Raw genomic sequence first — 121,896 nt, forward strand, 5'->3', positions numbered from 1 at the left:
GTGAGACATCGAACGGAGTGTTATGAATGAGAACTATAGGTTACTTACGTAACCCCAGGGCTCAGAGTAACATGAAGTGAGGTGTCTCACCAGACGGCCCTCCTTGCTATGGTGAAGCGAGAAGAGGTGCTTATTTTGAATGACGCATGCGTCGTGGCACAGGCTACTTATAGGGGGTGATTTCTCCTGACGTTGACGTCAAGATCACCAGCCAATCAGGATTGGCGTAATGAGATTGATGCTTCTGTTTGCTCCGCGATGAGGCGCATCCCATAGTGAGACATCTCACTTCATGTTACTCTGAGCCTGGGGTTACGTAAGTAACCTATAGTTTTTTAGTTGATGAGTAGTGCAGATATCACTGTAAAATCAAACGACAGTAAGGAGATTTCCTTATTTCCGGGTGTACAGTTCTCCGTCATCCAAGGGGAATGGACGCTCGCATTGCCTTTAACTTCCGCTGACATGGACCGATGCAGTGCTTCCCTGAGCGTCAAATGCCGCCCCCGATGGGAATACATTTCAATCAGTTGAAAGCTCTTTGCGTCCGTTTATGAAGCTGAAGGAGACTCGGCGCGTCACAACTGCACGCCAAAGGACCCTGTCCAAGCGTCGCTGTTGGACTATCAAGGAGTGAGACTGTTTTGGTCTGTGACCCCATGTTGTTAATGGATAAGCCTGAAACATGCACTTGTCAAGGTTCAGAGGCACATTTTCCAAATATGGCAGTAGCCATCGATCATCTTAAGATAAGATAAGATAAGATATACTTTATTTATCTCAAGTTGGGAAATGTTTTTGTTACAGCTAGTGGAGTGGGGTGCTAGTGGAGCACACTCATGAACTGTGAACTCGTCGGAGCCTCACATTTGGGGCAACTGCGGGACGAATAAAGCAGACTCTTCACGCTAACGAAGGATCACTTCTTCTTCAGGGCAGGGTAGGCGACGCAGTGCGCAGGCTACTGCAGCTGCTGCCTCTCTGTTGGACTCCGGTACAGCACATTACTCACAAGACGTTTTAAAATTAAAATTGCTTTATGTGAAACATTCGGGGCTTCTCAGAAAACATCCGGGGCTTGAGCCCAAGCAGCCACTGTTCTACACATTAATATCTGATTTGTATAACATAGACAGAAAGGTATATCCGTCATTTCATGGTAAGCTATTGAAATTCGGAATTCATAGATGTCTCCCATCACCCAAAACTCTGACTATTCTCTCAACTCAGTATTTACATTCTTTAACGCAAAGAAAATCAGTAATATCAGCCAAATTAGTATTGATACTGCAAGGATACGTATTGTGCAAAGAGAAATTGAAGATGTTGTTTAATTGCTGATATATTTATGATCCACGTCACATATTCAGTTTCGGCGGCATTTCTTCCAGTTTGTCCAAAGGTCTTCTAATCAGGGCTCTATAATTAGAGAACTACGGAAGATGTGTAATATTTAATGCAGCCGAACCGTGTATTACAATGCCGTTATGTGATGACTTCCAAAGAGAAAAGCAAGCACACTCAGAATAAAGTATTATATTTCACATCGCATAAACACCATATCCCAACGTGCATTGCGGCTAAAACATCCAATCACCGAGCTTCAACGATAGCTGAGGATTATGGGTAGTTCTATGTTTTTATCAAAACCTTTGAAAAAGAAATGTGTCTCTCAGAATTGAAAGGGAAAAACCTATGGGAAAAAAACAAAAGCAGTGTACACAATTTAAACCAATTAATGTTGTGTAATTAACAAGGATAAACTGATGTTTTTTAGTGGATGAGTACTGCAGATATAGCTTTAAAATAATTTGACAGTGAGGGGAATACGGTTTTATTATGAAAAGACCGGAAATACTGTTTTCACCACGTGAGGGTTGACGCTAACTTTACATGGACGCTGCCGCATATACACGTTCTCCTGGCGAGACCTCAAATCATCTTCGTAATATCTATCAAACTATAGATCCTACACATCCACTGGACGTGGTTTCTAAAAGTACAATATACACTTCTCGCTAGAAATCTAATCAAAAAGCATTTTAATGGCCAAACTATCCTACAATTTAGGATTTTCGAGAGATGGCTATTTGTGAATATACGTCCCTCCGGAGCGTTTGCAGTCAACAGGAGCACTAGAGGTCGAAAACTTTAAAACGTGATTATATGTCGTAATAAGCGCTTGAACAATCAACCTAATTGGTCGTAATAAGGGCTTGAACAATCGACCTATTTGGTCGTATGAGTTGGAGGACTTGTTCTTTTTATTAGATCTCTCTTCTCATTTTATTTGCCTTTTATCTGCACCATCCATTTGCAGTAGCAATGTAAATGTACCCACTGTGGGATGAATAAATGATTTACGATTCTGATTAAGCCTTTCATAATGTGCTTCCATTTCATGAAAGTTATTATCACATCTCATGTCTTTATTGGTTCCAAAGATGTTAACAAGAGTGCACAACCAAAGGGTGACGTCATAGCAACAATGACTCAATGTATGGAAAAGCAATACATTAGAGCGAGGCAAAAAAAAAATGGGTTGGTTGAGTAATTGTAACTGTTCCATACAAGACAACCACTGACACAATTCTATGGTAAAGACAATTGATTTAAATATAATAAGAGGGTGAATATATTAAAATACTGATGTTGCTTATAGGTTCATACAGTATGTTGTCTTTACATGTAAATGAATGAATCTATATGAGACACAAGTTTGTGGATTACAATGAAGGGGGCCCTAAATGTGTAGGACTGGCCCTGCTCCTTACTTTTAAGCTTTTTGATTTTAACAAGCAGTAACCACATTTTTGTTGCAGAAGTAAACAACTTAAAAAAAAAGAATAAGACAATTCTATCAGGCAGCAAAGAGACTAACAAACTGACAGTCCAGATCATTACAGTCTCTTCTCCACCCAGTGTCCATCTCATCTTTTTTTTCCAGTTTTGTTCTGTTTCTCACGGGTGAATTGGAGAAACATTGCTTCAGGGCCAACAAGGCCAACAACAACTTGGAGTGTAGCAATATCAAGGGTCTGCGATTTGATTTGGAGTGCGAGGCAATGAGGCACACCGATCATATTTACTCTGCAGGCTGTGCAGGGAGGAAAAGGGAGGATTTTAATCAAATGAACTGCAACTGTTTTTTTATAGCCCCTAGTCAGAAAAGAGCAAATATTAAGAGAGATGAAAAAAACGAGTTATAGTATGTTATTTCAATATTGTACTCTACATAATACTGCCACTGATCTACCTGCATGAATATAATATAAGGCAGAAATTGAGTGACATATCACAAGATGCAGTCAACTCTGTAACAGTTGATCGTGGACTGTAAACGAAAAACAATCCCTTGCCAATCAAAATGACATTTCAACATGTCAAACTTCAAAATTCAATCAGACTATATGTCAGGAAAAGTGATGTTTCACACTAGCAACAAAATGGGAACCATTTCTTTTTATCTGCCTTTAACAGGTTTATTCCTTTGAGATGGGGGGAAGTTGATTGTTGTGGGAACTGTGAAACTGAATGTGGCCCTGTTTCCCATTTTACTTGTTTGCTTACCACATGTTTGTTGTCAAGGACAAGAACACAAGTAAACACACAACAACTCACCGAGTACATGATTCACATATGTAAGCTGCTGTTTCAATCCAATTCAAAATACTTTATTCATGCCTCAAGAGGGAAATTGCAGCAAGCAATTCGGTATTAAGAAAAGATGTGATGATATAACAAGTACTTGCTACTGCAGTACATTCAACACGGCCTCGACGGCATCAATAGTAGTTATTCCTCTTCCTTCCTCCTCATTTTATGTAAAGCGTAGTTTCGTAAGAAGTTAGCGGTAAACACTATTCTCATCTATGAGAAACAAATGGATACAGTCCTCAGAAATAAAAAAATGTCCACTTCATATTTATATCTTACTTTGGCATACATAATATAATATAACTAGACCAGCCCATGTTTTATGCTGGTATTGGAATACCCGGGAAGACGCCGACAACACAACCCAGTCTCACGGCATTTCGTGTTCACCAACACGATTTTTAATCTATTGATTCGTGTTCACCAACACGATGTGCCCCTTTTTTTCGTGTTGCACAGCACGATTTTAAAAGCAATGTATTTCTACTGCCTGCAGCACGTCTTTTTCTCCGGTCGGGTCGAGGAAGACCGGAAGCTGTGTGGTTCATAAAAACATGTTCTTACTCAATATCAAGCCACAGTTATTGCTTTTATTTGAAATCGTATAATTTCTGACTTTTGTTGCCGTCTGTGAGGAAAATAAATGGGCCTCAGAGCCTCAGGATACTGAAATCTGTATTTTTTAAATCTTTTTTTCCTTCTAATTTGTTATTCTTTTCAAAATAACACACTGTTATTTATTCACCAATAACTAGACCCTCCAGAAAAACGCGGGCTAAAATCCTTGATTATGCGGGCTAAAATCCTTGATTATGCGGGCTAAAATCCTTGTTTATGCGATCAAACATGCGGGGGTTTATGTGATTTTATGCGGTGAAATTGCGGGAAGTTGCGAAATATGCGGAAAGTTGCGAAATATGCGGAAAAAATAAATATTGGGCTGTCTTATTTATTTATTCTCTCTCACACACAACCTGCCACTAACGTTAAACCCCTTTATTCAATTAAACACATTCAATGTTTATTTATTGTAAAAGCAATTGGGCTATTTTAATCACTCTCTCTCTCTCTCTCACACACACACACACACACACACACACACACACACACACACACACACACACACACACACACACACACACACACACACACACACACACACTTCTCCGCCTCATTCTGTTTTCATTTACTCGTTCGTTATCTAACCAGCTTCAGGCTTGTAGGCTACTCACTTCGTTTCTTGTAGCCCTCGAAAGGGTTTTGGAGGTTGATGCCTCGGTGAACGTGAGTTGTTTGGCTATCTTGTCCGCAGCAGCAGAAAGCATTTTCGAATGTTTGAATGAATCAAAGTGGGTCGTCACCGTCGTTGTTCTCTTATGCTCCAACACAGTTGCACGGGGTGCAGAATAGTTTCCCCACAGACATCGGGGAACTGCTTTGCCCGGTCTTTAGCAGAGATGTTCGTCGGTAAATGAGATGGATTAGATGTTTTCATCTTGGTGAAGAGAAACTCTCGTGTGAGCTCCACACGTTCACTCTACGGCAGTGGTTCCCAAACTTGTTGTGCCCAAGGCACACCAAAGGACAAGTAAAAATCTCAAGGCACACCTATTGTGCAAAATAGCCCTTATAACACGTGTTATCACTCATATCATGTAAAATATCTGTAAATGTGCATAATTATTTACTAATGCCAAATAGACAAGACAACTATATTACTCATGAAATATTTATTAACGAAATATTTCAGAAATTAATTTGAAACGTTATCAAATTAGGCTTCATCAAAGCAGCAACACACTCATTTAAACCAGACAGGTCACAACATTAAAAATGAGACAAAGGAAATTCAGCACAGAGAACTGTCAATGCAAGGAAGCTGGTCCTGAACTACCAATTATAAATGTAACATTTCAGCAGAGATGGGGTCGTTACTAAAAAAAAGTAATATATTACACTACTTCGTTACTCTCTACATAAAGTAACTCGTTACTTTACTCGCAGGGCCGGCCCGCCCCTCCTGCAGGCAGATCACGCAGACTGCTAAAGTTTCAAATGTTCTCTTTAGTTCAGTTTCCATTGTCGCATAAGACTGATCCAGATCCTGAATGTTTTCCTATCTGACCGTGGCTGTCCTCTGTCTCCTGCTATCTGTATATTTTGCGCAGTCTATCTCTGCTCACTCTTGCGTCGGCGTGTTCTCCTGCGTGTTGGCCATGTGTTGCACTGGAGCCAGACACAGCAAAGACTTCAGCCGAGCACGTACGAACTGCGCATGCGTGAGTGGCAATAACTCTCCTTACCAGCAGGCGGCGGTAGTGTGTATTCGTCATTCAAAACAGGCAACAACCGGAAGACAGAGAAGAAGAACAGACTGTGATATAAACAAACAACAAATAGCGTGTGTGCGGTAGCTCCACCTTAGCATGTGTTCTTTGCAGGTGCTGTGTTGAGGTTTGACGTGGTGTCACAGCAGTGGATAGCAGCTTCCGGCCTGGACACAGTTTGCACCTCACCGTCACATTCCTGTCTATTCTTCGGATGAACTCAAAATAATGGGCATACCTCCACCCCTCGAGAGTTATCGCTGACTCAGCCATGTTTATGCAGCACTGCACGTGGAGATGTGGACGCGCAAGTCGCGCAGATTACGTACATATAAACCTACAAAGTACTGATATAGTAAATTAAAGAATAATTATTTTTGTGTAGTTGTATATTGCAATAATAACGTATAATTGTCACAAAATCCCACGGCACACCCAGACTTGACTCACGGCACACCAGTGTGCCGCGGCACACCGTTTGGGAACCACTGCTCTACGGTGTTGTTTACCTTCTGTGATGCGCGAGCTGATGACGTCGCGCATGATCATCACTTCAGGTCAAGACGAGTTGTGGAGTTGACTTTGTGTGGAAAAATGCGGGGATTATGCGGCCTTTTGATAAATATGCGGCTTTTTAAAAATATGCACCATTTTGCTGATTATGCGGTAATTTCTGCGATCGCAGAATCGCGTTTTTCTGGAGGGTCTAAATAACACTCAATTATCCTTGCTTTTATTTATTGGTTTAATTCCATAATCTCTGGCTTTTTTGGCGTCCGTCAGGAACTGAATGTCTTGTGTGCACCGCCTAGTGGTTAAAGCACGTTATTGAATTATTGTTTTTATGTGTTATAATTAGGGCCGGGACTTTAACGCGTTAATTAAGATTAATTAATTACACAAAAATGAACGCGTTAAAAAAATTAACGCATTTTAATCGCACTTTAATCGCACTTATTTTTGCACAGCGGAATGTTTCTCACTGGATGAGTTTCAGGCGTACCGATTATACTGGAGCACCAACTAACGTTCATGACTTCAGCATGGGACTTCAAACAACAACAAACCACGGTGATCAATAGTCAAACATGAACGAACAAGCTGATGAGACCGCTTTGGTCGGCCCCGTGGATGGGAAATTTTGTTTTAAAAAATGGACGGATGGAAGCGTCGACAAGAGCACGGTTGTGTGCAAATTATGCAAAAAAGAATTTGCATATCACCGCAGCACATCAAGCCTAAAGTATCACCTAAATGCAAAGCATGTAGCAGCTAGCGTGGACGTTAGCCTACTCCGAGTGCAAGGAACCACACCCTGACCCAACCCACACTCAACCAGATGACTGGTTTCAGGGCCAGGATAAGTAAGTCCACGTCTGAGAAAATAACCAACTCCCTGGCTCACTGGATTGTCACTGGGCTCGACATTAAGGACTGCCCGACGGCCCGGGGCCATCTAGTATTTAGCTCGGGCAATGAAGCCTCACCTGCTGGTTGCCCGATCGGGCAATCTATTATGCCAGTATCATGCAGCTCGCGGATCTAGTAATGAGTGACCCGACAGTAAAACTAAACATATCTATAACTAGTTTAGGTAGTTTGAGAGGTAATTGAAATAGCTACGTGTGATATTCTAACCTGAAGTGTGTGTTTTGTTCCGCTCACCGCGGCATGTGGTTATGCAGAGCTGCGTGTCGAGTCTCGACTCGTCAGCAGCAGCTGATGTCTCTCCCGTCAGATTAGACTTCACTCGCGTTTATGTCCATATCGATCAGATCCAGCTAGTTCTAGCTAATGATATGACTACCTGCTTATTAAAAGACAACTACACAATAAGTGTCGCTATGCAACTGGATGAGGCCACAAAGTATAGCGCAGCATTATGCATTTGTTTACATGCCCACCGGAACCCCGAGGCATTACCAACAGATCAACGCACAATCAACCCATACAGGACATCTCTTTCTCCACATTAAGTGTTAGACATTAGTGTTGACTATTCTTGTCTGTCACATACTCTTCTTGTCTGTCACATAAGTGGCGCAACTGAAGCGGTATTGCTCTAAAGGGAAATTATTTTGACCGAAGATATTTAGATTTGCCGGCTAACGGGAACTCTGACGTGTGCTTCGCGGATGCGCTCGGCTCCTCTCGACTGCTGCTCGGGTCTGCTCGGTCAGCTTCCGGATGAGGAGGCATTCGTTCGACCAATTTACAGTAGTTAACATTACAAACATTTTTAACAGGGGCCATAATAGTGTAAATAATGTTTGTTTTGGCAGTTATAACTGAATGTAATGTTTTCTACTTTTTTCCATCTGGGAAGGCATTTGCCTTCATCAGATGGAAAGTGTTTTGACCAACAACTCAAGTATTTCTTATAGCTATGCAGGGCATGCAAGCGAGCAAACACAAACAAGAACAAACAAACAAGTGAAATGAAGAATACAATTGAAATTGTACAATATAATATTGTGGTGGTTCATCTTATAATTCAGTCTAGAGAATGCACCAGACAGCATCTAAGACCTGCAAAAATTAAAAAATGTCTAGGGGGACGGAGGCCCCCCAAACCCTTCGTGCCATTTCGTCCGCATGCATTTTCAGGGCAATCTCTATAGAGAGGCGAAGTCACGCCCATGGGACCCCGGAAGCGAAAAATTAACAGAGAGAGAAAACGTATCTTTTGATCCCGTTTGAATTGTGCCACGAACTACACATATGATGTTTGTCAATCTTAAACAATAAGTTCCATGTCAAAAAAGTCACATTTTGTCGTAAAACTGTTGAAATATAAGACTATGAAAAATACGCGACTACAAAGACTACAAATCCCAAATCCCATTCTGGCTCGCGTAAGTGATGTCACAGGCGATAATGCTCCAAGTGGTTGCGACTCGTAATTAAAGCGAAGAAGAAGAAGAAGAAGAAGAAGAAGAAGAAGAAGAAGAAGAAGAAGAAGAAGAAGAAGAAGAAGAAGAAGAAGAAGAAGATCTCATAACTGATTTATTCCCTCCAATAAATAAGAGATTGCTAAAAATAAATTCACTTTTACAAGATGCCTGTGTGCTTTGTACCAGGTTGTAATCACATAAGTGATCATACTTATAGATCATAGCTCGTTCTATCGCTTCCCGTCTGATGAAAGGACCAGGAGTCGTTGGACCAAACATATCAGGTAATACACATGTTGTGCATGGAACACAGTCAAGCTAGCTACATAGCTAGTAGCGAGCACGTTAGTTAGCATCACATTACTTAGCCTTGTCATTTGTATTAGCCTTAACATGAAGTGAACCCAAATGTTAAACAGTAAGAGTAGTCATGATGTTAAGTATTTTGTGAAACATTTGAAGAGGAGCCTATCGCCCCCTCCACCAGGTGCTAAGGGGGCGGGAGGTAGGCTAACGGCAGATTAGCATCTGCGATCTTTTCTACTTAATGCTATGCTATGCTCAAATGGTTAACATTGAACATTAAAAGATCAGGCAGTTCAGGGAGAGTCGAAGGAAGAAAGGCAGGCAGGCAGCTTTGCATGACATGTATTTATTTATAGAAGGACCATGCATACAAAAACATTAATCTCAGCAAAGAGAAGAGATGCAATATGCCAGATTATAGCTAATAGCTAATTTCCATCTGTGGTCCATTCTTCTGGACGTGTTTCATTGTGATGATAGTGAGTCAATCTGTTTGTTGGAAAGACAGTAGTTGAGTGATTACTGATAGAACATTATTAAAAGAGATAATTATTCAAAGTGTTGTTACTGACCTTTTTCTCTTTTATTTTCTTTACCTCACCTGTAACTGCTGAGACCCTGAGGAACATGCACACTGGACTGACCTGCTCTGGCAACCTGATTTCCACTGTACGTAATAGTATTTGGTTATGGTATATTATTTATATACATCAAAGGCACAATGCATCCCCCAGAGACACACATGTATTGAGTGTGATATTGTGCATAGGTCAAGTGAAATCATCTTTACACACTAGAAAACTGTAGGAGCGGCAACTTGTTTTGAAATTGAATTTTTAATATCCGATAATGAAGTTGATCTGTTTTCTTTATTCTTCTCTCTTCCCAGCTCCATCCATCACCATGCTCTGTTCCTGCAGGTCCTGCTTGCTAATCAATGCTTTATTTTTTTACACAATTACAAATAAAGTCAATGTATTGTATGACATGAAGTTGTGCTTCATTCGGAGTCAATAATAAATTCATTCTGCCTTCAACTGCACAATGATTGTGGACTGCACCGACATCCATGTAGCTGCCCCCCAGTAAGATGAACCAAGCAAAGAGGGTCACCATCATGCCTAAGGACATCCAGCTGGCCCGCCGCATCCACGGAGAGAGGCCTTAGACTGACCTGAGACCAGCACACCCAAACACAACGGCTCTTTTAAGAGCCACCTACAGTTTCAAAGAGTTGCAATCCTACGTTATTATAATGATTAAACTGGTTCATGTGTCACTTAGTTTACTGAACCGTGATGAATGAAAGAAATTAGTGAGGTAGTGGTTTAAATAAGTTACAAAGACATTAATATATGAGTAACAGGTCAGTGTAAACACAAGCTTCTGTCAATTATGGATCACTCAAACTATTTATATAAAAATATGTAATAAAGTTCTAAAACAAGTATTAGGTATATTCCTTGATAGCTTTTGGAGAAGGTTGTTTTTAAGTTTACTAAAATCTATCGTTTCAACTGATTCACTTTATAAAAAGGAACAGGTGAGTAGAGCATTATTGAGTTTCTTATTCTGTCAGTAAATTATCCAAATGAAATGTTTATCATTATTTTATTCAACCCTAAACAAATTGATTGTACCTTTTTAATAATGACCTTACATGGTTAAGTTAAATTAACTTCAGAAAATCAAATCTGTTCTGAGAAAAAACTAATAAATGTTTAAAGATAGGAACTTGCCATCCCACTGAAAAACAGTCCGTAGAGATTTAAAGGCGTAGTTGTAGTTCAGTCCAACGTTTCATTTGGATTCATTTCTCCAACAGTCAACTATTTTCATAAAGAATATATATATTTTTCAAAGTCAACTTTATTGTCAATCTTACTCAGTTTGTGTTTATAGACAGAGATCAAAAATACTTTTAAATCAAATAAAATTATACAATTTACAGATATGTAAACAAATATATATATATATATCCTATATAATGATGGTGGACACTTCACCTCCAGCAGGGCAGATGGCTGCACAAGTCCATCGGGGGATGCTCCCAAAACACCGACTCACTCACAAAGAGACCAGACTCGAACACTGTCTCCTGATAGGCCTGCACAAAAGCCTTCACCCCTTCGGCCTCGTTTACAACCCCCCAGTTGACAGCCATGACTCCGTCCAAGTTGTACCCCCCGAGCACCCTCTTCATGAGGGACGCGCATGGAGTGGATGAAAGTCCCGACCGCAGCACAGCACCAAACTTGCTGGCTGTCAACCTGCCCCGCCTGTGTAACTGCCACTTTGTCCGCTGTCCTCCGATGGCTGTCTGGATGGCAGCTTGCTGGTCTCTGCTCAGTCGCATTGAGGCAAGAATTGCCTCAAGCCCCCGACCCCCTTCACCAGCTCCGGCACGGTGACAATGGCCTGATGTTGAGGCCGCGGCTCTGGCTCAGGTGACAAAAGCCATGCCATGCCACACTGTGCGCCCCTCAGTGCAGACCTGAACCAGTCTACATCCTGAGTGGCGATGTCTCTGGCCAGTGGGTTGTATGTCTCCTCTCACTGTTGGTAAAGTTGAGACACCGGCTGGACTACTTTGGAAGTGCCAGGCTTCCTCCACTGGCACTCAACATCTGTGGAGCTGATCTGCCACATGGCACATATTGCCAATGCTGCAGCGTGGCTGCATTTGTACATCCCCCGTGCACAATCACAGACAGCGCTCTGCATCGCGCCATCGTCTCCCATGCAGATCTGTACAAATAAAGAAAGTACCATGTTTGTTAGCATGCTATAATAGATTGAATGAGCAATAATACAAGGATGGTCCGGATCTGGGGGTGGGAGGGGTTATTTTTCCATAGTTTTGTCTGATTGTTGTTATTGTTTGTTTTTTCTGTATTTATTGTAATGTGTGTTGTACTGGTTGTGATTGTACATTGTATTTTTCTAAATGTGTATGAATACATTTTTGAAAAACATTTGATCAACAATAAAAAAGGATTTGGTCAGGATCTAGACTCAGTGTGTAGTTTATTAATTAATCAATGCTCTCTACATTAGGAAAACACATACCAGTGTACCCGAGGGAGTCACGCACAGCTGTGCCTGGATAACCAAACAAATTGACAAGATAACCAAAACCCTTGAATCTACACACAGCAAATAAACTCAAATGACACAACGAGATGTAAAAGGAGATCACACATACAGTATAGTCGATATAAAACTGGCCGCTTCAATCTGAAGAGCAACTAAAACAAAACACGGGAGTGTACCTTGTTCTTGTGAACACTAATGTTATCCACAGCACACACAGACCACGAAGTTCTAAAGGAGAACACTAGTTACTGAAACAAAACACGTTAGTGTACCTTGTTAGCTAATGTTAGCTAGCTGACATTAACGTTACACATTGCACTCATATTACTCACCAACATCTTGTAAAGCCGGTCCCGCTGCTCTTACAGAACCGAATAACTCCCCTTTCATGTATGTACAGCTCTCAACGTGTTCAGACTTGTAGTCACCTCGTTTTATACTTTTATTCTCATTCTGAAAGAAACAGGTGAAATTTGCTAACGTGACGGCCATCTTTGTGATGGTGACGCGTATTGTGCGAGACCAAGAGACATGAAGCTGAGCGCAAATTCAGACAGAAAGACCTAACACTCCGTATTGCTCGTCATGGCAATACTCGCTCCCTCCACTGGATGACAGGGAGCGCCTCTCCTTAGCCAACATATCACTTCCCTCCATTCACAAGCCTAATTATCGCACCTGTTAAACCCTCTATATATGCTCTCCCCTTTCCTATCAGCTGTCTTCCAGGCGTCAACGCGCAAGCAGCAGCAGGCTTCGTCCCAGCTCCAGGCATTATTCATCAGCTCCGCAGTCTGGCGGATTAAGCTACAGACGGCGTTCCCCAGTTCGGCTAGCGGGTCCAGCCGGCCGCCCCGCAAACCCGGACGCGGGAGGAAAAAACAAGGAAATCGGGCTCCACGGAAGTTCCTCCGGGCTTAATGGAAATGGGCTTCTTCACGCAAACAATTGACGCACGCCTTCAGTCTCTCGAGAGGGCATCACTGGCTCAAATGCGGCGCTTCCGGCTTCACGCGGAACGGTCCTCATCGCAGGCGAAGCTTTACCCATTCTGGCTTCAACCACAACCCCTCCTGCAGGCAGGCAGGCAGGGGTTAAGCTACATCCCATTGAAGTTACTTCCTCCTGCGCCTCACCTCTAAAACAGGCGTCAGGGTAGCGCTGGCAAAAGGCAGTTGCAACAAATTCACGAGATGTTTCGTTATATTGTTATGACATTAGGGTCATGCAGAGCGAGATCGCTACCCCTTTAAGAGAGGGGCGTGACGCGTGCATGTGTGCGTGGGTATGGTAGAGCGAGCGAGCGGGATACATGTTTTCTAGAAGTAAACAAGGCAGCAGAAAAAGGATAGGTCTGTGATCTTGCGAATCTATCTCGCGAAACAGAAGAGCTAAATAAATGCAACGACCTCCCAAGAAGAGCTCGCCTCTCTCCAGTCTTTCCGATAAAATGGGTTATTGAACCCGAAGCGTGTTGCTTCTGCTGGGAGACGACAGAGAGTCAATCCCCCCCCCCCCCCGTTTCCACGACTACGGTCTGGGAGCCGACAGGAAATTCAACACTATACATTTCTACTTTAGTTAAGGTGAGTTCCAGGCAGTGTTGGGTGTAACGTGTTACAGTATGGAGTTGCAGTAACGTATTACTTGCGTACGAAGAACGTAATGCATTACTAATGCAGTTCGGGTAATTACTACCCATTACAATGCTCAGTAACTAACGCAGTTTCAAGCTTCAACACAATATTACCTGAAATGAATGGTGTTTCGTAGGGCTTCTTCTCCTTAATGACAAGTCGCTGCACATTATCCTGGTTATGACACGACCAGATACTAAATTAATTAGGAATTCACTCCCAATATTAATTTAATGATTATTGACTAAATGATCGTATTTTTCTTTTTTTTCTTCCCCAAAAAAAAAAAAATAAATAACAAAATAAAAAAAATAAAAAATAATAATAATGTTCCGTTTCTCGGTGCACCAACGGCTGAATCTGCTACAACAACATCTCCTCGGCAGTAGGGGTGCAACAACTAATCGTCTTAATCGATCAAAATTGATTACCAAATTAGTTGCCAACTTATTCAGTCGTCGATTCATTGGTGATGTCATCACGTGTGTTTTACGCGCCGTTAAGCTCCAACGTATTGGTCTTTTATCGGTACCGGAGACATCTATAATAGGCTATATGTCATGTATATTGCTAAAAAACGAAAATCGCAACGATTCCCCGTTCTGCCCTTATAAATCCATGATCAAATTCTGCATCTTAGACCTTTCATTAATCCTCTCTCACCACTATTTCTTATTTCAGGGGATATTCCCTTAACTCAACGCCAGTTCAATCATTACTTAAAGCAAGTTCTCATTAGATCCGGCTTATCACCCCAATTATTCTCGGGGCATTCGTTCAGGATAGGCGCAGCTACCTCCGCTGCTAATCAAGGCGTCTCGTCCTCATCCCTGCAACAACTCGGACGATGGTCCTCCTCTGCCTTCACATCCTACATCCGCCCGGACATCAGTGCCGTGCTGGCTATCCAAAGGTCCCTCAAACACTAAAAGATGGTAAATATACCTATAACTGGTGTGGTAACACGTCAGCATGTATACGTGTCTACGGTTCCGGATCTGTCAGGCTATGACTCCGGATCTGCGTATGCTAATCCCGCAAGTGCAGGTCGCGAACGTGGGTCCGAGTCAAGTTGCCGACACAGGTCCGCGGTTAGGTTTAACCCTGCGGGCGCAGGTTGCGGACACAGGTCTGCGCTTAGGTTTAACCCTGCGGGCGCAGGTTGCGGACACAGGTCCGCGCTTAGGTTTAACCCTGCGGGCGCAGGTTGCGGACACAGGTCCGCGCTTAGGTTTAACCCTGCGGGCGCAGGTTGCGGACACAGGTCCGTGCTTAGGTGAGGGTCTAAGGACAGAGGGTGTCGTATTGTCATACTGATATTCTGTACACACTGTGAAGACCACTGAGACAAATGTAACATTTGTGATATTGGGCTATATAAATAAACATTGATTGATTGATTGATTAGGTTTAACCCTGCGGACACAGGTCCGCGCTTAGGTTTAACCCTGCGGGCGCAGGTTGCGGCAGTGGGTCTGCGTCATGTTAAACCTGCGTGCAGGTTTCGGGCAGTGGTCCCGCGCATGACTAACCCCGCAGCCCGGAAGCGATTCCGGCGCTCATCATGTCCCCATGTTAATCTCTCTTTTCATCCATAGATCTCCGCAGCCAGCCGCAAGGTAAGGATTGCTCACAGCTCCGTACTTCATACTTCACTTCTTTTGGGGGTTCATCAGAGCGGTTCTTTCCCTCCTGAATGATCATCCTGCAAACCCGGGGCCTAATCGCCAAAACATCATTACAGTTACTTATCGTAATACGTCATCACTATTCCCGCATATCATGTGTCCCGGTAATAAACATGTACTCATACATCACGTCTCTTCTGATTGAAATGTAGCTCAGCGTAAGTTCAATCAGGAAGACAACATCATCGGGCGTCACACATTATCTCAATAAGTGATCAGGGGCATTACGCCCCGGCTAGCCAATCATCGCACCTGCTAACCCCTTTAAATCTTCTCTCCCCTTCCTCCCACCATCCTCACTCGGATGATGGAAGACAATCTTAATCACTCAATCAGTTTATCAGCATCTATGACTCATCCTGGCGCACTTAACTGCTATTAAGCTATACTATATCGTGGGTCATGTCTCAGCATTTAACTAAGTGTACGTCTTTTCTGCGTGCATTCTGCACTTCATTCATATTCTCGGGTTTGCTCACTTGGCTCGCATCAATCCAGGCTATGATATTCATGCATTACTGTACTCCAGCTAACAGCTCGTGCTTACTTATTTACATCTCCCTCTTCGCCCGGACATCGGCTCGTGCTGCAATCTAAGAGCTCTTCAGTTTACCGATGGTAAATAATGCATAACTGGTTGTGGCGTCTTAATAGCATATCAGGGCTTTCGTTCAGATAGGCTCAGCACCTCTGCTGCAATCAGGCATTTCTCCCTCATCCCTGCAACTCGGGCGGTGGTCCTCCTCCGCCTTCACATCCCACATTCGCCGGACATCAGCGCGTGCTGGCTATCCAAGGTCTCTCAAACACTAAAAGAATGGTAATTATGCCTATACTGGTGGTGGTGGTTTCATAGCACGTCAGCATACGTGTCACTGTGTTCATGTTTAACCCTGCACGTCAGGTTGTGACCTCCGGGTCCGTGTTCATGTTTAACCCTGCACGTCAGGTTGTGACCTCCGGGTCTGTGTTCATGTTTAACCCTGCACGTCAGGTCGTGACCTCCGGGTTCGTGTTCATGTTTAACCCTGCACGTCAGGTTGTGACCTCCGGGTCTGTGTTCATGTTTAATATTATTGCCCGTACGGCCGGGATGCCCCGTACGGCCAGGAAGGACGCCTGGGAGGCATCAGTACGTCTAAATTCCCACATGTATTAACCTCTCATTTTCATCCATAGATTTCCACTGCATCCCACAAGGTAAGATGTCTTCACGTTCAGTACTTCATACTTCACTTCTTTTGGGGGTTCATCGGAAACGGTTCTTTCCCTTCCCGAATGATGTCCTACAAAACCTGGGCCTAGTCGCCAAAACACATTTCATTCACTTGTTATAAACTGTCATCATTATGTTTCATTTATATAATGTGACCGATAATAAACATGTATTTCATACATCACGTCTCTCCTGATTGAAATGAAGCTGAGCGCAAGTTCAGACAGGAAGACCTAACACTCCGTATTGCTCGTCATGGCAATACTCGCTCCCTCCACTGGATGACAGGGAGCGCCTCTCCTTAGCCAACATATCACTTCCCTCCATTCACAAGCCTAATTATCGCACCTGTTAAACCCTCTATATATGCTCTCCCCTTTCCTATCAGCTGTCTTCCAGGCGTCAACGCGCAACCCTCCTCCACCCCTTCGCCTCCTGCTTCCAACTCAGGGCCAAGCTCAACCTTCTCCCTTCCAACCGGACCTAACCACTCATCACCACCACCAGGTTTAGACCCAGGGGGGTTCATCGGAAACGGTTCTTTCCCTTCCCGAATGATGTCCTACAAAACCTGGGCCTAGTCGCCAAAACACATTTCATTCACTTGTTATAAACTGTCATCATTATGTTTCATTTATATAATGTGACCGATAATAAACATGTATTTCATACATCACGTCTCTCCTGATTGAACTGTAGTTTACTCAGCGGTTTCACACAAAAAAATGTGTAACTTCACAGTTTTACGACACATTTAAAAAATGTTGACTTGCAAAATATTCTTTTAAATTGACAAACATCATATGTGTCATTCGTGGCACAATTCAAACGGGATCAAAAGATAACCTTTCTCTCTCCATTGACTTCAATGTATAATTTTACGCTTCCGGGGTCCCATGGAGGCTCCCGGAAAGGGAGGGACTTCGCCTCTCTATTGGGCTCAGGGCCATCTGTAAATTAGCTTAGATGGCCCTGTGCTTAAAAATGCGATTTTTAAAAATGCGATTAAAAATGCGATTAATTTCGATTAATTAATTATAAAGCCTCTAATTAATTAGATTAATTTTTGTAATCGAGTCCCGGCTCTAGTTATAATATAACACATAAAAACAATAATGTACTCTTAATATTTTTTTCATCAAATATTATTTGAATATTTGAATACATATTTGAGTACATACTTTCATAGGGGGAAAGTAGAAGGTCTGTGATAGAAATATAGAATATAAAAAATCAAGAAGATACTATAAGTGATCTCTACAATAAAACAGTTTAGTGCAGGATGTACACAGATATTAATAGGAGGAGGTGCAAAACAGAAAAACGAATTAACCTTTATTTAAACATTAAATAACAGATTAAGGTCTTCTTTTAAATAAGAAAAAAACGTTGGGGGTATCTATCTACAGATAAATATTAAGCCTGACAAAGTACTTAACGTCTAATATATTGCTTTCCTGCCATGTTAACTATGTTGAAGCACTTCTTTTAACTGATATTATACATATGAATTATACTCTTATGTATGTAGATAGAATAAGAAATGTGCAGAATATGAATATGTTAATGGTGGAGGTACACACATATTGATAGATGTCTTGTAATGCACTGTTGAGGAACCTGTGACCCAAGTGTTTCATTCATTGCATAACTACACTGTAGTTGTGTATATGATATGTCAATAAACCTTTGAAAATCTTGAAAGGGATGTGCAAAATAGCCATAATATATAGTCTTTAATTAACTATTAGTAGAGAATAACGAGAAATTAATATACTTTATTACTCGTTTCCATTCATGTCAATTGCAGATACAAGCACCAACTATCAAATATCTCTCCTGATTGTTGGCACTTGACAATCACCTAACCTGAATTTTACTCTGGTCACGTGTAACTAAAGTCTGATTTTAGGGTTGTTTATATTTCACATAATTAATCAGAATCTGCAAAGTAACTCAAATAAATGCAGTGGAGTAAAAATACCAGGTTAACCTCTGAATTGTCGTGGAGTAGAATTACAAAGTAACAATGAGCTGTCATGTGGGTATATATTAATGCTGCGCATTATGGACACAAGCGATTTTCACCCATTTATTAATTATATGTTTTACATTTGATAACACCAATGTGTTTAATACTGGCAACTTCTAATTGTGGGAAAAACGAAAACGTTCAGTCGAGACGTCCCATAGAACATTTTGCGAAACACAATAGCCAGCATGTGTAGTTCTGGGGGGCGTTCGATTCCAGTGTTGGATAGTCTGGCGTGGTTTCGTTCCATTTCACACAGCTGTTTGACGCTCTGCTAACCTTACGGGGACTGTAGTCCTAAACGATAGCTGGGGATTATGGGTAGTGTAGTGTCTTCGGCCGTCCTAAACTCAGAAATGTTGACAATCGCAATGATGCTCGAAATGTCCCTTATAGGCCTACGTCTGTTTCCGGTTATTTTTATTTTGAAATTCAGTTCCTGACGGACGCCAAAAAAGCCTGAGATTATGGAGTTAAACCAATAAATAAAAGCAAGGATAATTGTGTGTTATTGGTGAGTAAATAACAGTGTGTTATTTTGAAAAGAATAACGAATTAGAAGGAAAAAAAATATTTAAAAATACAGATTTCCGTATTCTGAGGCTCTGAGCCCCATTTATTGTCTGAGGCCCATTTATTTTCCTCACAGACGGCAACAAAAGTCCGAAATTATACGATTTAAAATAAAAGCAATAATTGTGGCTTGATATTGAGTAAGAACATGTTTTTATGAACCACACAGCTTCCGGTCTCCCACGACCCGACCAGAGAAAAAGAAGTGCTGCAGGCAGTAGAAATACATTGCTTTTAAAATCATGCTGTGCAACACGAAAAAAAAAGGGGCAAATCGTGTTGGTGAACACGAATCAATAGATTAAAAATCGTGTTTGTGAACACGAAATGCCGTGAGACTGGGTTGGACAACAAAATAGCTAGTTGGTTATGCATCAACTATTTTTCCGTTAAGGCAAAAATCAAGTCAAGCTACTTTGTAAACGTCTTAGTGCAATTGAAAAAGTTGTATCAAATTTAGCTTTTTCCAAACATTTTTGGAACCAGAGATACTGTTATTCCCTGACTAGACCTTAAATATTTTTAGTAGATTTGGAATAACTGCTTTCTATGCAGGAGCCAGCAAAACAGAGTTGTGGTCCATGGTGAGGCCCTGTAGGGGGAAAGAAAACTGTAACATAATGTACTCTTGCAGGTTGACATTGACCTGTAGTGCATCCACTTTATTTCAAAATGAGCATACATTTCCACAGACACCAGGGCCCTTTCTCATTTCTCTAACTCCCCTCCTCGACTCGACTCCGCTCCTCGACTCCTATCCTCGAGACTTAGTCCCGCCCACAGGAGATGCGAGCGGAGGAGCCGAGGAGGGGAAGCAGCAGGCGGTTAGAGAAATGAGAACTCCTCTCCTCTGAGCGGTCATTTTAAAGAGACGTCCATTAATGATGACAGGAGGCACAGCAGCCTGTCTGATGGACAGATGTGTTCATGATGACTTATATTTACTTTGATTCATTCACAGTGCAGTATAATGAGACAATAACAGGCTACAGATGCGGGGACACACACATATATATATATACAATTTCAGAATCAAACAGAGCACTCATAATAACATAACACTCAGAGACTGGATATATCCCCCCCCCCCCGTCTCTGGTCGCTACAATGAGGAAAATAAATTACGGGCCAAAAGTTTTATTTACAAGTATTACAAGTAAACAGAGGACACCACACCAACTGAGACCTGTCTGTCCGCTGCATCTACACACACACACTGTACCACACACACCTACACATAATCAGGCTACAGCTGTTGTGTATTTTATTATGTGAAGCACTGAATGGTTTTAGAAAAATATCGACTCTTTGTTTGTAGATATCTACTAAACTAAAGCAAATAAAGAGAGTAGGCGAGAGTGATATATATTATACACACTGCTCTGCTTTCTGCAAGAACCTCACAGCTGTTCTCACTGTAAACATCGCCGCGATGAAAGCAGTTTCTAAAAAAATATCCAGGGGATGCATGCAGAGCTGTCATTGGCTGAGATAAGTCCGGCCGTGCGTCACGACTCTTTGAAACATCTCTGTTCCCGTAAATGCATCCGCGAAGGAGCCGTGGAGGACCCATCAGTGTATCCTCGGTTAGAGCTCCTCCAGAGAGGCTCCTCGATGCTCGGTCCTCGACGTGCATTTAGAGAAATGAGATGTCTTTCAACATGGCGCGCTAAAATTCATTTCCGGGTCACTACCGGAGGACCGAGGAGTCGAGGAGGGGGATTTGATGAAATGAGAAAGGGCCCAGGTGGAAGTTGTTCCCTTGTTGTTGTTGTTTTACAGCAGCTTTCTCAGACCGCTTTTCACCCCCTTCTTCTTTTTAGTTTGCTTGTTTGTGTTTACTGTGCTCAGCATATTTCCTCAAGGTGTCTCTGGGTGTATATATTCCTGTCTGTATAGGTTTTTCTGAGCTTTACATAATGTTGCAGATGTGGTTCTTGTGCTTGTTACTGCCGATGAACAAGTACAACTTCTGCAGCAGAAAAGCCAAAACCTGGAGATTTGTTCCCTTAGGCAAATGTGTCATGTTTGATCTGGTGGAGGAAGGAGCCTGTCAATCACACAAACCTTTACTTAACCTTTATGCTACTGTGTGTTCTAAAACATGAACATCCAATGATGAAGTAACAAAGTTGTGTTGGAATAACTTTATGTTCATACATTGATTACCATTTTATGTGCAAATCAAGGTGCCTTTGCTACTTATTTGAGGTTTTTTCCCCATATCCAGTTAGAATGGCATGATGATAAGCAAAGTCCATGCGAACAAAACTCATTTATTTCAGTTGTTGCATAAAAATACCTCAAAGAAACATTCACAAATCACTTTGAAGACCACAGCTCCATCAAATATAAACATAGATGCTATAATGAATAATGAAGCGCATGAAAGGCAACCCGACAAAGACAACATCTATATTTATTGTGAACCTTATGAGAACAGAGAAATGTAGTTTCCTTCAAAAAAGGGATTTTTGTCTCAAACTATATCAATAAGTCTCCATCAATGGTCCACCCTCACCAGTATGTAGAGTAAGCTTATATCTATTCATACTGTATCTATGAGAGTGTAGTCAGAAATATTCTCGTCACTTCTGATCTATCCAAGGTGCTTATCGGGCCGTAAAAATGACCTCTTTACGGAAAAGCAGATTTTAGCCTGGATATCAGCTGGCTACTATAACCTTTAAAATATAGCACCTCACGCCCATGGGTACAATTGTCAACTGCCAATGCTGCTTTCAAAGCTTTTTAAGTCTTCATAGGAAACAAAATGGATGCCACGAAGTGTGTTTCCTATATTGCTCAGATCATCTAAAATGTTGATAGCTGTTTCTGTGTTGTTAGGGGCAGTTACTTTAATTCTCTCAGTCAGGAACACATCTTTCTTTCCAATCATTCCTACTCAAAATTAATTCAGTATAAATGCAATGTTAACAAATGTGAAATGACCAACAGTTATAATTTGAATCTACTAAAAAATGAAATGTTTTCTTCCTTGGCTTACCTACACCCTCCCTCAAAGTTTCTGGAAAATCTGGTATTTTACCTAGAATCCTGGCAAATTCAAACCAATAAAACATAACCTCCTTGGCGAGATAGTGAAACAACACCAGTACAAGGGACCAGAGTCCAAATCTTAATGTTCGTTTTATGTGCACCCAACTTCCTATTAAAGTTTGTGTCCGCCTTCACACGGTAGTAGAGTATTTGTAATGTCCATACATATGAATATCTTTCAGGTCAGAGCACGGAGAAATACTTTGGAGTTCCTAATTCTTGCTCAAGGGAACTCAAGGGATCGTGGATACAGCAGGTGTTATAACCACCGCTTTCCAGATACAAGCCCACAGCTGAAACTCACCTGTCAAAGCTCGGGAGAAAACCATCTTCAAGCCAAATTGCATCACCGGGCGCGGTTTAGATCCAAATCAGGAGATGTATCATTAAAGACCCAACAGGTTATCATGTATGTTATAAAACCTAGTGTACTTGACTTGCACATGCAGAAACCCCTCTGACTAAAAGCTTTCCTGTGTTGCTCTGCCGCAGTAAAAGTTTTTGTAGCAAATAGTACATTTGAGCCAAGGGCACAGCCAGGGATTTATGGAAAGGCTGAGATTATATCCCTTCACTGTACAACGATAATAAGCCTCCACCAATTCATCACCACAGCCAGGAACCCTTACCTCAGCTAAAGTCTCCATTAATGTTGACTCAATAGAAACAGTCAGGGCTTTTTTTTCTTCCATTTCTGATTCTTCCTCATGATAAATGAAAACTTCCCCCGGCTCAGAAAGGCTTGACTTGCATGTGGATGCGTGTGTCTTTTCAGAAACATTTGACTGAGTTCATTCATTTGTTCTGTAAACCTACATTCCTCATTCAGCAGACACAAAAAGCAAACTATGCGGTTTGTACTCACTTTAAAAAAACAAGACGTGTCTGCTCTTATCAGGGATTTGTCTTCATGCCAATGTGTTTTTGACAGGTGAAGGCAAGATGGACGTTGTATAGAATAAATAACCAACTCGCAATTTCTCAATGAAACACTCTTCATGACAACAATCAGATATTGTATATGGGACATTAGCCCATTAGAGTAAAGATGCACGCTATGCAATTGCAACAACCTCGGTCAATCCCTGCCAATAGACCTTGATTCATGGCATTGCCTTATCCATCTCTACTTTCATTAGAGTAGCCTACTGTAGGAATGAGACCTAAAACCAGGAACCAAATAAGGGTTTTCTTTCATTAGTGGTTTCATCGCCCCAAAATAAATTTGTATTTTGAACATGAAAAAGGGGGTTGATTAACACAAGTTAACATATTCTATGTTTTGTTATACCGTGTAAATATTTAAATATAAAATATTTTCCATGTCTTAAAGCAACACAGTCTCACTCCCTGATAGTCCAATAGCGACACTTTGTCAGGGCCCCTTTGGCGTGCAGTTGTGACACGCCGAATCTCCCTCAGCTTCATAAACAGACTCAAAGAGCTTTCAACTGATTGCAATGTATTCCCATCGGTGTTAAGGTTGCGGAAAAGGTAGGACCCAAATGCAAAAATGAAAGACATTAAGAAAAAGGCCTTTTAAAAACAGTAATTAATAAGCAACACAATCTACCTGCATTGCAATTACTCTAAACATGTAATAACCATTAGGTGGTTCAGGTTAAAAAGCTGTCAGTTTACAGTGTTAACACAATAAAATATACTGCTGTTTCCAGTTTAATTTACGACGGATATATTGGGTTATCCACACATATATTGTTTTGATATTTATAACACAAAAGCGATGGAAAAACCCACAGCAACACAGAAAAGATGGTCTTAACATGACCCAGATGTCTTGTTAATAAAAAATAATAATGTCAAACAAAATATTACTACTAACTTTATTGTGAAATTAAAAGAGAACGGTAAAAGAATACTTTTCGGTCTATTCTGAGGCCCAATCTCTGTAGATAAATAAATAACTAAGCCAGATGTATAATATTTAATGCAGCCGAACCATTTATTACAATGCATTTATGTGATGACTTTCAAAGAGTAAAGCAAGCACTAGCTTAATAAAGTATGATTTTATCTTTTACGACACGTTTTTTTTCATATGGAATACAGTCGGAGGTCAACCAATCACAGAGCTTGAGGACTAATCACTGGGTTTGTCGAGCAAAGCGCATGGTGTGTAGGAGAATACTTACTTCCGGGGTGTAAAATGATCCATTAACCAATGGGAATGGACGCTCACATTGCCTTTAACTGCCGCCGACATGGACCGATGCGGTGCTTCCCTGAGCGTCAAATACCGCTGCCGATTGGAATACATTGCAATCAGTTGAAAGCTCTTTGTGTCTGTTTATGAGGCTGAAGGAAACTCGGTGCATCACAACTGCACACCAAAGGACCCTGACCAAGCGTCGCTATTGGACTATCGGGGAGTGAGACTGTGTTGCTTAAAGAGGACATATTTTCTTTTTCAGATTCATATTTGTATTCTGTGCCTCTGATGTGATAAGTGTACATGCTTTAATGTATTTGTTCATACTGCCTGTTCTGCAGCATCTCTTTTCACCTGTCGGAAACCAGAACCCAAATTGATTGGTTAGCTGGCCAGCTCTGTTGTGATTGGTTAACCACTTAGAGATTTCCCGACCCTTAGCGTTTCATGTACAATGTGTTGGAGTGCCAGGCAATAGAAACGTTGGGAGTTCACTTTGGGATTTTAGCCTTTGCTGACCATTTACATGCACAAAAACCTTTATAACACTAGGAAAGGGAAAATGGCAAAAAGCCTAATAGGACCTCTTTAAGCTGTTGCTAAGAAGTGGCAAAAAGAAAACACTAAACATCATTACGCAAGACAGGCAACCTTAATTGTACATTTGTTTCCCATATGTAACCAAAGCAAATGTAAAAGTTTGGGTTAAAAATGAAAAGCTAACATTTATTCATGCTCAACTTCACTTTAAATGGCATCTACTGTACACAGTGAAATAACGGCAATCATGGCACTCTTTGGTTTTAAAACATGTCAGAAAGCATAAAACCATTTCATGCTTCAGTTTTCACACTTGTCATCACTAAATCCCTTTTGTCCCTGACAGCAGCACCGAATCACTGCATTTATTCGGAAATGGTGTGTCGGATCAGATTTGCAAACACACTCCGAACTACTTTAGCACAATTGAGAATGATCAGAATAAAACATAAGAAATGTGAATTTAATCACAATAATATTCCAGAGTTTAGGTATACTTTCTGTAATGTTGGAGGAAAGGTGCTGACATCTTCATTATCTTCTTAATAAATCAACCTCTCACGTGTGTCGCTGTTAAAGGAGATAAGGCAGATCTGTCTTTGTCTGCCTATTCCCCCCGGAGGAGGGATGTGTTTATCTCTTCACGGCATCTCCACACAGAATCCATTGCAGAGCGTGATTATCCTTTTCTTTTCCTGCACAGCAGTACAGAAACGTTGTCACTCTATTTCCCCGGCTGCTCACTTCACTGCTGATTAGTATTTGTGAAGGAAATGCTCACATTCCTCCTTCTGGAGGGAAGAATGTAAGATCACAGCCCTCTTGTTTTCAGAAAAACCTTCATTTTTTTTTCACAGGTGTGAAGTAGCATCAAGAAGGAAGGGAAGCCTTCCTCTGAAGCATAAATGCAGCAGGACTGCACAGCGGCCTGCAGGGAAATCAAAGCTGTGGAGGCGGACGTGGAAGCTGAAGGCTAGTGGAAAACGCTGAGTTTTGACACCCAGAGATGTGCAGTGTGGAATAAGAGGCGTAATTGGAGCTTCTTAACAATGTGCTTGTTACATGAGCCTGATGGCAGCAGGGATCTTCCATCACACTCACATCAAAAGGGAAACTGCATTTAATGTGGTTTATAGGAAATTAGCGACAATTACAGCATATTTAGACAAGTACGAAAGCATGTCACATTTTGGGACGATAGGCAGCACCTGTTCAAAGTGTCATATAACAAAATAGGGAAAAGAAAATAAACATTTAAAAACACATCTATGAAATATACTTTTCAATGAAATTCCTTTTGGGTGAACTTTTCAACACCCTTTAAATTGTACTGAGTAACAATTCACATTAAAATGATGCTGAAGATATACATTGTTTAAGTTTTGTACTTACATTATCCCATATGTTTTATTTAAATACCTAGATAAATGTAATTTAAATCAGTTTAATTGTGTTTCTTCTGGTGTCATGTAATAATTATGTATCCCTTTTCATGCAGCAGCAGCAGCAGCAGCAGCAGCAGGGTTGTCATGATTTAATTTTCATCCATGCTAAACCACATTTTTACCATATACTTTTGAAATGTTGGTTGTTTTTCAACACTTACACCAAATGAAGGTTACTTGAAACTCAGGCAGGACTAGAACAACATTAAAGACCACAATAATAAGAGTGGTAACGATTTTCTATTGTTATTATATATATATATATATATTGCCACTGTTTTTTTAATACTGACAACTAACTTGCACTAAGGTGTGTCTGCTGCTATATATATTGCCACTGTTACATTGTTTTGAAACTACTTTATTTTACATTTCACACTTTTATTTAACTTCAATTTACATGCCTACGACACACCTGGAACAGCGTGATGCCGTTATTGTTATGTCTTGACTGTGCAATAAAACAAACAAACTGGTGAAGCTTTATTTATTGTGTCCCTCCCCAAATTTGCAGAATAGAAGAATGTGAGAGCAGACAGGTGTCGGTGGTTGAATGTATCTACAATGTTGCAACCTTGTGCAGCAATGGCAGGGGCAGAAACACAAGTCTTACACACAAGTAATTTATCATGTCGTTTGTTTTAGATAAATAAGGGAAAAACACCAAACAAGGGTTAATGTCCTTTTCCAAAATCAGCCTGAGGGGGTCATATATAGATAAATACATAAAGATAAAGTCCATTGTTATAATTGGGTATTTTATTTGTAAATTACCCTTATGAACTCCATCATGTCTGAGGTCGGAAAGTAAACAAACGCCTCATACAGCGGATGGGCTTTATACCCCCTCCCCCGTGTAGTTCTTCTTCTCAAATTTTTTTTTTTACTCGCCGTGAAGTGGTTTTGCGGCCTGCCAGTAAACCCAGAGAAGAAGAAGACGAAGTGACGTCAGCATAATCTTGCCTCAGGGAAAGTACTGCGGTGTGAATGCGATTGGCACTAGCCCCCTGGCGGATTCGGTGCCGTGGTACTTTAGTGCCGGCACTAAAGTACGGCAAGTCCTGCGGTGTGAAAGCGGCTCTAGTGTGTTTAACATTAGTTACCTACGTGATGAGAAATGTACAGGGTACCACAGACTTACCTAACTCCTCCACCTCCCAACACACACACATTCACAAAGATCAGAAAATACAAGGTAGTATCAGTTTCTAACAACAGTCGAATTCAGGCTCTTCAGTCAGCAACAGGCCCAGGGTGAGAGAGAGGGAGAAGGCTTCCTGGGTGCCTCCTTTATGGTCGGCCCTGGCCGCTGATAGGCCAGCTGAGGGTGAGAGGATCCAATCAGCCGTCAGACTCAGGTGCACAGGCAGGTACTGATCAGCTTTAGAAAAGACAGGGGCCGTTTCTCAATGTCGAGTATACCTGCTGCAGAGCCACTATTTCAAGTATATTACGTCATCGAGCGGCGCAGAATGCTGGACATTTAACATTTAAACAGTCCTTCGGCGCCACTTGATGACGTAGTATGCTTGAAATAGTGGCTCTGAAGCAGGTATACTCGACATTGAGAAACGGCCAGGGAGAAGAGAGAAAAGCAGGAGGGAAGGAAAACCACGAGTTCAGCCTGCCTGGCACGTAACAGGCACAAATAAAAAGAAGGTCACATTTTTTGGTCAATTTCATACTTTTCATAAATAATTTCAAGGATTATGTGCTCCTTTGTACGATGTATTAAATGTTTTACCACTGACAGCATTTCTGACAGTGATCCATGACAAAATGTTTGTATAAGAACGTTATTGAACATTTATTTAAAGTAATCATTTAGCCGACAGGGTAAAGAGTCAGGTAAAATCGTTGCTTCTCAAATGTTGTGGAATTAGAAAAATATATAAATGACAAGCTCCTTTGTGGATTAAGGCAAACGTTTAACCCCTAAAAATGCTTTTAAAAAATGCCATGTCATGCAACCAAAGCTCAGAAGTGTTCCTTTTTTCAAAGAAAGCTCAGTTATTTTATTTTCAAACTTAAAAACTAATCCCATCTAATGAAACGATATGAAGCTTTGCGTGACATCTTTTAATTGCTGCAGTTTCTTCTTGATGATGCACTCCTGCGCTAAACGAGGTTCATTTCATGCACCTGTAGTCCTCGTTAGGGAGGCAGAATAAATGAGGAGACGAGGCACCAACTGATCACAGGCTGTTTGGTTGGAGTCAGAGGAGTGAACGCAGACAGTTTAAAGAACACTATTAATTGGGTAGAAGCTTTGTGTTGGGAGATGCCTTCATGTCTCTCGTGACATGCCTGCTAACAAGCCTCCCTATGTTCACTCTCTGTTTAGCATAATTGACGTTTTCATTATGTGTAGTTCCTTCTGTAAAATGGCCCTGATGACATTTTTAGTCATCTCTTTGTGCTGAGTCTCGTCTCAGTTTTCTCTGTTGATCGGTCCAACCTCAGCCAAAGCAGAACATGGGGTTCTGGGTTTTAGATTATTTAAAAAAACATAATGTAAAAGGAAACAAAATACCTCCCATATGACTCATTGTTGCCTGAGAGAACACAACACTCAGGTGTTTTCCTAATGAGCACAACAGAAAAAAAACTCCGCTATCAGTCAAGTTAATAAGGCTGTGACAGAGCAGACACAATTAAGAACACCTTGATAAATGTGTCTCAAAATGTTTAGTAAACATTTATGGCTAAGACTTTGTTTTCTTAAATCATTTTTACTTTAGTCACAGCTCCCTGAGCTTATTTTTATGTTATCTCTGCTGGTGTCTTTACTTCCCTCATTTTGTCTACTATTGCTCTCCATTTTGTTCTGTCAAAAGTAATGATGGATGGGAAAATAAATCTTTAAAAGAACACACAGTTTGGAAAACAGGTGAATAGGTTACCTAACTAATATGACCATACAACTTCCCCAGATGATTACAACATTTGTCTATTACCCTTTTTATTTTTGTATTATATCTGAAATATGCAAATGAGGAATTGTCCATTTCCAAATGTTTTGTTATTTTATGAAATGTGTGCTAATATGCATACATTTCCAGAAAAGAAATCTGAACATTGGATACAGCCAGGTCAAAATTACTATTTAATGTTGTTGACATTTACAGTCAAAGGTCATAGATTCACAGATCAGAAAATAACAGCCAATAAAAAAATCCATTCTTTCCAGATTTAAAGAAAGAAATGTGATGTTATCGAGGTCTGAATAATTCCCTATTATTACCCTCCCTGGAAAGTTTATCTTATGCAAGTGCTGCTAGTGGAGATTTCTTGCTTGGAGTACGAGAAAACAATTATTTTGACTAATTTATGGATATCACCATGAAACTAGATTACTTAAATAAAGTATGATCTTAAATATGCAGACTACAGCTAGAAAGCTATAATAGCTTCCTCTATTTTGCATTGTCTTTCAGCATCTTGAAAGCTTTCTATTGGTCAACGGCACAAATTCTGTTCACCATGCAGCACATTAGCGCAGATTAATTTAGCTAGTTCGATTTAATTGATTCACCACAAATTCAATCCATTTTATTACATCCTGGTTTGTCTTCAGATTAAAATAGCTATCTAATTTGAACGAATTGTCTCGGAGCTGGCATGACAAAGTGGAGAAATGATTGCAATTGGAAGTGTAAATGGAGATTCAAATCAAGTTGAAAGACACACAAATATATCATTTTTTTGGCTTCTTTAAATTAAAATAACACCTGTGTTATCTTTCTAAATAAACCCCATAGTAAAAATGGTTTTGTCTTGTTCATGACGTCTTGTTATGGCAGAAGAAAGCACAAGTGTAAGTAATCACATTTTCATTAAGCTCTGCCAGAAAAGCCAGCATGCACAAACAGGACCTGTTTAACTAAATGGACTTCAGCCTGGTGATTGTAATTAAATCCACCTGGGCTGTTCCTGCTGCAACACATTAAAAACAGCTGCAGATGTATTCTCTGTTTCCTCTTTCCTTAGGATGGACAGACTAACATGTCTTATTCTGTCATAGCGCCTGCATCGAGTGCAGATTGAATGTTTTTGATGTGCAATTTGCCATTATTCTCCTCCCGTCTGATTCCAGTTCACAGACACACGTCCACAATGCTCCAGCTAATTGCTGCAAATCAGCAGGCAGACAGGAGCTGGCAACAATGTCTTCATCCAGGTTTCCAAAGCCCAGTTTTGTGGAGTCAGAACAAAAACAATGCATCTCACATTAATATTACATTCCCCTGTCTCTATAGGCTGCAACCAAAGCTAGCAGTGTTTTCCTAACACGGTGTTCAACGTGTTTCCTACAGTTCATCTGAAAGCCAACAGGGTGTGAAGAAGTTGTCACACATGATGCTACTACGACCTTCACACATCACTAAGCTCCCCTGTTTCTTCACCGATTCTCCTGCAGGACACCTCTGTGTGGGCCTAATGCACATTTCTTGTCTCCATGTCACCGTATTCTCCTGACAACTTTACTCCAATTACTGTACGGTTTATTTTCCTGTTAAGGGAGTGGATTTTCAGGATCAGAATATGTTTTTCGTCTTACTTAATCTTTTACGTGTAGCCTACAAAATGTAAGACTAACTGTGTGTTCATACTGTATTGTCTTTGAACAGGATGTCCTAGAAGGGGGACAGTGGGATTATGTACATATAACATCAGTGTTAAACATATTTACCAATGTTTATTTAAATGACTGAACAATGCTGTGCAAAAACTACATTTCAAATACACCTGGAACCGTCCTTTTGACTGCACTAACATATCGGTCTGTGTAAACTGTTATCAAGAACAATTATAAAGTCCCAATGTCCAAACAGATACCTCCTAAATTGCAGTCAAAATGTTCAAGATGTCTGCCATCTAATACTACAAACAAGCATAAATATAAATTTCAATAATAATGTTTATTTTAGTAACTTATTTGCTTCTTTTGACATTGGGCAGTGTGTAGAATGACAGTCGAGATGAGCGCCATCTTGTTTTTACTAAGTTTAATGTGCTTTGGCCCCCCTAGATGGCAAATCTGGACAAAAGGTTTGAGTTCAGTAAGACAAGTGTGAGTGCAATGAATCCAAAATGCAATGTTCCTTTATGAGGACACTGTATAGGAAGGTAGGCCTACTTTGTGTTTCACATTTCACGCTAGTACAACACATCCTCACTCCCAGGTTGGCCTATGTTGACGTTATGTCAAGGTCCCCTGTGTCGGCTTTTTCCCACGCAAGGGGGGGGGGGCCTTAGCGTACATTTTCAACTTTCCGGGATGTCCATAGGCTTCTATATAGCTCCCTAAACGTATGTTGTAGAGGACATGAGATCGCGAGCGAATGCTCTCCGCAGATCCATTCTCACAGCGTTTATCAACCTTTTTCTTACTCAATATCAAGCCACACTTATTGTTTTTATTTCTTTATTTTTATTGAATAATGTAGGACTTTTGTTGCCATCAGTTATGGGGAGAGTAGGGGCTCAGAATACTGAAATCTGTATCTGTATTAATGGACGTGCCGTTGTGCGATGCCACGCAACGCAATAATTTACAAACTCTTCAACTACAACCCTAATTATATTTAAAAACATTTTAGAAGGCCTCACAAATTACTTTAATGTAAATAACATTTTAAATGTGAAGCGATGCGTGTAATGTGGTGATTGACATTATTCACCCACGGATCTATGGGGTATTGTTCCGCACGGACATTTTAGTTAACCGGACTTCTTGTTGATGTGAAATACGAAAAAAATATTTAAAAATAAAATAATTATTTTTTCCGAGTGTGCTTGCTTTTCTCTTTGAAAGTCATCACATAACGGCATTGTAATACACGGTTTGGCTGCATTAAATATTACATATCTGCCGTAGTTTGCTATTTATAGAGAACAGTGCAGACTTCTAGACAAACAGGAAGAACTGCCGCCGAAACTGAATATGTGACGTGGATCATAAATATATCAACAATTAAACAACATCTTCCATTTCTTTTCACACAATACGTCTCCTTGCAGTATCAACACTAATTTGGCTGACTTTTATATTTGATCCAATTGGTAGATAGGCTGTATTTACACCATAACGGTGCACAGCTGATAGAAAGGGACACCTGGTGGTTAAAGCACGTTATTGAAATGTATTATTTTTATTGTTAGATATTAATAGGAGACACAGACAGACAAACTAATAAGGCTTTATTTAAACATTAAAGAATACTTTAGGTTAAAGTCTTATTTTGAATAAGAAAAAAGCTTTGGGGGTATAAATATTAAGCCTGACAAAGTACTAATATATTGCTTTCCTGCAACGTTAACTACTGTATGTTTAAGCACTTATTTTAACTGATATTATAGCCTACGTATTATACTCTTATAAGATGTATGTAGATAGTATAAGAAATGTGCAGAATACGACAGTTTAATGGTGGAGGTACACACATATTGATAGATGTCTTGTAATGCACTGTTGAGGAACCTGCTGCGACCCAAGTTTTTCATCTCCGACCTTGTCAGGTATTGAACATTCAATAAATAAAGAACACACAATTGTTAAATATAAAACACAGAATTTGTGTGATTATCCTAAATGATTTACAAATAAACACCACTGCATATTTACAACGGTTACACATGCTGATGTAACGCAAATGTTTCCAACTTGGGATCAATAAAGTTATCTTATCTTAAGATGATCGATGGCTACTGCCATATTTGCTAAATGTGCCTCTGAACCTTGACAAGTGCATGTTTCAGGCTCATCAATGAACAACAGGAGGGGTCACAGACATAAGACCAGCTGTTAAATAAAGCTCTTCTGACCTTAGCTGTCATGTGGGTATATATTAATGCTTAATGGGCACAAGCAATTTTCACCCATTTATTAATTATATGTTTTAAATTTGAGTGTTTCCTGTCCCCTAAACCTCCAGGGGTGTACACAGTTTAATACTGGCAACTTCTCATTATGGGAAATACGAAAACGTCTTATAAAACTACAATTCCCAGCAGAGACGTGCCATAGAACATTTTGCGAAACACACAATAGCCAGCATGTGTAGTTCTGGGGACGGATTGGGGGAGAGGGGGACGGGGCGGGTTGAAGCTAAACAAACAGATTAGTAGTTCATAAATACAGTACAAAGTATCGCAAGCATTTGGACAACATTTGCTTTTTTCTGTTGATGTGTAACCTTTTTGGCCTTCATTTTAAGTGGAGGCAGACCAGGTTATGAAAATATACATATTAAAGGAATACATAATATGCTACAACGTGTAAATAGTTTGGAATAATGCAGTAACCAAACAAGATTGTTTAAATAAGGTGCAAGTACACTTTTAAGTGACAAATAAATGCCAAGAAGTTTAATCAGTGGGTTTAGAAAATGCTTTTATGAGTCACAGAGGACCATTATGGATTGTTGTTAAAAGATTCAGGGGCATAATTGGATTGTGAAAATCAATACATTGGAGCTGTTGAGTTACTGTAACAGCAAAGACATGTTACTTATTACAGTACATGAATGAGTCACCGTGGCCTGATTCGTGTTTATTTCACAACACATTTTATTAATGAGTACATAACTGGCTGCAGCAGAACGTCAATTACTATAACAGACAGTTATGCATGATGCTCATTATTATACCAATGGTTCAATAAATACAGCAGAGAGATTATCTGCTTCATCTGATTTCTTGTGGTTTATTTTCAGGAAGTGCGCTTAAACAATAAACATGTGATTTCCGCAGGAAAGCCATGAATAATATCGGGAACCACTCAAATAATAGCCTGACTAAATGAGGGAAGTAAAATATGTTCAGTCAATAATATAATGATCACTTATATACTATTAGATCATTCCTTTCCTGTCAGGAGAAGCCTCTTCGCCGCCATCTGCAAGGCATGAGAAGTTATGATAGTTATGTTAAAGGAGTTAAAAGTACAAATTAAAAGTTGTTTTTGTATTATTGCTACATCTTGTTCTGTCATTTTCTCAGTACTACGTTATTTAAATTCATCAGTATTTCCCCGCAGAATAAACCACAAACCGCATCAATGTCAGTCACATCTCAAACCCTCGATATTCTGAAGTATCAGCTACGATGTTCTCCTTCATGTACAAAGAATTATTTAAAAAAATTAAACTCGACCCAAAAAAGCGGCCTCATAATCCTCAGCTTGAGTGTTACTTTGAACAGAATTTCCCTGATCTACACATTGCAAATAAACTCTCGTGGGAACTTTTATTTCAGAAGAATAATGCATGTTAAGCATCTTTTGACTGCCTCTCTACGGGCTGCTTAATCCTCAGTGAGTCTTTATCTGAATGTCAAAATAACAAACAAACAAGAAACAAAGAAAAATCAATGTGAGTTTATCCAGCTCGAAACAAAGATTTTCAATGCCGCCTCCTCTGTTTTCTCTATATCCGGCTTTTTTTTCATCTAAGAAGCAGCAAGCAGGTGTGTTTTCAGCAGGGACCGCAGACGAATATCAGAACAGCTGATTGTTTTCTCGGGCGGGGGAAGATCTTTACTTTGTTCACATGCAGGGCCAGGTTAGTTCCTCCTGGGGATTCTTACTTCGACAGTCTGTTAATGGCAGCCATGTTGTAACCCAGGCCGTGGAATATTAATGCACCACCTCTTCTTTCCTTGCTCTAAAAAGAAAAACCTTTCACAGTATTGACAAATCTCTAAGGTCTCACTTGGATCTTTGATCTCAATTTTGTGTGCTTTGCAGGATAGATAAAGGTGTCAGGGCGGCCTGGATGAAGATCTTAATGTGAGGTGGCAGCTGACAGACAGTAATGCAGGAATCCTGGTCCAATCAGCAGGGAGAGATCTTCTGCCCACAATTACCCACCTGTCCGTGCGACGCTGACCTCCAATCTCAGAGGCTCCGATCCCCCTGTGCCTCCTTATTTTTTTTACACAAGTCCCCTCAGATTACCTCACACTTTGATTCTTTCTGCCAGAGCAGAACGGGGCTGCTCTCTGAATCAGCAGCCAGGCAGAAAATGTGAGGAGAGGCGAGCAGAGCAGCATAATTGACTTTGGATTCAGGTGGAGGAGCTGTATCTGATCAGAGGCGTCCCGCTCTGTTTGGATCTGTCTCCCTTCATTCCACACAGAATAAACAATGACAAACATGAATAACGCAGATGCCAGTTAGTTTGATGATGTTATTTTTTAAAGACTTCCTCTCTCATTTGCTGAGTCAGTCTCAGCACTGGTGAATCACATTATCTTTTTCATGGCTTCATTCTAGCATTAAGTACTCTAGAGTCTAGAGGCTCTATTTTTGCTGGGGTTTTTCCTTTCCTGCAGTGTGTTATAGTTTATTGTACATGTGAACGGTCTGCAGCAAAGGCTAAAATCCCAGAGTTCACACGAGGGAGTTTCTATAGTAGTCACTATGTAACACTCGCACTTTTGTTGGCTAGGGCACCAACACATTGTACGTGATAAGCTAAGGGGCTGGACATCTCTAAACGGTTGACTAATCACAACAGAGCCGGCTAGCTAACCAATCAGAGCAGACTGGGCTCTGGTTTCAGACAGGAAAGAAAAGTAGGGCAAATTTTGAACATTAAAGTATAAAAACATAACATCACAATATACAAATGAAAATGAATTTGTTTTTGTGTTAGGGCTGTCCCCCCATGCGCCTCATGAATGCAATATCTCAGAAAAGCCTTGGGGGAGTTTGGCACAAGCGTCTATTTGGACTCAGGATGAACTGATTAGATCTTAGGGGTTAAAGGTCACTTTGAGCTCCCGTCAGTCCAATTTTTATGACGCAAAATGTCACGAACACCTTGAGTTAATGTCATTACATTTGTAACAAACTTTCATTTTGATTCATGGATGAACTTTACATTTGATGGACAAAGGTCTCTGTGACCTGAACAAACCGAGACTTCTAATGAGATCAAATGATAAAGTGATGACATTTTTGATAAATATGGATGTAAACTGCAACATACCTGTTTGGGCAAGGCATACAACCACAGTTACTGAGAATGGTGACATACACATTGTAGCCCAAACAGAATTTCAATAAACATGCTGTTTAGGAAAATCACAAAGCAGTTCAATTACAAGCTAAAATCTCCCAATACCCACACATTTAAATGTGGCTCTTTTTGGGTTTAACTACATATAACATGTTTTTTTTAAGTTACTCTGCACTGTTCTCTTGTTTAAACCTGCCTGATGTCTGACTGCACGCCAGAATTCATTTTATCAATACTGCCGTGTTCCCAGAACTCAGCAATTACTTAGGCGAGTGCAGTGTTAGCATGTAAGGGCCGAAATGCTGTCCTACATTGTAATAAACCTGAATTACTTTAAAGGATGCGTGACCCCAAAACATCATCACACAGAGGGAAAAAGCAGGCCAGTTTTATGAAGCTTCTGGTGGTTTTCCAGCATGATGAATACTTCTGAATTGTGCAGTCAATATTTGTTTGTTGTGTCCATAGCTGGTTAGGTGATGATTAGTTTAATCAATCCACCCTTCTGATTCTGCAGTGCTTGTATGAAAAACCTATTTGTGCCTCCTCCCTGCTTATCATTGATATGCCTCCTCTGTACAGAAGCTCCCTATATGGACTCCAGGCTCAGGAGCGATGCATCTCCATCTCTCTGCTTCACACTCCAGAAAATAGGCTAATAGTCGGCCCACCGCCCAACCCACTAATCTCTAAAAGTCACATTTACTGCAGAGATCTGGCTCATCTGAGCAGAAGACGGTCCTCTCATAGAAGTCCCTTTTACCTTTGGAGTTCAAGTTAGAGTAGAATATAGCTTATATATATTTTTTTAATGTAATCAGGACAATAAAACTTCATAAAAATAAAAAATAAATAACAATTAAAGAATAGTTATTAAAAAAGAACAACCCAAAGCAAAACATATTCTGATCAAAAACTTGAAATTAATTGAAATTAATGGGTTGAGAGTCCTGATACACAAAAACACTTTTTAATGATACTTATCTTTTATCTTTGATAGTACTGTTAAATTGTTTGTTTCACATTTGTATCTTCTACATTTTTTTCTTTTTAATGTTTGTCCTAATCGTGATTATGTGATACGTATTATGTATTTCATGTTGTGCAACATTGCAATGGGTTATGGCAATTATTTATATAGTGTTGAGTGGCCTTAAATCCAATTGTGTACATTGCTTCACAAACAAATACAACTGGTCTTACTTGCCCTTACTAAATAATTTACTTAATTAATATTGTTCAATGTTAATCATGTTAAAGCGGCCTTATTCTACACATTTTCAGGTTTATTTCTATTTGTAAGTTGTGCCTCTACTGTGACACGTTCCCCTGCTTTAATGCTCAAAAAGCTCTTTATTTTTCTCATACTGCCTGTGCTGCAGCACCTCTTTTCACAATGTGTGAAAGTGCTAGCCAATAGAAGCGTAACAATTATGTCACTATCTCGCCTATGTAAAAGGTGTGTGTGTGTGTGTGTGTGTGTGTGTGTGTGTGTGTGTGTGTGTGTGTGTGTGTGTGTGTGTGTGTGTGTGTGTGTGTATGTGTGTGTGTGTGTGTGTGTGTGTGTGTGTGTGTGTGTGTGTGTGTGTGTGTGTGTGTGTGTGTGTGTGTGTGTGTGTGTGTGTGTGTGTGTGTGTGTGTGTGTGTGTGTGAGAGAGAAACTCCCTCTGTAGGGAACTTTGGGAGGTGAGCCTTTGCAGACCATGTACATGCACACAAACCTATAGGAAAGGGAAAACCCCAAAAGCCTAAAGAGACCCCTTCTAAAATATGGATTTTGTATTTCATGCAATGGTTAAGTTTGGTTTGTTTTGGTCAATTTGCTACTGTAACATCTCCTGTCAGAATATTGAAAAGTAAACACACAAGTATATTTTCTTACTCACCTGGGGCTTCATTTATAAAGGGCCATCAAAAGATGGCGTACGCCAGTTTTTGTCATGAACCTTTTTCGGGCCATTTATTTATTTTGGTGACGATCCGACCTCCATGCTGCTACTCTGGTTTGTGACGACCCCTCCCCCCTTCTGCCTGGCTGTGCTCCCTGCCTTGCTGTCTTCTGGCAGGTACTGGGAGTGTCGTCCTGTTTGTGCCCGCCCATCTAGAGGCGGAGCCACCAGAAGGCATAAAGGTTTCCCAGCTGCAAGGATCAATCTCTCTGATTCAGATCCTGGCATGCTGCAGCAACCTCAGCCTACAGCCTGTGTTAGGTTTGATGCACCCTCCAACATGCTACAACACCCTTCCACACACTGCTCACACTACTGACAGTCTGATTCTTACCACATTATACATCAGAGGTGTTCTTCAACAATCTGTTAAATAAATATATATTTGGCATTAAACTCTGTGTGGCCTCCCTGTTTGTTCCAGCCTTTGGAAGGTTGTAACAAGTGGGGGCTCGTCCGAGATCACTTCCGGTGCTGGATAAAGGACATGGTGACCTATTTCAGTCAGGGAGTGTTCACACAGCTGGTTGGTTGACTCTGAGTTTTGTAGGGGAAAATAGGTCAGGTTGATCTTACTGTCTAAGTAACTGGTCTTACTCACAGTTGTGTTTCTGTCCAAGGCAAGCTATGTTTTCCGGTATTGCTGTTTTGTGTTAAAGGCTGTCAAATGTTTGGAACCCTTATTCCTGTTAGGTATAAGCAATGAGAGACACAAGCTGTCTCCATTGAACCTTTTTTTGTTTTTGTTTGTTATTTTTGTGTAGTAAGTGGCTAGAGCATTTGCTCGGGTGCACTCCATGACTGCCTAGGTGATTTTCAATTGCTGAGAATTAACCGGGTCACTGGGCTTTTGTGCTTAAAATCCTACCACAATTCTACACGAAGACTAGGGTGAGTGAGTCAGTAAGCATTTGGTAAGGCAGTTAGCCAGAGGAGTGGGGTCTCCATATGTAAAACTGTCTTTCACTATCAGTTACTGCTGGAAAAACCTTGCCTTGGTCGGTAAACAGTTAAATGGCTTCTATTGAAGATTTTGTTGAGTCCCCAAATGAGGATTTGTTGGGTACTTATAAAAAAGATCAGCTTTTGAGAGTGGCTGACCATTACGGTCTTGAACTTCCCAAAAAGTTGAATAAAGAGGAGTTGTTGGTAGAAATAAAGGCACAGTTAGTGGAAAAAAGTATTTTGTCTGTCTTTCTGGGGCCTACCTCCCAACAGTCAATTGAGTCAGGTAATGTTTCAGGTGTGGCTCCAGTCCTGTCTGGACTTGGGGTTGGACTGTCATTTAAAGAACAGAAGGAGCTTCTCATGCTACACTTGGAACGTGATGTGGAGATAGAAAAGTTGAGACAAAATGCCCGTCTTCAGGAAGCAGAGATCGCTCAAGTTCAGGTTAGACAAAAACTAGACTTGGAGCGCTACAGATTGGAGCTGATGAGTGAAGGTAAGCTTCCAGCTGAGACCAGGAGAGCTGCAGAGACTGCAAATCAAGCATTTGATATTGCTGTTAATTTGAGGATAGTTCCGAGGTTCAACGAAAAGGACCCAGACATTTTCTTTGTGTTATTTGAGCGTCTAGCTGAGGCACGAGACTGGTCTGATGTTGAGCGCACCCTTCTGCTGCAGTGTGTCTTCACTGGAAAGGCCCAGGAGGCTTTCGCTGCCATGACTGCTGAAGACAGTAGCAATTACCAGTTGGTGAAAGCTGCTGTACTTCAGGCATTTGAGTTAGTACCTGAAGCATATCGACAGCGTTTTAGGTTACTCAGAAAAGAGAAGCAGTCACATATGGAGTTTGCTCGTGATTTAACCACTAGTTTCAACCGTTGGTGTGTTTCCTCACAGGTAAAAACTCTGGAAGATCTGCAGGAGCTTATCTTGCTTGAGCAATTCAAAGGTACCTTGCCTGACCGTGTTGTTACCTACATTAATGAGCAGAAAGTAAACTTAGTTTCAGAGGCAGCCAAGCTGGCAGATGAGTTTACTCTGACCCATAAGGTGTTTTTTGGCGACAGCCGTAGTCGTGGAGATGCGGGATACAAAGAGAGTAGTGCGGGGGCTCACTTCAGTAAAGGTGTTTCAGAAGGAAAAGATAAGTTTCCAGCTAGGATTGACCATGGGAATCGGGGTAAGTTTGACCCCAATCGTGTCTGTAATTACTGTTTTAATAAAGGACACTGGAGAAACGATTGTCCTGAGTGGAAGAGAAAGTCCAGGCCTGGGCCTGTGTCGGCAAAAGCGTCTGGGGCTGTAGCATCGTTACGTGCAGTAGAAAGGGAAAATGTCATTGTGGCTGTGCGGAAACACACTCAGTCCTCCTTATCTGAATCGGTAATTCAGGCTCTTGTCAGTGAACATGAGGAGATAGACCCTGGTTATAAAGCTTTTGTGTCTGATGGTTTTGTTTCACTGGTCGGGAGTAAAGAGAAAGTACCGGTAAAGATATTAAGGGACTCAGGGGCGTTGGACTCGTTTATTGTTGGTTCTGTGTTACCTTTCTCTCCTAAAACAGACACCGGTTCCAGTGTTGAGGTCCGGGGGATGGGATTAACCGTCTTCTCTGCTCCACAGCATAAACTAACATTAGTCTCCAGTCTGCTGCAAGGGGAAGTGGTCATGGGAGTGCGTCCTTCTCTGCCTATGGGGGGCATACAGATCATCTTGGGAAATGACCTGGCTGGTGATCGGGTATGGCCTGAGTCTCCAATCTCCCAGGTAGAAGGTGCCAAGTTCCCCAAAACCACTTCTGTGATGCCTGCCAGCGGCGCAGTAACACGTGCTGCCAGCCGTATTGTTTGTGACCTTACAAAAGATAAGAAAAAACAATCTGTATTTCCTGTGCCTACCTTTCCTTTGCCTTTGTCTTGTAGCGACCTTGGGAAAGAGCAAAAGAACGATCCCACCCTGCAGGCTCTGTACAGCCAAGTTCTACCGGATGAGGAGTTCAGAAGTGCAGCCCGTGGTTATTTTCTCCAGGACGGTTTGTTGGTGAGAAAGTGGGTTCCCCAGGGAGATTGTTTTATGGGTGAGGAAGTTGTGCAAGTTGTGTTACCCAGTAAGTTAAGACTCACTGTGCTTCAGACTGCTCATGATGGCATTGCAGGTCATCTCGGTGTGAAGAAAACATATAATCGGGTTGGCCGTTATTTTTACTGGCCACTTCTGAAGAAAGACATTGCTGCTTTCATTAAAACTTGCAACACTTGTCAGTTGACTGGCAAACCGAATCAGGTCATTAAACCTGCGCCTCTGTATCCAATTCCAGTTGTTGGTAATCCATTTGAGCATCTGATTGTAGATTGTGTTGGACCATTACCACGCTCCAAAGCAGGGAACAACTTTTTGCTTACAGTCATGTGTCAGGCTACACGTTATCCTGCTGCCTATCCCCTTAGGAATATCACCACCAGGTCAGTTGTAAAAGCGCTGACACAATTTATAACTATTTTTGGTCTCCCGAAGATCATCCAGTCAGATCAGGGGACTAACTTCACTTCAAAGTTGTTTGCCGAGGTGTTACAGCAGTTGAATATCAAACATTCACAGTCAAGTGCCTATCATCCTCAGAGCCAGGGAGCACTTGAGAGGTTCCACCAATCCTTGAAGTCTCTCCTCCGTTCATATTGTACGGAGTTGGAAGGTGACTGGGAAGAAGGGTTACCCTGGTTGATGCTGGCGGCAAGGGAGGTTTCACAGGGGAGTTTGGGTTTTAGCCCTAATGACCTGGTTTTTGGTCACAATGTAAGGGGCCCGTTGGCCACCCTACACGAGGATTGGCAAGCCAAGAAGGCCCCGTCAAGTTTGATAGACTATGTCCATGGTTTCAAACACCGCTTGTATCGGGCTAATCAAATGGCAAGAGAAAAGCTACAGTCTGCTCAAACTAAAATGAAAAGCCTCTATGATCGACGTGCAGAACTTTGTGAGTTGAGTCCTGGGGATCAGGTTTTAGCACTGCTGCCTGTAGTTGGCTCCCCGTTTCAGGCCAAGTTCTCTGGCCCTTATACAGTGTCCAAGAAGTTGTCAGACCTCAACTATTTGATAGCGACCCCTGACCGGAAGAAGTCGGTGCAGTTTTGCCATATAAACTTGCTAAAACCGTATTTTTCCCGTAAACCTGTGCCAGGTGTGGTTTGTTCTGTTTCCTCAGATGCTGCAGTGGTGACAGTGGGTCACCCGTCACCATCTCTGGATGTGGGGGCAGGGGTTAAGGTTGAAGAGGAGTATTCCCCAGATGATGGTCTGTTGAGAGGACGGCTTAAGAATTCGGAGTCACTGGCTAATCTGGGTGGAATGCTGGGTCATTTAACCGAACCGCGGCGCACAGAGTTGGTCGATCTAGTTAAAAACTACCCCTGCCTGTTTGGAGACACTCCATCTCGCACCCACCTTATAGAACACGATATTGAGGTGGGTGATGCTAAACCGGTACGACAGCGTTTTTACCGCATGTCTCCGGACAAACGAGAGCATTTAGAGGCAGAAGTTAAGTATATGCTGGAGAATAACATTGCTGAGCCGTGTGCTTCTAGTTGGTCTTCTCCTTGTTTGCTGGTTACGAAACCAGATGGTACATTTAGACCATGTACTGATCTCCGCAAGGTGAATTTAGTGACCAAACCTGACTCGTTTCCACTCCCTCGCATGGAGGACTGTGTGGACCAGGTCGGTTCTGCTAAGTTTGTCAGTAAATTTGACCTGCTAAAGGGTTACTGGCAGGTCCCGTTAACGGCAAGAGCTAGGGAGATCGCCTCATTTATCACGTCCAGTGGGTTGTACTCATACACCGTAATGCCATTTGGGTTACGAAATGCCCCAGCCACGTTTCAACGCCTGATGAACCAGGTGGTGTCAGGTCTTGCTGGCTGTGCTGTGTATCTGGATGATGTTGTGGTATACAGTGACACTTGGGAGGAACATCTCCAACACATTAATGCGCTGTTTGAACGTCTTGCCTGGGCTTGTCTGACCGTTAACTTGGCAAAGTGTGAGTTTGCTAAGGCAACGGTCACCTACCTGGGTAAAGTAGTTGGCCAAGGACAGGTTAAGCCAGTGAGGGCAAAGGTGCTGGCAATTGACCGGTTCCCTGTTCCCACAACCAGAAAAGAACTCTCTCGTTTTCTGGGCATGGTGGGGTACTATCGTGGGTTCTGTCAGAATTTCTCTACGGTGGTTGCGCCCCTCACCTCTCTTCTCAGTCCTAAGGTCAAGTTTGAATGGTCTCCTCGATGTCAACAGGCTTTTGAGGCTGCGAAAACTGTGTTGTGCTCGGCTCCTGTCCTAGCAGCACCCCAGATGGACCAGCCCTTCATTCTTCATGTGGATGCTAGTAAGGTTGGAGCTGGGGCTGTACTCGCGCAGGTTGATGAGAGCGGCTCCGAATGCCCGGTAAGTTTCTTCTCTAAGAAATGTAACTCTCATCAATTAAACTATTCTATCATTGAAAAGGAGGCACTGGCACTCATCTGGGCGTTAAAGCATTTTGAGGTGTATGTTGGGAGTGGAGTTGGGCCCTTGGTGGTCTATACAGATCATAACCCCCTAACCTTTCTGCACTCGCTCCAGAATCCAAATCAACGCCTTATGCGTTGGTGTCTCTTCCTCCAGCCTTTTCATCTGGACATTAGGCATGTCAAAGGTGTGGATAATACAGTGGCTGATGCCATGTCCAGGGCTATAACCTCCTAGGTTAACTAGTGTTTTTCTCCCTGCAGGGGTGTCTGTTTTTTCTGTTTTGCCCTCTCTTAAAATGCTTCTTAGGTACCAAAGTTGCTGAGGGGTTGAGCAAGAGGCTACAGATGTGCTTGCAGGTTGTACGAACATTTGAAGGTTAACTTTTGTTGTGTCTATTGTGTTTGGTGGTTGTGTTTTTGTGCCTCAGGTTGGAGGATCCTAGTGGGTCCTCCATTTTAAGGGAGGGGGTGTGACGACCCCTCCCCCCTTCTGCCTGGCTGTGCTCCCTGCCTTGCTGTCTTCTGGCAGGTACTGGGAGTGTCGTCCTGTTTGTGCCCGCCCATCTAGAGGCGGAGCCACCAGAAGGCATAAAGGTTGCCCAGCTGCAAGGATCAATCTCTCTGATTCAGATCCTGGCATGCTGCAGCAACCTCAGCCTACAGCCTGTGTTAGGTTTGATGCACCCTCCAACATGCTACAACACCCTTCCACACACTGCTCACACTACTGACAGTCTGATTCTTACCACATTATACATCAGAGGTGTTTTTCAACAATCTGTTAAATAAATATATATTTGGCATTAAACTCTGTGTGGCCTCCCTGTTTGTTCCAGCCTTTGGAAGGTTGTAACAGGTTCAAAATGCATCCACCAAACAATATGATTTATCTCGACCTCCCCAAAATAACCAGAATCTGACACGGTGTGAGATGTCTTTTTTAGCTGTTCTGTCGTCATTTCTTGCGATCTTCTTCATAAAGTCAGTAAGAATGAATGAATGGGCGTTTCTTTGACTATTTATAGGCAAATATGGGCGTTACGTGAAGCCCGCAAAAGCTGCACCGCATTTCGAGTCGGTTGTGATTTATAAAGGGAAACCGGCGTAGGAAGTGCTGTACGCACTTTCCTCGCCGGTGCGCAATGTTTGGTGAATCGGAAAATGTCGGAAGATTTCTGTACCTACTTTTTGGATTTCTACTACGTAAGCAACCTTCCCACATGAATCCTACGCACAACGTTATAAATGAGGCCCCTGGTCTGTTTGCTTGTGTAGATTTATCCAGTATTCACCAAAAATTAGCATTAGGACATTTACATATTCAAACATAACATTTCAGAAAACATATAAAATAAAACAAAATGGTATTATATGTTCCCAACAGGGAAAGTGTCATGGCTACATTTTGTAACATTATTCACTGTAGTGTCCCTTTTTAAAATGATCATTTAGAGGCAGTCATTTTCAAAGTTACTGCAAGAAAAGTGCGTAAAAACAAGGCAGTGAAAGTGTTTTCTCTGAGAAAACTTCCGCTCTATGATTGAAAGGTCATTCCCTGAAGGTCATTCAGGCCTGCAGACACTGTCAGGACATGTCAAGTCAGGAGGCTACTTTAAACAAACCACATTAGGATGCTTCTACAATCCTTACTGAGCAACCGAACAAATATCTTCAGTCTCTCCTAATAGGAGAGTGTGATCGCAGCTCTAGTAAAACTATTAGGAGAGACTGAAGATATTTGTCCCTCGGACCCCTCCCCCTCATTGTTGCTGTGACAGAGAAGATTCCTGCAGCCATCGCTCCCTCAAGTGGCAATAATAATTCATTCTTCATGAGCTTTATTAACATCTTGGCTGATTTTCCTCTTCCTTTTATACCCCAGTAGCTGTGATGTGAGCTCTGGTGGCTCTCTGAAGCCCCCGTGTGGACTGAGTTGCATTTTCAACATCAATGGTGAAACTACACTGAGGTCTCCGCTCTCTTCTGCAGCAAATACACAAACGTTTTCCATTAAGTGATTGGACAGGATCTGATGCTGGGAAAGTTGAGTTAAGAAAAGCGTCAAACTAAGAAAAGCAAACAATCACTACAACCAAAGCCGTTAAGAATTTAGGAGGTTTATTTCAAAAACTGAAATAAAATGTGTTTGAAAGGAATATTACTCTGGAGTAGCTTAGTTAAATAAAAAATTATAAATGTGTGTTTCAGAGTAACATGGGCACTCAAATAGGATTACAAATATGTGTGAGGGTGATCTTTACATATTTATCAAAAGTAATGTCATACATGTTTGATGTGCTCTGACAGGGGATGTTAGCTAATTTCTTAAAACACACTTCCATTACCTTCCCTTTTTTTTATATTCACCTTATTGCAGTAGTTTTTATATTAAGCTCCTTTGCTCAATGTTGTATAACTTTTAAACTAATTTAAATGGAATTGTATCAGTTTTTCTTACATTTTATCTTGGCTCTATGTAACTTTGTTATGAAAAACACTATTAAAAGTTTTACAATTATTATCAGCAATACAATACCACCTGGACTTGAGTGTGTGAGTGTCTGACATTTTCTTTTTTAGCTCAGTTCGAAGTAACTAATGAATACTTGAAATGAAAATCTGTCAGTCCAAGTGATGTTCCATCAACGCAGGCTACATTTAATGGACTAAATGTTAACGTCTGCATGCTAATATGCCAACTTTTAGCAGGTTCGATAGGTGTATATCCAATATCCACCATACCATAGTTACCACCTGTTCTAAGCTATGGTCACATTTTGCAGTATGGATGCCAGCCTTCTATCTAGCTTATTTTATATCTCTCGCATGTGTGTTTGCCCTTACACATTTTGCACTGTAATGCTTATTGTCAATATGCAATTATATCTGTGCAATTTGTAAAATAAAATCATTATTTTTAAGCAAATCCAACCTATAAACCCCATTGCTGCAGATATTTGAGAATAAGGTGGTATGCTATGAAAAAGTATTACGCCCCGTCTGTATGCATACTGTGTGCAACAGAAATACTGTTGTAAAGGCAGATGCAGTTTGTGTTCAAAGTAAACAAAAAAGAAAGTGCAATTTGGTATGCAGCAAATGATCATGATCACCAGATTAGTTTAATGTGTTAACATTTGCTAATCAGCAGAAAACACAAAATACATTCAAGTCTGATGGGAATTTTAAATGTAAATATGATTTATCCTGAATCCATTGTTTGTTCAGCTGTTCAAACCTGAATCTAAAAGCCTAACAGGGACGATGGCTGCCCTTTATACATCTGTTATACCGCTCATCCTCTTACAAAGTAATCTGGTCCAGGTTAAATAACCTTAAAAAGAAAATAAATTGTAAGAGTTACATTTTCAACTTGATTATGATGCTATGTAGGAAGAGAATGGATGACTGAAGAAATTACAGTCCATCCCAAGGGGGCAAGTCCGAACAAAACGTCATAAGCTATATCTTATCGTAAACTAAATTGTATCGTAACGTTTTTTTGGCCTAAAATATAATATATTTTTTAATGGTTTACATGACAGCTTGTGTCATTTGTTTTCTCTGACACTGGTGACTAAGACATAAATTGTAGAAAACTACAGATTGTGTGGTATCACATTCACTTAATTTCATTAAATGAAAAAAAAAACTATATTTGTAGCTTAGCGTTATACACTGCATTGCAGAAAATATACACGATTTTTCTAGATTTAAACCACACAAGCACACAAACTCAAATTGCTTTATATAAAAAAACTCAAGAGTTCTCTCAGGGGAAGTGTTAGTTGATCCCTCAGCCTCAGACGGTCTTCAGCCTCTTGGTCTCCACGCTGTGCGACGCTGCTTCCTCCTGGTCTCTTTTGGCACCTCGGCCCTCGTCGGCCATCTTCTGCTCGCCGGACGCCTCGGAGCTGCTTCCTCTCGGGTTTCTCAGCTCCCTCTTCTCTCTCCTCTCCTCCATCTCACCGATGTCCTCGGCAAAGAGGGTTTTCAGAGCTGGGATGAGCCTGGGAAGGATTTTAAAGTCCTCAAAGCGAATCTAAACAAAAAGAAAGTGGATCTAGTAAATGGGGTGAAATATAACTCCAGTGGCTTTTAACAAAGGCAAGCATCTTCATGTACTTGAGGACGGGGACTCAGCAGTGGAAGAAAACAATATAAAGCTCAGGAGTGCAAGCAAACTGTCTGCAGACGATTTATTGTGTGAAATTCTTAAATCGAGGCTCAAAACTTTTCTTGTTGTACATCATATTTATTTAGCACTAGCATAGCTCTTACCGTACCTTCATTGCTATGGGCCACAGTGTATTGTCTAATTGACCGTTTATCGCGTCATATCTTGTTTGACATTTTCTGACTTAGTTTGGCAGTGGTGCTATACAAATAAACTGGCTGTGTGCAAATGCTTTAGTTAGAATATACCTTCAACTGTTTATTATTGTGGATGTTTTGTATTAATGCTTGTGTATTCTACAAGGTAGGGAGACCAGGGACAGTTGTAACACGGGTCGGTTGTAACACCTTCAATATCTCCAATCACAAACAAGCTAGAGTGATGAAACTCACTCTGCACATGTGCAGTTAGATGGTAAGATCGCTGAGAAAAAAAGGAGCCATGTTTGAATTTCTCGCGTAAGACATCAGCAAAAGTGTGTTTCTGAGGTAAAATATTAACTACAATTATATGATGTCTTTTTTGGATACTGTCTTGAGTTCAAATGTCTAGGAATCCAAACTAGTATTATTAGAATCACTGTTTTGTAAGCTACAAATATAACTAGCTAAATATGGGTCAAGCTAGCAATCAGGCAGGTTCACAGGGGGTGGAAGCGAGACTGGTGGTCCTGGGACGGTTGTAACGGGACGGTTGTAACATGGCACATTTACAATGATGGCTCATTTGCTTGAATGATCAATTGTTCATTCAAGCATACAGTTGTATTGTTGGTTGGTGTGCATTGTCCCTGTAAAAATAAACAGAATATAATACTGTACAGTAGGCCTAAAGTGTGTGCGTGTGTTTACAGTATGCCAAATGTCAGAAAGAGGAAGACAGACAGGAGAGTGCCACTTGCTCTGCTGCAGAGGGCCTCAAATGAAGTTGAGAAGGACAAATCATTCAGGGAAGTGGCAAAGTCCCTGGATATATGTCACCCTGTACCAGTTCCATACAAAGAGGCTGAGGTTGGAGAGTCAGGGATCACAAACACCCCCAAGAGTAGGACACCAAACAAGGTGTTCTCAACCGAGCAGGAGATGCTTTTGAGAGACTACCTGATGGAGGCAGCTGATTTATATTATGGTCTCAGCTCAAAGGAGATAGGTATACATAATTAAGGTAGAAGCACCTCTCAGAGAACAGTTTAATCCTTCACAGAGGATGATGCTGTGTGTGTTATCTGTTATCCTGTTCATTGTTTGTTGGAGGATGTGTGAAACCCCATTCAAATCTTGTTGCCTTAGAATTTGACAGCTTTCCCTATTTGTTGTCATAGTGTGAAAAAGGTAACCGTTATTAACATGTTACAACCGTGCCTGGCATGTGCTACAACTGTCCCTGTACACAAGGACAGTTGTAACAGTTGAGTTTTTTTTTTTTTAATACATTTTCCAACCTGTACTTATTTCATAAAAACATCTTAAATACATTGTTTCAGTAGCTGACATATTGATAATGTATAATATAGCAAAATGGCTATCCTATTGTAAATGGTTTTTTACTTATCGGGGAAAAACCCAAAAAGTGTTGCAACTGTCCCTGGTCTCCCCTATTTATTTATGTCGACTGATAAGCGATGATTCACTCAAGGAACATTGTGAGCCTCTCTGCTCACACAGGGTTGAATTAGGGACGGAAAGAGCAGGTTGGTTGATCACAGGCGTTTATTAGCTCCAAACAAAGTATACACGGGTCTCAAACGTTGCCCGTGTGGGAACCTTCACAGGTCCTTTGGCGACCTTCCAGGATCCCGCCTACTGCAAAACAGACCAGAAACAGGTTACGACATGCTTTTATTCCGGCACTGATTACCTGATTCCGATCAGCTGTCTGGCCTCCAGCCGAGCCACTCCCTTCACTCCAGCAGCTGGCGCCCTAACCACACCCCGCTGCCACAAACATATTTATGGAGGTATAATTGTGAAGCCAGAGAGAATGGAAAAGTGCTCCCACAGTATTTCATATATTGTATTTATTTGTGTTCTTAGATTGAGGATAATACAACTCAGAACTTGTGTTTGCATATTTAAACTTATTAATGTTTAAAACTAGCAAAGTTTCCTAATTTTGGATCAGAAAAAACAAGAATGGAAATCTCCCCTTTGGATACCGGTTTAAAACGTTTTTGATACTTGTGCAACAGAGAGAATCTGTTTTGTATTACAATACGAAGATACTGTACCTTTGTTGAATATAAACAACAGAAAACTTTGTCTAAATGCTATTAAAATGATGCATTCAGGTGCAATAATTTGGACCAGAAAAACACTTCTCAACTCTGAAATGAATGTGTGATTCAGTGCAGTAGATCAGTGGTTCCCAAACGGTGTGCCGCGGCACACTGGTGTGCCGTGAGTCAAGTTCGGGTGTGCCGTGGGATTTTGTGACAACTATACGTTATTATTGCAATATACAACTACACAAAAATAATTATTTAATTTACTATATCAGTACTTTGTAGGTTTATATGTACGTAATCTGCGCGACTTGCGCGTCCACATCTCCACGTGCAGTGCTACATAAACATGGCTGAGTCAGCGATAACTTTCGAGGGGTGGAGGTATTCCCATTATTTTGAGTTCGTCCGAAGAATAGACAGGAATGTGACGGTGAGGTGCAAACTGTAGTGATGGCAGTTTGACACTGAAGCTTCGAACGGAGCTTCAACCCTGGACTTCCTATTCCATAGAAGCAGTGCTTCGAAGCTTGCTTCAAATCACGTGACATGTGACGTCTGAACCAGCAACTGCTTCATTTCCTGAATGAATCACTTGACTGGTTCGCAGTCCATTCACGCGATTCAATGCACTGCCTCGTCTCGATTCTGACAGGTGACAGGTTGAAACAGTTTCAAATTTGAGCGCTTCAACACTTTATGACCGCTCTAAACAATGCGCAATATGTGGGTTGTTGTCGTAGTTTGCGTTGTTGCTGTTGGTATTGCATTTGAATTGTAGTATCATTATAGAGCAAGCCAGGAAGAAAGATAGGTCGTTCTGGCTCGGGAAACACTTCGAAATGTGGAGAAGTTGTGAACAAAAAGACAATTATGAGTAATATAAAAACAGTTCAATAGTTTGAGGAATAGATAGCCCAGTGGGTCGAGCCGGCGGCCCGAATATGGCGATGTCCTCCGCGCAGCTGGTTCAAAGCCCGGAATGGATGTATTTTTAATCATTGCTTTTCAACTTTAATAACTGATAAAAGGCCCTCTCCTCCCAAAAAAATTTCCAGCACTCTCTAGTCTCTTCTCAATAACCCAATACACACAATTATCAATCTTTAATTGCAAATAGAACATGATATTCAGTCTTAGTGTGTGTGTGCATCGAATATTTTTCAAGGCAAAGATACGTTAAACCCACTGCAGCCTTGCACTTCGCCAGGAGAGGTCGCTGTAACTGAAGCTTCGAGAAATGAACCTATTTCCGACACAATTGTCCAAGTGGTTCGATGCTTCGTTCAAAGCTTCATTTTGCCATTACTAGCAAACTGTGTCCAGGCCAGAAGCTGTTATCCACTGCTGTGAACACCACGTAAAACCTCAACACACACCTGCAAAGAACACAACGTAGTGGTCTGTTCTTCTTCTCTGTCTTCCGGTTGTTGCCTGTTTTGAATGACAAATACACACTACCGCCGCCTGCTGGTAAGGAGAGTTATTCGTCACTCACGCATGCGCAGTTCGTACGTGCTCGGCGAGTAAAGTAACGAGTTACTTTATGTAGATAGTAACAAAGTAGTGTAATATATTACTTTTTTTTAAAAGTAATATGTAATATATTAAAAAAAATTAGTAACGACCCCATCTCTAGAGTTGGCATTACTCTGATTTACATGAAGAACAACAGGAGGTCACAGCTCTCTGTTGAACAGGACTTGCGAGTGGCCCTCTCCTCAGTGCCACCAAGGATTAAAAAATGATGCACGCCCCGACAGGCACATGTACTGTATCTCACTAATTTGTAAATCGGCAAAATATTTACAATAGCACATGTTTCAATGCTGATTGCTGAAATGTTACATTTATAATTTGTAGTTCAGGACCATGGACAATGCAAGGCAAGTTTATTTATATATAATGCAGCTTCCTTGCATTGACAGTTCTCTGTGCTGAATTTCTTCTGAGTTTCCTTTGCCTCATTTTTTATCGTGTGACCTGTCTGGTTTAAATGAGTGTGTTGCTGCTTTGATGAAGCCTAATTTGATAAAGTTTCAAATTAATTTCTGAAATATTTCATTAATAAATATTTCATGAGTAATATAGTTGTCTTTGTCACATTTTATTTGGCATTAGTAAATAATTATGCACATGTACAGATATTTTACATGATATGAGTGATAACACGTGTTATAAGGGCTATTTTGCACAATGGGTGTGCCTTGAGATTTTTAGTTGTCCTTTGGGAGTTGGGAACTACTGCTCTACACAAACCAACTCACATCTTAGCACCCCACAGTCAACATATATAAATACGCAGATGACACAACAATAACAGGACTCATCTCAAATAATAATGAAACACAATACCTCACTCAGATCCATCAAGCAGTCACCTGGTGCTCAGAAAACAACCTCCTACTTAACACAGCAAAAACCCAAGAAATAATCATCGACTTCAGGCGAAAGCCACAGCCCAAATCACCTCTATCTATCTCCGGCAAACTAATTTCCACCACAGAATCACTCAAATTTGGGCCTTGGGCACAAAAAGTTTGGGAACCACAGCAGTAGATGGCTGTCATGTTTTTTTTTTTAAAGACACAAAGCATAGATGAGAGACATCCAATCCGGGCTTAACTAAGATAAAACATGCAGGGTGTGTCCTGCCATCATTGTGATTAGTTGCAACTATAATAACAAACAAATAATTAAATACAAAATACTGAAAAATAAGACGTAAAGGAGTAAAAAGTATATTGTGCTACTTTATTATTTCAAATTGTTCCATTGTTGTGGGGAGTTTTTGCTTTGGCTTTTTGTACACATATTAGCAGTTAACATTATAACGCCTTGTGCGGAATGCCTTGACAATACTATGTTTCAAATGTGGTCATGCAAACAAAGCCCCTTAGTATTGTATTGTATTATTAGCAATAAGGTTTAAAAAAGAATGTGAAATTGAATGTTTAAATATTTTAGTTTTTAAATACAATCCAAAATAACTGCTCCTCTTCCACACACAAAGGGGAAACGCTGCCTCGTGTGCATGACTATAATGATTATAATGAACACCATGGTGTTGCACAGTGACACGTACCCTCATGTGGTCGAAGGAGATCCCCACCCTGTCGTCGAAGTCCTCGCTGAAGAGAGGGATCTTGGCGTAGCGCTGGCTGAAGTGGTTCAGCATGATGAACTCGGCGTTCATCCTCATGCCGATGCCGATGGCCTGGGAGGTGGTGCTGTCAGAGAACATGGAGCAGAGAGTCAGAGATGTACTGTCTCCTCACTGAAGCTGAAACTAAAGAGCTGCAGGGGGAAACTGACCATGGGAATATTGCTTTTCTATCGGACATAAAGACATTTTTGTGAAGACAGACTCTCACTCTGGCACTAAAACCGGTGCAAAAATCAATGTCAATTTCTGTGGAAAGTGGAGAAGTTTGACATTGCACTCAAAACTGAGTCAACTAGGTGCTTTTATTATGTTGCCTGACTAACTGCCTATTTATTCATTTACAAAAACACCATTAAAGCCCTGCAGAGGCAGTTTGTGACACTTTATTTCTCTCGTCTATGTTTTTTATCCACGGCCTCCTCCTCCATCCCGTCTTCCAGCGTTGCCTCGTGAATCAGCAAGGTTGCATCCTTTCCTGCAAAATCAAAACAAACCAATCAGAGGGCTTACATCACAGAGAAGAACTTCCTGTCCCGCAGGAAATCAATCAGGTAGTCAGGCCTAATCAAGACATGGGCGCGCCCTGTTTGCCGAGCCGTCTGTAATGAACAGGCGTGGGACGTATCGGAGGCTTTGCTTGGACGGAATCCAGTCAAGCAATTTAAGAAGAGTCAATGAAGAAGGATCCCGCGGGAGCCATTAGGGAGGCTGCCAGCTGCGAGAATGATCGAAAGCATTAAGAAATATCTGATAAATTATTCAGACCCAACCCGTGTAGTCAAGCTTCAGCTAGATAACCTTATATCTCTGGGATATTGAAAGCATACGCTCAATTTGCTCTTACATACCGTAGGTCTCTCTGGATGTACCTGAGTGAAACTTTAATATCATACATCATTATAGCTGTAGGACATATGGCCATGTTATGTGGTCGTGCCCTTACATTTTTGGGCTGTAAGTTCAAAACTTAGGAAATGTTGGGTTTGGACTCTTGTCGCCTTATGTTGCGGTCTCTAACTTTTTTGTGTGTTCGTTCTGGTTTTGTGATTTGCCTTTTTATTTATTGGAATTTTTTTTTTAATTATGTTGCCGTTTCTTTAATTAGTTTAAAGAAAGGACAAGCAATTTGTTGTATAAGGGCATTATAGTAAAAGTAGCAGATCCAATGACACTTTAAAGGGGCCCTATAATCCTCATTTTCAGGTTCATATTTGTATTTTGTGCCTCTACTGTGACATGTCTCGATTCTTTAATATTCAAAAAGATATTTATTTTTCTCATACTGCCTTCTGCAGCACCTCTTTTCACCCTCTGTCTGAAACCAGAGCCCACACTGAAAAAAAAAAAGGCCGTTGGATTAACCTGATTTTAATATGGAAACCGGTTGCACACATTAAAAACATGTGTACTCAAAACTATTCCATTATGTTAAAGACACACAACTATGTTATGTCAAAGAAACATGAAATTGTTAATGTGAATATTTCCTTTAATATTAGGTATATTCATTTACCCTATGTTTAACCAACATGACTTTTTAATGTTCATTTTAGGCTTTTAATATACTCAGTATATTTAATTTGTACCTGTTAAAGCCACATTAATATTTTGTTTAAACTACATGCTATAGTTTTTTAATCTACCTAGTGCTCAAGGGGTACATAAGATTATTTATTTCATGTGAATAGAGGCATGTCGTACACTCTTCTACAGGATCCATCCTAATCTCTTATATCTACAGCATTTATCATAACATTTTAAAACAAATAGTCAATAAAGACAAACACATTTCTTTGAACAACATTCATGTATTTTTCTCAAAAAATAAAACAATATTAACAACCACCACACATCCAGATGAGCTTTTGGTTTTTCCATCATGCAGCCCCAGGAGAATTAACAAATACATTGAAAATAAAGAAATAGAAGAAATAGAAAATGTTTGTGATGCATATACATATACATTATTGTGTTAGAACACAGCAAGGAAGCATAAAGGAAACTATTCTCCCGACCAAAATAAAGGTTTATTGGGCCAAATGGCAAAGAAAGGCTTAATTTTGTAACTCATTCGTAGTAAACAATTGACAGAAAATGTCAACGCCTAGCCGAAAAAAGGAAATGTTCTTGTAAATCCATTGTTTAAATAGTAACCTGCTAATATGAAAGGGCACTTTAATACAAAAAAGCAATGGCATTGCTTTGGAAAAATACATGGAAGTATAATAATGGCCTGGTTTCTCACCACATATGCACTAAAGAAAGTATTACAAATAAAAACAAGAACTGACATTTTGAAGTTAGTACATTAGTACAATTAGTACATTCTGAAACACATGACAAGTGGTACATTCTGAAAACACACATTTCTGAAACATGCAAATCAATACAACAAAAAGCATGAACAAAGGAAGTGCAAGACTGTTGTATCGATGAAAGTCCAGTATAAATGCTGTAAAAATGGTCTGTGGCAACAGCTCTCTCAAATAGTTTGTTTTTAAACGCTTGGGCTTTCTTGGAGAGCATGTTGCCGTCTAGCTCCATTAACATTTGCTGGAGCACTTCGAATGTGCACTTCAGTTTAGGGGGGTAGTTCAGGTTAATTGCAGACATTAGTCAATATAACATGGTAGCAGCTAATGCGATGTTGTTCACATCAGTTAGTTAGTTTTGGCTCCATAGTGAGAATAACTTTATATCAAGTACGAACAACCAGGTTAGAATACATTACATTTCATTTAGTTTACGTTTTTTTCCAAAGCGACTTAAAATAAGTATTACTGTAATGTAAGACTACATAGACTACACATTCTATAGCCATTTCAACAAACAAAACATTATCACTTTTGTAAAGGAGGCTTTATCGCAGAATGTTTGGCTTTTGCCTCACTTTCTGAATAACTTTTGCCTAATAAATCAGAAAATGTGTATATCCCTGCAATGTTTGCAGTATGTAAATGTTATGAATACATATTCAGAAATTGTCAGACTAATACCAGTTTTCAATTAGTTAAAGATCAAGTTTAAGTTAGTCAAGTAAATCACACAAAACATTTGAATACTCACCATTTACTACAGAGCCTTTGGAACAATGTTCAAAGCAAGGTTGAGGTCAATCTTCTCCACACCAATTACCTATCACAGAAAAACATATTTGAAATTATTTCATTATTCACACACAAATAAAACAAAAATGTTCTGCTCCTTAAAGGCGACATTTACCATTTAATGATGTACCTTTAGGTTAATATGAACCGACTTCGGCCGAGATGGGCGCCTCCAGTGTAAAAAGCTACAGTAGCCTAGACTAATGCAATGAGTACAACTTTGTACGGAGCCATACACATTGGACGGAGCCATACACACTCGCGTTGCGAGCTAATTTCCATTGGTTTCAATGGAGATGTGCACTGCAGCAGCGCGCACCGCTCGAGGAACAACCCATCGCAACCGAGAAACATCTCAACTTCCGTAAACACAAGTGTACGGCAAATATGGAAGATAAGTTCATTTCACAGCGGGTGGATCGTAACCCTTACTTTAAGATCTGTCCGGTATGTACCCCATATTCATGGTATGTGCACCGCTGCTAAAATGTAACACAATCATTAATATCCTCCACTTTCCAGTATCAAGTGTCGCTTTCCGGGACACACCCCCACACACAATATTGTGTCTCTGTTTTGATCTGTGTGTATTTACGGTATTTACATGAACACAGAGCGGATCAAAGCAGAGACATAAACACAGTTTTTTGGGGAAAACACTGCGGTCCCACAGACAATATTGTATCTTTAACAATCAACACCTTAAATGGGTAAAGATGGTCGCTTAACGTAAGGTAGGCCTACAACCTGCATCAGCGCCCTTAAAGGTCGGCACAAGAGTAGACATGCAGAGCCGGACCGACGCAGTGAAGTTCTACACCGCCTGACAGCAGACATGAAACAATCATTTAAAACAAGACGTATAGAGAGGCGAAGTCCTTCCCTTTCCGGGAGCCTCCATGGGACCCCGGAAGCGTAAAATTATACATTGAAGTCAATGGAGAGAGAAAGGTTATCTTTTGATCCCGTTTGAATTGTGCCACGAATGACACATATGATGTTTGTCCATTTAAAGAATATTTTGCAAGTCAAAAAAATTAAAATGTGTCGTAAAACTGTGAAGTTACACATTTTTTTGTGTGAAACCGCTGAGTGAACTACAGGTCTCTTGGTCTCGCACAATACGCGTCACCATCACAAAGATGGCCGTCACGTTAGCAAATTTCACCTGTTTCTTTCAGAATGAGAATAAAAGTATAAAACGAGGTGACTACAAGTCTGGACACGTTGAGAGCTGTACATACACGAAAGGGGAGTTAGTCGGTTCTATAAGAGCAGCGGGACCGGCTTTACAAGATGTTGGTGAGTAATATGAGTGCAATGTGTAACGTTAATATCAGCTAGCTAACATTAGCTAACAAGGTACACTAACGTGTTTTGTTTCAGTAACTAGTGTTCTCCTTTAGAACTTCGTGGTCTGTGTGTATGCTGTGGATAACATTAGTGTTCACAAGAACAAGGTAAACTCCCATGTTTTGTTTTAGTTGCTCTTCAGATTGAAGCGGCCAGTTTTATATCGACTAATCTCCTTTTACATCTCGTTGTGTCATTTGAGTTTATTTGCTGTGTGTAGATTCAAGGGTTTTGGTTATCTTGTCAATTTGTTTGGTTATCCAGGCACAGCTGTGTGTGACTCCCTCGGGTACACTGGTATGTGTTTTCCTAATGTAGAGAGCATTGATTAATTAATAAACTACACACTGAGTCTAGATCCTGACCAAATCCTTTTTTATTGTTGATCAAATGTTTTTCAAAAATGTATTCATACACATTTAGAAAAATACAATGTACAATCACAACCAGTACAACACACATTACAAAAAATACAGAAAAAACAAACAATAACAACAATCAGACAAGAGGACAAAACTATGGAAAAATAACCCCTCCCACCCCCAGATCCTGACCATCCTTGTATTATTGCCCATTCAATCTATTATAGCATGCTAACAAATATGGTACTTACTTTATTTGTACAGATCTGCATGGGAGACGATGGCGCGATGCAGAGCGCTGTCTGTGATTGTGCACGGGGGATGTACAAATGCAGCCACGCTGCAGCATTGGCAATATGTGCCATGTGGCAGATCAGCTCCACAGATGTCGAGTGCCAGTGGAGGAAGCCTGGCAATTCCAAAGTAGTCCAGCCGGTGTCTCAACTCTACAAACAGTGAGAGGAGACATACAACCCACTGGCCAGAGACATCGCCACTCAGGATGTAGACTGGTTCAGGTCTGCACTGAGGGGCGCACAGTGTGGCATGGCATGGCTTTTGTCACCTGAGCCAGAGCCGCGGCGTCAACATCAGGCCATTGTCACCGTGCCGGAGCTGGTGAAGGGGCATGGGGGTCGGGGGCTTGAGGCAATTCTTGCCTCAATGCGACTGAGCAGAGACCAGCAAGCTGCCATCCAGACAGCCACCGGAGGACAGCGGACAAAGTGGCAGTTACACAGGCGGGGCAGGTTGACAGCCAGCAAGTTTGGTGCTGTGCTGCGGTCGGGACTTTCATCCACTCCATGCGCGTCCCTCATGAAGAGGGTGCTCGGGGGGTACAACTTGGACGGAGTCATGGCTGTCAACTGGGGGGTTGTAAACGAGGCCGAATGGATGAAGGCTTTTGTGCAGGCCTATCAGGAGACAGTGTTCGAGTCTGGTCTCTTTGTGAGTGAGTCGGTGTTTTGGGAGCATCCCCCGATAGACTTGTGCAGCCATCTGCCCTGCTGGAGGTGAAGTGTCCACCATCATTATATAGGATATATATATATATATATATATATATTTTGTATACATATCTGTAAATTGTATAATTTTATTTGATTTAAAAGTATTTTTGATCTCTGTCTATAAACACAAACTGAGTAAGATTGACAATAAAGTTGACTTTGAAAAATATATATATTCTTTATGAAAATAGTTGACTGTTGGAGAAATGAATCCAAATGAAACGTTGGACTGAACTACAACTACGCCTTTAAATCTCTACGGACTGTTTTTCAGTGGGATGGCAAGTTCCTATCTTTAAACATTTATTAGTTTTTTCTCAGAACAGATTTGATTTTTTGAAGTTAATTTAACTTTGCCGACCATGTAAGGTCATTATTAAAAAGGTACAATCAATTTGTTTAGGGTTGAATAAAATAATGATAAACATTTAATTTGGATAATTTACTAACAGTATAAGAAACTCAATGATGCTCTACTCACCTGTTCCTTTTTATAAAGTGAAACAGTTGAAACGATAGATTTTAGTAAACTTAAAAACAACCTTCTCCAAAAGCTATCAAGGAATATACCGAATACTTGTTTTAGAACTTTATTACATATTTTTATATAAATAGTTTGAGTGATCCATAATTGACAGAAGCTTGTGTTTACACTGACCTGTTTAATGTCTTTGTAACTTATTTAAACCACTACCTCACTCATTTCTTTCATTCATCACGGTTCAGTAAACTAAGTGACACATGAACCAGTTTAATAATTATAATAACGTAGGATTGCAACTCTTTGAAACTGTAGGTGGCTCTTAAAAGAGCCGTTGTGTTTGGGTGTGCTGGTCTCAGGTCAGTCTAAGCCCTCTCTCCGCGGATGCGGCGGGCCAGCTGGATGTCCTTGGGCATGATGGCGACCCTCTTTGCTTGGTTCATCTTACTGGGGGGGCAGCTACATGGATGTCGGTGCAGTCCACAATCATTGTGCAGTTGAAGGCAGAATGAATTTATTATTGACTCCGAATGAAGCACAACTTCATGTCATACAATACATTGACTTTGTTTGTAATTGTGTAAAAAAATAAAGCATTGATTAGCAAGCAGGACCTGCAGGAACAGAGCACGGTGATGGATGGAGCTGGGAAGAGAGAAGAATAAAGAAAACAGATCAACTTCATTATCGGATATTAAAAATTCAATTTCAAAACAAGTTGCCACTCCTGCAGTTTTCTAGTATGTAAAGATGATTTCACTTGACCTATGCACAATATCACACTCAATACATGTGTGTCTCTGGGGGGTGCATTGTGCCTTTGATGTATATAAATAATATACCATAACCAAATACTATTACGTACAGTGGAAATCAGGTTGCCAGAGCAGGTCAGTCCAGTGTGCATGTTCCTCAGGGTCTCAGCAGTTACAGGTGAGGTAAAGAAAATAAAAGAGAAAAAGGTCAGTAACAACACTTTAAAGAATTATCTCTTTTAATAATGTTCTCTCAGTAATCACTCAACTACTGTCTTTCCAACAAACAGATTGACTCACTATCATCACAATGAAACACGTCCGGAAGAATGGACCACAGATGGAAATTAGCTATTAGCTATAATCTTCTCTTTGCTGAGATTAATGTTTTTGTATGCATGGTCCTTCTATAAATAAATAAATGTCATGCAAAGCTGCCTGCCTGCCTGCCTTCCTTCGACTCTCCCTGAACTGCCTGATCTTTTAATGTTCAATGTTAACCATTTGAGCAGATAGCATTAAGTAGAAAAGATCGCAGATGCTAATCTGCCGTTAGCCTACCTCCCGCCCCCTTAGCACCTGGTGGAGGGGGCGATAGGCTCCTCTTCAAATGTTTCACAAAATACTTAACATCATGACTACTCTTACTGTTTAACATTTGGGGTTACTTCATGTTAAGGCTAATACAAATGACAAGGCTAAGTAATGTGATGCTAACTAACGTGCTCGCTACTAGCTATGTAGCTAGCTTGACTGTGTTCCATGCACAACATGTGTATTACCTGATATGTTTGGTCCAACGACTCCTGGTCCTTTCATCAGACGGGAAGCGATAGAACGAGCTATGATCTCTTATGTGATTACAACCTGGTACAAACATTGACATGGAACTTATTGTTTAAGATTGACAAACATCATATGTGTAGTTCGTGGCACAATTCAAACGGGATCAAAAGATATGTTTTCTCTCTCCATTGAATTCAATGTTAATTTTTCGCTTCCGGGGTCCCATGGGCCGGAAGTAGATGGGCGTGACTTCGCCTCTCTATAGACATGCAAACATGCCGCAAGCTCATCCATTGGCTATGAACCCCCCCTCCCCACTGCGCTCGATTTAATGTGCATAACTTTGGGCAAGGTTCATAGTTTTTAATATTGTAAATCAAGCAACTGCCGGACTTACGCTCTACAAATACTCAGACTATAAAAACACGCTAAACACAAGTCAATCAATATAAACTCACCTTATGATTTTCATGGCTTTATCCTAGCTAACACCAGTGAATGACAATGTTTACAAATTGCCTGTATTTACGTTGCTCTTTGTAACAGCAAATGTGAACTCAGCTTTTTGCAAACAATGCGTCTTGTGATAACCTGTAACTATGACGAACATTTGATGACATTAAATAACTTTTAATAACTTTTACCTTGTAGAGATCTCCTCGGAACAGAACCAGCTTACTCCTCCGATGCGGGAAGAAAAGATGGTAGAACCCCTCCCCCCCCTCCTTTGTTTAAAAAAGAAAAAGCTTCACATTTTTAAAAATAAATATATTTAGCAATTTTTTTCTGCTTTACATCTTGTCCATTAAAGTGCCATATTGTTCAGGTTCAATTACGGGTTTGAGTCCGACCATATTAATTTGTGAATAAAATATTTGTAAATAATAATTAGAAGCTTAGTAATCGGCTGCAGAGCAAGCTGCTGACGTATGTGCTCAGTGGGCGGAGTTACAGAGATTAAAGATTAAAATAGTTCTACATGATTGATTCATGAATAAATTATGTTTCATATATTAACTGCATATTTGCAAATTGAACAACCCCACTTTCCCCTTTTTTCAGTGTGGAACGGGTCTGCTTTCTGAGTCAAAACTAAACATGCAGCGTTCAGTTTTGATATGTACCTGGAACAAACAACAACAGGCGCAGGATCTGCCTGAACCTCTTGTCATTTTGACGCGGCTCAGTTTAAGATCATCCCTTCTGACATGTATTAACGTGCAGCTGCTTACCGTGTGGTGGTCGGCGTGCAGGTGTGAGATGAAGACGGTGGAGATCTTGGACAGAGCTTGGTCCACGGCGTCTCCGTAGTGTCTGCAGAGCTGCCCGAAGGTACCCTCCCCACAGTCCAGCATCAGGGACTGACTCGGGCTACACAGAGAGAGGACATGAGGACAGGGTTTGTTTTAACTGCCATTGTAGAGTTACTCCAGCAACGGAAATTGTATCATTTTTTTATTCAAAGCTTGAATAAAAAACAAATCAAAATTCATTACATTGCATCACCTTTAAGGCCTTATCCCTACCTACAGCACTATTTCTGTAAGCATAGCTTTTCGATCTGCTTTGGCCTCTTTTATGTCTCAGAAAATGGAGTGAGTGGAATAGTGTTGCCATGTGGACAGGGGAAACTAACTTTTTAGGTTTGTACAGTCAAAGTGTACGCCTTTCCTTTGATAAAGGCCACTTTTTTACAAGTTTGAAAAATCCACATATGCAGAACCATTATAATGAAAAACAGAAGCGACACAAAGCACTACTGAGTTTTCACTGCTGCTACATTAAGACTGAGGACTGAGACTCAAGCTGTTAGTGTGTTTTTGTGAGAAAGAGAGAAGGGAGGTTGTGAAAATAAAGTGATATGGTTTATTTTAAAACGTTGTTTTGGTATTTTCTTTTGATAACTATATTGAATGAATGTTGATTTTTTTTTCATGGTCTCGTCTTAGTCGTGGAAAGAAAGGTTGTTGAAGGACATTTTTTGTCATGTTCTCGTTGAGGAAATGTTCACACCAAGGGAAGGAAATAATAAACTGTGCACATAACACGTGGGTTTGCTATCCTGGCTCCAAAATGGTGGAATGAGCTCCCCATTGACATCAGGATAGCAGAAAGCTTACACATCTTCTGGCGCAGACTGAAAACTCATCTCTTTCGACTCCACTTCGAGCGATAATTACTAACATAGAATTTCTAACAGAGTACTTATATACTAATAAAGGACTGGCTTATCTAAAGCTAGTTGAGAAGCACTTGAAATGTTTTGGCTCTATGAAGCCTGATGTACTTATATGATTCTGTTTTCTTCAAGTTTGTATCTTCTTGGTCGAATGCACTTATTGTAAGTCGCATTGGATAAAAGCGTCAGCTCAATGCAATGTAATGTAATGTAACTTTGTATTGATGGGAGGCTGAGGCTGTGGCTCAGTGGAATAATGCGCTGAACTTTGAATCAGGGGTAAGTTTGAGTCCCACTGCAGTCAACATGTCGTTGTGTCCCTGGGCAAGACACTTCACCCTAAATTGCTCCTGTGGGGATTGTCCACAGTATTGAAGTCAGTAAGAAGTCAGTAAGTCACTTTGGATAAAAGCGTCTAACAAGTGACATGTAATGTGACATAAGCTAAAATGACCATCATGTTATGCAATTTCTCTGAAATAATCATATGAAGCGTGTTATAGCTTTAGTCAGGGCCAAGTGGATGTTTGTGTGCCGGATGAAAGGTTGGACATAATGGGATGATTTGCAGGTGCAATCCAAGTTCAAATATTAAAAGTACATTATTTTATAACCTGTGATCAATACCTGATATTCACTAAAGTGCCACTGACTTTTCTGATCTTCATCGGAAGAGCGGATCCTGTTCCCAAGAAAACCACCTCGAAGGATTTCTCTCTTTTCCCTGCAGATAGAAAAAGATACACGATTAAACTCTTTTTTTCCGCCAAGACCATCCACTTAAATAGTAGGAAACAGTTTGTCAGGCTTTGAAGTAAAAAACATCCCTTCTGGGCTTTTAGAGAGGAGAACTCACCAGAACGCTGAGCAGCGGCAGTGGAGCAAATCTCCCTGCACTTGTCCACTTCCTCCAGAAAGTTTGGGACCTCCGACACCTCTTTCACAAACTCCTCCGTGTTGCAGGAGGGGATGGCGTCTCTAACGAATGAGAAACAGAGTGAGGAGGAGGAGGAGGAGGAGGAGGAGGAGGAGGAGGAGGAGGAGGAGGAGGAGGAGGAGGAGGAGGAGGAGGAGGAGGAGGAGGAGGAGGAGGAGGAGGAGGAGGAAGAAGAAGAAGACACACACCACTGCCTGCAACAACACTGGCAGGGGATTCTTCCTGACCTTGATGCGCCTCTACAGAACTTGACAGAAACAGCGAGGAGAAAACACTGACACTTGTAAGACGAGGAGAAGAAGAAAGAAGAAGAGAGCGGCTGAGTGCAATGGTCCATTCCAGATTGTTTTCTGTGGCAAGGCAGCAGAGTAATGTCGGCTAAATTGAGGGGATTGAAGGACAGACTGACCTTTGCCACCCCATTACGGGTCTGAGCTGGAACTTGAGCAGACACTGGGCTCTGACGCTGGAGACGTACAGCGCTGCCTCGGCCTCCTGGAGATGAGACCAAAGCTTTTCATGTTTTCTTATAAACTACTTTTTATGGACCATACTTGAGTTATCCCTTTGTGAAGGCTGCTTTCAAAGCCATAGGGAATATAGTTATCGAAAGCCACTGCAGTAAATTATGTGGTGAAACTTTCATTGAGCCAACACCAAGGGAAGGACAATACATAACACGGTTTATTTTATTGATGCTAGTCCACATAATTTTCCTGTCTCTCAGATACAAAGAAACGCTGATAAATGCTGTTGCTCAGAGCACTTAAAATATCCAGTTAGCATAAATAACTTTTTAATTGTTTACAATTTTTTGATGTGCAGAACATTATTCTTATACATTTGTTTATACCAAATAAATGCATTAATGCAAATTAAGTGCAGAGCTATTGAAGCAGTCTATTATCAATGTTCATTTAACCGCAGCAACTTTGTGACATTTAGTATTATTAATAATATGAGCCAAAAAAATAACACTCCACTCTCAGAATATTTCCCTAACTTCACTTTAAATGAACTGTTTACAATGGTAAACTCCAAACCAAAAATATTATAGTATTTTTTGTCAAATGACAGCAGATTTTGCTGAAGTAAAATCATAATTATGTGATAATTTTATATAAATCATTTTCACCGTGACTTATATGTATTATAGCTGCAATCACGCATTCCTTTAATTATCAAATAACATCACTCCCTTTTACCAAAATGACAAATAAAGCATTTTTTCAGAGCGTAAAAAGTCATACGTAGACACAGCTACATCTAGTGGACTTATTTCAAATAACATACCTAAACCGAGGGGGAGAGATGGCTCCATCAGGTTAGGTTCAGTTCAACACGTTTTAAATCAAATTAAGCTCCTCAAATTGTGCTTTACGGAACAGTTCCGCAGAACATTAAAATGGATAAATCTTACTATACTAATTATTTTTCCAATCAATGTCATACAAAAATGTCAATAATTGTTTTATTCTTTATATTTGTATATCATTTTTTACCAAAACCCAAAGATATTTAGTTCATTAAGAGGTGTAAAACACATAAAAGCAGTTATTCCAAATAATAGAGAACCTTGAAACAGTGAATCTTGATAAATGCCCACTAATTTCTGCGTAATAAAACGATGTGTATTGTTTTGTGTTACCTTTGTTTTGAAAGTCTTGAGCTCTGGAAAGATCTCCAGGTGGATCATGTTCAGCTGGGCTTGGATTTTGTGACTTCTAACGTTGTGGACGGTGCAATTGTGTTCATTAAGGATCAGATATTCAGTGGTGGAGGGGAATCTGCAGAAACACAGGAAACTGTTAGAGGGGTTTAACAAATATTGACAGTTCAGCTACCAATAGCAAGGTGATATTGACCTGTATGTTTCATATTTGCACATTTATATTTTTGTAAAATTTGTACTGAAGGTTAGACAGGAAACCGGGTACAGGAAGTAGGAGAACGTGAACTGAATAGCATGGCAGTAGACAATTTAGTGATGGGAATTCCGGCTGTTCTTGGTGAGCCGGATCATTTGGCTCGGCTCACCAAGAAGAGCCGGCTCTTTCGGCTCCCAAACGGCTCTTCAGTTTACCACATATTATACCTTTTAATTAAATCAAATGTAGCCCTGTTTTGACTAATGATTTATATGTGTACACATATATCACTTAAATTATGCAATACATCCTTTGTACTGAAGTATTCAAAAGTAAAAATTACATATCATATAAATGATTTGCTGTGGCCAATTGTTTTCATTGCATTTACAGACCCGTGTAACTCTCTGATACCACCCAATGAATGCATTGACTTGCTTGTAGAACCACGCTACACAAAACAGATAGCAACACCTATAAAAACTATTTTAAAAAAGGGGCTACTGTATCGACCTATATAAAGTATATAAATATAGTTTTTTTTTCAAAATACCAAAAAGATCCTGCATTTTAGCCATGCCTCATTTCGCTCTTTCCAGCGCTGTTTTTGCAGGGGGCTGATTCTGTGAGCTGCAGCTGACCACGCCCCCCTGCAGGAGAGGGGAGCGTGCTTTGAGATCAGCTGCTGGGCTGTCAGAAGAGGGGGAGAAAAAGAGATCTCCGTCCTCCGTGTTTTATTCTTATAGAAGTAAGAAGAGAAGTAATGGGGCAGAAACCCTCCTTTTTACGCAGCGGTCCAGACATAGACATCAAACGGCGACACATATTCAGTGTGCAGTTCCTTTGGCATTAGGGCAGGGATATCTAGATACTTTCCAAGGTTTGACAAAATGAATTGTGCTACTTTTAAAGCAAGCAACGATGTTTTCAAATCTGTAATCAAAAAGCTCCTCAAAAACACTATCGAAGCAGTTCCTGCCGTTGCTACGTTAGTTCAAACAGTAACAACGGACTACTTTTCTTAGCGGATGCATGTCAATTTAAATCAATATATAAAACTATTTTTTAAATCAATAAAATAATTTTCTAAATCCATAAAAGCATTTAAATTAATATTGGGAGTCATGTCGTTACTTTGTTGAGAATGTGGCTATGTGTAATAAGCGGGATAATGTGCACATTGCATAATGTGCCTTCATGCCGATCTAGATCCCTCCACAAAAACAAAACAAAAAACGAATCGTTCGCGGGCGAGAGCCGGCTCCCGTCGTTCACTTAAAAGAGCCGGCTCAAAGAGCGGTGGACCCGTTCAAATCCAGTTTTGGACAGTCTGCCATGGTTCCATCCCATTTCAAGTGCTGTTCGAGAATCGGCTTAACCCTTGGAGCACACTCTCCAATCACAGAGCTTGAGGACTATCACAGGGTTTGTCAAACAGAGCACATGGTGTAGTCCAAACGATAGCTGGGGATTCTGGGTAGTGTAGTGTCTTCTGCCATCCTTTACTCAGAACAAATATTTGTTTCTCCGAATCGAAGGGGAAAAATACAAAAGCATTGCACACAATTTAAGCCCATCAATGTTGTGTAATTAACAAGGATAATCTGGTGTTTTTTAGTCGACGAGTAGTGCAGATATTACTGTAAAATCAATCGACAGTAGTAGTAATACAAATGCCACTTCAATCTCATTAGTATGCAGAAAAAGTGACAGGTCGCCCCGCCCCTTTTCGACCGGAAGTCCCGCCTTATTTGACCGGAAGTCCCGCATTTTTATTTTGAAACCGGAAGTCCCGCCTCGTTCGACCGGAAGTCCCGCCTCGTTCGACCGGATGTCCCGCCCCCGCTTCCGGCGGATGTCCCGCCCCCGCTTCCGGTTTTCAAAATAAAAAATAAATAAAAATTAAAAAAATGAGAAAAATAAAATGCCGTTGTTTTCAATCAATTAATATGCCTAGGATATATGTCCCGCCTCCTTACCACTTCCTGTGTGGTTAATCCTGTATACAGTATCGAATGTAACTTACAAATACTTGCAAATAACATGAAATTAATCAAAAGTAAGGCATCTTAAAAACATATATTTAAACCTCTCTGTTTTTGCAAACAGGACATGACAGGACATGAGGGGAGAGAACATATGGTGGAGGAGGGGGAACACACACACACACACACACACTTTCCCCGCCCCTCACCCTCTCCCTCTGTCTAAATAAAAAGCCATCGTCTTTAGTCACTCTTAAATATTTTTCAAGTCGAGAGAAAATGGCCAAGAGATGTCTTGATATGAATTTAATCAGCGAGACACCGGTGACAACTTACAGCCATCCGTTGGGTGCTCCAAATCAAAGTAAAGCATATAAAAAACAGATATTTTAAAAAGTCAGCCTTTTTGCTAGAGGATAAGGGAGGGGGAAAACCCCAAACCCCCTATGGAGAAGTCATAAACCCCCTATGGAGACAAACATGTTGTAAACAGAGGGAGGTAGGTAGGTAATATACTTAAATATATATATATAGAAAGTCAGAGAATATTTATCAGAGGATAAACCATATACATTTGTACAAGTCGACACTGGTGCATTTTGTAAGAAAACAGAGTTTTCGTACTCAGACCGCTGCAACAATTTCAAGCAGATCTCTGTGATATGCAGTCGCTGTCCGAATATAATGATGGTTTTAATTATTTATTAACAGTCATAAATGTATTTAGAAAAACCTGTGCTCAAACATTAAAGAAAAAGAAGGGTAAGGTTACCAAAAAGCTTTTGATATAGTTTTAACACACAGCGAGATCCCTAAAAAGTCACTAACAGCTGCGGGGAAAGAATTCTTTTAAATAAAGTTTTTCAAAACTTGTTGAAGAAAAAACGGTATACAATATTATATATATATATATATATATATAACAGCCATTGACATATAGGCATGTAGGGTAGAAAGATTTAACCGTACGCTGAAAACTAAAAAGTGGAGGTATTTTACAGTTAAAAACACTCTTTCCTCCATCAGACAAAGATATCTGGTAAGTACTTTTATTTTAATGTTATAATATCATGTAGTTAGTTAGTTAATGCTGCTTGATGGGTGTTAAAGAACCTCTATGCAATTGTTGGTTTTTCTATTATATATAACAAACGTAGATTGCAATTTTTTAAGAAGCTTTTAATGAAGTATCCTTCTAAATACAAAATACATGATTAAGTCCTCAAGTAAAATGAAGTATAGATTGATGTGAAAGTATCCTGAATAACGTTTTTTAACATACATGCTCTAACAGGTGCTGTGACCGTCCTACAGCTGAAATGGTCTCAGCTCGGATCTCTGCATCAAGTCAGGCCTGACAACCTCAATAAAGACTGTGCTCGAGAATTAAAAACTACCAGGTAAAAAATAAAATGCTTTCTATGTTTGCTTTTTACAATATGATAACTAAATGATTTTTCTTGTTAAATGTATAAGTATGGGTATTACGATAACATACTCATACCTTCTTCTTTTTATTTCTCTATCTTCTTCTCTATAGACCATCCCTGCCCCGTTACCAAAGGACAGCCGCTGTTTTCTTAAGGTCTGCTTTTTAAGGCTACACCATCTGGTTATAACTGTTATTGATGTATCAGCCTGATATGGTGACTTTACGTCCATAAAATGTAGAAGCAAAGTGAAATGTTTCTTCAGCGATACCCCATCTATTTCTGATTTTTTTTTTTTATTTGTTTATTTTTTGTGGGGGGTGATTTCCTAAGAAAGATCAAGCATGGGTGATTTAAAAGGTGTAGAAAAATCTTTTATCGAGGGTTTACCGGACACTGGTGATTTATACAATGATGAGGGCTTTGTGTATGAAGACATGTCATTCCCACAATGTTCAAACAGCAACACTGAACTAAATCATGCTATAACAGATGTAGGCAAGGCTGTGTCCTTGACAGAAACAAATCCATATACAGATGTAGAAAGGTCTCTTATCGAAAGTTTACCTGATATAACGGAAATATGTAGCGATAATGATGAATTCAGATACGGGGATATGTCATTCCCGCCGTGTTCAGGCTACAACAGCGAGTTGTATGACGGGGGCTCAGTTGTAAACGATAGGCCCTGTGAGCTAAATGCCGAAGGCTCAGCTGTAAACGAACCCCCAGCCTTGTCAGAAACAAATTCAAGCAGTCCAACAAAAACATTAGACGCTGTCTTGGACTGGGTGATAGACTGCTACGAGGACCGAGGGGTTTTAGATCAGCCTCTAAATAATAACCCCAGTCCGAGTGGACAAAATAACAAAGCTTCAGCCGACGCCAGCCTACCCGTTTCCAGCATGCAATATGACGGGTGTGTTAATGACAGCTCAAATGACCCAGAATCACCCGTTTGCTCCATGCAGAGTAGCGGACATGTTGATCAGAATGACACCCCGAATACTTCTGAATCACAAGGCCCCCCGTCACAGCATGGAGGAGAAGGCAATGCTTCTGAATCACAAGGCCCCCTGTCACAGCATGGAGGAGGCACAAGCGGAGATGCCGAGCCAAGTGTTTTCTCTCGACCTGTATTCAATAACACAGAAATGAGACAGTCTCTAGTCCTACCGCCTATTAGGGCTGAGGCAGACTTTGGAGTCTATTTTGAGGGTCTGATGAACAATGTGCATAGCATGCTTGCATATGCTTTTGCACGGGTAGAGAGAGAAGATATCGTGCAGATTGAACTACATGGTGAACAACTAAGGGGTAACGTGTCAGCGATTTTAAATGGTCCCGAAGACAATCTAGATGTTTTTGAGGAGGGGCTGTTCAACGTCATGCAATCGAATATGGTTTTAATGGCAGAAAGCAACATGGAGATTGTGATTCAAACTGTTCAATCTCCCCGCGGAGGGGTTCCTGGTAAACGGATGATTAGTAAAATGTTAGACAACGAGATTGTTAGAAAGAAGAGGCGTTTTCTTTACGTTGTTCAGAACTCATCCAACCAACTGTGTTTCGCTATTAATTTAGCTCTGTTTTACACGACAACCTCAACGATTATGAAGGGTTGAGCGGGGTAAAGAGATTCAAAAGAGGGCGGGTTTGACAGATCATACAGCTGTGACATTCAGCGATATTGGTAAATTCGAAGACATTTTAAAATGCAAGATAGTGGTATTTTACCGAAGCAATGATGATGATCGTACCCTCTGTAAATTCCAGACAGACACCCCCAAAAGAGATAAAACTGTGTTTTTATTCCTCTTTCAGAACCACTACTATGGTGTCAAGAACTTGAAGGGGTTTTTAGGTTCTTCATACGTCTGTGAACATTGTTATACAGGCTACAGCTCTCAATGGAGTCATACCTGTACTGGTCATTGCTATGTCTGCCTAGATCCCTCATGCACTCTAGATGAGTTTAAACCCATCTTTTGTAAAGACTGCAACAAAACATGCCGTACAGTCGGCTGTCATTCTCGACATAAAGAACAGAAACAGAGGTTAACAGACATTGCTAGCAACTGTGTGTAGATTGTCGAATCTCTTACTACACCCCCAAGAGTACAGCAGATAAAACACACAAGTGTATGACGAAAAAATGTAAAACATGCGGGGAAAAACTACCATCTGTTTCTAAACTCGGGTGTGAAGCACATTTGTGTTACATAGGAGTGCTGCCTAAAGAGACAGAACACAATGACAACATTGTGTTTTATGATTTTGAAACAATGGCTGGGGCAGATGGGGTACATGTACCTTTCTTGGTGTGTACAAAAACCTTGGGGGGTGAAATTTGGGTCGGAGAGGGAGTCAACTGTGCACAGCAGTTTCTGACACATTTTAGACTGCAAGAATGCAACATTCATCGCTCACAATGCTAAGGGCTTTGACAGCTATTTCATTATCAACGCAATGATTGCACAGGGGTTAAAACCCCCGTTAATAATGCAGGGAAGTAAAGTGATCTCTTTTACTGACGAGGATTTCGGGCAAAGTACATAGACTCACTGTCTTATCTGTCTATGCGTTTAGCAGACATGCCAAAAGCTTTGGGATTTGGAGATAAAATCAAAGGATACTTCCCTCACGGTTTCAGCTCCAAGGCTAACCTGAGTTATATAGGCCCTTACCCGCCCGCACACTGTTATGGGGTTGAACGCATGACAACTGGTGAAAAGAGTGACTTTTTCACGTGGTATGAGACGGTACGCCAGGGTACTTTTGACTTCCGAGAGCAGGCAATGCTTTACTGCAAAAACGATGTGGACATTCTTGCCCAGGGGGCCACATTATTTCGGAAAGGTTTTCTCGGGGAGACAGGAGTTGATCCTTTTAGTCGCTCGACTATAGCTTCTGCCTGTATGAAAGTTTTTACCACAAACTTTCTATCGCCTAAAACCTTAGCAATTCCCCCACCCGACGACTACCGCCGTGAAAACAAGACATACTCAGATGCAGGTGTTCAGTGGTTGGAGTGGGTAGCTCAGACTGAAGGTGTTTTTATTCAGCATGCGTTGAATGAAGGAGAGAAACGAGTGGGACGTTTCGTCGTAGATGGTTTTGCCGAAGTTAACGGGGAAAAGATTGTCTGGGAATTTCTTGGTTGTTTCTATCACGGATGTCCCTCTTGTTATAAGGGGCATGAGAAAAATCCATTGTTAGGTGACACATTTGAGCATCTCCATGCTGTTAGTGAGGCAAAACTGCATGAGCTGCAGTCTGTTCACAAGGCCATGGTGAACGTTATGCGTGAACATACCTGGGTTGAGATGAAAAAATCCCATCAAGATTTGAAGGCTTTCCTCAGGGTATACAAGGCACCAGAACCGCTGACCCCTCGCGATGCTTTATACGGGGGGAGGACATGTGCAGTAAAGCTGAGCACACAGCAGCTGCAGATGAATTGGTTCATTATTGTGATTTCACCTCACTCTACCCTTTTGTAAACTGCACAGGTCTATATCCACTTGGACACCCTCAGATCATATTCCGAGATTTCAAAGACCCTCGCAGTTATTTCGGGTTAATCAAAGCCACAGTAGAACCTCCTAGGGGTCTATACTTTCCTGTCCTGCCCCACCGAACTGCAGCTGGAAAACTTGTGTTCACTCTATGCCGCACATGCGCAGAGTTTAACAACCAACAGGGGCCCTGCATGCATAGCAAAGAGGAGAGAGCATTAACAGGGGTTTGGGTGACCCCTGAATTCACCAAAGCCCTGGACATGGGATACAAGATGACTGAGATCACAGAGGTGTGGCATTTTGAGAAGAAAAGTGACAGCATTTTTGTAGACTATATACACGCATTTATGAAGGGTAAACAAGAAGCGTCAGGTTACCCCTCAGAGGCCTCAGATGATGAGAGTAGACAAAAGTATGTGGCAGACTATCATGCTAAGCAGGGCATCTTGCTGGATGCAGATAAAATCAAATCAAACCCTGCCAAGAGACAAGTGGCAAAGCTATGTCTCAACAGTTTCTGGGGTAAATTTGCGCAGAGAAACAACCTGACTCAGACTAAGATTGTGACCAAAACCGAAGAATTTCTCAACCTCTTGTTTTCAGCTAAACATAAGGTTAAGTATTTCTCATTCCTCAACGACCGGACGGCTCTTGTTCAGTGGTGTTACGGTGACAATTGTTACTCTACTCCCAACAAAGTGGATAACATATTCATCGCAGCCTTTACCACAGCGTATGCCAGGCTGAAACTGTACAGTGAATTGGAGAAATTACAACACAGAGTATTCTACTACGACACAGATAGCATAATCTATGTCACCAGACAAGGAGAGAGCCCCCTACCGATGGGGGTCTATCTGGGAGACCTGACAGACGAGTTGGGGGGTGATACGATTAAAGAGTTTGTTTCAGCAGGCCCTAAAAGCTATGCTTATCAGACCAAAAACCAAAAAAAAGTTGTGATGCGCGTGAAAGGCATCACACAAACGCACGAATGTTGTGAACGAGTGAACTTTGACAGTCTGGCCGACCTGGTGGAGGGCTACGTTCAAAACCCTGAGAGGGGGAGGATAATTGAGGTCCCGCAACACAACATTGTGAGGAATAAAGAGGCTTTCACCTTGAGAAATGTGTCATTCACCAAAAAGTTTCGAGTTGTGTTTGACAAGAGACGTTTATTAGAAATACTTTGCCTTTTGGGTATTGAGAAAATAATTGAAAAAGAGACAACATGTTTTCACCAAGTCAAATTGATTTTGACCCTCGACTGCGTGTTCCTTTTTCCTGTCTAGTAGTGGGCCCTAGTGGGTGTGGAAAAACTTTTTTTGTCAAGAATGTATTACAAAATTGTATTTATGTGATGGATGTCCAGCCTCAAAATATTGTGTGGATTTACACTTCCTTTCAGCCAATGTATGCTGAAATGAAGGAAAATAATAAAAATATAAAGTTTGTCAAGGGTCTGCCTGAATCATTTGAAGATGAATCGTTGTTTCCGTCTGATCAGAGTCATTTGATTATATTAGATGATGTTATATTTCAGGCCTCTGAGCATCCTGAAGTAGTTAGACTTTTCACCCAGTACCGTCATCATAGAAATATGAGTGTTATGATGCTTACCCAAAATGTTTTTCACCAAGGAAAAAACAGTCGTACCATTAGTTTAAATACTACTTACATGGTCTTGTTTAAAAACCCCAGAGACAGATTACAAATGAATATACTTGCTCAACAAATACATCCTGGTAATAAATCATTTTTCCTACAAAGTTTTGAAGACGCCACCAAAGAACCTCACGGCTACTTAATCGTAGACATGACCCCCACCTGTCCAGACATCTACAGGCTTAGATCGGGAGCACTACCTAATCAATGGTTAGTTGTTTATGTACCAAAAACGAAGACTTGAAAAACAGTATGTCGGCCCGTTTAAAAAGAAACATGCCTCTGCTGAAGGCCTTATGTCAAGCCCCGCCTTCAAAGCGCAAGGATATTCTCAAGAACTGCTCCACGGATTTTCTTCAATCATTCTGTGAACTGTCTCTAAATCTTTTAAAAGGTAATATCCCCCTGTCAGGCATTCAGTATAAGAAGCTCAAGAAGCAAAAGAAATTTTTCAAACTCTTGGCCAATAAAAAGACCAACTTAAAAACTAAATTCAAAGCCTTAAGAAAACAATCTGGAGGTTTTCTTTTGCCGCTGCTCGGTGCTGTGATCCCCATTCTAGGACAACTTTTAGGGGGGCTCGTTCGATCATGAGTCAAAAGATGTTTTTGCTATCACCTCATCAGTTTAATCAACTCAATCAGAATGGTGTAAACAACCCTCATAGTAAGGAAGCAATGAGACGTACTGCCGAAGATGTTCTGGATGAAAAAATGAGAGCCGTGCTAAATGAAACAGGATTACCCCCTTATGAAAAAATAAGAAAATACAACACCCTTCTACAGAGATATCTCGCCTTACTCAAACAAGACGGGGTTGAGGAACGAAATATTACTCTAACTCTACCTGAAGACAAGGGGGTGGTAAAAAGAGAAGAAAAGGATGCCACGTCCATTGATAAAATAAAACATGAGGTACTTCAAAACCTCCCTATGCGTTACCGTAAGAATGCCGATTACGTTATGAACAAATTAACCACTAGTACAGATGGATGGACACCGACGGGGGAATTTGTAGAAAAGGGTACAGCTGTAAAAGGTTCACACATGTTAGATTTATTTAAACATTTGTCCTACGCGTATAAAACAAATGTCCGCGAGCCTAAAGGCTGGCGGGTTTTTTAAATAGTCTGAATGAGCTCAACATTCCTTTATCAGCTTTTCAAAACCTGCACGCTCGTGAACAATATCGTATAATCAGAGAGGGCGAAATAAACGGAGAGAATATTCCCCTAAAAAGAAGAAGAAGAAGAGGAAATAATAAATCTTGGGAGATGGCTGGAATCTCGGACCCCGCAGAGGAGGAAGAACCTCCGAGTGCCCCTCTTAAGAAGAAGAAAAGAATAAGGAAAGATAGAATATTAAGTCCTAGCTGGTTACATTTTACCTCCTAAAGTTGTATTATTTTTTTATTCCTAATAAAAAACAGAGCCATCAGAATTAATTTTGTCTCCAGACCTTTTTTTTATTTTCTACATTTTGTAACAATCTTTAAACATCTGCAGAGAGCCAACACTGTGATTAAAATGAGTGTCTTTATGACGTCTCTCACACCGTTGGTATTTTTTCACAAAATTCGTTACAACATATCATTTTTTATCACATCATCCTGGTACAGAGATAATACATTTTCATATGACAATCCCGACGCTCTTTTACATAGATAGAAAACACAATGCTGACCACAGGCTGTAGACATGACATTCTGAAGTTGCCGATTATGGTATAAAATAGTTTTACATTGTTTTTCTAGAAAATGTAAGATGGATTTTGGGTAATGATTCATTTCTGGTGAAAAACCGAACGAATCAAAAAAGGTTCCAACCCCTTCCTCTTCCTCCAAAGTCACTGCTAGCCAGTGTTCTCCGGGCATATGGGATGGGTGGGTGTTTACAATCAGGTAAACAGGATATCTAAATTTTTGTTTTCCTCGGGGGAGCTGGTCTGAGGCCCATACCCCCCCAAAAGAGTCCCCCACCATATGACGCAGGAGACTGTCCAATTGATGATTATTCATGTTGTAGTCTTCTTAGTAATAATCTACCAACACTTGACGTTTTGAATTAATCTCCAGAATCGAATCAAAACAAGAATATACGATTAAAGTGGTAGTCTGTGGCAGCGGTACTCTGAACCTCATTTCCAATCTTAAACTGCCGCTCGTGATGGGAGACAGGGCTTCAGCGTCTTCCGCCGCAGTTAAATTAAACACAAATAATGAATATCCTTGTTCGAAATCATCTCTGTCTATACTCAGAGGTAAGTCTTTCATGTGTCTCCCCGTAGCAGTGAACATGTTGTAAAACTCTCTGACTGACGACCCACGGTTAAATTGAGGTTGAAATGCTTTAGCCGGTACCTGCCTACCATCTTGACACAGAGCCATGTATTCTATATCATTATGAAGGAAATTAAAAGGTGAAAGCTCTCTCCTACCAGTGAAGGCTTCGTGATTTACCTACCTCTATGCTAGCATTGGACGGCAGCGTAATGTAGAACCCTTCATTTATCTCCATGGCTGTACTGAAGGACTGAGCGCTGATTCCGTATGCTTTTATACTTCTTTGATTTCGCCTGCATCAACCCAGCTGTTGAACTTTTCGGGCCAATTATGCCAAGATACAAACATTTGTTTTTTCCCCCTCACCACACGCCTTTTTAGAATTTTCTCGACTTGAAAAGCCTTGTCATTGGTTATCTTCACTTTTTGTAACTCTTTCTCATAAAAAGTCCCATTGATCTCTTCTCCATCATAATCTTTGAGCTTGTAAACAGGTGGCTGCCGAGGTAAGCCTTCAGACACCGTAAATAGTTCGTCAGTATAACTCTGCTCATATTTTTATCAAATACCCCTCTCAATTTGGATATCCTTACAAGCTCGCCCTCCTTAAAGTTCATTTTGACAGCAGCTTTTTTACGTTGGCTAGAGGGGTTATACAGGTTCCGAAACACTTGAGCCGCATTTTCCTTTGTCACCTGCATTGGTGTCATTTTAATACTCCGGTGATAACTATTATTGTAACTTTCAATTAGTTCGGGTAAGATGTCTATATATCTATGAGTGTTTTTAGCTGTAAAATACCTCCACATTCTAGTTTTCAGCGTACGGTTAAATCTTTCTATCACACATGCCTTCATGTCACTGGCTGTTGTATAATGTGCAATACCTCTTTTCTTCAACAAGTTTTGAAAAACTTTATTAAAGAATTCTTTCCCCGCGTCTGTTTGTAATTTTTTAGGGATCTCGCTGTGTGTTAAAACTGTATCAAAAGCTTTGGTAACCTCTATACCCGTCTTTTTCTTTAATGCTTGAGCATAGGCTTTTTTCGAAAACACATCTACGACTGTTAACAAATAATTAAAGCCATCATTATATTCGGACAGCGACTGCATATCACAGAGATCTGCTTGAAATTGTTGCAGCGGTCTGAGTACGAAAACTCTGTTTCTTGCAAAATGCACCCTTGCCGGTTTATGCAAAGTATATGCGTCCTGCTCAGATAAATATTCTTTGACTTTCTCTACATTTATTTGTTTACCCATTTCATTCTGTACAGCTCTATGGAGTTTATCCACACCTCCTAAACTCCCTGGATTAGATGGATTGTAATACACCCTATGCATAACACGTTTCTCAGACATGTTTCCTGTTACAGCCCCGATGAGGTAATGAGTACTACAGTTTTTCTTACAATGCATTTTATTGATATGTCACACCCATGTATAGAAAAACATGTTACAAAAGAAGTAAAATATAAAAACAGATCAAAATAAAATAAAAACTCTTCCTAATGCTGCCAGAAGGCCCAAGCTGCTCTTGTAATCTTCATTTGGGTTTCGTCGTTCTCTACCAGCTGTTCGTATAGTTTCTCGATTTTAGCCTCAAAGAGTCTGGTGTTTCTGAGGTTGTGCAGAATCGCCTCGGTAGCTCCAAAGACTCTCCTCTCTGACACATGAAGGTGGTTCTGGTGCAGAGCGTCCCGAATGGCTGGAATGAAACGAACGGTCCACAGTCTCTTTACCACTTCATCATAGTGTCGATCCAAATAGTATTCATCGGTAGGGAATAAACACTCGTGCTGCCTCTGACTGGGGTGATCGACTTGACATCCGTTACATGTTTCCTTTCTGTAAAGGTACACGACTCTATCCAACAGATGAACTACAACCGCTTTTACCGTGTTCAGGAATGCCGATGTCCTAATACGTTCTGTAGCATCACCCTTGGGAGCATAAGGAAAGCATGGCGAATCAATGCCTACTGTTGTTGTTGATTCCTCTGGAGACTTGGATGGAGGTTGAGGCATATCCAGCCACCCCGTGATATCAATGTCAGCCATAGCGCTGTCCAGATCTGGTGTCCAAAATGTTGGTGAGGATGGCGGTCCTGTAGGCGTTTGATCCAGGCTGCATATCGTGGGGAGAGACTTGGTTTTTCTCAGATCCATGGTTGCTGCTCTCTAAAAATGTCCTTGCGGGGTCCTTACTTTTTAAATGATCTGCTGAGGTGGGTGGGACTTGTTATGTTGACTGGGGGGCGGAGTCCTCTGCAAAAGTGAGGGTCTTTTTCACCAGTATAATGTCCATCGATGTCTGACTTTGTTTAAAAAGTTCTTTAAGCTTTGTAGCTTTTCCATCAATCATTTCCATCCATGCAGTCAGAGGCACCCTCAAGGACGTTTGAAATACCCCGCAGGTAGAATTAAAATACTCCAAAACAAAATCATCAGAGGAGTCCTTACCCAACGTCACCAAACGGCTTGAGCGGTAATACCAACGCCCAGAGGGTCCGCTTTTAGTTTCCCAGACGGTGCCTGTCAGGACTCTTCTCCCCTCTGGTTGTGTGGGAATATCTCCTTCTTCTTCCTCCACATTGAGGGGTAAGGATGCAGGCTCTTCTTTAATCTCGCATGCTGTTTGTGTTTCTTTGTTTTTCTTTGCAAATATCTTGTACACCTCTGGTTCCACGATGGTTTCTTGATGCACTACTTCTTCCGATACAATGGTTGCTTGTAGATCTCGGGAAGACACCAGAGTTAACACAGCCCAATCTGTTGAGGTCAGTGTCGCTTTAACACTACGGGGTCCATACGTTTCTCCATTCTTCAGATTGTAGAAATGCAGTTCATTAGCCATATAGTTGAATATATAACCCCAAACATCGCCATTTTTTAGAATCCATTCTTCGTGAAGTTCTTCGGCTGTAGGCGTCTGAACCCGGCATACAAACTGCATTCGTTTCTTGATTGGAGCACCCAACGGATGGCTGTAAGTTGTCACCGGTGTCTCGCTGATTAAATTCATATCAAGACGTCTCTTGGCCATTTTCTCTCGACTTGAAAAATATTTAAGAGTGACTAAAGACGATGGCTTTTTATTTAGACAGAGGGAGAGGGTGAGGGGCGGGGAAAGTGTGTGTGTGTGTGTGTGTGTGTGTGTGTGTGTGTGTGTGTGTGTGTGTGTGTGTGTGTGTGTGTGTGTGTGTGTGTGTGTGTGTGTGTGTGTGTGTGTGTGTGTGTGTGTGTGTGTGTGTGTGTGTGTGTGTGTGTGTGTGTGTGTGTGTGTGTGTGTGTGTGTTCCCCCTCCTCCACCATATGTTCTCTCCCCTCATGTCCTGTCATGTCCTGTTTGCAAAAACAGAGAGGTTTAAATATATGTTTTTAAGATGCCTTACTTTTGATTAATTTCATGTTATTTGCAAGTATTTGTAAGTTACATTCGATACTGTATACAGGATTAACCACACAGGAAGTGGTAAGGAGGCGGGACATATATCCTAGGCATATTAATTGATTGAAAACAACGGCATTTTATTTTTCTCATTTTTTTATTTTAATTTATTTTTTATTTTTATTTTGAAAACCGGAAGCGGGGGCGGGACATCCGCCGGAAGCGGGGGCGGGACATCCGCCGGAAGCGGGGGCGGGACATCCGGTCGAACGAGGCGGGACTTCCGGTCGAACGAGGCGGGACTTCCGGTTTCAAAATAAAATAAAAAGGCGGGACTTCCGGTCAAATAAGGCGGGACTTCCGGTCGAAAAGGGGCGGGGCGACCTGTCACTTTTTCTGCATACTAATGAGATTGAAGTGGCATTTGTATTACTACTGACAGTAAGGGGAATACTTACATCCGGGTGTACAATTCTCCGTTATCCAATGGGAATGGACGCTTACATTGCCTTTAAGGGCAGCCGACACAAACGAATGCCGTGCTTCCATGAGCGTCAAATCCCGACGCAGATGGGAATACATTGCAATCAGTTGAAAGCTATTTGCGTCCCTTTATGAAGCTGAAGGAGCCTAGGAGCGTCACAATTGGACGCCACGGGCACTGACCAAACGTCGCTATTGGACGCTTAGGGAGTGAGAGTGTGTTGGCAAATAAGTCAATAAAGGAGCATGGCTGCTCATTCACTGGCTCTCAAAAGAGTTTGGCTGGCTGTTTAATCTGTTCAAACTGAGAGAGTACAACACAGAGAGAGAACAGTACACCTATTGTGTAAGAACATACAAGCAGGTCACACAGTATGATCACAAATACATAAACTCTGTTAAAAATCTGTTTTTATTCAAAAGTACAGTCTGCAGTGCATATGTGTTCTCAGCCTTGGAGAAACTTGACATGTTTTGGGATGTGTCTGAACCTCTCTTTAGTGGTTTCAGTGGCGGCGCCAGGGTATGGCTGGGGTAGGCTACAGCCATACCAAGAAATGGCTTAGCCCTACCTTAGCCCGACCATGAAAAAGTATGTTAAAGTAAGCATGTTGAGAACACGGATTGCGAAAATCTACCGGTCGTGTCCACAACACACAAACTGATCCTGCTGTAACAACAAGTGCACATTACTGACGCAATATGGTTGAGACCATTCAGGCTTATGCTAGAGGGGTGCAATGAATAGTTTAAGTAGTGGGGGAGTTTTATACACTAAAGGTGTGGAAATTCTCGCGTTATAATATCAGCGCGGCCGCGGTCAGATCAAAATGCCTCCGAATGCAATTTGAATAGACCTACAGCCAATCAGAGCAACGAAACGTTGGGTCTGCTGCGTCATGCATGACTGATACGTCACGTTCACAGTGAAAAGTCCCCAAACTCGCGCCGAGTAAATTGCAGACAGACAGCAGAACGTCTAGGATTAATTGTATATTTTGGATGGATAGATTTGTTCTTAAATGCCCTCGCATTGAGGTACAAGTCGAACAGGTGCCAGAGTCACACAACCCATCTGAAGAGTGAATAGTGAGTTTTGAATATATTTTTGTATTAATGGTTCATTTGAAAAAGTGTTTTGTATGACAATAGAGACACAGGCCACCTGTTGTCTGCTGTGTCTGTCTCTCTGTTTACCTGTGTATGTGTGTCTCTCTCTCTCTGTCTCTCTCTCTGTCTCTCTCCCTCACTCTCCTCTCTCTCTCTCTCTCTCTCTCTCCAAGACTTCACTTTAGAATAGGGAACATATTCTTAGATAGAAATACCTAATTAGAGTAAAACTACTAGCTTATTGGTTATGTAGAAGACTTCACTTTAAAATAGGGAACATGTTCTTAGTTATAAATAGCTAATTTTGAGTTGTTTAGACTTAATTAACACTTGCCGTTTCATGTCTTGTTACATAAGTGTGAAGCTGGCAATTGAGCGGCCCGACCAAGTAAGGAGACAGAGGCAGAACGTCCAAAATACAACCCGGTGTGGTCATTTATTACCTCATAAACATATGACACAATGATTCACAGCCTCAATCCTGCCGAACATGTGCACACCGTCACCAACCACAGGGATCTCACAACACACAGACAGGGAAAACAGAGCCTAAATACCTACACACTAATCAGCACAACAAGATACAGGTGAGGGGGGGAAGGAGACAACACAGGGCACCAGGTGAACATAATCAGGAGTAACAGACATGGGGGCTGAAGTCGAATAGTCCATTTAGCTTAGGAACCTTCCTAAAGGAGTGAAATGACCCGGAAGTCCCTCAGTGGCAGCCATGATAAGTGCCGTTCGAATTCTCTAGAATGATGAGAATGATAGGAAAGGAGGTTTCAAACTTCCTTTATAACCTCCTTTAGCTTAGGAACCACTGGACCTCCCTAACCGACAGGAGAAGCGAAAATGCTGCCCCACAATGCCTTGCAGCCGCAGCATTTGCCGTCACTCAACAGTCGGCCGTTCACGGAAACAACCGATTATGACCGATAAATGATATCATGAAAGTTACGGTGCTTATTAAGCATTTTAAAACATAGGTGGTAAGTTGCCAAAGTGCTTTGTTTTGAACGTTCATCAGTATTATAATCAAAAAGAGAAATATGAACGTTAGTTTTCACTGAAATTATCAAATAAAGTCAACATTTCAGTCTTTACTGAGCTGTGTGGGGTTTGTTCAACTTCTAAAAGATGTTTGAATGGTGATATACACAGTGATAGATGTTAAGGACTAATGTTTATAATAAATACATCTGTATTGATTTTAAGATCTTTAGTTCATACAATCATACGTATTGGGATCATTTGTATTAATGTGGACCGGAGGGAGAGGGTGACGAGCATAAGTGTCACTTTCCTTTTTTATTTCAATTCCAACTTTGGTCATGAAGAATATGTTTCTCTGTTGTCCACGTTCATAAAGCAAAGCAGCAGCATCAGAGCACGGTGCAGAGTCTCTATATGAGTTTACAGTAGTCCCTCGTTCTTATTAAACATCCATGTTGTAGTCCGCTGTATAGAAAACTGTGGTTTCCATAGTTTCCCCACAGCAGCAGACGCACACAATGACGTCCGCTGGCGCATCATAAATACGTCGGATAGTGAAAGTGCATTCGGATTCTCTAAAGTACCGCAGTCTCTTCTCCTAAGTCCTTTTGAATTCTCCTATCCACTATCCCTTAACCCCGTGACGTTTCACTCAGAGGTCAAGGAATAGACGATAGGGTTAGAATTTAGGAGCTGATTTTTAAACTATCCGACTGCAGCCCTGGAAAGGGAAACACTTTTCAAAATAAAAGCACATGTGCAATAGTACAAGGCCCGAAGCCGTCAGTCCACAGTGACGAAGCCATCTTCGTCACATTTCCTCCTTCCTCTCCCGAAAGAGAACAGTACCTTATTCCTGTGACACTTGTTGATCTTGGCCATTTTGCTCTCCTCCATGTGTCTCCACTCCGCCCGGTGTTTCTGCTTTCCCTTGTGCCGCATGGTTTCCTCAGAGGGGGGCATGAAGTCGGAAGGAAGCTTCAATTTCTTCCTCAACTCTTTCTCCCGCTCCTTCACGATGGCCTTCGTCAGGTTCGCCACGTACGCCTGCAGCGTCTTCATGTAAATAGTTTGCACCACATTTTTTTACTTTTAAATTAATCTTTATGGTGTGGTGTTGCCAATTCTTAAAATAATACAAGGATTGGATGTTCATCAAAGGATTTTCAGGGCAATCCATTTGCAGCCAATCAGAGACGAGACTTCTGCTGCACGCACCCATCATGCGCTGAGGCAGACAGAGCGCATGCGCAAAGGCACTGACACTACAGATACCACGCAGTTAGCACGCAGGAGGTGAAGAGCATGGCACGTGGCGCGCCCAGAGGAGAGAAATCAGCATTTTGAGAGGTAGCGGTAAAAACTATTTATCAACGGATTCAAAACACTCTAGACTTAAAACATTGCAAACCTCAAAATCCTAGCTATGGCAGCCTATAGGCCTACATGTTGTTTAACGACCGAAAACAAAGTAATGTTAGCTAACGTTACCATAGCTAGGTAGCAGCTAGCTACCATGCGTTGAAAGTGAGCTGTTCTATGCCATCATTACGTGCAGGGTGTTATTTTTTAATGATGCGCAAGATGCGTGCTCGAGCGGCTGAGCGTTATGTGCAGTGAATGTTTCAGAGTTACTTTTTCGCAATATTATTTAATAAATAGTTTAGCTAGCTAACTAGCATACATTGTCACTAACTCCTAATGTTAGCTCAATCCTTAGTTTTATAATCGATTTTTTCGTGGGCATAATGTTCAACCCAGTCTCACGGCATTTCGTGTTCACCAACACGATTTTTAATCTATTGATTCGTGTTCACCATCACGATTTGCCCCTTTTTTTCGTGTTGCACAGCACGATTTTAAAAGCAATGTATTTCTACTGGTAACGTGTTTCGTGCCTGCAGGCTGCAGCACGTCTTTTTCTCCGGTCGGGTCGTGGAAGACCGGAAGCTGTGGGGTTCATAAAAACATGTTCTTACTCAATATCAAGCCACAGTTATTGCTTTTATTTTAAATCGTATAATTTCGGACTTTTGTTGTCGTCTGTGAGGAAAATAAATGGGGCTCAGAGCCTCAGGATACTGATATCTGTATTTTTTAAATCTTTTTTTCCTTCTAATTTGTTATTCTTTTCAAAATAACACACTGTTATTTACTCACCAATAACACACAATTATCCTTGATTTTATTTATTGGTTTAATTCCATAATCTCGGGCTTTTTTGGCGTCCATCAGGAACTGAATTTCAAAATAAAAATAACCGGAAACAGACGTAGGCATTTCGAGCGATTACCCAAGATCCTCAACTATGGTTTTAAGCTCGCTGATTGGATGTGTTAGCCGCAATGCATGCTGGGATTTGGTGTTTATATTATATGAAATCCGGAAAACATTTTAAAAGTATAAAATAATACTTAATTCAGAGTGCTCTTGCTTTTCTCTTTGAAAGTCATCACATAACGGCATTATAATACACGGTTCGGCTGCACTACATATTACAGATCTGCCGTAGTTCTTTATTTAGAGAGCCCTGATGAGAAGACCTTTGGAAAAACTGGAAGAAATGGCGCCGAAACTATAGGTTACTTACGTAACCCCAGGTCTCAGAGTAACATGAAGTGAGATGTCTCACTATGGGATGCGCCTCATCGCGGAGCAAACAGAAGCATCAATCTCATTACGCCAATCCTGATTGGCTGGTGATCTTGACGTCAACGTCAGGGGAAATCACCCCCTATAAGTAGCCTGCGCCACGACGCATGCGTCATTCAAAATAAGCACCTCTTCTCGCTTCACCATAGCAAGGAGGGCCGTCTGGTGAGACATCTCACTTCATGTTACTCTGAGCCCTGGGGTTACGTAAGTAACCTATAGTTCTCATTCATAACACTCCGTTCGATGTCTCACTATGGGATATTGTAGCTCCCGTATTGCCAGACGAGCTTATCTCGAAGATCACCGATCAACCAGAATTTAACAGGTGGAGTCCCGACTCAACAAGGTGCCCAGCACTGCTCGGGCCACGCTTGGAGCGGAGACGTCCAGCCTGTAAAAGCGGACAAAAATGAGCGGCGAAGACCAGCTTGCCGCTGCACAGATATCCTGGATGGAAACACCCTTGAACAAAGCCCAGGATGTAGCCAGGCCCCGAGTCGAGTGAGCCCGCAGACCCGAAGGTGCTTGCAGATTCTGACTCGTATAGGCCAAAGCAATCGCCTCCACGATCCAGTGGGATAGTCGTTGCTTAGTAACAGGCTTACCCTTGTGAGGTTTAGCCCAGGACATGAACAGTTGGTCATTAAGACAAAGCTCTTTTGATCTGTCCATATATGTGTGCAAAGCCCGGACTGGACACAATAGATCCTGCTGCTGCTCCCCGGAGGAAACCAGCTGCGGAGGAAATGCCTCAATGTCAATCGGGGTACACGAACCAACCACCTTTGGTGTAAAGGCAGGGTTGGGCTTCAACAACACTCTTGTTTGCCCTGGGGCGAACTGAGTGCATGAGGGATGTACAGACAGTGCATGGATATCACTGACCCGTTTAGCGGATGCCAGGGCCAGTAACAGCACTGTCTTGAGTGACAGATGTTTCATGTCAGCTCCTTCCAGGGGTTCAAATGGGGTCATTTTGAGCCCATTTAAAACCACTGCCAGGTCCCATAAGGGCACCAGCGACCTGGAGACAGGGAGGAGCCTGCGAGCTCCCTTCATAAAACGGCAAACCAAAGGATGTTGGCTAGCCGTCTTACCCTCAAAGCCCACATGGCATGCAGCAATAGCAGCCAGGTACACCTTGATCGTGGAAAAAGCTCTGTGTTTATCGATCAAGTCCTGTAGGAATGATAAAATCACCCCGACAGGACATTGAAAAGAGATGTGCCCTTCTTGAAGGCACCACTCCTCAAACACCCTCCACTTACAGTCGTAAAGAGACCTGGTGGAGGAAGCTCTCGCACTCTGAATAGTGTTTATCACCTTCTGAGGGAGTCCCACTGTATTCAGATTGTACCACTCACGGGTCAGGCCCATAGTGCCCCGTGCTCTGGGCGTGGGTGAAGGATCGCCCTCCCCGCCTGAGACAATCTGTCCCTGCGTGGTGGGGGCTGCCACGGCTGCCCGCACAACAGCTGATATATCCCCGCCAGCCCGTATATTGCGGGTTAGGGTGGAAACATCAGAGTAAGTGTGTGGCGTTGCTCTTTCACTCTGGCCGGAGTTAAGGGGAACAGAACCAGGGGTGGGAACGCGTACAGAGGACCCAGAGGTCAATCGTGTACGAGTGCGTCCCCGCCTAACAGTGCGTTTAAATCGTGCATTAAAGAGAACAGCTGTCATTGAGCATTTTCTCCCCTTGCGAACAGACTTAACAGACTCCGCCGTAACACACCCACAGCGGACTCTTCCTTGGATGAGGAGTCCAGTCTGCATAGAGTGGTCCACCCTTTGACAGTAATTATGTCCCTAGGTGCATAACACCCGGTACTTGTGTCGTTCTCAGAGAGAGGAGACGTCTGCCGCTCCAAGGGATCAGTTTGTGTGCCAGTGTGTGTGACTGGAGACAACGCAATCTCCCCTGGCGGTTCATACACGATATCGTGTTGTCTATCCTCACGGGGACATGAAGTCCTCTGAGAGAAGGCAGGAAGCATTTTTGGGGGGAACACCGCTAAAAGCTCCGGGTATTTTACGCGTGCCCGCTGGAAGTCTCTGTTCTAGGGACCTCTCACCGGGCGACCCTCGTAAGTCCCCGGTCAGCCCGTCTGACCTGCATCCGTGGTGACCACCTTCCGTGAAAGGACTGCACCCGTAGGCGCGTCCCGCACTGGAAAAGTCGGGTGTAGTGCCACTACGCATTACATAATAACCAAAACTCTCCGTAAGCCGTGGCGTTGGGGGTTTAGTTTTATTATGAGGCCCATGTTGAGCGGGTGCTTTACGAGGACATTTTCCTCCGTAATCTGACTCCGCTCGGTGGGCTTTATAGATAAAACCCTTCTTTCTAGGAGAGAGAGAACCTTTCTCTCCAGAATGTGGGTTGACTCTCTCTGGGTTTGTGAAAACAGATAAATTATAACTGTTTTGAGAAGCCCAGGCAGACATCGTGAGTATCTCCTGCTGTATGCTCCTTAGAGCCAGCTGGGATGTCACTCTTATGGCTCCGACCGGCACTGCGCATGTGCGTGACGGAGGTGCCTTTACAGCTCCAGCCGGTACTGCGCATGTGTGTGCCGGTGGTGCCCTCACGGCTCCAGTCGGCACTGCGCCTGCGCGTGCCGGTGGTGCCCTTAAAGCCCCGGCCGGCACTGCGCATGTGTGTGGCGGTGGCTTCACGGACCCGTCAATAATCCGTCCTTTGAGAGTTGCCGTAGCTGCTCTTGAAAGGGGAAGGATTGACGGGCCGTTCTTTACAGCTCTAGCCGGCACTGCGTACGCACGTGGTGGTAGTGCCCTTAAAGCCCCAACCGGCACTGCGCATGCGCGTGGCGGTGGTGCCTTCACAGACCCGTTTATTATCCGCCTTTTGAGAGAGCCGTAGCTGCTCTCAGAAGGGGATTTATGGTTAACGGACTGTTTATTGTCTTTCTTTTCATTTTTTTGAACTGCGCCCTTGGCCGGAGCCTGGATGCGTCAGCGGAAAATGGTTTATTCAGACAATAACGATGTGACATGTGTTTTGTGCGGACTTGAGGATGGCGTTGAGGCATCTCTCGAGGAGGCGGGGACACATTTAGAGCCGGGGAAGGAACTTCCAGCTCCGTCACGGAGGGGAGAAGGAGGGGCTGTCAGGCCGCTCGCTTCTTCTTCCTCGCCTGCTGGCCGAAATTCTGGGTTGACTGTGCCTGGGCTACAGCCGGAACCGGAGATTTTCTAGACCAACTCGCCCTCGTCTCCTGCCTGGGCTGGGGACTCTGTACTTTGAACCCAGCAGAGCGCGGTGCAGCGTGGGCGAAGGGCCGCCGTTGCGAAGGGCCGCCGTTGCAAAGGGCCGCCGTTGCAAAGGCCGCAGCTGGACCCTTCGAGGGAGACAAAGGTGGAGAGCCTCGTCTTCCTTCTTTTTCGACTCGCACTTCCTCTGCATGGAAGCGAGAGCGGAGCCGAAAATCCCCTCAGGAACGATGGGCATGTCAAGCACATCTTCCTTTTCCCGGTCTGGGAGGTTGGTGAGGTTGAGCCATCTAGCTCTTTCCTGCACCACCATGATCCCCATTATCTTGCCCGTGGCCTGGATGGCGCAGCGTTGGACACGGAGACAAATGTCTGTGACCGCGGCTATCTCGTCCAGAGTGGCCGGTCCAGGATTGCTCGACATATCCTCACAGAGCTCCGCTTGGTATGCGGTTAGCATCGAGGAAACTTTCAGAGCCCTGGCGGACAATGCTGCGGCTCTGTAGGCCCGTTCCGTCATGGTAGACTGGAATCGGTCCGTTTTTGCTGGCAGTGTGGGGTTCCTGCTTGGCGGCTGGCCCATCCTCGGTAGGAGGTGGGCTGCCACCAGCGGTTCCATAGGTGGTATGTGGAGCAGGCCGAGCCTCTCCATACCGTCACAGTCAAGGGAGTGGGCACCCTGGATTGGGGCCTTGTTGCTAAAGGGCCGGTCTCTCCACGAGACCGACACCTCATCCAACATCTCCGGGAAGACCGGGAGGAGTTGCCTCTTTGCCCTCGTTGTTTGGGGAAAAAAATGTCCCTCGTAACGGGACCTGGAGGTCTCCTTGGCCACTTCGGGCCATGGGATGTCTAGTTTTGCCGCAGCGCGCTGACACACAACTTGTAGGTCCATACTGAGACAGGGCGAAGCTGGTGTGCTGTTGCCCGGGGGAGCAACCATCGCTCCCGGCTTTGCAGCCTGAGTCGATGACATGAAGATGTCGTCTTCCTGCTCATCCGAGTCAGACAGGAGGAACTCAGAGGTGTACTCTTCGTCCTCCATGTAGTCTAACTCCAGGACATCTTCCGCGGGTGAAACCATGGTGAGGTCCAGTCGGGAGCCCCAGCTTGGTACAGCGTGGGGCCCCGATCCCGCGTTTCTTGCCGCCACCGGATCTCGGCCTGATATGGCGCGGGATTCCGGTTCTGCGGGTGCCGCTGTCGGTGAGCCCCAGACCGCAGTGAGGGGCTCCATCTCTGCGGCAGACGTCCCCGTGTCTTGATTGCCGGTCGGCAGATCAGTGGACATGAGGGGGTCCCGTCCCGACAGGTTAACTTGTTGCGCTAACCTTCGGTGGAGGCTCTTCACGGTGAGGCGGGCACAATGTCCGCACGAGCCGGGGTTGTCGATGGCCTCCTGGGCGTGTTCCAGCCCGAGGCAGGACGAACAGATCTGGTGTGAGTCTGTGCCTGACACTTTCAACCCGCAACCTGACTCCTCTGGTGTGAGGGGGGAGAGGCATCCATCTCGTTTGCCGTGAGGCGTGGAGAGGGTCCGCTCATGACAGGTACGTTCGAGAAAAAAGTATTTACCGATCTGTCTTTAATCCGGGGGAAAAAAGGACAGCGTGGGTCTTTTTCTCTCAAGGATATTACCTGGTATGGTAATATTCCTGTAATCCTTTTCTCCTCCGTGGAAGAGAGAAGAAAAAAGTGTCCTCGCTACCGTGGTGTCGGTAGTGAGGGAAAAAACACAAGTTAGCGACTGGTGTGTTGCTAACTTGAAGTCAAAACCTTACCTTACTCCAGAGGAAGAACGGCGAGGTTGACTATAATACTCCTCTGTGAGAGAATAGGGTAGCCGGCTAACGCCCGTCGACCGAAAATTAGCTTTGGGTTCAGTCTGTGGACTGTTAAGCTAGCCCGGCTACCGTTCGAGATGTGCTCTGAAGCGAGAAGAGGTGTTTGAATGACGCATGCGTCGTGGCGCAGGCTACTTATAGGGGGTGATTTCCCCTGACGTTGACGTCAAGATCACCAGCCAATCAGGATTGGCGTAATGAGATTGATGCTTCTGTTTGCTCCGCGATGAGGCGCATCCCATAGTGAGACATCGAACGGAGTGTTATGAATGAGAACTGAATACTTGACCATAATATATCAACAATTAAACAACATCTTCAATTTCTCTTCACACAATACGTCTCCTTGCAGTATCAACACTAATTTGGCTGACTTTTACATTTGATCTAATTCATAGATCGGTTATATTTACACCATAACGGTGCACAGCTGATAGAAAAGGACTGTAGTTTTCAAGACTTCCTCGACAACTTTCGTCGACACATCCAGGTTCATCTACAGACGAGTGACGTGTACCTAATCTTCGATAGGTTTGTATATACTATATAACTTTGTAAAACTACACGTAGTCTAACACTAATTAGTAACATATGCCAGGTTTGTATATTCTATATAACATAAAACAAAACTAGAACTAATCACGCTGTGTCTGAATATACTATATAACATTATGGGATGTGGAATATAACATTTTGTTCATAGGTACAACGAGGGTAGCATTAAGGAGTCTACTAGAAGTGACCGGGAAAAGGGAGCCAGTAGAGTGTACACACTTCGCCCAACAGCCCGACTGCCACCGCAGAAGGTGTTGCTTACTGTTAGCAGCAACAAGAAACAACTGATTGATTTGATAGTGGATGACCTTGTAGCCCATAAAGATGTGTTGACAGCATCATTGGTTGTCACTGGGAATTATCCAGTTCCAGTTCAAATCAGTCGAGGTGTGGTCACCAGAAGAAAGGACATGTCCATAACACATGAAGAGGCTGACACAATGATAATCTGACAGATTGCATATGTCGGAGCTTCAGAAGTCCTTGTTGTTGCCGACGACACAGACGTCTTTGTTCTGCTATGCCACTTTGTGTTCGAGGGTGACATCACTGGCTATGTCATGATGGTTTCTCCGGTGAAAGGAAGGTCTTTCATTGACATTAACGCAAGCGTTGAAAAGAACCGTGATGTGATGGGCAACTTATTAGCTGCTCATGGCGTGACCGGCTGTGATACCGTCGCAACGTATTATGGCATCGGGAAGGGAGTGGCACTGAAGGTTCTGAGGTCCAATGTCCACTCACTGTCCAATGTTGGCGACAACAACTATTCTGTTGAATATGCCGTTTAACAATCGACACGATTTCTACTTTCCTGCTATGGTCACCCCGAATGTGAGTCAATGACGGAAGCCAGACAAAAGATATGGTCAACGAAAGTGTCCCGCAGCATTGGTGGTGCTCCAAAACTCCAAACTCTTCCTCCAACAAACGAGACATTCAGAGAAAATGTGGCAAGAGGTCACCTCCAAGTAGCGATATGGAGACAAGCCATTCAGCCTAACCCTCCACTTATGGACCCTCTGAATTATGGCTGGTCCAAGGATGAAGGTAGCTCTTCTCTGTATCCAACAATTTCAGCAGAAAATGTTGCCTTCGCCCTAGAAGATCTGCTGAAAGTGATCAAATGCTCGTGTGACAGTGCCGTACCTTGCAAAACTAAGCGATGTGGCTGTTACCTTGCCGGAATGGCATGTACATCATTCTGTAAATGTGAAGGTGGACATGGTTGTTTTAATAAAAAGACCAGGGAATGTCTCCAAGCAGAGACCGAGGATGAAAACATGTGAAACGAACACTGACAATAGCAGACTATATATGCACATACGTACAGTATATAACATTTATGTGCTAGTTAAGCTAAAATGACTTCTGTGGTTCTTGATTGTTGTAATTTTCTTTATTTTGCCTTCAGCAATACAATTGTCTTTGTTATCAATACTGGTCATAACATTAGTAAAGTTGAGTGCAATAATATGTGTGCATGTGCTTGCTTGCTTGCTTGCTTGCTTGCTTGTGAGAACAACAACAATAACCCTCATATATCTTAATACCAGATTAAGCAAAACTAATTGGTAAATAGTTTGTATGAGCAGAAAACTTTAATTTGCAGAGTTGCCCTAAATGCCTTACATGTGATTTACAAGCGATAATACAAATATGCTGACTCGGCAAAATTGAAATAAAATACAGAAACGACCATTATAACGCATCATTTTAATAATGAGGCATTCAGTTATTACAATACACATCAATACACCATATTAGCAGACCTCCAGTGATACCGCACATATAATAATCGATATTTCCCCTTATTTTTAGGAAACTATTATAAAAATGTCCGTAGATCGTCCTTGCAAGACATACATTCCAGTGTCATGTGACATTATTATTCATCACAAAGACATGTATAATACACCGTTGGAAAGGTATGTTATTCCTTTTTACTATGGTATATCATATGCTGTAATATGTGAATGTTACATTACACTCAGGGGCGGACCTAGCACATTTGGTGCCCTAGGCGAGCTTCACCACTGCGCCCCCCCCCCCCCCCCAAAAAAAATCAAAACATCTTAACAGTTATACAGTAAAGTACTGCACCTTTATTTATTACAAGCAAGAACAAGAGCTAAGAATAAATGTAAAGTTCACACTAAAGAATTAAAACAAACAACTTAGCTAACAAACAATAATAATAATAATAATAACAAACAATAAAAGAATGTGCACATTTGCTTTCAAAGAAAATTAAGAAGAAATGTCAAATAATCAATATATAATATGCTAAATAAATAACAAATTAAGAACTATTTACATTCCACTCCCTATCATCACACAAGGTTAGCCTACATATTAGCTCCTACTGGTTTCCATTTACAGTGCAATCCTTCTGGCCTTCCTCGCTGCAAAGTCATCAATCACATCATCATATGAAATCTGACCACCAACCTCATGGTTAATACTGATTACAGCCAGACCACTGAGGCGTTCTTGAGCCATGGTTGACCTCAGGTATGTTTTCAAGAGTTTTAATTTGGAAAAACTCCTCTCGGCTGAAGCTACTGTTACTGGTAGCGTTGCACTGATCCGCAGAGCAATACACAAGTTGGGATATATTTCGGTGAGCTGCTTTGTGTGTATGAATTTCAACAACTCAAGAGTTGTCATGCTCTTTGATGGCAAGTCAGGTAAATGTTCCAACTCCTGAGCCAGCTCCTTCCCATCCAAATCAGATTGCCCTCCATGGCTTAAGGTGTGTGCAAGTGCCTCTGCTTGCTTCATCAGCTCTTGGTGTGGCAGGTCTGGGACGTTGTACAGAATGCCAAACTTGTCTTGCACATGTTTAAGAGTGGTAAACCTCTCCTTTTGTGCTGACACTGCAGCATCCACCACCACGTTAAAGAAGGTTACCTCCAGATTTTGCAAGGCATCCCTCAATGGCTCATCAGGAGACTCATATGAGAAGTGCCTCTTTGTTGACTTCAGCCGCTTTTGCACAAGGACTGCGTCCACATTCATGTCTTCACACATGTCCTTGGCTGATGTTTGTGCAGCCACAAAGCCTGTGGCTCTGTAGGATTCGAGAGCTTTTTCAGTCTTTTTCAGTAGACTTACTGCTACATCCACTTGCATTGTTTGGGACTGCAGGAGTTTGCTCACCTGCTGAATTTGACTTAGCATGTCATACCAGACCACTGTGCACAGTGCAAAGCGGAATGACCCGACTTCTTCTGCCAGAGACTGGGCTTCAATCCTGATGATTGGGTCTTTGGCCTGGTTTCTCACCTCAAGCAGTGCCTCTCTCACAGCTGCGGCTTCATATCGCAGAGGCTCCACAGCTTTCACTCTGCTCTCCCATCTGGTTTCTGACCACATTTTGAGTGAAAGGTTGACATGTTTCTTGAGGATGGCCCATCTCTGTGTAGAGGCAGAAAACAGGCAGTATAGCTTCTGCACAATGCCAAAAAATGATATGGCATCTTTGGAGCTTTTGGCAGCATCAGCAACGACCAAATTGAGTGTATGTGCCCCACAAGGCACAAATAAAGCTCTTGGGTTCAACTGCAGTAGCCTGGCCTGTACTCCCTTGTTCTTCCCTTTCATATTTGCGCCGTTGTCATATGACTGTCCTCTGCAGTCATCAAAGGCAATCTGCAACTCCTCCAGCCTCTTCAAAATCAGGGCGGACAAACTTTCACCAGTGGACTCCTCTGCTACTAGGAATCCCATGAAGTGCTCTTTAATCTGGGGGTCTTCTTCCAGTGTCACAATTCTGATGACTACTGACAGCTGTTCAGTGTGGCTAACATCCGGGGTGCAATCTAAAATGAGGGAAAAGTACTTGCATTTCTTTATTTCTTGCACTATTGTTGATAGAATCTTTCCACTGATGCATTCAATCAACTCATTCTGAATGGTTTTGCCCAAGTAGCTGTGGTGGGATGTTTGACTTTTAATCTTGTGGATGTGGTCTTTCATCACTGGGTCAAACTGCGCTAAAAGCTCAACCTCTTTCAAAAAGTTTCCATTTGAAGGAGAGTGGAGTATTTCTGTCTTTCCTCTCAATGCCATATTTCGCCCTGCCAGAGACTGTACAATAGCAACCAGTCGTGTCAGCACTGCTCTCCACTGACTCTTCTCTGCCTCAAGGAGGGCCTGCTCTTGTTTGTCTATTGTTGTACCTTGTTTTAATCGAACTGCCAATTCTTTCCATGACGCCAAATTGTTCAGGTGTTCCGGACTATTTTCATGGCTGGTCAAAGCAGCACTTGCATTTTTCCAATCCGACAGTCCTGCATTTGTTAAATGAATTTGTTTTGGAGAGAAAAGTTGACAACAAAAACAAAAAAGACTGTTCTTCTTTTTTGAATATGTCACCCAACTTCTTTTGATCCTTTCTCCATTTACTAAGGTCCTGCTGAAGTACTGGTGGTGGCAACTTCTCCCATCATCTCTCCTTGGGAAAATGAAATCAGGTGTTATCTGATATGGTCCTCTGCGAACAAACTCTGTTCTCATTGTGTCTGTGAGATGTGAAGGGCAATCAGCAGGATCGGTTGGTAGTGGATCGTCTGTCTTTGCTGCATCTGGAGGGCATGTGAAGCACATTTTCTCACCTCATATCCACAATATCTTCACACACACACACACACACACACACACACACACACACACACACACACACACACACACACACACACACACACACACACACACACACACTTACATTCACCAGGCACACACCTGAGAAGAGTGTATGGGTGGAATCTGTGGTGCAATCAGGATGAGATGCAGCAGGCTGTTCTGACGTTCCTTGCAGTGGTTCTGGGCCTATACATATATAGAGAACACACAAGAGCAAATATATTGGCTGGATTAGAAATGGCACGACAGTCATTTTTACATTCAATTATTTATCATCACATCAGGACCATCTATTGACGTATTGTACTCACCAGAACAAACAGGCACAGTGGTCAGTGGCAGGGTGGAATCAGTGGTCATCTCATCAGGATGAGCAGCTTGCTGTTCTGACGTTCCTTCATGTGGTTCTAGGTCTATAAATATAGAAAGAACACACAAGAGAAAATATATTGACTGGATTTCACATTAAATTATTTATCATCAGGAACATCTATTGACACATTGCACTCACCTGAGGAAGCCGGCACAGCTGAGGTGCATGGCTGTTCCTTGTCAACTGATTCAACAGGTGGTTCCAGATATTTTAAAAGTGAATCTAAAATGATACAACATTTGTATTATCAACATTGAATAATTTCCATTTGTTAAATGTAGCTATTATTTAGTTAATAAGCATTTGGACAGCCTGACAGGTCTGATTCAACTAATCAAGAGCTATGCCTATCTTATTAGAACAGTTGAATCAGGTGTGTTAGTTCTGGGTTGGAACGAAAACATTCAACAGGACTGGAGTTGAGAACCCCTGAGCTAGTTAGCTAACGTTAGCGCACATTATGACAGGGTTTGACTCGGATAGTCAATGTGCTTTCTGAGGTAAACTTAACGTTAGCTAACGTTACCAACTAACTAACATTCCACCACACTGGCTAGCTCGCTACACCAAAACTAACATTGTTATTATTACTAATATTTCTATTTCATGACACAACGAAAATAGCCTTATGACAGTTTTGACTGAATGGCAATAACAAACGCTGGCTAGCTAACGTTGGCTTGGCTAACTAGCAAGATTACATGATCCATTCGCTAATGTTGACAATACAATCAAAATTGCATACCTTTCACCTTGGCACGTTTCTCTTCTTCTTCTTTTCTTCTTTTTTTATACTGCGCCCCGGATGGCTTTTGCCTCTTCATAGTTCTCTAACGTTAGTCTTTCTTTCCTCAATGCTCAATTTTATAAACACTTGACCGATACCCATCAATGCACAGCGCTCTAGCATGTTCTGACTGTGAACACCTAAAGCAGAGGCTCTTAGACCGACCGTTTTAGATTTTTGGCTCATTTCCCCCTATGTTAGAATTGTTTTTGTATGTAAGAATAATGGTTGCAGATATAGAGGGGGGCGCAAAAACTACGCCAAGCAAAAAAAAAAAAATATATATATATATATTTATTTGTATATTTATTTGTGTGCAATTTTTGGCGCCCCCCCTCTGGGTGGCGCTCTAGGCAACCGCCTGTATCGCCTGTAGGAAGCTCCGCCCCTGATTACACTAGACGTCAAAGAGTAGCCCTACCCACTAATTCAGCGATTCACGAATATCGCGAATAAGGGTGCCTGCACAAAATCGTGAAAAATTCAAATTGCCCAAGGGTGAGAACTCCACACCACCCTAGATATCTTTATATAGACCCTATATATGAATAATCAGCAGAGAGAAAAACTTTATCAGAGAATTTGGGGTCAAGCTCCTCACTGCCGGACTATCTGTTAACTTTTTCTTCCCCTCCAAACGGTCTCCCTTTTCTTAACTTGTCTTCTCTTTCTTCCTTTCCTTCTCTTTCTCACTATTGTACAATCTCTTTGCTTCTTTATTTTTATTCCGGTTGTTCCCTTCTCATTCTGTTCTTCCTCTCTGATATTTAAAAATAGATGGTACATTATTAGATACACTTGGGTTAACAGTCACATTGTTTTCGTCAATGTATAAATTGACAGGCTCTGTAATTATATAATTACCATTACACTTCTATCCTTTCACATATCTTCCTAAAGTGTTTATTCTCTTCTTACTCTTCACGCTACCTGTAAGGATAAGCTAAACTAAATCCTCTGACTGAATTCTATTAATTTTAGGAAATGATCAAACCGAGGCCTGAATACTGGCATTTTATATGGAAGTGATTCATATATAAAAAACATTTTAAATATTGGATACAGTACTATCAAGCCTACTGCACGAAATGGACAGGCACAGATCAATTTGATCAAAGATACTCCAAAGTAGGGTACATGTTTCCAAAACCAAGTGAAGTAGCACAATGCAGAATTCCTACAATTAAGCGGGACAGTGAAGGGTGTGTTCGGGCGATCAAGAAAAGAGAGCGAGCGGGGCAGTTAAGAATGAGAGAGTTTAAGGAGCAGATAAAGAGAAACAGGAAGACAAAAGAAGAAGAATAATGAGCAGTATACTCTGTTTACCCAGTGTTTCATGGCATGAAACGTTTTTATTTCACCTTGCTATGTGATTTTAACGTATATTAAAAAACGGGGACATTTCCGGGGACAGTTTCAACCGGGGACAGGCCAATAAAAACGGGGACTGTCCTCGGAAAACGGGGAAGTCTGGTCACCCTAGACTAGAGATCTTCTCATAGTCCAAAACAGTTAACAGGCACAGCAGAATCCCCATATGGGCCATTTTCCCAGACCAGCACACAGTATCGATTGATTGATTGATATACTTTATTAATCCCCGTGGGGAAATTGTTTCTCTGCATTTGACCCATCCTAGTGTTAGGAGCAGTGGGCAGCCATTTTGAACAGCGCCGCGCCGCGATGTTCCTGGAGCAAATCAGCACAGCAGCAAAGGACAGGCGAAAACAGCAGCGTGGAAACGCTCCGGTCCCTCCGTGGTATCCCCGGGGTGAAAGCAGGCCTCTGCAACAGCAGAACCAGGACAGGTGGAAAGCAGGCCCCAGCCGTGGTAAAAATCCTCCTCCGCACAGCAGCACACGCCCGGTGGAAGCAGGCCAAGCCCGAAGCGTGGATCCACTCCGTCTCTCCGAGACGACTCCGGGGTAAAAACCTCTACACTACAGCCGTACTCTACAGGTGGGAGCAGGCCTCCGTATATCGCAGGCAGCAACAGGTGGAGCCGCTCCGTCTCTTCGCGACCTCTCCGGGGAAAAAACACCTCAGCACAGCCGTACTCAACAGGTGGGAGTAGGCCTCCGCAGATCGCAGACAACTAAAACTACTACTTACTTGTATAAGCAGGGATGGCTGAATGTTTGTAAGCAGGAGAGATGTGCTAACAGATGCCAGATGCTAACAGGTAGTGCGAGCCTGTAGAAAATGCAATTAAAAACATGTTTGAATTGTTATGTTTATTTCAACTTAATGTATTAATTAAGTCAAATATAAATTGTTAATATAATACACATATAAATGTATTTTCAATTGTTTACAGCACCCCTCTTTAGCAGTCAATATATAATATCACTTTGTTTATTTTACCAGCTGTTCATAATGACTTTGATTAAAAAATGCTTTTTTTATGTTGCTGAGTTGCCAAATATAACAAATAGATATTATACCAGTGATGTGTTGGTGGAACTACAGATTTTGTTGAAATTCAAGATTTTTTCAGGATGTTTGTGCGAATTAAAGCATATTTTTAACCTTTATACCTTCAAGTTAATTTTTTTCCAAATTTGTAAGACTGTACGAAAATAAACTGGATTTAAGTCAATAAAAATACATTTCTAAACCTTCATCTCTAGAATTTAATGAATGTACAGTATGCAGAACTTACCAGTAGCTCTTTGTACTTTGGCCTTTTTGACTCGTCCTTTGTAAGGCTAGAGGAAGGATGACAAATATAAAAAGTGAAAGAAAGAGAATGCAGTTCAGCCATGTTCACCAGGGAGACATACGGTACAGCTGGAGCCAAAACATGTTCAATACCCTGACATTAAAACATAATTTACATTCAAATCTTCTTCAATTTTTACAACTGTAACACATTTTTTACAATTTGAAATGCTAAGGAGGTTTTAAAATGAAGCTTTGAATGTCCGTCATCCTATTTCATGACGTTATCAGTCCTCTAAATGTAGATTTCTGGTCACATAAATACAAAATGTGGTTCTTTAAATGTTGTACTTCTAGTAAATCAAAGTTATTAACAAAGCTTAAAAGATTCTACAGTAACTCTTTAGTAGGCCTACAGACCTAAACAGATTTGTGCAAAATGTGTTCCCAGCAGTGTTTCCTCACCACACGTTGACAAAGGAGATGAATTTGGGAGAGAAGCGCCTCTCCTCAGAGTTGCAGAGCTGTGGGGGGTCCCCCCTCACCACCTGGGTCAGCTGGTCAAACACACTGTTCCACTTCGGGTAAGGGAACCTGCCTGTGGCCAGCTCGTACTGAAACACAACATAGCCATTACACATGGTATACAAGGAAAACTGCCGATACAAAGCAGGTGTAAAATAATAATGGTTGGTTCTTGAAAGGAAGACAAACTTTGAAGTTATTCCAAAACTCCTTTAATTGTACACTATAACAGAAACACTTCCTGCTTTTTCACAATAAGAGCCCCCCCTACTTCCTTCTAATATGCAAATTCTAGCATACAGTTATGTTACTTTACTATAGTACTTGATTATAATGCAAACAGTATATACATTGATGCATGTTGTTTACAATGATATGAAACTGGTTAATGAAGCATACATTGTGATTGTCAATACTGAGCAATAAGGACATTTTCTTTTTACAAACTTTGATGTTAAATCATCTTTAAAATAATCACAGTTTTCCTCACTCTTAATTAATCGTTTAGGAGTAATGGGTATCCAAGTGTATGAGGCACCTTAGATGGTAGAGCTTAAAGCTATTTTTATTATGTTTCTATCTTATTTATTTATGATTTGACTCCATGAGTGTGAAGTGAACACTCACCAGTGTGATTCCCAAACTCCAGACGTCTGAGCGGACGTCGTAGCCCTGCCTGGACGCTCGGGCTGAAAACCAAACAGGAAACAGATGACACTTTAACCAACATGCTTAGGCTTAAATCCCCATGTACAAATGTTGAAATTATGCTTCAGTTTGTTACTTAATTTTGTATTCTCCTTTATTTTTTCCTACTGTTTGATATGTGTGAATGCACCATCAGTACAACATGTCAAAACACTTTGTGCAATAACAAAAACAATGTCTATTCTATAAATGTTAGGGTTTTTGTACAACACGTGTAGTAATATCCTACTGTAAAGGTCTTTTTACGGCACATACAGTATATTAGATAACTGGTGATGTGAAGTGCTGCTGTACGTTTAGCAAACCACCAGATGTCACTGTGTGTTGAATTTAAAGCCTCAAATACTTTCTCAGCATTAACAGAAGCCTCCACATCTTTTCATCCTTAAAAAAAGGGAAGTATAAGGTTGAACATAAACAACCTCATGAGATATGATATGTTGTTAATAAGATTGAGGTTTTGTGATGTGAAAAGTGTTGCATTTCAAAGCCCATGGGGATATGTATGTACATTGTTATGTAGACAAACAAACTCAGTGCTTAAAACCAGTAAAAATAAAACTGAGTAAAGCAGTTTCACTCAAAAAATCAGTGTTTTTCTGAAATTCGCTCAGCTTGTTTCTCCAATTACTCAAAATCCAAATGTCCGTGACAAAAATCCTTCATCTAGTAAAGAAAAAGATTCAAAAATCATAAAAAGGGAAAACTAGAAAGTTAGTCTACGTGAGCTTCTGGCAGACAATCAATCAATCAATGTTTATTTATATAGCCCAATATCACAAATGTTACATTTGTCTCAGTGGACTTCACAGTTTGTACAGAATATCAGTATGACAATACTGATATTGCATGCGACAATGTTGTTGCATGCAAGAAAGAGAAACGACGCCATCACAGGAAAACAAATTAAACGTACCAATACCTTGATTATAATTACGGATTTCTCTGGGTTAAAAAAATGTTGAAGTATATCGGATATTTTAGGTTCAGTTCACATCAAAATGTATATGCCTAACACAAGTGAGGTAGTTTTTAACAATTCTAATGAGGAAATGTATTTTTTTAATGTGAGTCCTTTGGTTCCAGACTAAATAACAATAAAGAAACAGGTGCTCCTGCTTAAACTGGGTCAAAACAAATCCAGTGCTCCACAAACTCTCCCCGGAGAAAGCACATCACCTCGGGCCAGGGACGTGCACAGACATTTTGGGGGGCAGGAGCTCAAGTGAGAAAAAGGGCACTTCCCATAATAATTTAACAAAAAGTAAAAAATAGTTGCACATCTCTGACTTACTGACCAATGTATTTGAATACCCTCACACTCAGGCAATTGTTTAATACTCAACAGAATTCTACAAAAATAATCAGCTAACACAGAGACAATGGTCTTCTTCAGTATTCACTAAGCACAAGAGCACACAACAAACTAGTACAATTAATAGTTATTAAATGAGCAGCCAACAATCAAAATGATGAAGTTACTGTTTAAGGCAGGACATTACAGGCAAAAAGATCGTTATGTCTGAATTCATCTATAAATATAAAGCTAATCTGCATTTAAACATAACATTTCCAGGGAAAATACTGATTTGACGTAGTCTGGGGAAGTTGTGAGGTGCTATGTTTTTGATCAATTTCACCTGCAATGCCTTGGTAACAGCATGCAAATTTGAGCATTTGAATTAGGCCTATAGGTAACGCCTAATTTGCATATCAATATGGTGATTGTGATGACGTTATTAGATACATTGTGTATTCACCTGTAGTGTCTCCCCTAAATTACAGTAGGCTACATTCGCCTTTATGCCCATGATAAATTGCCTTAGCTAAACCTTGAGCTAACTTATCCATTAGCTAGTAGCCTACCTTAGTTAATAGCCTATATTTGTTTGTGTCTTTTGGCTAATTAGCTGTAAACTCGAGGTACTGGCAGTTTAGTCATTTGTTCATCTCCACTCAACTTCAAAGTAAGACAAGAAAAGCCGGCATAACATGAGACTTTAAGGTGGGAGGTGCTGCTACCTGTCTGTCTGAAGCGACTGCCGATGACTGTCCGCACCGCTGTGCGCGAGACGTGGAGGGAGGGAGGGTAGAGACTAGAGAGCATGGGAACTTCACAGTCTATTCTCCCGACCTGATATTTTAATTTTGTATTCAATCAATATATTTTTGGAAAGGGAAACTGTGCGCAAACAGCAGTAGATATATATTCATTTATTGGAGAAAAATACCTCATATGAGAACCTCATATTTGAGCATGAGGTGGTAGCCGCTGCCTATACTATGACAAAGTATTACGCACCCCGTCTGTATGCATACTGTGTGCAACAGAAATACTGTTGTAAAGGCAGATGAAGTTTGTGTTAAAAGTTTAAAAAGAAAAGTGCAATTTGGTATGCAGCAAATGATCATGATCACCAGATTAGTTTAACTTGTTAACATTTGCTAATCAGCAGAAAACACAAAATACATTCAAGTCTGATGGGAATTTTAAATGTAAATATGATTTATCCTGAATCCATTGTTTGTTCAGCTGTTCAAACCTGAACCTAAAAGCCTAACAGGGACGATGGATGCCCTTTATACATCTGTTACATAGAGTAAAGACACACCAAACAATAGTGGAAACAATCTTACATGAATGAGTGGATGAACCTCTCAACTCGAGGCGGAGTGAATGAACAATATTTGAACTAAAATGGCCGCTCGGCACTACCGGGTCAGAGCACGGCATATCCGGACAGCGACAGCAGTGACGCTGCCCTCTAGTGGCCGGCGATAAACTCTTCATCCCCCCCAGACCGGAAAACTATGGGCCGGAATAGATTAACGGTCTAAATCCAGCTGCCGGACTCTGGCTCGTAACGTGCAGGCGGCCTCCTCACGCGGCCTGGCCGAGTAGGCCGGGGCAGCGTCGGCGGCGACTGCGGCACCGGGAGCGGTGCGCCCAGGAAGGCACCCGTAGGAACAGTGAGGTCAGAGGACGCCTCACCAGCAGGTGCCGGTGGGGAAGCTTCCATAGCCGAGTCGCGGGGTCCAACAGCCGGCCGCTGAGCAATGCCCTGGGGCGTCGCCCAGCCCAGGTGGATAGGTGGGGGCTGATGGCCCAGAGCAGCGGGCGGCGGCAACGGCGCAGCTGACTGCTCACGGGCGCAGGGTGTGGCCGGCGTGTAGGCACGGAGGAAACGCCGGTTGCGCAGTGTCAAACGTCCCGAACCGTCAACCCTGACCCGATACTTGTCGTGGCCCGGCGACTCCACCACGATCCCTGACCTGTCCCATTTGTGGGGGCTCGGGCCTTGCTGGTTCTGGAGGAATACTCTTTCGCCGAGTGCCAATGGGCGTAGCGGTCTTGAGTGAGTCCCCAGAGACTCGGTGGTACGGGACATACGGGTCCGAAGGGCGTCCTCCTTCGCCGCCCATGCCTCGCGCCATAGCAGGCGGATATGCGGGTTCGAGAACTTCTCGAGGTGGTTCACGAAGGAGAGCGAGCCACGAAGGAGAGCGAGCCACGAAGGGGGCGGCCGAAGATGATCTGTGCCGGCGAGAGGTTGCAGTCGGGGTCAGGCGTGTTTCGCAACTGCAGCATAGCACGCAGGAAGCGGTCCTGATCAAGGCCGCCCGACGGGCTGGTGTTGGACATCAGGAGGCGCTTAGCAGTCTTAACCGCAACTTCCGCCCTCCCATTCGCCTGCGGAAAGCTAACGGAAGACACACGGTGTTTGACGTGCCATAAGCGGAGGAAGTCCTCAGTGTGGCTCGCCTTGAATTCCGGACCACCGTCGCTCGAGAGCTCCTCCGGTACGCCGAAGGTGGCGAAGAACGAACGGAGGTGTTGGACCAGGCCAGTTGAGCCCGCCAGAGCAGTACCCGCCGTAGAGCTCAGGACCTCTACCCAGCCCGAGAGATGGTCCCCGACAACTAGGTAGCCCCCATAGTCGAAGAAGTCAGCAAACACCGCCTCGAATGGCGTGGACGGGGGTGAGGACGGCAGGGGGGGTGTAGCCGCCTGTGACGGAGCGTTGCGGTTGCAGTCTGCACACCCGTCCCTGGTGGCCTGAATGTCCCCGGACATCCCGGGCCAGTAAACTATGGCTCGGGCATGCTGCCCCATCGCTGAGGTCCCCTGGTGAGCGGCATGGAGATGCCGAAGGACTCTCCCACGGAGGGATGGGGGGACCACGACGCCGTCCTGTGCGTAGACGGACTCACAGACCGATGACAGACTCGCCAGGGCAGGGTCATTTACGTCAATCCCACCCTCCTGCTCGATGAGTTGGAGGAGGTGGCCGAGGCATCCGTCAGCCGCTGTCTCCCGTGCGAGGAGGGGCCAAGAGACGGCTCCGAGCTCCCGTGCGTCGTCGCGGATCGAGGCCATGAGTGCTGACTCCACGGCGTCAGGCCCGCTCGGCAGCCCCAAGGAGAGGCCGTTCGCTGAGCCCGAGGGGGAAGGATGCCTCGACGTGGCATCAGCGGCATAGTTGCTCTTGCCAGGCAGATGCACAATGTCAAAGCGCCATGGGAGGGTGCGCTTAGTGCTGCGTACCTGGACTCACATTCAGGTTCAGGTCCGGAATCCAGAGTCCAGAGGTTCAGGTTCAGGTCCGGACTTATAAGTCCGGACCTGAACCCTTGGCTTGTGTCAAGGGCCCTTTCTCATTTTATCAAATCCCCCTCCTCGACTCCTCAACTCCTCAACTCCTCGACTCCTCGGTCCTCCGGTAGTGACCCGGAAATGAATTTTAGGGCGCCATGTTGAAGGACATCTAATTTCTCTAAATGCACGTCGAGGACCGAGCATCGAGCGTCGAGGAGGCTCTCTGGAGGAGCTCTAACCGAGGATACACTGATGGGTCCTCCACGGCTCCTTCGCGGATGCATTTCCGGGAACAGAGATGTTTCAAAGAGTCGTGACGCACGGCCAGACTTATCTCAGCCAATGACAGCTCTGCATGCATCCGCTGGATATTATTTTAGAAACTGCTCTCATCGCAACACGATGTTTACAGTGAGAACAGCTGTGAGGTCCGTGCAGAAAGCAGAGCAGTGTGTAAAATATATATCACTCAACAGGTCTACTCTCTTTATTTGCTTTAGTTTAGTAGATATCTACAAACAAAGAGTCGATATTTTTCTAAAACCATTTAGTGCTTCACATAATAAAATACACAACGGCTGTAGCCTGATTATATTCTTTAGGAGCTGTAGGTGTGTGTGGTAGGCTACAGTGTGTAGGTGTGTGTTGTACAGTGTGTAGATGCAGCTGACAGACAGGTCTCAGTTGGTTTGGTGTCCTCTGCTTACTTTTAATACTTGTAAATAAAACCTTTGGCCCGTAATTTATTTTCCTCATTGTAGCGACCAGAGAGGGTGGGGGGATATATCCAGTCTCTGATAGTGTTACGTTATTATAAGGGCTCTGTTTGATTCTGAAATTGTATATATTTATATAAATATATACATATATGTGTGTGTGTGTGTGTGTGTCCGCATCTGTAGCCTGTTATTGTCTCATGACACCGCACGGTGAATGAATCAAAGTAAATATATAAGTCGTCATGAACACATCTGTCCATCAGACAGAGGGCTGCTGTGCCTCCTGTCATCATTAATGGACGTCTCTTTAAAATGACCGCTCAGAGGAGAGGAGTTCTTATTTCTCTAACCGCCTGCTGCTTCCCCTCCTCTCTCCTCGGCTCCTCCGCTCGCATCTCCTGGGGGCGGGACTAAGTCTCGAGGATAGGAGTCGAGGAGGGGAGTTAGAGAAATGAGAAAGGGCCAAGTTGTGTGAGTAACTAAAGTGAATTTATTGTGAGCTAATTATCAATTGAAAATGAACTCATAATCAACTCAAATTCAAACTCGTCAGGTTTAATGTGCTCCCTTCCAACTTGTGTCTACATTTCTCTACAAAGTACAAATGTAAAAAAAACACTTTTTGCCACTTAGTCTACAAATGACTTATGCCAGCAACTACAATGAACTACTACAAAGTTAAAACATTTATTTCATTTACCAAACTAAAGTAACCAAACAGTCCCCGAGCTGACTGAGCCTAAATCCCTAAAGCTTTGCTGAATGGTAGAGTGTAGAGTAGACTATACGCATTAGACTGTTACACACCTACTATACAGTATAGGCTACACTGTAGTGACTGTACAGTCAGAGTGTACTGTCTGTACACCATGTCTTTTCTACAACTCTACATGTGTACATTATACAGTATACTACATACATAGTGATGTACATACATACTGTTAGAAATTAAAATCAATGTTGATATGGCGTAATTTGAATTAAATACACTATTTAATTTAAATCAGTTTTATTCTGAAAAAAACTGAAGTTCACACTAACTTAATACTTTTATTCTGAAAATTATTCACTTCCGGTTAGCATTAGCATGTGGCGAAATGCTACGTTTTCAAACCGTGAATCGAAGGTGAAATGACATGTGATGTTGTACACTGAGCACACTGGGGTTAGCACTCATTTATTGACGCTGAATAACGTTTATCAGGGAATGTTTAAATAACCACAGACACCAACCTGGGCTGACGGGAGATGAGGAGAGCGCCTCCGTTTGCAATTTCATTTGTACACCACCGCATCTTTTGTGTAATTAAATGCTGTTAACTTTTATAAGCTTCCCTTGACTCTTTTCAGTCTCTCCTGCCTTCAGGGAGGTTTTAGATGGTTTAGAACAAAAAGGAGAATATACGTAAGTGCTAGTTTTTTTGCGAGTCCAAGTATCGGTTCCCGACATTCCGGTTTTAACCGGACTTGAACCGAAACTTGGTACAAGTCCAGTACCGGTTCGGCGTACCGGTACGCAGCACTAGGTGCGCTGCTTGAGTCTAAACAGACGCAAGTTTGTTATCTCATCCAGCATACGGTCGCCAAAGATCTTTACCAACGGCTTATGGTCGGTGACCACGACGAGGTTGTCGGACCCCTGCGTGAAGTACCGCGTCTGTTCCAGACCCCATGCCACAGCTAGGGCCTCTCCCTCGACGGCCGCATAGCGCTGCTCTGCAGGGGACAGGAAACGCGAACCTGCCAGGGTGATCCTCCATCCACCTGGACAGCAGTCCGGTATGCCCGAGGCACAGTGACAATGTTGCTGGAGCAGGAAGTAGCCAATGCCACGCATGGACCAGTCAGAGCGGATGCAGGTACACTTCTGCATGTCGTAGATCTCCACGCCCTCGCGGATGGCCTCCATTATGGCTTGCTTGGATGCCTGGAAGGCCTCCTCCAGAACGGGGGACCATAGGAACACACAGCGTGGGCTGAGGAACGGCTTAAATGGAGCCATCGTCTCACGCAACTGGGCGTAGTTGGCCACCTGGTTGACAAGGCCGAACCAACTCCTGATGTCCGTCGTGGAGCCTGGGGTGGGGAAGTCCCGGATGGCGTCCAAGTACTTCGGGAGCGGTTCGATGGTAGATTCCGACACCCTGAAGCCAGCGAAATCGACGCACCTCTCCGCGAACTGAAACTTGTCTGGTTCAACACGATGCCCGACCGGCCGATACGCGTCAGGAAGTCGATGGTCCTCCACCAGTGTTGCTCCAGGTCGGTGTCATAGTGGATGGTGTCATCCACACAACGTTCTTTGCGTTAATAGTCCGAGAGGACGGCATAAAACCGACGGTTGTAGCCATCCGCTGATGACAGGAAACCCTGTGGTGCCCTGGTGTAGCGCCAACGGCCGAAGGGTGTGATGAAGGTAGTGAGGTGGCGATCCGACTCACGCAGGGGGACACTGTGGTAGCCGTTCCAGGCGTCCGTGACGGTCTTCCAAGGTGCCCTTCGGGACGCGGCGTGCAAGGTGGAACGGGGACTCAGTGGCGAAGGTCTCACGTTGGCAGAACTTGTTGAGGGGGGAGAGGTCCACGGTCCTGCGTGGGGAACCGTCTTGCTTCCGAGTGACTACCATACGATGGCACCATGCCACTGGCTCGCCGTATGGCACACGTTCAATGACCCCAAGGGCTTCATCCCGCAGTAGGTCATCGTGGACCCTCCGCTGCCAGTGTAGAGGCACTGTAGCCGCGGTGTGACATGCCCTAGGCGTAGCTGCGGGGTCCACGTGCATCTCGATAGGTGGACCCTCCATGCATGGTAGTGCTCGATGGGGGCAAGTATTGAACGTCGACGAGGCATATCTCCCGAGTAGCCAACCTTTCATCCGATTGTTGTTCTCTGGCGTACAAGGGAACGGCAGTGCTGTGGGGTGCGTCGGGGGGACTGTGCGCTGAGGACATGAGCACTGGGCGTCCCGGGGGTCACCTGGCCCCACGCAGCCGCCGTTGGCTGACCTCGTCGCATTGACGGACAAGGGCTGGTCTGGCGTGTCAGCCGTGTCAGGGCTACGCCTGTCCTTGGGCCCCCCTGCAATGTCATCCGATGGGAAGTTCACGGGCAAGAGGCCGAGGTTGAGCAACGACTTGTAGGAGAGGTACATGGCCCGGACCGAGCTGCTCACATATACCATGGAACGGCAGGATGTAACACGCCTCCCGCTGCAGGTCGTCGAGAGCCTAGCGAAGAACGCTCCCTCGATGGTTATAGGGGAGCGGTTGGCGGCCAACAGGCTGAGGCTTACGTGTCGCAGGTCGTCCCGCGAGAAACCGCAGGCCAGGAACTCCTCCAGCGACCAAAGGTCAGACTGCGCGCCAGTGTCCGCGACGGCGGATATCCGAGCTCCGTCGGATATCCGAGCTCCGTCGGATATCCGAGCCCTGTAGCAGCCGATGCACACCTGGTGAAGACGTTAAAGACGCTCTTACATCCGCAGGGCTCGGGGCGGGGCTCGTCTGTGGAGTCGTCTTCAGGTGCCGGAATGACGACATGGCTGATAGGGAGGACGACGGGAGAGCGTTACGGGCCATCTCTCTGTTCTCGACGAGTGCAATTACGTCATTAACTGGCTTAACCAGGACGTCAGGTGTCCCCAGCGTCTCGCGGCGTATGTCCGAGTCATAAATGCCATTGAGCAGAACATCACGGATGATGTGGTCGGTATAGTCCACGTCCTTACCACACTCGCATACCGCATTATATGCGCAAGTCTCTGCTTTACCCCGCACTCTGGCAGCGAATGCACGGTCTGCGTGCTGGTGGCTAAATCCATGAATCGTCAATATAGCAATGACGAGTGCTTCAGACAAGTCTTCGGATTCGAACTCGCAGCCGGGGACAGGGCATCCAACAACGACCATGGTGTCGTCATGAAGAAACACACTCCTCAATGTCAGTTTCGGTACTTTAATGACAAGGATGACGACACCCTGAAACAGAGCAATGCAGCAAGATAAGCTGACAAAGTACTATATAGATACTAAATAAGATAAGCTGACAAAGTACTACATACATGCATGTCATGACCAATACACATATATTCAATTACATAGAGTAAAGACACACCAAACAATAGTGGAAACAATCTTACATGAATGAGTGGATGAACGTCTCAATTCGAGGCGGAGTGAATGAACAATATTTTAACTAAAATGGCCGCTCGGCACTACCGGGTCAGAGCACGGCTTATCCGGACAGCGACAGCAGTGACGCTGCCCTCTAGTGGCCGGCGATAAACTCTTCAGTCCAGGTTAAATAACCTTAAAAAGAAAATGAATTGTAAGAGTTACATTTTCAACTTGATTATGATGCTATGTAGGAAGAGAAGGGATGACTGAAGACATTACAGTCCATCCCAAGGGGCAAGTCCGAACAAAACGTCATAAGCTACACTATAAAAAAGGATTTTGGAGGGTATATTATCCAAGCAAATCATTTAAATTGTACTCAAGGTATATAAGTGAGCATTGTTAGTATATATGAATGGGTAAATTCTACCTACACTACCGAATTTCTGACAGTACCAACTGAAACACAAACAATCTGGGTAAAATCTACTTGAAGACATTAGGCCCACACTGCCCCTTTGCGCATGCGTCTGCGGTGATTCTTGGCTGCAGGCCAGAGGAACGGTTCTCTTTCGCGCCTCCCTCCTCCTGGTGTGTGGAAATGTTGGAAGGTAAGATATTACTGTCTATCATGTCCTACCTATAAATGTTCACGTTTTTTGAGGTTCATCACAAGACTTGTTGTCTGCTTGCTTCACTGTTAGACAAGGAATTTAAGTTTGTTCTCATCTATTAATCACTGGAAGTCGGTCACTGATGCTAGATAGCTGTAGCTAACATAGGAGCTAAGAGTAAAGCACGATGTATGATGTTTAGCTCCATATTGTTAATAATTGTTGACAGTTGTATGTTAATGTAAGCTAACCAGCCAAGTTGTGGTTCACGTTAGCATCGTGCATGCTTAGCAGAGAAGGCTATTGTTTGCTAAGTACTAACAAGAACAGCGCGCGGAAGGCGGCATTCGTTTAAATCAACCTTTGAAGTGTGTTTGTCCAATGTTATTTTCCACACAGTATCCAATGGACATGCATAGGTGATGCACACTGCAAAAATCAGTAGCCGTTTATTAAATAGCATGTCGGTTCAAGTAATATGACGAACTCTGACCCGGTTGAGTAGTATTGAGTACAGTAACGGTTTGCGGGAGACACATTCAAATGATGCCCCAGGCTAACTAAGTTGAAGCTAGCTTGTAGCATCTCTCTTAGTCTATCTAACGTCGGCCGTCAGTTTCCTCGTGGGTCTGTCCAGGTAATATATATAGGCCTACTATATATATTGTTGTGTTCGGTCACTCTGTGCTTAACAATGGTGAGAGTGAAATACACTTTGTCCCGTTTGATGAATGGGACACGGTGTTGTTAAACTCCAGCCCCGGCGCGCGTGAACAAGGAGCATTCATAGCGTGCATGAAACGATAAATACTGAGACAACTATCTTGCGACTATCTCTTAGTGAAAAATAACCATCGTATATTCAGCCAAGCCATAGTAATAATGATTTATGATTCATTTCTCTTTTTTGAGGTATAGCTGCAGCAATAGCCTATAGACTTATGTTTACATTAAGCTTACTGTATATTATCGTGAGGACTGGATAGATTACCACGGAGCAGAGCCAAAGCTCATTGTTATATATTTTAGGATTTTTCTACATATAAATGTTTAATTGTGTTATTTTGTTGGTAATGTTCAGTGTAAGAAATGTGAATATAAGTGTAACATCCTCAGAGACAGCACCTAAGTCCTATGCATTTTAAATCCTGCAGACAATTTGTAGTGGAGTGGAGGTGGTGACCCTCAGCCCACGTGTCAGTGTCTTCAAGGAGAGATGGCCTGGTTTATTCAATGAGGCTCAGGTGAGAACGTTACGTTTATTTTTTTCCATTTCAACTCAGTAATGAGTGTTGTCCCCTATGCTTTTTATTAAATCAAAGAGGAGTTCCGACACATAACAACTCTTTCACTGGAAGAGACTTTGATGCTGAAACTGGATGGGTACACTAACGACCCGCAGTATTGCCAACTCCATAGTAAGGAAAGTAGCTATGGGCTGTCTGAAAAGTCACCAGAAGTCCCTAAATGACGTCATCGCCTAATTTGCGTATCATGTAATGGCGGTAAAAAAAACGTTCCACCCCCTTCAAGGATCAAAACTTAAAACCACCAGAGTAAATTCAGACGACAGTAGATCAGAAATGTCTCTATTAGACAAAGTAGAAAGTAGAAATAGTTTTAATAGTTTTTAGTAGAAATCTCCCTTACAATAAAGGCAGTATGCCCGTGTGTCATCTCCAATAAATGGCTTCAACCATCCTTTAAACTCAGGGTTTGATTCCCACTCCTTTCTGTACTTTTGTGATTACATTTTAGACTGTGACATGATGACCTACGTGAATGTTTAGCTTGTCACAGAGAGGCGCACACACAGTGGACGAGGTGATTAAGTGACGGAGGCTGTGTGAGGCAAAGCAAAGGCAGTTGTTTATTATAGTGTGACAGTGAAGAAACATTTTACATTTAAATCCCGCTCAAAACCAGGATGGCTTGGCGCATGCGCAATTCATTTACAGTCTCGACGCGGGAGGGTGTGGCTGTCTCCTCTCTGCTCTGACTGCAGCTGAGCTGCTGCGAGAGGCAACTAGCGCCTGTGACTATGAGTACTATGGGAGGGCAGAGCAGGGGCAGAGGGGCTCACGGCAGCACCCGCGGCTCGTTAACTGCTGAACAATACGTGAGTCTCCAAACACCAGAAAAGTCCCTATTAATAGCATTACAAGTCGTTAGATCAGTCGTTAGTCGCTTTTGACAAAAATAAGTAGCCGGAGGGTTTGGAAAGCCGCCGAATTTAACGACAAAGTCGCCAAGTTGGCAACACTGACGGCCCGTCCACACAGCGGCGTGAGTTGACGCCATAGACTCAATATATAAATGGACGTAGGGTCCGTGACGTCACCCATAGGATTCTGCAGAGTTGCCGAGAAGCCCTTAGTAGGCGGAGTCGGCCACTAACGGCTCGACAGTGACGTCAGAGTTCAACTCCCGCCTGTTCCAGCCTGCTCCAAATAAGGACAAAGAGGCGGAGCCGAGGCGGGACCTGCTGCCACCGAGCTGGAAGTTCCGGAGCTAGCTGAAGCTACCAAGCTAAGCTAACATGCTCCCCATCTGCACACTGCCGTCGCATTTTAGGTTTCTAAGGTAAGCGGACATGAAACTATTCAGCAAAACTATAAATAATAATCTAAGTTATTGAGTTTTTAGCATAATACTTCAGAATCTTAAAACCCCTTAACGTTTGTATGCAATTGTGCTAAATTCAACACTGGAATCAAGCAATTATTAATATGTTTGCATGACATTAGTTATTTATATTTTGATATCACTTAATTACATGTTTAATACATTTAAGTCAAGCTAAGGTACATGTGATGGTAGCTAGTTAGTGCTCTCACCTGTGATGCCTCCTCCAAACAGCATAATAACCAGACTGTATCATTAAAACTAAGTACCAGTTCTAGATCCTTGACTTTCGACAAACAATTCAAAAGACAAAATGTATTTAAAGACCAATCTTTATTTGAATGTACCTCTTAACCTGAGATATTAGTTATACAGTAATAGTATTGACAATCTAAAAAAACTGAGCAACTCAACAGTCAACTTTATATTTCTTATTGTCCAAAGCAATTATTATTTTCATTTTTCCCCTCTCATATTCAGTGTGGACGGATTGAGACAGCGTGGTGTCCAGAGAGCTGCAGAGACTTCAGGGAGAAACCTCCGTGTGATGGACGTCCTGTCTGTTGGTTTGGAGAGGACTGAGGGTCTTTCCTCTGCGAGGAGGACCAGGCCTGATGGAGGAGCCCATGCTGGGCAAAGCTAATACCAACTGCACAGGCCTTGTCTGTGACTTTATATAAATAAATGTCATAAAGTGAGGCAAATAGAAATAATCGGCTGATGGAGTGTAGATGTGGAAATAGGTGCATTCGATCAGCTGACTGTTTTTACAATAAAAGTAGTGTCTTAGTGTACTGGTCTTAAAATCTCATAACATCAGCTTTTAATGTTCCTCTTGGATGTTCTTCTTGACCCTCAGAGAAAGAGAACATTTCGTGTCTTTCAGGCATGTCCTTTCCTAACAAAAATTACAGGAAACATAAAACATATTATTGCAGAACAAGTGTGTTTAGGGGCTATAGATATAATTATTTTGTAATTGTAATGTTTTTTTTTTATTTCAACAGTGAGCTACAAAGACAATCAGATTATGAATGAACAGTATGAAGTTCATCAACATTGAAATATATGTTATTATCAAAATAATATTTAACTGTTATCAAAACGTAGTGCAACTGTAGAAGCTTGCTCTGTTGTCTCACTGAAAGAATAACTTTTACCACGTTTTTCAGACAATATTGAAAGATAAATAGTAGCAGTTCTCACTATGTGTCAGTGTTGTAGTCAAGTCACCAATTCACGAGTCCAAGTCACCCTCGAGTCACCACTCTTCGAGTCCGAGTCACCAAGGGAGAGTCGTAGTCGAGTCCGAGTCCAAGTCCGAGTCACCCAAGGAGTGTCCAAGTCGAGTCCGAGTCCAAGTCATCATTACCTGTGTTCGAGTCCGAGTCCAATTCCGAGTCACTTAAGAAGAGTCCAAGTCAAGTCCGAGTCACATGTCTTCATGTATTAATCTTCGTGGATATATGTTTTTGAAATGTAGCTGCTCCTCTACATTGCTGTTATCCTGTCTATTGAACTGCTGTGAAGCGAGTTTGGCTACAATTCTTGTAATAGGTGCTATTCAAATATAAAGCTTATTTCTAATATTCATATTATTATTATATATAAATAAACTATATTTAAAATGAGTTACCTTTTAAAGAAGTGATTATATTTGTATGCCAATATTTTCCTATGGTAAAGTTTTCGTTTTGCACTTTTATTTTGATAGTAATAAGATTGGGACTCTTATTTTGAAGGAACTTTTACGGGTTAAATCAGTTTACCGATAAAGATTTAGCCCCAGAAAGCACATGGCTACTTAGCATGCAAAATGATGTCATTATGCATGTTAAGTAGCCATGAGCTTTCGTGTTATCGGCTGAATCTTTATTTATTGATTAGATCACGTTACTCTGATGATAGTGTTCAAGACAGCCTATATGTCTGAACTCGATCCTTAGAGTAATGTGTTACGGAGCCTTCTCTTCTATATTGTTTCCACATAACGAGCATTTTGCGCTGCTCTTTTCCAATGTGGAAGCAGAATGTGTGAAAGCATACAGCACGATGCAGGGTGTGTCTGTAGACATCTCTAGACTGGAACAGCGGGGCCCAGTACGTGAACTCGCCATACAGGATAGAGGACATCAGACTCCAGAGAAAATATGCTCGAGTCCGAGTCCAAGTCGGAGCGTCAATGTACGAGTCGAGTCCGAGTCATCGTGGGGGGGGGGGGAATTCACGAGTCCGAGTCCGAGTCCAAGTCATCCTGTGCGAGAATTCACGAGTCCAAGTCCGAGTCGCGTCAATCAGTGCGCGAGTCCGAGTCAAGTCACGAGTCCCGAAAATCGGCACTCAAGTCCGACTCGAGTCCGAGTCCAGGACTCGAGTACTCCATCTCTGCTATGTGTTAAATATCTTTGCCTTCAATACATTAAATTAGAAAGCTGACAAAGTCATATTGCTTGTTAACATCTAAATGTAACTTTTTGCATGGAAAAAACCCTCAACTTAACTGATGTGTAGGTGATCTAGTATTTAGTATTGTTTAATGGAATGTATATCAGTGTATTCAAGTCAATACTTCATTCATTTAAACCAATATCTTTCTTGATTCTTTGTACAGTATGAAAAAAAAGAGTCTTTGTACCTGTGCTAAAGTTCACTGCTGTGAGGAGTCCAGTTCTGTCTCTCACTCTCTGGTCCAGCCTGTCTGCATCACCTGGACACTTTAAACAAACAGATATATATATAAAGTACCATGTGTACAAACAATATAACTGATTCTCTTCTGTTGAACATGTTGGATTGTGTATTGTCCGAGTCAGGGTCCTTTTTATTTTACTGTAACTTTGGAAGTTGTGTTACCAATGCTTACTGTTTATTTGATACCCATTTGGTAATGCAATTAATAAAAACAACAAGGTTTGGGTTCGTTCTTCAGATGACTGTGACGTTAACATGTAAGCTCGATAATGAACTCCAGCTCAATGAACCATATTGTAATATCTAAGTAATGATCTTGAAATATGACATTAATAATTGTAATATACACATCTTATTGTGAGGTTGATTTCACATACACTACTTCGACATTAGCTTGTCTACATACTTGAGCATAGCCAATTTAAATTAACCTTAGCGATGCATACAGTTCCTACTTACATAATAAAATATCTCTAAGTTACCAGGATGTAACCTTATTTTATCAACCTCAAACAGAAGCCGTTTGCTAGAGCTTGTACTGGCATATGATTCGATTGGCTGACGCTTCTGCCGAGGCGTCAAAAGTTGAACATTGCTCAACTTTTGCAGCTAGCCACGCCAGCAACGCTTCCCACGATGCAGTTCGGCTAAAAGTGACGTCACCCCATTCAAAGTGAATGGGCAGAAGCGTTGGAAGCTTCAACGCACGCCGCTGTGTGGACGGGCCTTCTGCGTTCAGACGCGATGCGAATATTCGCTTCGCTCTAAACGCTCCTATCGCATCGCTCTAGTCGCTCGAGTTTCACCGCGGCTGCCAGCTGTGTTTACTCGCATCATTCAAACAAGACGCGCTGGCTCGGGAGCTACAACTACAACAAAATGAACATATTTTACCGTGATTAAATTGTAATACACGTTTCTAAATGATGCCGACGTAACAACATACTGATACCGGTGAGTAAAAACCATGAATTAATGCTTTGACAAGTCTGCAGACAGACGGCAGGCGAAAAACCTTTTAAAATGCTTGTTTTCTGAATGGAGATTGGGTCGACCAGGCTAAGCTTTGTATATGCTCACTCCACACTCATAACAACGGCCTACATACATAAATAAACCAGCGACTGTATTTGCCATGACACATACAGTCTGTGGTTTGTTCTTGTTTCACTTTTGTACAGTTTCTGAACAGATATGAGGAGCTGTGATCTCTGTGTGCTAACTGCTAACATCTAATGGCTGATGTTTTCTGGTTGAACGTCAGTGACGGCAGGCTGAGATCGTCACCGCTGATTGGCTTGGGCCCGTCCACACAGTGGCGTTCGTTGAAGCTTCCAACGCTTCTGCCCATTCACTTTGAATGGGGTGACGTCACTTTTAGCCGAACTGCATCGTGGGAAGCGGAGCGTTGCTGGCGTGGCTCGCTGCAAAAGTTGAGCAATGTTCAACTTTTGACGCCTCGGCAGAAGCGTCAGCCAATCGAATCATATGCCAGTACAAGCTCTAGCCAATCAAACCGCTGCTTGTGTGTCAGGGGCGGGAGATTCATGTGATTGGTTGTTGGTCGAGTGTCAGACACGCCCGCCGGCAAGCGTCAACGCACGCCGCTGTGTGGACGGGCCTACGCGAGAACGCGTCACGTGAATTTGACGCCCGAGTTGAACAAATTGAACTCTCGCGTTTGCCACGACCCCCTTCAATCGCGTGATTCGCGCCTCGTCCACCGCTTCATGCGCGCCGTCGGAGCGAATTTGCGTCTCTGCATTGACTTTACATGTAATAGCCCCCAAACATCGCATCGCGTCCGGTTTGAACGCAGCATAATGCTACGTTCACATCAGACGCGATGCGAATATTAGCTTCGCTCTAAACGCACCTAACGCATCGCTCTAGTCGCTCAGCTAATGGCTGATGTTTTCTGGTTGAACGTCAGTGACGGCAGGCTGAGATCCTCACCGCTGATTGGCTTCCGCGAGAACGCGTCACGTGAATTTGACGCGGCCCCCTTCAATCGCGTGATTCACGCCGCGTCCACCGTCCAGCGAATTCGCGTCTGATCGTGTCTCTGCATTGACTTTACATGTAATCGCGCCGCCCCCAAACGTTGCATCAAGTCCGGTGTGAACGTAGCATAACACCACTCGCTCCAGCTGATGCGTGACAAAGGAGGAGATGCTGGCTCCAGGATGCGCCCTCTTCTGAGCACAATTGATGAGGTACATTTATTTAAATGTTTAATTCAAGAATATGAAAATGCAGAAATAAGTCTTCTCACTAAAATGCATTTCCTCACAGGCCCAGAGTATTGGAAAAAAGGGATGCAGTGGCCAGGTGTCTGATTGAAGACCTTGGGGAACGCCAAGAAGACCTTTTTCAAGACAGCCAGGTATGTCATTAAAGACTGATCACTTCAAGATTTTAACGGAGTTAGTTCGGATTAACCACTCTTACACCTAACAAATAAATATGCAATTTATTGCTGTAAATCTGTAAACATCTTATTGTTTTTATAAATGGTTTAGCATTCACAGGAAAATGATTTAGGGATAATTTACTGTGCTTAGCTACTTAACGTATAAAACTACCTAAAAACAAAAACCTTCTTTTAGTGAAAAAGATAAATAAAATCATGCACTGAAAAGTTATGTTTATGAAAAAGAATCAATTTAATGTCATTGATTAGATCGATGGGCAATTTGACTGGGCCTGACATTTTATATATAAGTTAGAAATCTTTTTTAGTGTTTAATCGCTGCCACACATTTTTTCAAATCATTTAAAAAAAGTCTATCCCTGGTTTTATTGATTAGGCTTAATGCTAGACCACAAAGCCTATATTGTATAATAGCTTCTTGTTAATATGCCTAATTTAAAGTGAATATGCTTTTCTTTCTTTCTTTTCAACATGGAGGACGAGCATGACAACGTCGTGGACCAAACTATGAAGGTGCTTGTGATCCATGATGCCAGGGACAGGGGACCAGCAGATGTGTCCATTGTCATAGAGGGAGACAGAGTTTTGTGCGGAAACCAAACAAAGGCATGTGCATTGTTGATGGGATTCATCTACGCCCTCAACCTGGAATACCCCAACAAGCTCAAATACACATTTGAGGTATTCTAAAAACTGTTTTTGGAGCTTGATGGAGCCAAGCTGCTCAAGCAGGTCCAGAGCCTCAAATAAACAATTTGTTCTGAAGTGGATGTTGACTTGTTTTAGTGCCGAGTGACACAAACACAAAATAATGTGATGTGGAATGTAATGGATGTGGAGAAGCCTTTTTATGTTAAAACCTTTAAGTGCCAGTAAGGCACTTAAAGGTTTTAACATAAAAAGGCGCATAGCAATATCCGCCTCGACTGGTCAGTGATGGACATCGAGCTGCTCGTGATGGCTACCGGCGGGCAATCCGCTATTTCCTGCAACAGCTGCGGAGCGCATGGCCACATCGCTGCCCTCTGCCCATCAGTGCCTTTCTTCGCGCCCAGAGCTTCTCACACGCAGTATTCTGGAATCGATAGACCAAACCGTCAGGTGCCCACGAGATACGAAGATAAACTCTGTGCTAGATTCAACGAAAATGTTTGTACTCACCCCTATTGTTCATTTCTCCATATCTGTAGTTTCTGCAGGGAGGCACACCCGAAGTCTGTATGCCCCAGGCACAACCAAAACCTAGTAGCTCTGCGCCAGAAACCTCGTGGTGGAAAAACATTCTGAAACATCACCCCTCCACTCCCATTAACATCCCTCAGCTAGCAGCTGCGCTATCCACCCACCCAGATTCCGTGTTCGTGGACTATCTCCTGTCAGGGCTCTCCCAAGGTTTCAGGGTAGGGGTCCGCTCATCTCCCACAGTTACTTTCGTAGCAAAAAATCTTCAGTCAGCCGCTAAATAACCTAACATAGTCTCCCAGCTCATCGACAAAGAACTCCAAAAAGGATATATAATCGGTCCCTTTAGCTCCTCCCCCTTCCCAGTGTTCTGTTCAAATCCCATCGGAATAGCCACACGCAAGTATTCCCGGAAAGAAAAGGCTGATTTTCTATCTGTCCGCTCCCCGTTCCGGCCCATTTTGCAGCATCAATAGTATCATCCCTTCAGAGCAGTTTTCCCTTCACTATGCCTCAGTGGACAATGCAATCAAATTGATTAAGTGCACAGGGCACGGAGCGTGGCTCTCCAAAGCGGACATTACCGACGCCTTCAAAATCATTCCCATTCACCCGTCCCAGTGGAATCTGTTCGGCATTAAGTGGGAGTCCAAATTATATTTCGCTGTTCGCCTAACCTTCGGGTGCAGAAGCAGCCCCTGCATTTTTAACTCCTTCTCGGAAGCGCTCTGCTGGATCCTGCTGAACATAGTTAGAGTCCCCTCCGTCCTTCACCTACTGGACGACTTCCTCCTCATAGATCCGCCACAGGACAGCTCAGGGACCTCACTAGGCAAACTAAAACACTGCTTTCAGGAGTTAGTGGTCCCCCTCTCCAAGGAGAAAACGTTAGGTCCCAACACAAGCTTAGAGTTCTTAGGCATCACCCTCGACTCTATAGAGATGAAGGCATCTCTCCCCTCAGACAAACTGCAACGCATCCGGGACATCACTAAATCATATTGCGAGCAACACATCATCACAAAACAACAGTTGCTCTCCCTTCTAGGACACCTCAACTTCGCCATGCGCTTCATCCCCCAGGGGCGCTCGTTCATCTCCTGCCTCCTGGACACAGCATCAGCGGTCGACAATCTTCATGACCGCATTCTCCTAGACGAAGGCTGCCGCTCAGACTTACGTTTCTGGTCTCTCCTGCTCGCCCACTGGAACGGAGTTACTTTTTTCTATGATGACCTCGTGTGTTCCTCTGACTCAATCAGGTTCTTCATGGATGCCGCCCCCTCCGTGGGTTTTGGGGGTTTCTTTCAGGGCGAGTGGTTCGCAGGGTCCTGGCCCCCGTCATTCCCTAATCATGCCTCATCCTCCGCTCTGCACGAGATATTCCCGATCGCTGTTGCATGCCACGTATGGGGTCACCTCTGGTTCCGCAAACGCATCTCGGCTCCCAGTGCAGCGACATCATGCCATTCATGAGAAGCATTACGCGTTCCTCCATAATCCACAACTTCATCATCACAGCTCGCCACATCCCCGGTCACCTCAATGTCGTCGCTGACTCCCTCTCTCGCTTTCATTTCCAGACATTCCGGAGCCTC

General features: G+C 42.4%; 2 protein-coding genes and 2 long non-coding RNA genes across 5 annotated transcripts; all 4 read right to left on the reverse strand.

Moving 5' to 3' along the window:
- Window positions 1-47,771: 47,771 nt before the first annotated feature.
- LOC139434213 (zinc phosphodiesterase ELAC protein 2-like) lies at window positions 47,772-72,281 on the reverse strand. The gene is made up of 11 exons (XM_071203878.1): window positions 72,221-72,281; window positions 72,108-72,120; window positions 66,251-66,389; window positions 65,012-65,097; window positions 64,522-64,643; window positions 64,293-64,389; window positions 62,719-62,857; window positions 54,941-54,965; window positions 54,033-54,107; window positions 53,552-53,700; window positions 47,772-48,110 (listed from the first exon to the last, which is right to left on the reverse strand). Exons 1-11 carry the CDS (start codon window positions 72,279-72,281, stop codon window positions 47,871-47,873), a joined length of 1,146 nt encoding a protein of 381 aa, XP_071059979.1. The 3' UTR covers window positions 47,772-47,870.
- Window positions 60,443-61,453, reverse strand: LOC139434303 (uncharacterized). The gene is made up of 2 exons (XR_011643664.1): window positions 60,811-61,453; window positions 60,443-60,590 (listed from the first exon to the last, which is right to left on the reverse strand). It is a non-coding gene; the product is annotated as an uncharacterized lncRNA (long non-coding RNA).
- A 21,570-nt stretch (window positions 72,282-93,851) lies between the features above and the next one.
- On the reverse strand, window positions 93,852-97,369 carry LOC139434304 (zinc finger MYM-type protein 1-like). 2 transcript variants are annotated; one of them, XM_071204171.1, is made up of 4 exons: window positions 96,776-97,369; window positions 96,576-96,677; window positions 96,364-96,450; window positions 93,852-96,206 (listed from the first exon to the last, which is right to left on the reverse strand). In XM_071204171.1, the coding sequence occupies exons 2-4, from the start codon at window positions 96,622-96,624 to the stop codon at window positions 93,994-93,996; spliced, it is 2,349 nt and encodes a 782-aa protein (XP_071060272.1). In that variant the 5' UTR covers window positions 96,625-96,677; window positions 96,776-97,369; the 3' UTR covers window positions 93,852-93,993. The 2 variants fall into 2 exon arrangements, with proteins under 2 accessions (XP_071060272.1, XP_071060271.1); XM_071204170.1 differs by lacking the exon at window positions 96,776-97,369 and having other exon boundaries at window positions 96,364-96,653.
- A 2,717-nt stretch (window positions 97,370-100,086) lies between these two features.
- On the reverse strand, window positions 100,087-101,299 carry LOC117451775 (uncharacterized). The gene is made up of 3 exons (XR_004552699.2): window positions 101,238-101,299; window positions 100,551-100,699; window positions 100,087-100,132 (listed from the first exon to the last, which is right to left on the reverse strand). It is a non-coding gene; the product is annotated as an uncharacterized lncRNA (long non-coding RNA).
- Between the last annotated feature and the right edge of the window lie 20,597 nt (window positions 101,300-121,896).

Source organism: Pseudochaenichthys georgianus, chromosome 8 (assembly GCF_902827115.2).
Source record: "Pseudochaenichthys georgianus chromosome 8, fPseGeo1.2, whole genome shotgun sequence".
Classification (NCBI taxonomy): domain Eukaryota; kingdom Metazoa; phylum Chordata; class Actinopteri; order Perciformes; family Channichthyidae; genus Pseudochaenichthys; species Pseudochaenichthys georgianus.

Bases quoted from the DNA above. Each gene is read 5' to 3' on its own strand.
- LOC139434213 (XM_071203878.1), bottom strand. From the start codon at position 72,281: ATGTGTCAGAAACTGCTGTGCACAGTTGACTCCCTCTCCGACCCAAAT. The intron at 65,098-66,250 runs GTAACACAAAAC...TCTCATCTCCAG, and splicing joins TCAAGACTTTCAAAACAAAG to GAGGCCGAGGCAGCGCTGTA. The intron at 54,966-62,718 runs GTAAGCAGCTGC...TTTTTTTTTCAG, and splicing joins TGCACGCCGACCACCACACG to TGTGGGCTCTGGTTTCAGAC.
- LOC139434304 (XM_071204170.1), bottom strand. From the start codon at position 96,517: ATGACTGTCGTGCCATTTCTAATCCAGCCAATATATTTGCTCTTGTGT. The intron at 96,207-96,363 runs GTGTGTGCCTGG...CATGCCCTCCAG, and splicing joins CACCCATACACTCTTCTCAG to ATGCAGCAAAGACAGACGAT.